This window comes from Callorhinchus milii, unplaced genomic scaffold, assembly GCF_018977255.1.
Source record: "Callorhinchus milii isolate IMCB2004 unplaced genomic scaffold, IMCB_Cmil_1.0 Scaffold4, whole genome shotgun sequence".
NCBI lineage: Eukaryota > Metazoa > Chordata > Chondrichthyes > Chimaeriformes > Callorhinchidae > Callorhinchus > Callorhinchus milii.
The window spans coordinates 77,118,156-77,262,334 of record NW_024704745.1 but is presented as its reverse complement, the minus strand read 5'-3'; the positions used below and the strand labels follow the sequence as shown (position 1 = coordinate 77,262,334).

Here is a 144,179-nt window from a genome sequence, read left to right as displayed (position 1 = left end):
TTATCAGTTGAGCGGAGTGGCTAGTTCCCAGTGCTAGCCACCTACTCAAAACAGGTGCAAAGCAGACATGGGATGTCATTGCTCGGCGAAGGTAAGGAACCAGTGGGTGTGTAATGCAAACCAAGTTCCCTGTTGATAAGAGTCGCTGAGACCCGAGTGTTGAAAAAATAAACCCAGGTCAATATTTTAGGATGCACCAGAGCAGCAGGACAAGAGGACACAGGTTTAGAGTTGCGAAGGGTAATGTGAAGACAGTCAGCAGCAAGTGTTTTGTTACTCAGAGGGTAATTAACAACTGGAACAGACTGCCAGGAAGGGTGGCATGGACTAGCCGGGCCGAATAGCTGTTTCCGTGGTGCTGTATTAACTACAACAATCAGGGGTTTTGGACCCGAGTTGGGGATTGGGGTCAGGGAGGCGGGGAGAGCAGGGCAGGTAGGGGTAGAAGGGTGACCGAAGGCTCGGTCGAAGAGCAGGGTCTTCAGACGGACCTTGAAGGAGGCAAGGGAGGCGGATGGAGTTCCAAAAGGTGGGAGCAGAGAGGCCCGACCGCCGATGGTGGGACAGGCTGGACAGGGACTTCCGCTCCCTCCGTTCTATGTGACTCTATATAAATCTAAGAGTATTATCTTTGTAACTATAAAAATCGCCGGGCAATGCAAAGTGCAATCTTTAGCTGTTTAGAACGGGTGATGGAGACAAATCCAAAAGATTTCTGTTAGCAATCAGCATGTGATAAATCTCTCTTACTCTGCTTTGACTCCAGAGAAAGGGATTAACTGCGAACAACAGTATTTTCCATACTCCTAGGAAAAAGGTAACTAGGGGTGCTTGGTCTGAGATACTACCCTGTGTGGAGGGTACCATATAAGTGCAAGTTGTAGTTGTTGTAACCCATGTGATGTCTTACACACACTGTATTTTGCATAAATGAGTTATCTATAGCTGTCCCTATAGAATCATAGAATTTTACAGCACAGAAGGAGGCCATTCGTCCCATCGTTTCTGTGCTGGCTCTTTGAAAAGAGCTATCCAATTCAATGCCGCTCCACCGCTCTCTCCCCATAGCTCTGCAAACTTGTCCTCCCCAAATGATTATCTACTCTCTTAAAAGTTGTTATTGAATCAGCTTCCACCACCTTTTCAGGCAATGCTTTCTAGATCGAACAACTCCCTCTATGAAAATATTTCTCCTCACCTCCCCTCTGCTCCTTTTAACAACTATTTTAAATCGGTGTCCTCGGGTTACCGACCCACCCGCCAGTGGAAATAGTTTCTCCTTTTTCACCCTATCGAGTCCCCTCATAATTTTGAAAACTTCTGTTAAGTCTCCTCTTAACCTTCTCTGCTCCAAGGAGAATAATCCTCGCCTCTCTCGCCTCTCCTGATCACTGAAGTCCCTCATTCCTGGTACCATCCTGGTAAATCTCCTTCGCACCCTTCCAATGCCTTGACATCCTTCCTAAAGTGTGGGGAACACAGTCTCTCGCTGAGGCCTAACCAGTGTTTTATAAAGGTTCATCATAACCTCCTGACTTTTGTACTCTATGCCCCTATTTATAAAGCCTAGTATCCTGTATGCTTTTTTTAACAGCTTTATCTACCTGTCCTGCCACCTTCAAAGACTTACTTATATGAACCCCCAGGTCTCTCTGTTCCTTCACTCCCTTTAAGATTGTACCATCAGCTTATATGGCCTCTCCTCATTCTTCCTCTGAAATTGTATTACTTTGCATTTCTCCACATTAATCTTCATCTGCCACTGGTCTGCCCATTTTACCAGTCTGGCTATGTCCATTTGCAGTCTGATACTATCCTCCTCACTGTTTATTACTTTTCCTAGCTTAGTATCATCTGCAAACTTGGAAATTGTACTCCCTATGTAACAGTTTGCATGCCTCCAGGGAAAGAAGTATGCATTCCCTTCCACACAAACAGATATTCCCATTCATGTCTGGAAGTTTAAGTAATTTGGGGTCTCTTAAGCATTTACTATGATGATGGGTTTCTGTTTGTGTCAGAACCTGACTAAGCCCAATTAAATGGAGTTAAGGATTTTAATATTCTGCTGACTTATCAACTTCCTTGCATTATCAGCAGATGTAAGAGGCATATTAGGCACAGGCTGACTAAATTATATCCACATAATAATGTTAATATTAATAATGCTTGCATTTGACATAGTGTCTTTCACATTGGGAGGATAATAATAGTAATCCTTACACTTGATGTAGCACCTTATCACGTCATTGAGACGTCTCAAAGCGCTTCACAGAATGTACAGTAAAGTGAATTGACTGTAGATTTTTTGGGCGAAATGCAGCAGCCAATTGCAAACAGCAGTGTTCCATAAAAAGTCATGGATTGAGTGACCAAATTATTATTTTTTTTTGTTGGAATTATTACCTCCGGAAAGCAATCCGCCAATCAACTAACAACTGGGTTCCTACTTACTAGGGAAATAGAAGCGTGTGGAGTAAGTGGAGTCCTGTAGCTCAATGGTTGAGCACTCGCTTTGCAAGCGAGAGACCTGAGTTCAATTCCAGGCAGAGGGCAAAACCTTGGGCAAGTTTCCTTACTCCACACAGAGCCTAATAATAATCCCTCCAAAACCTACAAGGCCATTCACGGCCTTGCTCCCTCCTGCCTCTCCGACCTACTATCCCCCTACCTACCCGCCTGTACCCTCCGTTCCTCTGGCTCCGGTCTGCTCCACATCCCCCGCCCCAACCGCCCTACCATCGGTGGTCGGGCCTTCAGCCTCTCAGCCTCGAGGCTCTGGAACTCTATCCCCCAGTGCCTTCGCCGCCTCCTCCCTTTCCTCCTTCAAGGCCGGTCTCAAGACCTTTCTCTTTGACCTTCAGCCTTCAGCTCCCCTCTCGACTCTTGTTGTTGTTGTTGTAAGGAAACTTGCCTAAGGATTCGCCCCACCTGGGAATCAAACCCAGGGCCTCTCGCTTAAGAGGCGAACATACTACCCACGACACTACAGGACTCCTCAAAGTGCTTCACAGAATATGCTATAAAGTGTACAGTACTGGCTGTGTATTTTATGTTGGCCAACGTGGCAGCCAATTTGCGCAAGAAATGCCCCACCCATCATTCAGTGAGTGACCACTTTTATCTCATTCTTTACTTTCACTCTTCTTACCTATAGAAGTATCAGCTGAATGCAGCGCAGAAACTGTCAGAGCAAACTATATAACATTCCATTTCCGACAACTAGTGCAATGTAACACTGAATGATAACGCAGAATGGAGGCAGTGCACAGAGCAACAGAGATATCTGCAGTGTTAGATGAATGAGCTACGAGGAATGATTAGACAAGCTTGGGGACCGTCAGTCCTGAAAGACTATGTATTTTACCCATGAACTACAGTTAATTCACTTTACGGTACATTCTGTAAAGCGCTTTGAGATGTCTCGAAGACGTAATAAGGCGCTATATCAAATTCAAGGATTATCATTAATAATAATAATCCTTGCATTTGATATAGTGTTTTCTTATTATAAGGCACTATATCATTATTATTATTATTAATAAACATGGCAGCCAATTGTGCACAGCAGTGTCCCACAAACAGTTGTGGATTGAGTGACCAATTTATTATTTTATTTTGAAGGAATTATTATCCTTGGAAAAGTGATCCGACAATCGACTAACAACCGGGTTCCTACTTACTGTTGGGTAAACAGTGAAGTCAGGAAACTTGCCCAACATTTCGCCCTGCCGAGAATCGAACCCAGGTCTCTCGTTTGCAAGGTGAGTTCTCTAACCACTGAGCTAAAGGACTCCTCAAAGGAGATGTTTTAGAGGAGTTTTTCTTGACCCAGAGGGTAATTAACGACTGGAACAGGTTGCTAAGAAGATTGGTTGAGGCCAGCACATTGAATGGGGAGGTAGTAAGGGTGGATTTTTTGTAAGGGTGAGATCAGATGGGCTGAAGGGCCTTCTTCATCCAAATGAATATTACGAATGCTATCAAAAGGACTTTATGAAGACCCAATAGGAAACATGAAATAGACAAAGGGTAGTGGAAATCTGGATCTCTCTCGCCCAAAAGGCTGTGGATGCTGGATCTATTAAAAGTTTCAAGCCTGTGGTGGTTAGATTTTTGTTTGGTCAGGTTATCAAGAAATATGGGGAAAAGGTGGGTAATTGGAGTTGAGGTACAGATCAGCCATGATGGCGTAAATGGCTTGAGGCTGAATGGCAGTTTTTGAAACTTGTTTATTTAAGGTGATAAGCACATCTTTGGCAGATTACAGCAGACCCAGAATCCTCTGGCAAGAGTCAAGTCTTAGGGAACTCCTAAAGTTCTGAAGATGCCTTAGGTTGATTGACGTATTAATAATAATAATAAATCTTACATTTGATATAGCAACTTATATCTTTGAGACATCTGTGAGTAATGTCAGCAAGACATTATGAACTGTATAAAATACCTAATTGTGTACATATCCATAAAAGTAAAAATAATATCTACAATTCATATCAGCAGGTCATCTCAAACAGCTTCACAGGAAATCACTGTAAAATTTGGTGACCGTATTTGTTTTGCAAACACAGCTGCCAATTGTTAGGGTGCAGCAATCTACCATAAACAACCATGGAATGCGTGACCGTGTTTAGTTCTGAGATTGTTGGCTAGGAAACCGTGAGAAATGTGCTTCCCTTAGCAAATAGTGCCACCTTTGTGATTGTGCATTGGATGTTTGATGACTTGTGATCTGTGCCAAAAAGCTATAAATAATGGACTCTAACTTATAGATATTTGTTTAGCATAACAGGTTTGATACAGGTGGATGTAGCTTACACACGCAGGGTGAGAATCTGTGAGACGGACCTCGATGTGTGAGAGCTGCACACATTTTCTCATTTAAGGTAGGTTATGATCATAATAATAATACTTGCGATTGATATAGGTCCTTATCACGTCTTCAAGACGTCTCAAAGTGCTTCACAGTTCATGCTGTAAAGAGAATTGACTGTATATTTTGGGGGTGAATCGCGCCAGCGAATTGTGCACAGCAGTGTTCCACAAGCCGTCATGGATCGAGTGACCAAAATCATCATTATTATTTTTTTTGGAGGGATTATTACCTCCGAGGAAAGTGAAAGAGAAAGCCAATCAACTAACAACCGGGTTCCTACTTACTGCTAGGTAAACAGAGGCGTGTGGGGTAAGGAAACTTGCCAAATGTTTTACCCTGCTGGGGATATAGGTCGACTATCCACCTTGGCTGGAGGTAAGTGGGATCTCCTTGGAATTGAGTCAGCTCAATGATGGAATTGAGTCTAACCTTTCAGCGTTTTCGGTCACCCAGTTCCTGAGCCAGGCATGCGTGTAGAACTTCAGGGCACTGTTGATGACGGACCAGCCAGCTAAGTACACTGGAAAAACATGGAAGTCCTCGCTGGAAAAGCAGCATAAGATTGCCAGCCGGTGCTTTTAAATGGCTATTTTAGCTGGTTCAACTCCAGCAGTACCCCAACACAAACTCTGGGATCTCCAAACCTTGGCTTTCCCTCCAACCTCCATCTCATACCCTCCAGAATTAGTAAGTAGGTTGCGTCCTTCCGGGGAGAGAGTGCAGCCACTCAGAAATTTCCAAGCACAGTACATATGTGGAACTCTCAGTCTGGTTTGGATGCTGGTGTTTGCAATTGGATATTTGGAGTTGAGGTACAGATCAGCCATGATCTAATAGCATGATGAAACAAGCTCGAGGGGCTGAATGGCCTACTCCTGTTCCTATGTTAGAAACAAAAAAAACAATAATAAATTGGTCATTTTCAATCCACGACTGTTTGTGGGACATTGCTGTGCGCAATTGGCTGCCGCGTTCGCCCACAAATATACAGTAAATTCACTTTACAGTATATTCTGTGAACCGCTTTGGGACGTCTAGAAAACGTGAAAAGTGCTATATCAAATGCAAGGATTATTATTATTATGTTCCTATGTTCTTGTGTGATATCTTAAGCATCCCTGCTCCCAGTTGATGCAGCTCCTTGGGACGTCCTCCCCATATGAAAGGCTCTGAACAATTATAGTTTCGCCCACAAAATACACAGTCAATCCACTTTACAACAACAACTTGCACTTAAAAAAGCTCCCTCCACGCAGGGTAGCATCTCAGAGTGCTTCAGTATATTCTGTGAACCACTTTGAGACTTCTCGAAGAAGTGATGAGGCTCTATATCAAACGCAAGGAAATATTGTTATATATTATTATAATTTGTGGTTGCAGAATGGTGTACTCAGAAGAAATTAGTGCAGAGCTGATGAATAATGGTCCGTGACAGCATGAACAATTACAGTGGGTCCAAAGTCTACATTAATACAGTGTGTTTAGCAACAGTTGATACTGTGATATGTTAGGCCAGGTGTGCTATGCATAAACACTTCAACTTGTGTTTTTAATAGAGCACTGTAGTTCAGGGAGGTAACATCACATCAATAACTTGCATTTATATAGAGCATTGATAGAGAGCCTGCCTCGGAACAGCAACTCAGTGATTGCGTTTTCTTTGCCCTACCTAGACTGAATATCACATTAGTAAGAGTTTGTGAAGGAATTACAATCCAAATGAATGGACTTTGACTTTATGGAACTGGTTCGATCCACTCTTCGAACTGGAGATAAGATTGTCGGGCTCAGTTAATTTCACTTTCTCCTCTGGGTTGAGCAGGTTGTGGGTCCTTCACAAAATATATAGTGACTACATTTGACAGCATTTCCCAGTGAAGCAATTTCAGCTGTTTTGACACTGTAAACGCAATATGAAAGACGAGGATTCCTTCAGTGTTTACCCTGCCATGGTCGCACAAGAAGAAAAGGAAGAATTACAAAGCTTGTAGGGAGGAAGAGGAGGGTGCCCACTGGACTGTACAGAAAGGGATTAAAATAAAAAGAAGTTAGGGGAACCAAGAGAGAACTGGAAAGGTACATAGCAACAAATCAAAACAGAAGACCAAAAAATAATTTCAATGTTACATCAGTAACAGGGTAGTCAGAGAAGACATTGAATGCCTAAAGGATTCAAGGAGGGGGTTGATAGCCAACATATTTTCATTTTATAATTGTAGTTTGAGTATTAATCCCTCCAATTATTTTTTTTTTTTAAAATTGGGTTACTCAGTCCATGGCTGTTGGTGGGACACTTGGGTGCAAAATTGGCTACCGTGTTCCGCTCATAAAATCCACAGTCAAGTGATTTGAGCTCAACGACATGATAAGGTGCTGTATCAGTTGCAAGGATTATTATTAATATCTAGACTTGTAGTATATCTAGACTTCCACGACATTTGGCAATGTACCAATTGAAAGACTCCTTCACAAACTGTGGTGACGAGGCAATAAGGGCGACACATGGACATGGATTCAGAAATGTGTGGCATGGAGAAAAGCAGAGGGTCTTTGTTAGCGGAGCTGGGTCAAAGAGGGTGATGTATTAAATGTGCTGCATCAGGACTCTTTACTGGGAACCCTCCTGTTCTTTGGATATATTCATGACCTTGATTTGCTGACTGAGTGTAAGATAGTTACATTTGCCAACGACACTAAGTTTAGGGGGAATTGTGGAGTCAGAGGTGGCAACAGAGATCTTACAATGAGAGCTTGATAGGGTTTCTGTCACAAAATATACAATCAATTCAGGTTACAGTATATTCTGCGAAGTGTTTTAAGACATCTCGAAGATGTGATAAGGCGCTGTATCAAATGCAAGGATTATTAGTAGTAGTATTGTGGGCACATGTGCTGATAACGACACAGTAAATGTAATAAAGATACATCCAAAATACTACGTAAAGGAAGTAAGAATGGGCAACATATACTTCACCCTCCGTTGGTAGCATTCTCGCCTCTGAAACAGAAGGTTGAGGATTCAAACCCCATATCAGGACTTTCACATAGTCCAGGCCGACACTCCAATGGGGCAGACCTGGAAGATCCTAAGGCGCTATTAAAAAGAGTGTTTTTGCCAGTGTCCTAGCCAGCAATCCCTCAGATAAATTTAGTCATTCACTTCATGCCTGTTTGTGTGATGTTGCTATTCGTAAATTGGGTGCTGCATTCAGCTACAAACTATGGTAATTCTTGTGAAGTTCTTTGAGAAGTCCCGATCGGTTGGTAAGTTACTATATCAAATGCAATAATTGTATTATTAATAAGGGGTAAAATAAGTGTTTGTGGTTGTTGTGTTTTGCCATGGACTGCCTCCATTTGTCTGAATTCGAGAGTAAGAGGAATTAATTAAAGAAGGGAAAACTGCAGTATTGACCAAGTTCGTTGGTGTCATTCCTGTAATTGGGGCAGGATGTGAGGGATCTGCCGACAAGATCATTTAATTAGATAGTTATACATCAACCAAACCCAAGGTGTTAAACTGTATTCAATTAATCTGTCCGTAACTCCAGTCTGACTAAATAATTATCCTTCTTAGACACTTGTTTTCTGTAGTAAGTATTATGTCACGAACATTATTACGTGGATTGTCACAGCATTTAGTCTAACTAATCCAAACCAGTGTTTCTATTCCATACCCTGGAGTCCACAAGTCTTGACTCTTGCCAGCCTAATAATATAATAATATAATGTAAGGCATAAAATAAGTGCAAGTGATTGTTGACTTGTCAGAGGTGACGTGGATCATTTAGGCATTGAGTATAACATTATCTCTGTCTATAACAACAAATCAAATAAGCGACAAAAAAAAGTTGAGTGTTGCTTTGAAACTGGGATCTCCAGGTCTTGCTCAGTTAGAGCAACAACAACAATTTGCATTTCTATTGCACCTTTCACTTTAGGAGGTCATAGCAAAGTGCTTTATGCAACTGAGTTGGCGAAGAGAGTCGGAGCTGAGAAGGGTGGGGACAGGGGGAAGCCAGCTAAAGCACGGTTGAAGAGATAGATCTTAAGGGCTTTATAGGTGGTGAATAAAAAGTGGGATTGCAGTCTTCTGAAACGTGATCAAGGAATTGTTGAGTGTCTGTGCCAAACGATAATCTACTAAAAAGACAAAAGCAAACATTATAAAATTATGATCAGAGTCCATATATAGTTAACGCAACCGTGTTTGTTAGACTTGTCAGAGGTAACATGGGTCAGTTAGGCACTGAGTATAATATTATCTTTGTGTATAATTATAAGTTTGGCACCATTACATGTTGCTGACCCCATCATAGCCTTTTTGTAAAAAAAACTATTTTATGCAGCTCTATGTTTTAGGTTTTAATTTGCATTTAGATTCATGTCTTTCAACTTTTTTTTATTATAATAATATTGCTAGAATGTTTGCACAGCACATTTAATGAGGCAGGCCAGCCATACAGAGTACTGAACCTAATCTCAGCGTTTGGAGCGCTAGGGTAAAAGCAGGTCAATAAAATGATCTGCTAAAACAAATTGCTGTGATTAAGAAACAGCATTTATGTAGAAATTTCATTCAGGAAAGTAAATAGGTTGGGTGGAGGCCACAGCACAATAGATTATACGCAGCCTGGACAGGAGAGGGGTCAAAAGGTATGCTTCCAATTCCAAGCTGATAGTAATCTAATGAATGAAGAACCCTTGCATTTGATATTGCACCATCTCAAAGCACTTCACCAGAAAAAGCTGTTATTTGTAGTGATGTGTATTTAATAAGAATAATCCCTGCATTTGGTCTAGAGCCTTTCATGTCAGGAGGGAGTCTCAAAGGATATACTGCATTGGTATCTTTAACAAGACTTTTCTCTTTGACCGTGCTTTCGCCCACACTCCCAACCACCCCTACCCTCCACCGCTTTTGATTCCAACCCCGAGCTCAGGTGCAAACCATTAACTGTCCAGCGCTTTGAGACATCCTTCCAACGTAAACAGCAACAACAAATTACATTTGTAAAGCACCTTTCACGTCAGGAGGACAGCCCAAGGCGCTGGACAGTCAGGGATCCACAAAGAGGTTTATAAATGCAATTTTGTTGTTTGTTTTATCATATATTTTGTAGTTGAACGTAAATTGGGACATCTAATTAGTCCGGTGAAATCCCACAAACAGCCACAAAGTCAATGGCCCAGATTTATGTGGGAGATTGCTGCCCTGGACACTGGGAGAAACTGCCTTCTCTTTTCGAATCAGCGCCTTGGTATCTTTAACATCCAACTGAACAAGCAGAAGGGACTTTAGTTTCTTGTCTCATCTGAGAGATGACTCCATTTCCCTGAAATTTCCATGACTTCTTTGCGATGGATAAGAAACCTTTTGAGTTGAATCCTGAGAGGTAATTATAATCCATGCATATAATATAGCGCCTTTAACAGTGAAATATCTTAAAGCATTTCACAGGTAATTGCTAGCAAGTGTAATTTGTAGGCAAACACGGCAGCCAATTTACACACAGCAAGCTTCCACAAACATGAAGTGAATGATGAATTTAGCTAGAGGATTGCTGGCCAGGACACCGTTAGCTCAAAATCCAGAAGTGGGGCTTGAAAACACTATCTTCTGATCCAGAGAACTAAAGTTCTATCGATTGACCCAGATTTTATCTGTGGACTAAAAGCAAAATACTGCAGTTGCTGGAAATCTGAAACAAAAACAGAGATCTCTGGAAACGCTCAGCAGGTCAGGCAACATCTATGGAGAACGGAAAGTGGATCAACGTTTCGAATTCACGACCCTTCGTCAGAACTGGGGGATGTTCACCTTAAAACCTCTCCCTCCCAACATCCCCCAATTCTGTCGAAGAGTCATGGACCCGAAATTTAACCCACTTTCCTTTCTCCACAGATGCTGTCTGACCTGTTGAGCGTTCCCATCTTATCTGTGGAGTTCTCTAGCACATTAGTTAGAGAACTCGCCTAGAGGACCCGGCTTTGATTCCTGAGCAGGGCGAAACCTTGAACAACTTTCCTTATTCCACATGCCTCTGTTTACCTCGCATTAAGTAGGAACCCAGCTGTTAGTCGATTAACAGATCGCTTTCTGGGGATAATAATCCGTTCAAAAAATAATAATTTGGTCACTCAATCCACGGCTGTTTGTGGGACGCTGCTGTGTGTAATTGGCTGCTGCATTTCGCCCACAAAATCTACAGTCAATTCACTTTACAGTATATTCTGTGAAGCGCTTTGAGACATTAGTTGTTGTTGTCTCGACAAAATACATGTGCCTCTGTGGTCCTGCTCTGTCCTTCTCTCGTGGGGTGTGGTTTCATGGGCTCTGGTTGCCCTCCATTACCCGACCCAAGTAAGTTGATCACTGTTCATGTATGAGCCTTAAGTGTCAGCAAAATACTCGACTGTAGAGGGCGCCATAGCTGAGCAAAGCCCTCGCCCCATTTGACTGCTCCCCCACACATACACAGCACCAATACAGCGCTCCAAGATACCAACCTGGGTGAAGGGCACTGTATAAATGCAAGTTGTTGTTGCAGCTGCTTAGAAGGACTTTTAAAGAGACCAGCAAACTCAGCATGGTCCCAGAAAACTCCTGATCCGTAACAATAATATTCCTTGCAATTGATTTAGCGCCTTATCACGTCGTTGTGATGCCTCAAAGAGCTTCACCGAATGTACTGCAAAGTGAATTGACCGCATTTTGTGAGCGAAACGCGGCAGCCAATGGCGCACAGCAGTGTCCCACAAACAGTCATGGACTGAGTGAACAAATTGTTCTTTTTTGGAGGCATTATTAACCCGGAAAGCGATCCGCCAATCAACTAACAACCAGGTTCCTATTTACTTCGAGGTGTGTGAAGTAAGAAAACCATTGCCCTGCCTGAGAATCGAACCCAGGTCATCTCGCTTGCAAAGCGAGTGCTTTAACCACGATGCTACTGGGCTCCACTACGTCAAAGGGGTTGGCCCTCTCTACATTTATATTTTAAAGATTTAGTTATACCCTTCACTCTGATATTAAAAAGCAGCAGGCGGAAACATTCTCAAGACCATCATCTTTAAATGCATCACGATCTTATAAAATTCTTAAATTTGGTTTTAATTTGAAGTTGCTTAAAGAATTGTGGGGTCAGGCAAGTCATTAATGAGGGGAAACAAATTTAAGACACTCACAACATAACATTAAAAGAAGGCTTGATGAAATTACAGTTGCCTGGTTGGAAGTGGAATTCTCTAATAATCCCTCCCACTCATTCCACGACTGTTTGTGGGACGCTGCTGTGTCCAATTCGCCCACAAAATCTACAGTCAATTCACTTTACAGTATATTCTGTGAAGCACTTTGAGGTGTCTTGAAGACCTGATAAGGTGCTATATCAAATACAAGAATTATTATTGTTATATTCTCTGCCACAAACCATTGCAGCCAAGTATATATATCTAGCGCCTTGGGATGCCCTCCCGTCGTGAAAGGCGCTAAATAAATGCACTTTGCTTTGGATATACTGCATAAATTCCCTGTGTGAAAGGGAGTAAATTGATGAGAAAGAGGAATATTAAAGGAGTTTGGACCCTAGTGTCACTGCCTTCAAAAATAACTTCTTAAAAAAAAAAGTCCTTAATTGTGCCTTTGGTTACCATCCGCCTACCAATTAATGAAATGAATGACTATATGGGGGGTTGGGGGGGGGAGATAAGCAGGGATCTGAGTTGGCTCCGAGGTGACATGCTTGGCACAGGAATGTTGCAAATCGATTGAATCCTCTGTTTCTGGCATAGTAGTCTGGTTCCAGTACTCCAGGGCACCGCTGATGACAGACCTTGGCTCATCGGCAGGACTTGAGGGCCAGACCAGTCACTGGGAATGCTCAACTCTTGTTAACCTAACATGTAGGGTAGTCCCAGGTTGACAAGCAACAGGGAGCTTTGCCAGACAGTCCTCTCAATGGCAAGCTGAAGGTTTTAGCTGGTTATACACACACTTTGAAGTCACTAACTCTTGCTAACCTATGCCTGAAAGTCTCTGGAATTTGGTAAGCGGGGAGGCGGGCTGGTTGTTATCATTTGGGGGGGAGCAAGGAAGAGACAGGAAAATTGAGACAGGGGCACAGACATGGACTCAAGGAAAGTTCTCTTGGGATTTGGATGGGGGGGAAATGCTCAATTTCTTAAGTTGTGCCAAGCCATTAGTAAACGAATGTTGCTTCACTCAATCTACAGTGAACTCTGGTGTGGACTCTCTGTGAAATTATCATTGGGAAACTGTGACCAGTTCCACAGTCACCACTCACAGAAGGTTTACAAGATCTAACAGCACCAGTAAGAGACACTTAGACAAGCAGATAGCAACTTGTATTTATATAGCATTTCTCCATGGGTAAAGTTAATGTCTCAAGCAAGTGGGTTTGGACATTCAGCAAGGGAGGAAGGGGCAAGGTGGGAGGTGATCCTAGGCATGTTAATCCTTGCATTCGTTGAATCCAACTTTGTGGTCCGTATTCTCACCCATACCCGCTTCTATATCCCAGGTTTACCCAACTGTACAGCGCCTTGGGACGGCCTCCCGACGTGAAAGGCGCTCTATAAATGGAATCTTGTTGTTGTTGTTGTTGTTGTTTGCCAGGCTCCACTGGCTCCCTCCCACAGACCAGCTTGATTTCAAGATTCTCACACTTACTTACAAATCAATTCCTGTCCTAGCACCTCCCTACCTCTCTGACCTGCTTATACCCACTCCACCTCCTTCGCTCAGCTGGCTCCAGCCTTCTTCACCAAATATTTCATATATATATATATACAGCATATCAAATGCATAATAATAATAAGCCTTGCGTTTGATATAGTTCTTTTCACATCTCCTAGACATCTCAAAGCACTTTATAGAATGTGCTGTAAAGTAAATTAACTGTATATTTGTGGGTGAAACGCGGCAGCCAATTGCACACAGCAGCGTCCCACAAACAGTCGTGGATTGATGTCACCAAATTATTATTTATTTTTTTGAAGGGATTATTTACCCCCGGAAAAGTGATCCGCCAATCAACTAACAACTGGGTTCCTACTTACTGCTAGGTAAACAGAGGTGTGTGGAGTAAGGAAATTTGCCCAACATTTGACCCTGCCGGGAATCGAACCCATGTCTCTCGCTTGCCAGGTGAATGCTCTATCCACTAAGCTACAGTATGCAGCATATATATATAATAATCCTTGCATATATATCAAATACATCAAATATTTCACCCACAAAATACGCAGTTAATCCACTGCAGTATATCCGGTGAAATTCTTTGAGTTGTTTCAGCGACGGGATAAGGCACTATATCAAATGCAAGGTTTATTATTATTACCACACATCCCTCGTCCCCTCTGTTTCACCACTGAGCCATGGTTTCAACCACTACATCCTGAAATTCTGGAAATCTATGCCTCAATTCCTCTGCTCTGCTCCCTCCTTGCCTATCTTCACATTTATACCTGAAAACTTTCCTCTTTGACTATGCTTATGGTCACCTTCCCTCTCCGCTCAGCATCAAGCTCCATCACTGTTAAGCATTCCAAGATCCTGTCCACATGAAGGCTGCTGTATAAATACAAGTTGCTGTTGTCGAAGAGATAGGTTTTCAGGGTGCTTTTAAAGACGGAGGGGGTGGGTAGACGGATTTAAGGACGGAGTTCCAGAAGGTGGGGACATAGTGGCCCTAAAAGCTTGGCTGTTGATGGTGAAAGGAGGGGATGAGGAACATATGTAAGGCCTGAGTTTAGTGGAGTTGGGGGGAAAGCAGGAGAATGAGGTTGGAGAAGGCCACAGAGATAGTGAGGGATGAGGGGTGTGTCGGGAATTGTTGGGGAAATGAGGATCTTGATATCAATCTGATGGGACCCAGGAACCAGACGAAAATGGAGGGTGGGAGGGGGGCAATTTGGGATAATGATTAGACAAATTGGGGCTTTTCAATCTTGAGACAAGATGACTCAGAGGGGACCTCACAGAGGTGATTACAATTACAAATGGGATTGAAAAAATAAACCCAGATCAACACTTTAGATCGCAACAAGACAGTAGAATAAGAGGACACGGTTTAGAGATGTAAAGGGCAATTTCAGGGCAGACACCATGACATTTTACTTTACTCAGCAGTTAATCAATGACTGGAACAGGTTTCCAGGAAAGGAGATTGAGGCCAGAACACTGGGACTCATTTCAAGCAGCTTGATGCTGGGATGAGGGGACAGTAGGGTGGAGGTTCTGGAGGGAACAGATTGGATCGGCCAAAGGGCCTTCTTCATCCAGACCAATCTTGTGATCTTCAAATCGATCTGACAGGTCCCAAGGGGTCAGGTGAAGGGGAACAGGAGAGGTGTGAGGGTGGTGGGTAAGGATGCAAGCAGCCATATTTTGGTGAGACTGGAGATGCAATCAAAATAATAATAATAATAATAATAGTTGCATTTGGTATAGCACCTTATCGTGTTGTTGAGACATCTGGAAGCGCTTCACAGAATATACTGTAGAGTGAATTGACTGTGTATTTTGTGGACGAAACGCGGCAGCCAATTGCGCACAGCGGTGTGTGTCCCACAAACAGTGATGGGTGCTGGGGAGACTGGCAAGAGCAGGCGGAAAGATGGGGGGGGGGGTCCGGAGGGGGCTGGGGGTAGGGGGAGAAGTTTAGCCTGGAGTTAACAGAGGGGCGGGCGAGGGTTTCAGTCACGTTGGACGTGAGATAATGACGGAGGTGAGCGTTGGCGGCAAAGGCAAGACAAGGCGGTCGCTAGCAAAGGAAGGAAGGAAGGAAGAGAGAGAGTTGAGGGACTTCCCGAGAGGCGCTGACATCAGCAAAAACCCAGAGCAGGAGAGTTAATACTGGGTGTTGCAAGGGTGAATGTTGCTGGTGTTGATGTTGTTCCTATTTCCAAGCCACAAGGGATATGGTTTGCTGAAGAGAGAGAGAGAGAGGGGGAGGGTTCAGTTCTCTACTCAGGGGAATCTCACAAACTCTTAGGGCAAATGAGAGAGACCTCTTTCTCTCTCTCTCTCTCTGTCTGTTTCTCTTCTTACTGCTTTGTCTTTCTCAGTCTTAAGAGCTGCAGACTTCACTGGGAGAGACTTTAAAACTAAGCTAAGGTAAGCACTTTTGTTTTCTTTGGAACTTAAAGGCGTTTAAAGGGCAGATCTCAAAAGAACCTCTGTGGCACTGGAGGGATTTAAACTGGTCACGAGTGAGTGAGAGTGAGTGAGTGAGTGAGTGAGTTGCAGATTAAACAAAAGAAGTTGGCTTTAGATTTGCTTGATGTGCATATGCAATGCAATGCTTTCTCTCTTTGTGCTTGTCTCTCAGCTGCTGACTGTCTGTGTCTGTGTCTATGTCTGTGTCTGTCTCAAAAGGCAGGCAATGCCTCTCAGAGAAGCTCAGAGAGACATACTCCCACGTTACTGAGCTGCCTGCAGTATGAGCACTTCACCGTTATGTTCCTCTCAGTCTCTGTACTGTCCCCTGACTGTCTGGGAGACTGTTTCCCTGTTATGTTCCTCTTAGTCTCTGTACAATCACTCACTGCCTGGGAGACCATGTCCCTCTTATGTTCCTCTTAATCTTTCTGCAATCTTTCCCTGTTAAGTTCCTCTTAGTCTGTCTACAATCACTGACTAGAGCATCTCACCCTCTATATTTATAATAGCCCCTGACTCACTGGAGTGCTTTTCCCTGTTATATTTCCTGTTGGTCTCTCTCTCTCTCTGCAATCACTGACTGGGGAAGGGATTTTCCTTGTTTGTAATTCCTGGTAATCTCCCATCAACATCATAATAATAGGCAAGTTTCCCTTACTCCACCATGCAAACAGGGACTGACTGGAGATTTCCCTTTTAATAGCAGTGTGAGTCTCAATGCAAACACTGAGTGACTGGGAGCTTTTCCTTGTTATATTCCTGTTAGTCTCTATACAACGACTGAGTGGCAGGTTAGTGTAGGCCAGAGCCCTGCTTCCCTATTGCTCGTAGCATCACAGAGTGACTAAAAGCGTGTCCATGTTATATACTCTTGTCGTCTCAATAGCTGCTTCCCTGTTATATTCCCGTTAGACCAGAGGTGGAAACTCTGAGCTGTTCAGCGCCTTGTGACGTCCTCCTGACAAGAAAGGCGTTATATATAAATTTTTGTATTGTATTGTCCATGTACAAACACTGACCGCCTGGGAGCCTTCCCCCGTTATATTCAGTTAAGTCTCTACGTAATAACCTTTGTGGGTTTTTCGTTCAGCCGGGTGTCTGGAATTTGAGTAAAACCGTACAGAGCTGTACATACGTGCGGTAGCTATACATGGCAATCTATCTGTGACTGGAATGGAATGCGCACTCTCTCTCTCTGGAGGAATGCATCCTAATTCCGGAGGGTTTAAGGCACAGGCTGGTGCCAAAGTTTGGGGATACCAGAGTAAGTGTGGGGTAATTGCTGGAGTTTAGCAAACTAAAACTGCACTGTCTGGCAAGCGCTCTGCTACTTGTCCAGCTTCGACCCCTCTACCAATTAGGCCTTGAACTTGAAGGGTAAACAATAGGAAGCTGGGAAGAATTGCGGCCTTTTTTGCTACAACAACAACAACAACTTGCATTTGTATAGTGTCCCTCATGCAGGGTAGCTCCCCAGAGCGCTTGCTGTGATCTTAGTGTGGTAAACCATGGTTAATAATAATCCTTGCATTCGATACAGTGCCTTTCACATCAAGAGTCCTGTAGCGTATTGGTTAGAGCACTTGCCTTGCGAGCGAGAGGACCTGGATTTGATTCCTGGTCAGGGCGAAACCTTAGGCAACTTACTGCACACTCCTCTGTTTACCTAGCACTAAGTAGGAACTCGGTTGTTAGTCGATTGGCAGATAGCTTTCTGGGGGCGTTCACAATTCACTTTACAGTATATTCTGTGAAGCTCTTTGAGGCGATTCAATGAGGTGATAAGGCGCTATATTGAATGCAAAGATTATTATTATCCGAAAGATATCTCAAGGTGCTTTACAAGTAAAGTGCATTTTGCAATGAATGACCTTGTGGTTTGAGGGTGAACGAGGCAGCCAATTCTGCACAGCAATGACCCAGAAACGCCTATGAAATGAATGGCCAATTTTAATTGGGGGAAAAACGCCCTTCTCTTTTCAACTATTGCCGTGAGATGTTTAATGTCCATGTGAACAGGCAGACGGGGCCTTTTTTTACTGCCTCATCCAAAAGACACACCTCCAAAAATGCAAGACCATCCCAGCACCAGCCCAGACCGACTTCAATGTCCTGATAATAATAATAATCCTTGCATTTCGTATACAGCCTTACCACATTGTTGAGACAACACAACAATTTGCATTTATAGAGCGCCCTTCACGCAGGATAGCATCTCGGAGAGCTTGACAGTGCCGGAGTCAAGGTGGGGTAGGGGTGAGGTGACCGTAAGCACGAACAAAGAGGAAGGTCTTAAGGCATGATCTGAAAATGGGGAAGGAGGGGGTCAAGGCTTTGGGGTTGAGGGAGCGAGTTCCAGAGTTTCGGGGGCATAGTGGCTGAAAGCATGGCCGCCGATGACGGAGCGGAGGGCACAGGGGAAAAGCAGGAGGCAGGAGCCAATCGAGCAGAAGAGCCAGGTGTTAAAGTGGGACATCAGCAGTTCGGTGAGGTAGGGAGGTGCTGGGGGTGTGAAGGGATTTAACGACAAGTGTGAGGATCTTGATGCTGTGATACAATAAGATCAAAAATGAGCTAACGGGCCTTCGTTAGTCAAACCTATCTTGTGATCTCCACTTCTTGTGTAATCCTGTAGCTCAGTGGATAGAGCACTCGCCTCGCAAGCGAGAAGACCTGGGTTCGATTCCCGGGCAGGGCGAAATGTGGGGCAAGTTTGCTTACTCCACACCCCTCTGTTTACCTAGCAGTAAGTAGGAAACCGGTTGTTTATGAATTGGTGGACGGCTTTCCAGGGGTAATAATCCCCTCCAAAAAAAATTGTGGTCACTCAGTCCACGACTGCTCGTGTCCACTACTGTGCATTTCGCCCAGAAAATACACAATCAATTCACTTTACAATATATTCTATGAAGCGTTTTGAGATGTCTTAACAATGTGATAAGGCACTATATCAAACGCTAGGATTATTATACTTTTCAGGATTAGGTAAACATGTCGTTGCCTGCCTCCTCTGGGGAGAGATTATGCTTCTATTCCAGACGCATGGAAATTTCGGGGAGCTCTCTGTAGTTTGATTTGTATTCTGAACATGTTTTCTGCATGTGTCAGACACCCCGCTGATCAAAAATAACAGTGACAAGTTACTTTACACATTAGCAGTTTATGTTCGTAGAATCCCTCTAATGAATATCTTGTACTGCCTCCCACCTACACATTGTTCTCTGTATCACTTGACGTCTCTTGCACTTTTTTCAAAAATGCTTCTGAGCATAAAATATGGTTGAGTTCCTCTCAGCGGAGATAGGTCTATTAGAATGGTGTTATTATGTAACTAGGCCGTGTTCAGTTCAACGTAAAAGCCGTCTGATTTGCATGAAAGTCTATGTGAAAGGCAATCTGTCAGTGCAAGTTGTCGCATGCAGAATCTTTCTTCCAAGTTAAAGACCGATGTTGCAGTTGTGTCAGTGAAGTGACTACTTTCTGTTTCATATTTATTAGCAACCCGTGCATGTGACGTGTTTGTATTCAGCTTGAAGCGTGTGGAAACCCATCACCACGCTTAAGAGTATCCAAACCAAACTTAGAGTACCATCCATTCAACAGCAAAGCACAATTTACTTTTGTACAGCGCATTTCACGTCAGGACACAGGTACACATTGAAATTCCCATGTTATTGGAATGAGAATTTCCATGTAGAAGTGGGATGCATGGAATGCTCAGTTTGGTTTGGATTTTCTTAATAATAATCTTTGGATTTGATATAGGGTCTTATCATGTCTTTGAGACGTCGCAAAGCGCTTCACTGAATATACTGTAAAGTGAATTGACTGTAGATTTTGTGGACGAAATGCGGCAGCTAATTGCGCACAGCAGTGCCCCACAAACAGTCGTGATTGAAGTGACCAATTTATTGTTATTTTTTTTTGAAGGAATTATAACCCCTGGAAAACTGATCCACCAATCGACTAACAACTGGGTTCCTACTTACTGCTAGGTAAACAGAGGTAAGGATTGTCAGGAATCGAACCCAGGTGATGGGTTTTTGCATGCGGCAGACATTTGACTGTAAAGTGTAGTGCCTTTGTATGTGTATGTATTTTATAGGTGAATGTAGCAGCCAATTTGAACAACAGCAAATTACATTTGTATAGTGGGTTTTAAGTCGTGAAGACGTCCCATGTCGCTAGGCAGTCAAGATTTGGACCTGAGTTGGGGGTTGGGATCGGGGGATGGAAGCAGGGATGGAAGGGATATGAGGGTGACTGAAGGCGCGGTCAAAGAGGAGGGTCTTGAGACGGACCTTGAAAGAGGTATGGGAGGGGGCAAAGTGAAGGGGCTGTGGGATGGAGCTCCAAATGGTGGGGGCAGAGTGGCTAAAGACCCGATCCTCGTTAGTTGGGACATGGAGCAGGTCAGAGCCTGTAGGACGGTGTGGAGGGAGCTGCAATGAATGCAATGCAATGAATGACCATTTTTTGTAATCTGTGGGCTGGATGGTTAGGTTATTGGCAGTGACTCCCTTCTCATTTCAAATCATGCCATGAAATGTTGAACATCCACCTGAAGGGCATTCATTTTTGGGGGTTATTTATATTTTACATAGAATGTTACAGAGAAGCAGGTTTTTCAGCCCAACTAAATCCCTCCTTGGACTTGCCCCCAGTTTACTCTGCAACCTCCTTCACTCTTACCAGCCCAGCCATTCCCTTTGCTCGGCGGACACTGGCCTACTCCACTCCACTCCTCCCGCTGTATCCACCCCACCATTGTCAATGGTTTGCTTTCAGTAACTTTCCCCTCCTCACCTCCCTCAGCTCCAGTACCCTGCCAGAATTGTCGAGCGCTTTGGAACGTCTTATAGTTAGAGGATACAGTTCAAGGTCCGTACCTTCAAAACCCTCCATGGCCTTGCTCCCCCCCTACCTCTGCGACCTCCTAACCCCCTACCAACCTGCCCACTCCCATTGCTTCATGTCCCCCGCCCCACCATTGGCAGGCGGGTCTTCAGCCATTCTTCCCCCGCCCTCTGGAACTCCATCCCTCAGTCCCTCTGCCTCACCCCTCCCTTGTCTCCTTCAAGACCAATCTCAAGACCCTACTCTTTGACCGTGCTTTCGATCACTCTCCTAATTCCCCTGCCCTCCACCTTCCCCGATCCCGACCCCCAGCTCGGGTCCGAAACAATGACTGCCTTGGGGACATCCTCTCAATGTGAAAGGCACTATACAATGCGCTATGTAATTTTGTTGTTGTTTTCCTGACATGAAATGTGCTGTATCAGGCTAAATTGTATTGTATAACTAGTCCATACCTATCTTTATGCTTCACAGGAGCCTCAAACATTCCAGTCTCACATATCCCTCTATTTTGTATGGTTGACTTGAGTTGACTGACTCGTTCCGGGACACTATCCTGTGTGAAGGGCGCTATATAAATGCAAGTTGTTGTGTTTGTTGTTGTTGAGTTCCTATCATGGTTATATATCAGTGAAGGCTCTAAATGCATTTGGTAGAAAACTGCAAACTGGAGTAGAATCCTATAGATTAGTGGTTAGAGCACTCGCCTCGCAAGTGAGAGGACTCAGGTTTTATTCCTGTGCAGGGCGAAACCTTAGGCAAGTTCCCTGATTCCACAGGCCTCTGTTTACCTAGCAGTGAGTAGGAACCTGGTTGTTAGTCGATTGGCAAATCATTTTCTGTGGGTAATAATCCCTTTTTTATAAAAATTATTTGGTCACTCGATCCACAACAATGGGTCATTGCTGTGCGCCATTGGCTGCCATATTTCGTCCACAAAATATACAGTCAATTCGCTTTATAGTAAATTTTGTGAAGCACTTCAAGGAGTCTCAACGAGGTGATAAGACGCTATATCAAATGCAAGGATTATTATTATCATAAAAGAATACTCGCCCAGCTGTGTTTATTGGCCAATGACCTGTGGCAATGTTTCTGCAGATAAAATGATTAAACAGAAGCCTTTTAACAGTGAAAGGAACTTAAATCTAAGGCTATTGATTATGCACTTATGCACTCATGCTCTTCCAATTGACCTGCTTTAGCATCCACTGGGAGTCAATGAACAACTTAAACCACACATGAACACTAATCTCGCAGTAGACTCACATAGAACCAGATAAATGATACTTTGTCAAAATCGTCTTGGCAGAAATATAAATTGCGTGCGAGTCCTTGGCAAATTCATTTCGTCTGAAGCTGAAGGTGAACCGGTAACTAATTGAGGTCCTGTGTAGGGTATCTGCTTGGAATCTCTGCTCTCTCCTTGCCTCGCACTTTCATCCATGGCTTCATTCATCTTCCAATGATCACTGTTCAAAATGCTGGACGCTCGCTGTCGGTAGGGTGGATTACTGTGGCGATAAGATGGTTATTTTACACTTGGTCACCTTGATCGTGGGGAGGGAAGGAGGCGGGCTGGGAAGGGAGTGGGGAGAAGAAGAATGAGGGTAATCCATAAATCTTGGAAGGCAACATTTTTCTTGGACGGCAACGCTCATGTGTAATTCATTATTGACCACCGCTCCATGCTGCTTCAACAATACTATGAAGGATATCGTTGTTTAAGAGACTGAGGTGGTTAACGTGTTATCTCATCGATGGGATACATTTATGAACACGGTGATAAATCTTTCCAAAAGTGCACAGTGAGCCATTTCCTTTCTGGTCGTCTTATCTTTTAGCTATTTGTATCTAATTTCAATGTTTTACAGACAATGTCATCAATAATCCTTAAAAGTCCTCTTAATTAAGTTCAAGTAAGCATGTTTGAGGAAGTGATAATTCCAGTGCAGACCTCGCTTACCTTGCTTAGTCTTAGGGAATATTATCTCATGAATGCCTCCCACTGCATCCATGGCACCACGAGGGGCAAGCTCCAGCAAGCAGATATGGAATAATAATAATAACAATCTTTGTATTTGGTATAGCACCTTTCACGTCAGGAGGACGTCTCAAAGAGCTTCACAATATATACTATAAAGCGTAGTGACTGTGTGTGTTTTGCTGGGCGAATGCGGCAGCCAACTTACACATAGTAATGTCCCACAAATAGCCGTGGAATTAATGATCAATTGGACTTGGTGGGGATTGTTGGCCAAGACACCAAGGGATTAAAAACTCCCTTCTGTTCGATCAGTGACACGGGATCTTTAACATCCACTTGAACTCAAGCGACACTAACTCGTGTGAAGGGCGCTATATAAATGCAAGTTGTTGTTGTAGTTGAACTGGTGTTACCTAGTTGTAGCGATCTCGCCATCGGGAGATACGCGGTGAACCATTTGCTGAGCTGGTGCTCTTGGTAATTCTGGAGTTCAATATGCAGTTTAGGAACGAAAGGCGGTGGAGTATTCCGAAAGTGGTTGTTAAGGTACAATGCAGGATGTTAAGAGATGTATCATTTCTCTGTGGGACTGTCCAGCCCTGTAACCTGTCACAAGGAACTTAGCTGCTGAGTGTTGGAATAACGTAAGATAAAGTACTGAACAACCTGCATTTAATGATGCGATGCAAGAGTGATGGTTACCGTTTTAGATAGACTTTCTACAATAACCGGCTCTGTTAAAACCCATTTCTGTACATGTGGAGCCCTGTGGCGTACAGGTTAGAACACTTGCCTCGCAAGTGAGACGACCTGGGTTCGATTCCCGGATTGGCGGATCACTTTTCCAGGGGTAATACACCCTTCAAAAATAAATAAATAAATATTTGGTCACTCAATTCATGATAGTTTGTGGTACGCTGCTGTACGCAATTCGCCCATAAAATATACAGTCGATTCACTTTACAGTATATGCTGTGAAACGTCTCGAAGACTTGATAAGGCGCTATATCAAATGCAAGAAGTATCATTATTATTTGATTTTTGCTTTGGTTTTGTGATTTTACAACAGTACCTTCTATCACATAAAAAGTTTTAGTGCACAAATTCCAGGTGTCAGCCTGGCTCATTTGATAACTCTCTCGCCTCTGAGTCAGAAGATTGTGGGTTCAAGCCTCCACGGTGGGTCTTTGAACTCAGATGGTCTGGGCTGACTCTGCAATGCAGTGCTGGGGGCAGCTCTACATTGTCAGAGGTGCCGTATTTCAAATGAGACATTAAACCGTGATTCCCACCAGCCGAGGTCTCGTCTGAACTATTCAGGTGGATGTTAAAGGTCCCATGGCACTATTCAAAAAGAGGAGGGAGTTTCTTTCTCCCGGTGTCCTGGCCAATAATCCCACAAATAAAAGTGGTCATTCACTCCATGGCTGTTTGTGGGCATTATGCCACTGGTTTTGCTCACAGAACACACAGTGAAACCACCTTACGGTATATCCAGTGAAGCGCTTTGAAGCATCTCGACGACGTGATAAGGCGCTATATCAAATGCAAGGATTATTATTATGATTATTATTGTTATAATAATAATCCTTGCATTTGATATAGTGCCTTTTCACGTCTTCTAGACGTCTCAAATTGCGTCATAGGATATACTGTAAAGCGAATTGACTGTATATTTTGTGGGCGAAATGCAGTAGCCAATTACACACAGCAGTGCCCCATAAATAGTTGTGGATTGAAGTGACCAATTTATTATTGTTTTGTTTTGGAGGGATTATTATTAGGTGTGTGGAGTAAGGAAACTTGCCCAAGATTTCGGCCTGCCAGGAATTGAACCCAGGTCTCTCGCTTGCGAGGCGAGTGCTGTAATCACTGAGCTACAGGACTCCATTCGGCTACTCAGGTGAGAAGGAGCCTGAGGTTACATCTCCAGGCCCACTGGAGGTTTAGAGTGAATTTATTGGCATTCTGTTTGTGGAACACTGGGTGCAAATTGGCTGCTGCGTTCGCCAATAAAATGCACAGTCACTACCTTTGAAAGTTGCTGTATCAATTTATCTTTTACTCCACTTGCCTTCATCTCTTGCCCCACCTCATCTCTGCCCCCACCTCAGCTCTTGTCCCATCTCCCCCCCCCCACAGCACTCTGCCCCCACTTCATCTCTCCCCCCGGCTTGCTCCCCATGTCTAATGCCCTGTTCCTCGAGATTCACCTTTAGAATCATAGAATCCGACAGCACAGACAGAGGCCATTCGGCCCATCGTGCCTATGCCTATGCCAGCTCTTTGAAATAGTAGGCTCTTAACCCTATAGCCCTGCAATTTTTTCCTTTTTAAGTACCTATCCAATTCCCTTTTGAAAGGTATTTCAACACAATGCATGTGTTATTTTCTTGTGTGTGTGTGTGTGTGTGTAGCTAAGCTGAGTTCCAAGTTTTTGCTTTCTTCAGCATCGCTTGTGTTATGAATTTATTCTACTGCGCTGTGGGGGACGTACTGTGGTCAGCAGTAATAACAATGGGCAGCTGCTCCTGTTACTGATGCGGAATAAATTGACAGCATCAGGACCTGCTTCCTTCCAACAGCCTTAGGTGATTATTCAAACTCACCTTTGGATTGAATACAGGAGCCTGGAATTTGAGGCTAAACGTTGCCCTGCAAATTGTTGTGTATTCACCGCGCTGTTTGCCCTGTGAAGTGGAGAGATTAATTAACCGGCTATTTCTCTCTCCTTCTGATTTTACAAAGCAATGCATCACACCTGATAACTAACTCGCTGACACTCAAGTACTGTGTCTGGCATCCGGGTTCACTGCATGGGCTCTCGCTTCTGGACTGCGATGTGATGGGTTCAAGCCCCACATCAGGAGCTCACTGTCTCGGCTGACGCTCCAACAATAATAGTAATAATCATCCTTGCATTTAATATAGCGTCTTATCACGCCTTTGAGACGTCGCAAAGCACTTCACGGGACATACCGTAAAGTGAATTGACTCTATATTTTGTGGTCGAAACGGGGCATACAGTTGCTCATCGCAGTGTCCCCCAAACAGTCGGGGATTGTGGATCAATATATTGCAGGGCGGGGAGATCTCTGCATTGTTGGGAGGTCAGATGATTTACTGTAAAGTGCAGTGACTGTATATTTTGTGGGCGAACGTGGCAGCCAACTTGCACGCAGCGATGTCACACAAACAGCCATGAAATGAATGATCAATTATATCTGGGGGATTGTTGGCCAGGACACCAGGAGAAACTCCCTTCTCTTTTCGAATAGTGCCATGGGATCTCTAACGTCCACCCAAACGGACAAATGGGACCTCGATTGTATGTTTAATCCAAAGCAAAGCACCTCCGACAATGCAACATTCCCTTAACACTACACTGGAATGTGCCAGCCTGAAAAGCTTAATTTGTCCCATTTGCTTTCGGTTTCCTAATCACTCTTTAATCCATTCTGCTACCTCTCCCATGATTTCACATGCCCGGAGACTATAATCATTTCTTATTGTGTTACTTGTGATTTCTTGCATTAAATTTACTTTTCATCCCGAGTCCAGTTCCTCTTTTATGTTCTGCTCTCTTCCTCCCGCCACCTCCCCCCCCACCCGGTCACTTACTCACATCCGGTTACCGCAGAAAGCAGAACTGGCTGTTTTGTGGTAAGAGAATTCAAAGAGCTAAGGAATAACAAGTTGGAGTTGAAGAGGTGTTTCGGTCTGCAATGCACTGCCTGAAAGGCTGGTGGAAACCGATTCAATAACAATTTTCAAAAGGGAATTGGATAGGTACTTGAAAAGGAAAAATTTGCAAGGCTATGGGGAAAGAGCGGGGGAGTGGGAGGACTAATTGGATAGCTCTTCCAAAGAGCCAGCTCAGGCACGGTGGACCGAATGGCCTCCTTCTGTGCTGTAAGATTCGATGGAACGGATAAATTTGAACAGGGAACGAGCAGGAATCGATGTGTGTCAATACAATGTAATACAGGTTTAAACGGGAATGTGACCAGGATGTATGTGGGATAAAGGGAATCCCCGAAGGTGGAGGAATGGAAAGGATTTAGGCTTATAATTCCCTGAAATAGAATGTCTGACGTCAACGTGCTCAACTGCATCTCGAGGGCATTTTGAAACAAGATATTTCATTCATTGAACTGGCTTTTTTATCTTTAACTATTTAACTCTTTCTCTGCTCTCTCTCTCTCCTCCTTTCTCTCTTTCTCCTGTTTTCTTTCTTTCTTTCTTTCTTTCTTTCTTTCTTTCTTTCTTTCTTTCTTTCTCTCTCTCGCTCTCTCTCTCACTGGGAAGCTGTTTGATTTGGACCCCTACCCTTTGGAACTCCATCCCACAGTCCCTTCTCCTAAATCCCTCCCTTGCTTCCTTTAAGGCACGTCTCAGAGCCTCCTCTTCAACCGCGACTTTGACCACTCTCCTACCCCTACCCTCCCTGCCCTAAACACCGCCTGATCCCAACTCCCTGCTCGGGTCCAAATCCCTGACTGTCCAGCGCCTTGGGACATCCTGTCGATGTGAAAGCCGTTAAACATATGTAAACTGTATTGTTACAGTGTGAAAACAGGCCATTTGGCCCAATTAGGACCCAATGAGTCTCTGCCAGTATTTATACTCCACACGCCTCCCCACATCTCCTATTCCTCTCTCCCACACCCCCCTATTCCTTTTGCCTCACAAATGCAACTGAATGCAGTATTCTAGGTAGGGCCTAACCACTGCCCTGTACAGATTGAGTATGTGTGGGCATCTGAACTCAGTTGATCTGATCGCTAAGATCCTATTTGCTTGGTTTATTGCCTGACTCACCTTTCGACATGTTGAGAGTCAACCAACACGTCTGAGTCTTTCAGCTTCCCCTTGGCAAGTTCCTTCCTATCCGTGGAATACGTGTGTGTTCTGTTCTCATTTCATACATGCAATAACGTGCACAATAACAATGTGGAGTCCTGTAGCTTAGCTGTTAGAGCACTCACCTCACAAGCGAGAGGACCTAGGTTCGATTCCTGGGCAGAACAAAATGTTAAGCAAGTTTTCTTACTCCACAAACCTCTATTTACCTAGCAGTCAGCAGGAACCAGGTTATTTATTAGTAGATTGGTGGATCCCTTTTCCAAGGGTAATAATCCCTTAAAAAAATAATAATTTGGTTACTCAATCCACGAATGTTTGTGGGACACTACTGTGACACTACCTGACACATTTCACCCACAAAACGTACAGTCAATCCACTTTACAATATATTCTGTGAAACGCTTTGAAACGTCTCAATGATGGTTGTTGGCCAGGGCTCGGGGAGAAACTCCCTTCTCTCTTTTTGATTAGTACCAATGTATGTTAATGTTCACCTGAACAGCCAGATGGCAATTTAGTTTAACTTCTCATCTCAAGAACGGCACCTTTGACAATGCAGCGATTCTCTCCTCCGCCCACACCCCCAACCCCCCACGACTGCATTGTGAGCCTAGATTTTAAGTTCAAAGTGTGAAGTATGACTGTGAGCTCAATGTCTTTGAAGGTCAATACTGGTGAAGTGCTTTGCTTTGAAAAGGAATTGGTAAGACTGGGAATTTTGAGAGCTCCTCGGTAAAGTGGTTGCCTTTAACCGCCTGATAAGGCTACTCCGCCTGAATGTTTGTTGATGGTTATGATCCCAGCACTATTGCAATGCAAAGCGCAAGGCAAACATAATGGGCTTCCTGCATTCATCTCGAAATGCATGGCTAATCTACTAATGCTCTGTGATTCGCTTTGATTTATTGCATTCGTGAAACTGATCACTTGACCTTTGTGAATGCCAAAGCGTGCGTCTATCATGCGGTAAACGGGTTGTGTGTGTTTTGGTGAGCTTTTAATGAATTTGATATCGGGGGAGGGGTGGTGGCAAGGATTTGGGGGTGGTGAGGTGGAGGAAGAGAGAAGAAATTTGATATGCCATAGGCATCTCTTTTCTTGTCTTCGAACTCGCTACACACCCACACACACACACATCCTCTCTCCCTCCCCCACCCCCACTCCACCCCAGTTTAATTTCTCCGGCTCTGAGGGATTGACTAGGATATTACGATATCACCTGCCACCATAACGTACTCAAGCTCTGAGAGTGGTCCCATTTTTATTCACTAAAGTCAAATCCCATTCATGGTGAGGGGCTGGAGGATGGATACAACAACAACAACAAGATTTTATTTATAGAGCGCCCTTCACGTCGGGAGGACGTCCCAAGGCGCTGTACAGTTGGGTCAGGACCCGAGCAGGGGGGAAATGGTCTGGGTGAGGGGAGGGAAGGGAGGGAGCGAGGAGGGGGTAGAGAGTCGAGAGGGGAGCTGAAGGCACGGTCAAAGAGAAAGGTCTTGAGAGCGGCCTTGAAGGAGGAAAGGGAGGAAGCGGCGAAGGCACTGGGGGATACATCCATCGACTTTGCTCATTAAAGTGAAAAATCTTTTTTCCCCCTTCGTTTGTAATATAATCCATAAATAAACTGTGCCAACGCTGTTTCAGGTTTACCTCTTTGACCTCACCATCGGTCATCTTTCCCCTCCTCTGCCCCCACCCACCCATCTAACAACTTCCTCAACTCCTCCCCCCCCTCCCCAGCACATGTTATAATAAGAATAAACCTTGCATTGTATATAGCGCCTTATCACATTGTTGAGACGTCTCAAAGCGCTTCACAGAATATGTTGTAAATTGAAATTAAAAACAGAAGTTGCTGGGAACACACAGAAGGTCAGGCAGCATCTATGGAGCATCTATTGTGAATTGGATTGACTGCGTATTTTGTGGGTGAAACGTGGCAGCCATTTGGGCACAGCAGTGTCCCAAGCTAGTGGACTGAGTTGACCGAATGTTTTTTTTAAGGGATTATTATCCCCTGGAAAAGCAATCTGCCAATTGACTAACAACCGGGTTCCTACTTACTGCTCGGTAAACAAAGGCGTGTGGACTTAGGGAAACTTGCCTAAGGTTTTGTCTGGGTCCACTCATTTACGAAGCAAGTGGGCTAGCCGCTATGTTACAGGACTCCAGCGTATGTTCCCAATGCAAAGTAATTTCAGATGTCTTCGCGACATGAAAGGCCCTGTATGAATGTAAATTATACTCCAGTGTTTTATTGTCTCATACAATAAAAGACTTCGGAGATCATATCTCACTGTGGGAATCACTGCTCTCATTCATCAGCAGAAATGCCACAGAATTGGCTCTTGACCCCCATAGAAGTAGAAGCAAAGTAGTTTCTGTTATTAGTTAGATGTCTTTTTATCTGTTGACTTTTACGTTGGCGTTAGCCTGGCCCAGTTAGTAGCACCTCGTCTTGGGACGTCCTCCCGACGTGAAAGACACTATACAACAAAAACAACTTATACTTGTGTAGTGCCCTCCACCTAGGGTAGCATCTCACAGCACTTAACAGTGGCGGAGTCGGACTCCGAGCAGGAGGGTGGGAGTTGGCCGTAAGCACGGTCGCAGAGGAAGGTTTTCAGGCGGGACTTGAAAAAGGGGAGAGAGGGGACAAGGCAGAGAGATTGAGGGAGAGTGTTACAGAGTTTCGGGTCATAGTGGCTGAACACGTGACCTCCAATGGTGGGGCGGAGGGTGCGAGGGCTGAATATACAAATGTAATTTGTTGTTGTTATTGAATCAGAAGGTTGTTGAATCCCTACCAACCTGCCCACTCCCTCCGTTCAGCGAGCTCCGGTCTGCTCCATGTCTCCCGCCTGACCCGCCCTACCATCGGTGGCCGGGCTTTCAGCCTCTGTGCCCCCACACTCTGGAACTCCATCCCACAGTCCCTTCACCTCGCTTCCTCCCTTGCCTCCTTCAAGGCCGGTCTCAAGACCCTCCTCATCGATCGTGCCTTCAGTTGCCCTCCCACCTCTCTGCCTTCCCTCACCTCTGCACCACACCTCCCCCATGCTCAGGTCCTGACCCGTGACTATCCAGCGCCTTGGAATGGCCTCCCGACGTGAAAGACGCTCTATAAATGTAATTTTTGTTGTTATTGTTGTTGGGAATCCTGTAGTGTATTGGTGTGGAGTCCTGTGGCCTTTTATTAGGATTTGTTATACTAATAATAATCCTTGCATTTGATATAACACCTTATCAGGTCTTTGAGATGGTAGAGCACTCGCCTACCAAGTGAGACGAACTGGGTTTGTTTACTGGTCGGGCAAACTCTTAGGCAAGTTTTCTTACTCCACACGCCTGCAGCAGAAAGTAGGAACCCGGTTGTTAGTCGATTGGCGGATCGCTTTTCAGGGAGTAAAAATCCCTTCAAAAAAAAGTAATATTAATAATTTGGTCAGTCAATCCATGGCTGTTTGTAGGACGTTAAACTGAGGTCCCATCTGCCTCACTCTATGGCTGTTTGTGGGACACTGCTGTGCGCAACTACCTACTTTGATTGCCTACAAAATACACAGTCAATCCACTTCACAGTATGTCCAGGGGACCTCACTTGACATGCTTTGATGATGGGATAAGGTGCTATATCTCATCCAAGGATTATTAATACTATTATCTTCATTGTCTGTACTTATTCTCAAAAAGAAGTTTCTCCAGGTCAGTAATCCCTCGAATAAAAAAAATCATTTTCTTTACTGGCTCAGCATGGTTGTGCTTTGAGACGTTTTCACGTCAAAATATTCCTAGCATTTGATGTATTCTCATCACATCGTTGAGTAGTCCCAAAGCGCTTCGCAGGATATATTATAAAGTGGCTTGACTGTGTATTTTGTTAGCCAATTGCACACAGTAGTTTCCCACAAACAGTTATGGATTGAGTGACCCAATTTTTTTTGTGGGAGGGATTATTACCCCCAGAAAGCAACCCACCAAATAACTAACAACCGGGTTCCTACTTACTGCTAGGTAATCCGAGGCGTGTGGAGCAAGGAAACTTGCCAAAGATTTTGCCCTGCCTGGAAATCGAACCTGGATCCTCTCGCTTGCGAGGCGAGTGCTCTAACCAGTAGGTTACAGTCGTTGTACAGGACGCGGGGGTTATTTAATATCACTGCCATTCTGGTCCAGCTAGAAACAAGCATCATGGTAAACGCAAAGACCCCCCCGTGCTGGGTTATAGATGTGAGCGAGCGGGTTTGCAGACAGGCAGCGGGAGCAAAAGGTGCTGAAAAGGAGTTTCCTGCCCGGCTTTCATGTGTGATAATTAAAGATTGTGGTGCAGAACGTTCAATTTACAGTGGGGATCGGCGGGTCGATAGGTGGGTGATAAAGCAGGCTGGTGTGCTAGTGTGATTCGCTCTCACTGGGAAGTGGTCATTCATCAAGTTTCCTGCCGTGCGCTACACTGCGTCCGCAGAAGCTCTGAGCGCGGCCCCCAAGGTTATACTTGGTGAATGCTGATGAGTGAACAAATTAGGCTTTTGTATCAGGGGCTGTGATGATCGCAGAGGGCGTCAGTGTGAGGAAGCACTTAGCCCACTCATGCAAGCACGTTGGCTGTGAGCTCAGGGAGGGTTCAGGTGCTTTGCTCACGTCAGCCCATTGCGCACAGCAGTGTCCCACAAACAGTCGTGGATTTCTTTTTTCAAAAAGGGATTATTACCTCCAGAAAAGCCGTGTTTGTGTCTACACTCCGCACAAGTTTCCACTCATCCTAAATCCCCGTGTTTCTCCCCACCTTCCTCAGAACAATAATTTACAACAATAATAATCCTTGCATTCGATATAGCGCCTTATCCCGTCTTCGAGACATCTCAAAGCGCTTCACAGAATATGCTGTAAAGTGGATTGACTGTACATGTTGTGAGCGAAATGCGGCAGGGAATAGCGTAGAGTGGCCCACAAAGAGTCTTGGACTTTGTGGTCAAACAATGCACTTTGCAGAGACTGTGATGCTTACTGTGACCACTGCCTGGAAAAGGTCCTCTGTCAGCAATGTTCCCAAAGCCAGCAGCTTCGAGATGTCCTTTGACGTGAAAGGCGCTGTATTAATGTAAAGTGTATTGCGTTGTACAAAAGCTTACAAGGCACAATTGGTGGGGAGGGGGTGGGAGAAGTCTATCTGTCAGATTACATGCAACGACATGACATCACTTTTGTATCATGCCTTTAACACAGGATAATAATAATAATTCTTGCATTTGATATAGCACCTTATCACGTCTTCAGGCTGTCACTTAAAGCGCTTCACAGAATATACTGTAAAGTGGAGTGACTGTTTTTTCTAGGAGAATGTTGCAGCCGATATGTGCACACCAATGTGCCACACACTGCCATGGAGTGAGTGACCGATTTTATTCGGGGGATTGTTTGCCAGAACACCGGGAGAGAGAAAGTCCCAACTGAACCACAGCAATAAGTTGCATTAATATAGCACCCCTTCGCTTGGGGTAGCGTCCCAAGACAGACAGGGCTTTGGTTTATCAGCTCACCTGTAGGACAAGCACCTCCGATAATGTAGCAAGGCTGACACCCAGGCAGTGTGAACTGCATTGAGGTTATGAGGTTAAATTACGAGGACAGGTTGCATAAACCTGGGTTTCGAAGGTTGAGAGGTAATCTGATTGAGGTTTTTAAAATAATAAAGAGATTCGAAAGGGTAGCTAAAGAGAAACTATTTCCGCTGGCGGGGGAATCCAGAACAAGGGGCCATCATCTTAAAATTAGAGCTCGGCCATTTAGGAGTGAAATTTGGAGGCAGTTTTCCATCCAAAGGGTCGTGGAAATCTGGAGCTCTCTCCCCCAAAAGGCTGTGGATGCTGAATCCATTCACATCTTCAAGAATGAGGTGGACAGATATTTGTTAGGTCAAGGTATTAAAGGATATGGGGCAAGGGCGGGTAATTGGATTTGAGTACAGATCAGCCACAATCTTATAGAATGGTGGAACAGGCTCAAGGGGCTGAATGGCCTACTCCTGTTTCCATGAGGCTAAAGGAGGCTCCTGTTGGTAGGCAGGAAACAGGAATCAGAGCGCATTCCCTGGGGTCGGGCTGAAAGCTACCAGGGTAACTGCAGGAGCTGCTCTTTACAAACCCTTCTATCCTTGTGAGGGGCTGAGAGGTGGTGGGTGGGGGGAGGCCGGCAGGTTTCCTTGGAGCTGAGCTGGCTCCATGTTTGGCAATGGAAGGTCAGAATTGAGCTGTGTTGGTAGCTGGTTCCTGGCAGGTACGCAGTGTTCCAGGGTACTGCTGATGACAGCACAGCCTGACTCATCGGCAGGACCTGGAAGGGCAGACCAGTCACTGTGGGCAGGGAATCCTCCCACTGAGCTCCTGTTAACCCTGCAGCCAAAGCCCTAATGGGTAGGGTGGTCCTAACTGGACAAACAGCAGAAAAGCTTGCCAGCCAGTGGTGTTAGCTGGTTAGGCTTCAGCAATACCCCCAATATACATTCTGGGGTCCCGAAGCGTTGGCTCTTGCCTAATACTTTCCCGAATGAGGTAAGCAGATTGCGTCCCTCCAAGGAGAGAGCGCACATTCCATTCCAACAATCTATTGCTGGGGTTTCCATGTGTAGGTGGGTTTCTTAGTTTGGTTTGGATACTGTTAAGTATGGTGATGGGTTTCCACATGTGTCAGACACCCCGCTGACCAAACAAACAACAAAACCCTTTGGCAATTTGCGCAAATTAAGATCTCATTGAAATGAGTTCTGCTCATATTGTAAAGGGAGGTTAGAAAAAGCAGGTGAGGCTCTAAAGTTCTCAGGTGAAATTAATTTGCCCATCTCACCTTTAGGTCTCAATTTACAACAGCTCACAGGCTTAACTTTACAAGATACAGAGCTGTCTGATCCACAGCAAATAATCTCTACCCTGCCATGTTCCCAACCTGTGTTGCGCAAGGCTCTCAAAGTCCCCATGAGAGAATTAAACCAAAGTCCCATCTACCCATCCGAGTGGACATTCAAAATCCCTTGGTGCTTTTCGAAAAGAGAAGGGAGTTTCTCTGGTGTCCCGGCCAATAAATCCCTCAAATAAAATTGGTCACTCACTTCACAGCTGTGCGAAAATTGACTGCCGTGTTTTGCCACAAAATACACAGCCAGTCCACTTTCACTTGATCCAGTATATCCTGTGAAGAGAGTTGAGTCGTCTTGAAGATGTGATAAGGCCTTATATCAAATGCAAGTATTATTATTATTAATATTACCTAATCCAGTTTATTATTACTAAACTCCCTCACCCCATTATCCTGTGAAGCGATTTAAGTCGTCTCAATGACGTGATAAGGCTCTATACCAAATGCAAGGATTATGATGATATTATTATTAGAGATCCTCTTATTGTACCCACCTAAGCTCAATACAAGAACAACTTTCTAATTTGTTTTAATTTCTCTGTTAAGAATTGGAGCTATTCACAGACGGCCTTTTCCTGGACGTTATAACCCTCTCCCCCACCTCCTTATTAACACCAGGAACGGGTGACAAAAAACACCGCCAATCTCACCCCATTATCCAATGCACACTTAGCCTTGCCCCCTCCCTTGCCCGTTTCAAGTCCCGTCTCAAGATCCCCCTCGTCGACCGCGCCTTCGGTCACCCACCTACCCCTCCCTGCCCACCACCCCTCCTGATCACAATCTTCAGCTCGGGTCCTCCTGACATGAAAGGCGCAGTACAGTGCAATTTTTCTTGGTGTTTGAAAGTTGCTCGAGTCAGTTTTGTCCTCGGAAAATTATGTTGCAAAACCAGGATCTCAGTGAACCTCAACCACCAGAGATGAGGGTATATTGTATTTCCGAACAGTTGTGTCAATCCCACAGTGAGCTGCTTGGCTTTTGTTTTGTTTCCCTTTGCTGATCACTGCAGGTTTTGAGGTGCAAACTCAGCAAATTTTCCAAACCTTCAGCTCTTTCAATTGAACATTTTTACATGCTGAGAAATTATATTTTATTGTAGCAAGAGCGGCCCCTGACAGCGCTCTCCCCCCTCCCCTCCACCTCCTCATCTCCCTCTCTCTCTCTTTGCACCATCTCGCGCTCTCTCTTTTTCTCTCTTATTTTTGGTTATTTTAAAGGAAAGGAAAGCGTGGTGGTTAGAGCACACGCCTCACAAGCGAGAGAACCTGGCTACGGTTCCCCCTCAGGGAAAACCATTGGGCAAGTTTCCTTACTCCATGCACTTCTGTTTACCTATAGGTAAGTAGGAATCCGCTTGTTAGTCGATTGGGGGATCGTTTTCCGCGGGTAAAAACCCCTTCAAAAAAAAAAATAATCAGAAATAATAATTTGGTCACTCAATCCATGACTGTTTGTGGGACACTGCTGTGCACAATTTGCTGCCACGTTTCACCCACAAGAATATGTGGTCACTTCACTTTACAGTATATTCTGTGAAGCGCTTTGAGTCGTCTCAAAGACGTGATAAGGCGCTATATCAAATGCAAGAGTTATTATTGTGAAGCCGGCTGGCCATTTACCAACTCTTAACAAAGCCACAGATCACCCATTCCCAGAGCTCTATTGTTAAGGATTGTGCCCTCACTGCCGCGGGCTATGGGGCATTGGACAGTGACAGCACATCTGGAATGATAAACCGTTCATGTTTAATGAGCCGAGTGACTTCTGTGGGATTTGCAGCAAATACAGCTGTGGGGAGCGGAAGCCAAAAGGAAAATCACATCAGGACAGAAGTCGTTGCAACAATGCGCAGCCCCTGCAGGTCTCTGTGGACCAACAATAACTTTCGGATGAGACGTTGAACTGAGGCCCCGTCTGCATGTTCAGATGCACGTTGAAGATCCCATGGCACTATTCGAGAAAGACAAGGGAGTTTCTCTCAAAGTGCTCTGAGACATCCTTCCCTACTTGAAAGGAGCTATGTCTAATATTGACATCGGTTTAGTGTCGTATCTGAAGGACATCACCTCCAAGTGCCAGCCCAGACTGAGATCCAATTCCCTTTTAAATGCCGTAGTCTCAGCTCTCACTAGTAGCTATTTGTTTGCGAAACGCACTATGTCCCAGTGGCCCTGACAACAACCCTTTGACGTTGGGAGGACATCTTGAATTGTAGTGTGGCCTGCAAAGGGAGTACTTTGCGATGCCTTGCTGACGTGACAGGCGCCGTATCAAATGAATCATTATATTTTTATTATCGAGGTACCAAAATGAGTAATGCAGATCAGAAAAAAAACCTCGATTGTTTTGCTGTCTCGGGGCAATTAAGTCACAGCTCAAAACGTGTGCTGCAGTCAGTCTGACCGCAGTGTTGCGACAATGGTGTAATAAGAATCGCATGCATACATTTTTGCCACGGGAGACTTGAGTCATTGAGAAGGAGGAGGAGGAGAGAGTTCTCCGACAAAACTTAACAAGTAATGATTATCGCATTACGTTTTGCTGTGCAGGTTCATTTGTTTCCAGCGGCTTTAAAGTTGCTGATGTTGGACTTCTTCGGTGGTGCTGTTTTTTGGTGCTATAAGTTACGTTCTGGGCCACTAGATGCACTCTGCAACATTTCCTGCTACATGGAGAGAAGCATTCCGGGACCTCACCCTGTGTGAAAGCCGCTATATAAATGCAAGTTGTTAATTTTGTGGTTAAGAAGCCACCGCACAGTTTTGACTGGATGAGCTTTCTATTTGATTTGACAGTGCTTTTTTCCTGGATTAGTGTTCTTTTTTATTTATTTTTAATACATTAGAATATACAGCACAGAAACAGGCCATTCGGTCCAACTGGTCTATGCCGGTGTTTATGCTCCAAATGAGCCTCCTCCTGCCCTTCCTCTGCTAAGCCTTCAAGCATAACCTTCTATTCCTTTCTCCCTCATGTACCTATCGAGCTTCCCCTTAAATACATCTATGCTATTCACCTCAACAACTCCTTGTGGTAGTATGTTCCACATTCCCACTACTCTCTGTGAGAAGAAATTTCTTCTAACTTCCCTATTTGATCTATTTGTGACTATTTTATATTGATGGCCCCTGAATTTGATGTCTGACACGTGAAAAAACCCCACCACCGTGCTTAAGTGTATCCAAACAAGAATGAATCATGTGTCAGCCTGGCTTAGTGGTAGCATTTTTTGCCTCTGAGGCAGAAGGTTGTGGATTCAAGTCCCATTTCACGACTTGAACTCACCCGGTCAAAGAAGACACTCCAATGCAGTGCTGGGGGGGTGTTTTGCATTGTCGGAGGTGCCATCCTTCAGGTGAGATGTTAAATTGAAACTGCCTGTTCAGGTGGACATTAAAGATCCCATGGCACTACTCGAAAAGAGATGGGAGTTTCTCCAGGTGTCCAGGCCAACAATCCCCCGAATAAAAATTGGTCAATCATAATAATAATTCTTGCATTCGATATAGTGCCTTATCACGTCTTCTAGACGTCTACAAGTGCTTCACGGAATATACTGTAAAGTGAATTGCCTACATATTTTGTGGGAGAAACATGGCAGCCAATTGAGATGTCTCAACAAGGTGTTAATGTGCTATATTAAATGCAAGGATTATTATGAAGTGAATGGATTCTGTGTGTCTGCACAGTGCCGAGGCTGGTCACCAAACAAGGGGAGAGACGGAGGTGACTATAGGGCTGGACAAAGAGGTAAAGAGGTGGGGTGGGGGAGGGAGCAGAGACAGAGAGGTCCAGAGATCAGGGCTGAATAACTACAATGGTTAACTGCTGATTGACTTTAGTTTCACTTCCAGAAATGAATGTTAGAGTTTGTTCCCCTCAGTTAGTCAGTCAGTCAGTGGTGAACACCCACGAGTCCACTGGATGGATTTCACACCCTTTTGGCCAAGCTCGGCCTTTCCTTACACACTCCGGAGTCCAGCCGCCAGCGGCAGCTTGGTGAGTTAAGTCAAGCCTTGCCGCCCACTACATTACCCGCTTGTGGTCAGTCAGCCTGTCACAAAGCTGCCAGCTGTTTGATGGGGTTCTGCTTGGTCAGTCACATAACCACCAGATGTTCCAGTGTCAGCGTATCTCCTGACAGTCAGGCCATTTAAGGCTTGGAATCCTTTACATTTGCATCACCGCAACTGCAGAGTAGGGAGGTCCCAGGGTGAGATTGTCTAGTCCATTGCAGTAAAGGCCTCTAATTCTAACATTAATAATAATAATATTTGTATTTGATATGGCACCTATCACGTCATTGACACGTCTCAAAGCTCTGCACAGAGGGTATTATAAAGCGAATTGACTGTATATTTTGTGGGCAAAAGGCGGCAGCCAATTGCCTACAAGCAATCATGGATTGAATGACCTATGTTTTATTTACTTATTTAGTTTCAAGAGATTATTACCCCCGGAAAGCCATCCGCTAAACAACTAACAACTACTTACTACTTGGTAAAAAAAATTGGGTCATTCAATTCACGACTGATTGTAAGACACTGCAAATGGCTGCCGCGTTTCACCTGCAAAATACAGTCAATCCACATTACAGTATATTCTGTGAAGCGCTTTGAGACGTCCCAATGACAAGATAAGGCGCTATACAAAATACAGGGCTGATTATTATTATTATTTGTAAGATGTATTTGGCGGTGAATGAAGCAGGCAAGTTAATTACTTCTATTCAGCTGAGTTTAGTGAACGGAAACAGTTCATAACACATTGCTCATTCTGAGCTGTAGTTATTCAAGATGTGCACAGCATGAAGTAATTGCTTCCTTAAGGTTACCAGGGATAAAGTATTGCAATAGAAAATGCAGAGATATATGAAATATTAATACCCGCTCTGACGATAAAGCATTGCCTTGCATATGTAATGCAATTTTACTGATGAATTGTATTCAGGTTAACATTTTGCAGAATTTGCTTGCTGAATAGCTTATGATATTCAGATCACTAATTAACCTCTCCGTTTCCAGTACGACCAGCTTATATAATGTGCATATTTGCTGCAGCCCTTATGCCGCTGGGCATAGCTGTATAACTTATAACAATAAATTATAACCCTCGCTTTTGACATGACACATTTCGCACCAGGACGGCATCTCAAAGCACTTCACAGAGTTTACTGTAAATTGTGCGAGTGTTTTTTTGCAGTCGAATGTGGAACCCAATCTCCACACAGTCAATCTCGTCCCACAAACCGGCCTCGAAGTGAATGACAACAGCAACTTTTATATTAGGTCGGTCGTGCAGGATAGCACGGTCAATTTTATATGGGGGATTGTCAGCCACGATATTAGGAGAAGCTCCTTTCTCTCTTCAAGCAGAATCATAGTTTTTTAACATCCCCCTGAACAGGCGCAGACGGGGCTTCAATTTAACATCTCATCTGAAGGGTGGCACCAATAATAGTGCAGTGCTTCTCCCCAGCACCACATTGGAGGGGCAGCCTAGAGTGTGACTTTAAAGTCGCTTTAGATGGAGGCCTATAGTATATTGGTTGGAGCACTTGCCTCACAAGCGAGATTCCTGGGCGCAGCGAAACCTTAGGCAAGTTTCCTTACTCCACACGCCTCTGTTTGGCTCACAATAAGTAACAACCCTGTTGTTAGTGGATTGGCAGATCGCCTTCCAGGGATAATAATCCCTTCAAAAAATAATGCGGTCACTCAAGCCACGAGTCTATCCGCCTGGCTCGGGGTCAGACTCCGCCACCGTAAAGCGCTCCGGGACGCTACCTCGCGTGAAGGGCGCTATATAAATGCAAGTTGTTGTTGTCGACTGTTTGTGAGACACTGGTGTGTGCAATTGGCTGCCGTGTTTCTTCTATAAAATGCACAATCAATACACTTTACAGTATATCTTGCGAAGCTTTTAAGACGTCTCAATAAGGCGCTATATCAAATGGGCAAGGATATTATCATTATTATAAAGTCCTTACGTGGGGCCGGAACCCACATGCTTCAAACTCGGAGGCGAGCGTGTTACTGATTGACTGAGACAAATTTGTTATTTACTGTATAATATACTGTGGCTGAGTTCACCGAGTGATGCATGAGTCTGGAGCCCCAAATATCTCGCTCTCTAATGAGTCCTTGGAGGTTTCAGTTGCAGAAATAGCAGATGGCCTTCAGCTGTTTATCAAGGTTTCAACTGCCTTTGTCTACAGTCTGAGGTGAGAGATCCTGACAGTCCACTTTAAGAACCAACGTAGAGCGCCCCCCCAAAATTCTTGGAAGTTTTCATACATTTAGGACAAAAAAAAGCACCCCCCCCACCCCCGAAAAAAAAATCTACAGCATTTGCAAATTCTTCACCGTGGCATTTGTGATTTAAAAATAATATAGCCTCAAATGCATCGTGAGTCACTTCCAAGTGTAACCTTTGTGCTGAGAGCAACAAACCGAAAAAGGACAGTTGCTGACAGACGTTTTGCACGCAAAATATACAGTTAATTCACTTTACGGTGTATTCTGTGAAGCGCTTTGAGACGTCTTGAAGATGTGATAAGGCTCTATATCATATGCAAGGATTATTATTATGTGGAATCTCCTTCCGCTGGCCCCCATCTCACTTCCAAAAATAGCAATTATTATTGCTAATAATTATAGAAATCCTTAGATTTTTGTCTAGCGCTTTTCACGGGATACACTGCAAAGTGTGTTTTGTGGGTGCGAAACATGGCAGCTCATTTGCACACAGCAATGCCCCACAAACAGCCGTGGAGTGAGCGACCACTATTTTATTTTAAGAGAACGGTTGAAAATAAAATGGTTTGAAAAGGGAACTGGAGGGAAGTTGAGTGTGGGCTTGAGGTGAGCCACTTCTGGGGTTTATTGTACATATAATCCGTTCATCGTTAGGGACTCATTTTAGTGATTTTGCCTTCTTTCAGAAGATCACCACATCCTGTGTGTCACTGGCTCAATTGTAACACTCACCTCTGAGTCAGTATTACAGTTGGACTTGGAGCTCACCTTGTCTGGACAGAAACTCCAATGCAGTGTTGTGGCTGTGCTTATTGATAGCAATGCTAGGAATCCTGATCCTGGGAACCCATAGGAAAATAGGTCTGCATGGAATTCTGCAGCTCGTGTACTCTCGCACACCAGGCTCCGTGACCCCATCACTCCCACCCTCGCACAACTCCACTGGCTCCCCATCCCCCAGAGGATCGAATTCAAGATCCTCGTCCTCATTTTCAAGGCCATCCTACCTCTCTGACCTGCTGACTCCCCACCAACCTGCCCGCTCCCTCCATTCAGCGGGCTCCAGTCTGCTCCATGTCTCCCGCCCGACCCGCCCTACCATCGCTGGCCGGGCTTTCAGCCTCTCTGCCCCCACAGTCTGGAACTCCATCCCACGGTCCCTTCGCCTCGCTTCCTCCATTGCCTCCTTCAAGGCCAATCTCAAGATCCTCCTCTTCGATCGTGCCTTCAGTCACCCTCCCACCTCTCTGCCTTCCCTCACCCCTACCCCACCCCTCCCCCACGCTCGGGCCCCGACTGCTGAATGTTCAGCGCTTTGGGACATCCTCCTGACGTGAAAGGCACTCCATAAATATAATTTTGTTGTTGTTGTTGTACCTCTCATACAGTTTGAGAGGCGAGTATTATTTTTTATTATTATTATTATCTGCAGTGAGTGAGCTGTTGTAGATTTCTGGAATTCTTTGTTTGAGTTTTATAATACTACTAATAATAATACTAATCTTTACCTTTGATATAGAGCCTTATCACATTGTTGAGACGTCTCAAAGAGCAAGAGCTTCAGAGAATATACTGTAAAGTATAATTGTTTGTTTATTTTGTGAGCAAAACGCCGCAGTCTATTGCACACAAAAAGTCATGGATTGAATGACCAAATTATTATTTTTTTGAAGGGGTTATTATCCCCAGAACATGATCTGCCAATTGAGTAACAACTGGGTTCCTACTTACTCCTAGGTAAACAGAGGCACGTAAGGAGTAAGAAAACTTGCCAAACATTACGCTCTGCCCGGGAATCGAAACCAGGTCCTCTCGCTTGTAAGGCGAGTGCTCTGACCACTACTCTATGGGACTCCTTTAGTTTTCTGTTCAGGTGTCTGCTGTATGTCTGCTCTCAGCTGTCCTCACTCACCTGCCGTCTCCCCCGTCCGCCCGCCCACTTCACCTTGTCCGTGGCTTATATTGCCCAAGACTGGCCGTGCTCCCACCACTTAATGCTGAGTCACCGTCCATTAGTTTGAGTGAGACACGGCCCGGTGGCTTGCTGCAAGCCCTCCATCTTCCAATATCTGTTAAGTGGTTGTCAAATGCTCCACGCGCTTGTAATTCATATGGCAAGTGACATTGTGGCGCGAGGAAAACAAGAGCCAGAAACTTAGCGAGCAATCATGGCTTGTGCTGTGATTCCAATAATAGAAACATTGAACACAGGAGGCATGGAGGTAAGGTCACACTTGTATAAGGCATTAGTGAAGCATTTTGAGAATCGGGCACCGCATTCCCATTATGGGAGGCATGTTGCTTTCATGGAGACTTTTAGGACAATGTTAATTCCTTAGGCTGGTGTGTGTCAACCTGGTGCAGTGGTAGCTCTCTCGCCTCTGAGTCAGAAGGTTGTGGGTTCAAGCTCCACTTTGGCACTTGGAATCCCATAGTCTAAGCCAACACTCCAGTGCAGGAGGGTGTTGCATTGTTGTCCTTAGGTGCCATCCTTAGGACGAGACGTTAAACCCGGGTCCCATCTGCCTGTTTAGGTGGATGTTAGAGATTTGATGGCACTATTAAAAAGGAGATATGAATTTTTCTCTCCCTGTGTCTTGGCCAACAATCCCCCAAATAAAATGAATCACTCACTGCGTGGCTGTTTGTGGGACATTGGCCATTGCCACCACAAAGCCATTAATCTCCAAATGACTCCAAACATTTTGAAGACAAGTTTCCACCTGCTCATGAGGTCTAAACATCCGATGTTTCTAACACTGAGGTCACCGCATCCAGAAGTATTAACCAACTTCGAGAGAGGAGTTACCCTTTGCGAAGGCCGCTGTATTTTTTTAAAAAGCAAGCTGTTGTTGTCGTCGTTGTCTCTGATGTGTCAGGGATGTGTAACATTCTCAAGGTTGAGGAGATCTGAACCACTGTCCGACACAGCAAAATTGCCATCTTTTGAGCTCAGAAACATTCTTATCAGTGTTAGCCAGACCTGTTAGGCGTGACTCCTCCAGATCTGTCCCTTCTCAAAGCCAGGAATGTGTGTGGGATGTTACTCATTGTGCCAATAGATATATAGGCAGAGGAAGATATGATAAGTGGTTCTGTACCAACTGCACACACAGAACTGACCTTTGTCTAAGACAATGCAATATAATTTACATTTATATAGAGCTTTTTACATCAGGACATCTAAAAGTGCTTTACACTGCAGAACTGAGCGCCAGAGTTGTGGTGGTGGGTGGGGGAGTGAAGATGACCGAAAGCGCGGTCAGAGAGAGGGTGGAGGGCGGGCATGAGTTGGAGGGACTCCCAATAAAGTGGGGATAGAATGGCTGGTGGGGTGGAAAGGGCTGGAGATCTAATAATAATAATAATCCTTGCATTTGATACAGCACCTTATCATGTCTTCGAGACGTCTCAAAGCACTTCACAGGATATACTGTAAAATGAATTGATTGTATATTTTGTGGGCGAAACGCGGCATTCAAATTGCGAGGCGAGCGCTCTAACCACTGAGCTACGGGCTCCATGTGAAGCAGGAGGGGGCATCTGGGTCAGTGGGGTCACAGGAGGTCAGAGAGGTAGGTCTATTCGCAGCATTTATAATTTGACCCAAAAAAAACCTCCGGTTGAAATGTGTTGATATGTAAATAGCACTCGGGATGAAACTATATCGAAATTTTAGTCCTCATTAATTTTCCCTGAGATCACAGGATGCGGGTTTCACATCGAAGTCACAGTTCCTTGTTTGTAATAAGAGGGACGATTTTATTTCTAAAATTAGCTTGGCTTAGTGGGTTGCCTTTGAGTCAGAAGGTTACATAGAAACAGGATTCGACCATTCAGCCCCTCGAGCCTGTTCCTCCACTCTATAGGATCGTGGCTGATCTGTACCTCACGTCCAATTACCTGCCCTTGCCCCATATCCCTTAAAACCCTTTCACGTCGGTTGTGGGTTTAAACCCCACATTGGGGCTCTAGAACTCACATTGTCGGAGGTGCTTTCATTCGGATGAGACGTTAAACCGAGGTCCTGTCTGCCTGTTCAGGTGGATGGATGTTCAAGATCCCATGGTACTACTTGGTAAGAAAAGAGAGTTTCAGCTTTTTTCCTGGCCCACAAATAAAAGTGCCTGTTATTGGAACATTGTTGTTCACAAATTGTCTGCTGCATTCACCCACAAAATACACGTTCCCTACATTTTACAGATATCCTGAGAAGAGCTTTGAGACATTCACCCCTTATACCAAATGCAAGGATTAACATTATTATTAAGCTGTTTAAGCCAGCGACGCGAGAGAAGCAAAATAAAAAATGTCTTTGCAAATGTCTCAGACTGTGAGCATCTGGTATCAGATGATCTATTAAGAAAATGAAAAGCAGAATTGAACTGTATGACTTTGGATTGGCCTGACCCTATGCATTAGCACTTAGTCCAGACTCTCTGACATACACTGCAGTTAAACACAAACTCGTTTTGTCTTTTGTTTATTAGCTTAAGAGGGTAGAGTTCTGGCGTGTGGTGGTTAGAACACTCGCCTCGCAAGCGAGAGGACCCGGGTTCGATTCTCGGCACAGTGAAACCTTAGGCAAGTTTCCTTATTCCACACACCTCTGTTTACCTAGCGTGAGGTCGGCACCTAGTTATTAGTTAATTGATGGATCACTTTCTGAGGGTAATAATCTACGACGGTTTGTGAGACCGAAAGACTTGTTCTTCAATCAATCCACTTTACAGTATATTCTGTGAAGCGCTTTGAGACGTCTGAACAAAGTGATAAGGCTATGTCAAGTGCAAGCATTATTATTACAGGATTAATATTAAATTTTGCTTATGTGGCAGCTCCAAAAACAATGTTTAATGCATTTGTGTTTTGAGAGGAAGAAAAGACTTACGTTTACTTGAAATCTGACATCATCAAAGAGAGAGAGAGACAGTCTGAATTCAGTGCAACACAGGGCAGGAGGTGGTGATTAAAAATATATTTTAATAATAATAATAATAATAATAATACACTTAAATGCCAGTTAGCCGGACTAATGGGGGTGAGGAGATCTGATCCAACAAGCCAGAATTCACAGCTAAGTGTAATTACAATAATCATAATCCTTGCATTTGATATATGTAAAGCAAACTGACTGGATATTTTGTGGGCGAAACGCAGCAGCCAATTGCGCACAGCAGTGTCCCACAAACAGCCGTGAATTTAGTGACCAAATTATTTTTTTGGAGGGATAATTACCCCCGGAAAGCAATCCGCCAATCGACTAACAACCGGGTTCTTACTTACTGCGAGGGAAACAGAGGCGTGTGGAGTAAGGAAACTTGCCTAAGGTTTCGTCCTGGCCGGGAGTTGAACCCGGGTCCTCTCTCTTGCAAAGCGAGTGCTCTCTAACCACTGAGCTACGAGAGACTTCATTACTGGCATTTTACCAGCATTTTAAAAAATAATTGGTGATGTGGACCAGGAGAGATTGGCCGGTGGGGGAACATTTTGCCCTGCGGAATTTTTAAAAGATGTTTAGGTTTCAGGCCCGATCCGGCCAGGTTCGAATCACAGATACTCGGAGTCTGATAAGCCAAGGGTTTACTACAGCGGCTTTCTCATCAGGATACTTCAAAATGTTTCGCGGGATTTTTCTGCAAAGGCTCTTGAAGGTGCATTTTGTAGGCAGATACAGCAGCCAATGTGCGCACAGAAGCCTCTCGTAAACAGCCACCAAGTGAAGGACCAATGTAATCTACGAGACTGGTGGCCAGGACACCAGGAGAAACTCCATTCCCTTTAAATCAAGTTGAAGCACTCCCGAGACCCACGTGAAGAGCACTATATACATGCAAGTTGTTGTTGTAACTTCTGCCAGAACAGACAGACGGAACATGAGGACATACCTGAGACTGTTATTGAGCGAGAGAGAGAGAGAGAGAGTGAAAGAGTTTGTGTTAAATCCTCAGCCTTAATATTCACAGCCGACAGACTCCAGATCCGACAAGAAAATAATCTTAAGAAATCTTCCATCACCAGTGACATTGAGGCAGTTAATTTCCATCAAGCCCTGCAGCTCGGAAGTACTGACATTCCTCTTGATAAAGCAAATGGGAAGTGTTGAGAGTCTAGAAGATAATTGATTATTTGGGGCTCCTTCGCGATTGAAGATTAAGTTTAGATCCTGGTGTAATTACTCTATCAATTACGGCTCAAGGTAGTCGCTTGCATCCGACTGGTCAGGCTAAGGCCACCGAGACCTTGTGTGTTCGAGCCGTCGCAGGTGTGAAGAGTCAGTGCGAGGCGGACACGAACCAGTGAGTGCCGCGTTTATCTGTGGCTATTGAATGAGAATCAGAGCAATCTCGACATCATCATCATCATAATAATAACAATAATCCTGGCATTCGATACAGCGCTTTATCGTGTCTTTAAGACGTCTCAAAGCGCTTCACAGGATATACTGTAAAGGGAATTGACTGTGTATTTTGTGGGCGAGTCCTCCCAGGTCCGGTGTCTCCGAGCGGGGCGTGGCGGGCAAAATGGCCGACTTCAGGTCGCCGCTGATGTCATTTCCTGTGCGTCGCGTGATCGCCGGTCAGGTATAAGCGCGCCTGACATCACTTCCTGTCTGCTGCGCCATGTATAACGAGCACCGCTGATGTGACTTCCTTCAGGAGGTGTCGCCCGCGCGGGCAGCCCATGGGCACCAATGCCAACAGGAAATGGCTCAGTCGTGGATCGAGTGATCAAATTATTATTTTTTTTTTATTTTATTATTTATTTTGAAGGGCTTATTATCTCCCGGTAAAGCCATCCGCTAATCGACTAACAAGGGGGTAAACAGAGGCGTGTAGGGCAGGGAAACTTGCCCAACGTTTTGCCCTGCTCGGGAATCGAACCCGGGTCCTCTCACTTGCAGGGCGAGGGCTCTAACCACTGAGCTACAGGACTCCAGTGGAAAAGGAAAGGCTTCGTAAAGCCACTCTACCAGGACCAAACGTCTAAATATACCGCCCACTTTATCACCCGCTCACAAAGCTGCCAGCTGTTTGATCGGGTTCTGCCTGGTCAGTCACACAGCCCTGAGACATTCCAGTGTCAGTGAGTTCCCTAACCGCTGGGCTATTTAAGCCTTGGAGTCCTTTACATCTGCATCACCACAAGCGTGGAGTGGAGTGGGGAGGTCCCAGGGTGGGGCTGGCGAGGTCCCTTGCAATGAAGGCCTCTAATTCTTACAATAATAATTCTCGCATTTGATCCAGCTCCTTAGCACATCCTCGAGACGTCACACAGTGCTTCACAGAATATAACGCAGAGTGAATTGACTGTACTTTGTGTGCTAAGATATACAGTCAATTCACATTATAGTATAAATAGAACAGGAATACACAAGTTTAGAGTTGCGAAAGGCAATTTCAGGACGGACACCTGCAGGGTTTCTTTACCCAGAAGGTAATTAATGACTGGAACAGGTTGCCAGGAAAGGTGGTTGAGGCCAACACACTGGGACATTTACAAAACAGCTTGATGTTGTGATGGGAGGATGGTGCGGCAGGTGTTCTGGAATTGATGAGATTAGATGGGCCAAAGGGCCTTCTTCCTCTGAACCGATCTTGTGACTTGGGGATGTAAAGCCCAGCCTTTTTTTTTTGCTTTCCATTCAGAGCAGGATGGAAGAAACTTGTACAACTTTACAAAACTTCTCCCATCAACTCTCCAATTTTTCCGAGGTCCCTGTCACTGTGTGTGAGTGTGCGTGAGAGTCTCTGTAACTCTCTCCCCGTTTCACTGTGTGTGACTCTGTCTCTGTGTGTGTGTGTGTTGTGTGTTTGTCTCTATGACTGACTCCCTATGTTTCTGTCTCACTGTATATATGTCTGTATGTCTCTCTTACTTTGCTCTGTAGTTCACAAATCACACGGCACAGCTAAAAGATTTTATTTGGCATCTGAGACATGCAATTATAAAAGAGAACATAATGCGAGTAGAAATTCCACCTATAGATTGACTCCATTCCCATAGTGTTTCAGAATTAGTCAAATTGTTGAATTCAGTTGTAACTTTGGAAACCCATTTCCGACAGTTTCTTAAGAGAAACTGTCAGAAAAACGGTTTCAAACACCGAAGACTATTTCAGAATTCAATAGATTCAGGAAATTTACTGGGTTTACTCTCTTTAGTAAATCCAGACCTGGGTGGAATTTCTATAGCACTGGAGAGAAATTTTGTATGTTTCACTGTCCTGTGATAAATCCAGTAAAGGAATACCCTTTGTATCTGTTTGTTCTGCTCTGTCTGACGGTCAGAGGTGGCACAGAATACGGGCAAAGGAAAGTGCGAGGCGGAGGGAATGCACAATAATCCTTGCATAATCCTCAATGCAAGGATTATTGTCGATGTAACATAGGCTCAGTATGAAATACAAGGATAATTTTAGTTGCAGAAGCTCACATCCTATGAACAGAGCAGAGTCTCGTAGCTCAGTGGTTACAGCACTCGTTTTGCAAGCGAGAGACCTGGGTTCGATTCTCCCCGCAGGGTGAAACCTTGAGCAAGTTTCCTTACGCCACACGTCTGATAATAATCCCTCAAGAAAGAAACAATAATAAATTGGTCACTTCAGCCCACGGCTGTTTGTGGGACACTGCTGTGCGCAATTGGCTGCTGTGTTTCGCCCACAAATATACAGTCAATTCACTTTACAGTATGTTCTGTGAAGCGCTTCGAAACGTCTCAAACGTGATAAGGCGCTATATCAAATGCAAGGATTATTTATATATTTCCACTTCGGGGCTGTCTGTGGGAAATTGCTGTGCGCAAACGGGCTTGCCGCATGCGCCCTCAAAATACACAGTCACTACACTTCCCAGTAGAGTCCTGTCAAGCTCTTGGAGACAGTGTGAGAGGCACCGTATCAAATGCAAGGATTCTCGTGGCGGATCATTATTTTGCTGAGCAGAGTGTGGTTGACTCCTGTGCCCAACTGAAGGTGAGATGCGGGAAAGGGTCTGTGAATTGTCTTAACTGCGGAATGATTACAGCGCAGAAACAGACCGTCAGCAACACTGTGCCTGTGTTGGGGCTCGCTCTCCCATGGGAGCCACCCATTCTTAATCCCATTCTCCAGCTCTTTCCCCAGATCCCTTTTTAATATAATTTCACCCACTGTGTATTTCGCTAATTCGTTTAACAACAACAACAAAATTACATTTATAGAGCGCCTTTCACGTCGGGAGGGAAGGAAGGGCCAAGGCGGAGGGATAGAGGGAGAGGGCATAAATCGTTGTATTGTTGTTCAATAGCAGGTGAGAGGCGGCACAGAGCAAGGCTAAAGGAAAGTGCGAGACAAATGACGGTAACATTTCTGGAATTAAAATGTAGGAGGAGTAGCCGAGGGGAAGGTGCAACAAACATAAATAAATGGGCTCGGATGAAATTAAACGGGAAAAAAAAAGAGAAAGAAATTTCAGTGAAATGCAGGATTGCCAGGAGAGGGAAATGAGTCACAGAATATATGTAGGATGAAACTTAAAGGAGGCAGAGCAAATATCATCTTGAAATGTACGCGCAGAGCCTGGAGAGGAACAAAAATACATGGCAATTTACATTCGTATAACCCCTTTCACGTCAGGAAGGCCGTGGGCGAAACAGTATTGTCCCACAAACAGCCATGGAGTGAATGAAACAATTTTATTTGGGGGATTGCTGACCAGGGCACAGGGAGAGAGAAACAGTGCCTCTCATGTCAGGAGGACGCCTTAAAGCACTTGACAGGATATCCAGTAAAATGCAGTGACTGTGTTGTGATTTTGTAAGTGAAAGCAGCAGCCAATTTGCACACGGCTATGTCTCCAAAACAGTCAGGAAGTCAAATGAAATTAATTGGGGGGGTGGGTGGGGGGGGGTGGGGGGGAGATTGTCAGCCAGGACACGGGCAGAAACTTCCTTTCTTTTCAGGTAGTGGCACAGAATCTTAACAGTCACTGCACTTCACGGTAAAATCCTGCGAAGCACTTTGAGACATCTCGAAGACATGGGAAGGCGTCTTACCAAACGCAAGGATTATTATTATGTAAAGACGGAGGGATTTCCAATGGGAGACGTGCGCCACCTGCTGGACTGTTGACTATGCGCAATACAGTGACAGCCAATGTTGACCAATCCATCAAACCATTTTTCTTCGCTACTGCTCCTGTTTTCTCAATGTGATCCATTTCTCACTGATTATTTCCCACCGTATTGGGCAGCTCTCGGTTTAGTGATCTGTTTTGAGAACGTTGCTGCCAGTTCCCGAGTTTCTAATCTAATTTAAGTCGCACCTGAATTCTTTCCTTTTCAACTGGAGCCCTGTGCCCTGTAGCTCAGTGGTTAGAGCACTTGCCTCACAAGCGAGAGACCTGGGTTTGATTCCCGGGCAGGGGCAAACCTTGGGCAAGTTTCCTTACTCCACATGCCTCTGTTTACCTAGTAGGAACTTGGTTGTTAGTCGACTGGATTGCTTTTCTGGGGATAATAATCCCTTCAAAAAAAAAAATTGGTCATAATGGTTACTCAACCACCACTGTTTTGTGTGACATTGCTGTGCGCAATTGTCTGCCGTGTTTCGCCCACAAATTATCCAGTCAATTCACTTTACAGTATATTCTGTGAAGCGCTTTGAGATGTCTAGAAGACGTGATAAGCCGCGATGTCAAACCCAAGGATTATTATTATTGTTATTAATATTATTAATACTAATTGTGCCTGATGTTGTTGTAATGGATCTGCTGCTGCTACAGGTTTGGGTGTTTACAGAATTCCAGCAATACCATGTAACAGGGAAAGTCCAGGACCATGGACTTGGGATGCAAACTCCTGAATACCTGTCACTCTCAGCAAGACTTAGCCTGAGTGCTTTGGGCTGAGGTGTCAGCCTGGCTCAGTTATTATAATCCCTAAATTTGGGGGTAGAGTAGCTCAGTGATTAGAGCACTCGCCTCGCAAGCGAGAGGACCCGGGTTCAATTCCCGAAACCTTAGGCAAGTTTCCTTACTCCACACGCCTCTGTTTACCTAGCAGTAAGTAGGAACCCAGTTGTTAGTCAATTGGCGGATCACTTTCCGGGGGAATAATCCCTCAAAAAAATAATTGGTCACTCAATCCCTGACTGTTTGTGGGACACTGCTGTGTGCAATTGGTTGCTGCGTTTCGACTATAAAATACACAGTCATTCCACTTTACAGTATATTCTGTGAAGCGCTTTGAGACGTCTCAGTGACATAATAAAACTCTATATCAAATGCAAAAATGATTATCACTGTTAGATTTGATATAGCGCCTGACACATCAGGAGGACGTCTCAAAGCGCTTCACAGGATTTCACTGTAAAATAGAATGACTGTTTATTTGCTAACACAGCAGACAGGTTGCGCATGGCAATGTCTCACAAATGATACCAAGCGAGTGGCCAATTTTATCCGGGGCAATTGTTCACCAGGGCATCGGGAGAGAGAGATTCACTTCTCTTTTTCGAGTAGAGAAACGGGTTCTTTAACGTCCACCTGAACAGGCAGACGGGACCTCGGTGTAATAGAACGCTCCTCCGACACCCCTAACTCTACACTGGAGCCTCAGCCGAGATTACACTATTCAAGCTTAATACTCTCAAGAATTAGGTAAGCAGAGTGCACCCTCCCTCTGGGGAGAGAGCCCGGATTGTGTTCAAAACACCGGTATTTCCATGAGTTGTTGGCAAGCGTGGAGCTGTCAGCCTGATTTGGATGCTGTTAAACACAGCGATGGGTTTCCGCGGGTTTCAGCCACACGGCTGACCAAAGAAACACAACAGGGAAGGCACTGCTTGTGATCACACACAGCTATTCCACCCCCCCCCCCCACCCCCACCCCCCGAAGTGCTCCAACACGTGACACATTGCTGGATTACAGTAACTGCCTCGTGTTCCCCTCTGCCTGTTCAGCACAACCTCAGTCTGTTATCTCTGCTGAGAGATCCCTCCGTTATGCGGGATTTATGCGTTCCGCGGGAAAACACTCTGCAAAAGTAGCTCATTTTTAAAAAATTATTATCATAACAATAATAATAATGTGCAGATTCATGGAAATACACTGGGCTGGGGCTTGAGAGCTGAGTTTCATCTTGAGTGCGATTTGTCAAACCGTGCTGTCACGGAGCTGTTTATTTTGCTCCTTGACATTATCTCATTGTGTGCTTTATTTTACTGTGTCTTACAGAAACCCCCCCCACCCCCACTACCCCCCACCCCCCTCCTTCCCTCTGCTCCGTCACATAAATACCTTCTCCGTGCAGCAGAGAGCACAGTCTGGCACTGTCACGTGAGCCCAGAGCCATGGCAACCGGATATGAAAGACCCACTTACGACTGGATTTCTGTGCTGAGGAGAATCCCCCGTCGAGTCGGGAAATTCCCGTTCTATCCCTGGTGCTACGCCAAGCTGGAGGAGGAGGGCGTGGAGCACAGAGTCGTGCTCCCGGCTCGGGACGTGACTGAGGATCTCGTTTCCCAATCTAAGCCACCTACGTACGCTGGGAACAAAATCTCTACCACCAGATACACTCTCCTGACATTCATCCCCAAGAATCTGTATGAACAGTTCCACAGGTGAGGTTCTCGGTTAGTGGACAATAACAACAACAACAAATTACATGTGTGCCGCGCCATTCGTGTCAGGAGGACGTCCCCAGGTGCTGGACAGTCAGGGAATCCACACCCAAGCTGGAGGTTGGGATCAAGAGGGGTGGAGGGCGGGGAGGGTAAGGGTAGGAGGTGACCGAAACTGCGGTCGAAGAGGAGGGTTTTGAGATGGGTCTTGAAGGGGGCGAGGGAGGAGGCGAGGTGGAAGGACTGCGGGATGGAGTCGCAGAAGGTAGGGGCAGAGTCGCAGAAGGCCCACCCCGCCAATGGTGGGGCAAGCGAGGCAGAGGATGTGAAGCAGGCTGGAGCCCGCTGAGCAGAGGGAGCGGAGAGGTTGGCAGGTGGCTAGGAGGTCACAGAGGTAGGGGGGAGCAAAGCCACGGAGGGCTTTAAAGGTGAGGACCAGGACCTTGAAGTGTATCCTCTCAGGGATGGGAAGCCAGTGAACCACCGATCCCAAACCCGCTCACCCGCACCAAATGCCGCACTCCATCCATTTTTTTCGTTTTGGTCAGCCGGGTGTCTGACACGTGCAGAAACCCATCCCTGTGCTTCAGAGTATCCAAACCCAACTGAGAGTTCCCCGCATCCCATCTACACATGGGAATCCCAGAGATAGATTGTTGGAATGGAATGCGCTCTCTCTCCCTGGAGGGACGCCTCCTGCTTACCTAATCCCGGGAAGTATCAGGCCCAGGTTGGCGAGAGCCAAGGCTTGGGGACCCCAGGGTGTGCGTTGGGGTAACTGCTGGAGCCTAACCAGCTAAAAACACATAAATTGCCATTGATATCACTGTCTGGCAAGCTTTCCCACTGCTTGTCCAGCTAAGGACGCCTTAACCATTAGGGCTTTGGCTTACAGGGCTATCAGGAGCTGAGTGGGTTGACCCCCTGCATCCAGTGGCTGGTCTGCCCTTCCAAGTCCTGCCAATGAGCCAGGCTGGGCTGTGCTGTCATCAGCAGTGCCCTGGAGTAATGTGAACCCGCCTGGCTCAGGAGCCAGACTACCGAGACCGCCAATTCTGACACTCCGTGTCCATTAGCTCAGCCCTCGCCAGGCTGCACTGGTTCCCAACGGATCTGTTCTCAAGATCCCATCCTCACCTGTACCCCCTAACACTCCCCAATCTCCACTTGCTCCCTCGCCATGCCACCCCCTCTCAATTGTACACTCCTAACCTCTGGAACTTCCTCCCTTTACCCCTATGGCTCCTCCCCTACCTCCCCATCCATCTTTAATGCTACGTTTCGTCCACAAAATGTACAGTCAATTCACTTTACAATATATTCTGTGAAGCGCTTTGAGATGTCTCAACAACGTGATATGGCGCAATATCAAATGATAGGATTATTCTTATATCCATAATACAGTTACTAATAAATAATAATCCTTTCACGCAGGAAGGACACATCTCAAAGCGCTTCACAGCGCTTGTGGGACAATACGGCCATTATATTGGCTCTGGGGTTTAGCTCCATTTACACACATCACAGCAAAATTCTGTGACGTTTTAAGACATCTCAACGATGTGATCAGCTCTCTGGGAAGCTACCCTGTGTGAAGGGCACTATATAAATGTAAGTTGTTGTTGCATATCAAATACAAGGATTGTTAGTGTTACTATCATTGAATATTTATTCCATGGTTATTTTATTTTATTATTGTTATTATTTGTGAGACATTGCTGTTCGCAAATTGGCTGTTGCAGTGACCTACAAAACACACAGTCACTGCACTTTACAGTATATGCCGTGAAGCATTTTGGAACATTTTCCTGACATAATAATAATCCTTGTATTTATTGCAGCGCCTTATCATGTCTTCGCGACATCTCAAAGCATTTCACAGAAAATACTGTGAAATGAATTGACTGTATTTTGTGAGCGAAACGACGTGAAAGGCGTTCTACCAAATGCAATGATTATTATTCTTATCAATTTATAATTTTTATTAGAAATTCCCTTAAACTGCATCCGCGTTTGCACTGTGCTCGGCTATGTGTGGTGTGCTAAGTGTTAAATTCCATTCCTAGTGAATCAAAAACTGAGGTGGACTTTATATCTCACCCGGATCTGGACAAATTTCATTCAAAGTTCAATCTAAATCCATGCAAAGGAATAACAACCAACAATAACTTTATACATATAGAGCGCCCTTCCCATGATTTTTTAGACAAATCCTAATATTAGAATTGTCATGGTAAGTAACAACAACAACAACAACAAGATTCCATTTATAAAGCGCCTTTCACGTCAGGAGGACGTCCCAAGGCGCTGCACAGTTGGGTCATGACCCGAGCAGGGGGGAAATGGTCAGGGTGAGGGGAGGGAAGGGAGGGAGCGAGGAGGGGGGAAATGGTCAGGGTGAGGGGAGGGAAGGGAGGGAGCGAGGAGGGGAGAGATGGTCAGGGTGAGGGGAGGGAAAGGAGGGAACAAGGAGGGGGGAAATGGTCAGGGTGAGGGGAGGGAAGGGAGGGAGCGAGGAGGGGGAAGAGAGTCGAGAGGGGAGCTGAAGGCACGGTCAAAGAGAAAGGTTTTGAGACCGGCCTTGAAGGAGGAAAGGGAGGAAGCGGCGAAGGCACTGGGGGATGGAGTTCCAGAGCCTCGGGGCTGAGAGGCTGAAGGCCCGACCACCGATGGTAGGGCGGTTGGGGCGGGGGACGTGGAGCAGACCGGAGCCAGAGGAACGGAGGGTACGGGCAGGTAGGTAGGGGGATAGTAGGTTGGAGAGGTAGGAGGGAGCAAGGCCGTGAATGGCCTTGTAGGTGAGGATGAGGATCTTGAAATCAATCCTCTGGGGGATGGGGAGCCAGTGGAGGCGAGCGAGGGTGGGAGTGATTTGGTCGCGAAGCCTGGTGCGGGACAGTACACGAGCTGCAGAGTTCTGAATGACCTGCAGTGTGGAGGGAGGTGGCGGGAAGGCCGGCGAGGAGAGAGTTCCCATAGTCCAGCCTTGAGGTGACAAAGGCGTGAACCAGGGTTTCAGCAGCGTGAGGGGTGAGGTAGTGCCGTAGTCTGGCGATGTTCCGGAGGTGATGGAAGGCGGTGCCAGTTGTGGTGCGGATGTGAGGGAGAAAGGACAGCTCAGGGTCGAACAAAACGCCGAGGTTCCTGACTGGCTTTGAGAGGTGGAGAGTGCAGCCTTGGATGCTGATGGTGTCGGCGCCTGAGGTGCGGAGGCGCTGACGTGAGCCAATCAGGAGGGCCTCGGTTTTTCGCACGTTGAGCTGAAGAAAGTTGTCTCTCGTCCAGGACTCGATGTCGGACAGGCAGGCTGTCAGGACATCGGTGGTCGTGGAGTTGAGAGTAGAGGAGGAAAGGTAGAGTTGGGTGTCATCCGCATACATGTGGAAGTTAACTCCATGTCTGCGGATGATGTCACCGAGGGGGAGCATATAGAGGGTGAAGAGGAGGGGACCGAGGACAGAGCCCTGAGGGACACCACATGAGACAGTGCGGGGGGTGGAGGAGAAGCCATTCGTCGAGACAAAGTGAAGACGGTGAGAAAGGTACGACCTAAACCATTCAAGGACAGTGCCTTGAAGGTTGAGGTGGGAGGACAAGCGGTGGAGTAGGATAGCGTGGTCGACCGTATCGAATGCTGCCGATAGGTCGAGGAGGACGAGGAGACAGAGGGAGCCCTGGTCACAGATGGTCAGGATATCATTGGTGACCTTGACCAGGGCAGTTTCTGTGCTATGGGCAGCACGGAAACCTGACTGAAGTAAGGCAGCAATCCTGTATATTGGCAAAATGGGCATTTGATGTATTCCAATAATGGTATTATTTCATACGTTGCTGCGAATTGGCTGCCGGATTCGTCACTTTACAGTAAACTCTGAAGTGCTTTGAGACATCTCAACAACGTGCTCGGGCCTACATCAAATGCAAAATGATCATAATACAGCACATAATACACAGTGAATAATAAATAATACAAACAACAACAACAAGGTTACATTTGTATAGCTCCCTTCATGTCGGGAGGACGTCCCAAGGTGCTGGACATTGTACATCATTTCAGACCCGAGCTGGGGTCAGGGGAGTGAAGGGAGGGGAGGGCAAGGGGGGATGGCCAATGGCACGGTCGAAGAGGAGCGTCTTGAGGTGGGACTTGAAGGAGGCTAAGGAGGGGGCGAGGCGGAGTGAGTGGGGGATGGAATTCTAGAGGTTAGGGGCAGAGTGGCTGAAGGCTCTCCCACCAATGGTGGGGCGGGTGGGTCAGGAGACGTGGAGCAGGTCAGAGCCGGCTGAGCGGAGGGAACAGGCGGGTTGGTAGGGGGTTAGGAGGTCGCAGAGGTAGGGTGGGGCGAGGCCATGGAGGGCTTTGTAGGTGAGGACCAGGATCTTGAACTGGATCCTCTGAAGGATAGGGAGCCAATGGAGTCGGGCGAGAGTGGGAGAGATGGGGTCACGGAGTTTGGTGCGGGAGAGGACACGGGCTGCAGAGTTCTGGATTATCTGCAGCTGTGGAGGGAGGAGTTGGGAAGGCCGACAAGCAGGGAGTTTGCATAGTCGAGCCTGGAGGTGATGAAGGCATGAACGAGAGTTTCAGTGGCCTGAGGGGTGAGGTAGTGGCGGAGTCGGGTGATGTTACGGAGGTGAGGAAAGGCAGAGCGGGTCATGGCTTGAATGTGGGGGAGAAAAGATAGTTGAGGGTCGAACAAGACCCCCAGGTTCCTGACTGGCTGGTGAGTTGAAGTGTGCAACCATGGAGGTTGATGGTGCCAGAGCCTGAGGTGCTGAGGCGCTGGTGTGAGCCAATCAGGAGGGCCTCAGTCTTGTTCACATTCAACTGTAGGAAATTTGCCCTCATCCAGGACTTGATGTCCGACAGACAGTCTGTCAGGACAGCAGTGGTCCTGGAGTTGAGGGTGGAGGCAGAAAGATAGAGTTGGGTGTCATCCGCATACATATGGAAGTTGACCCCATGTCTGCGGATGATGTCACCGAGGGGGAGCATTAAAGAGGGGAGGGCCAAGGGCAGAGCCCTGGGGGGACGCCAGACGTGACCAATGATAAAATGCTGTGCCCATCGCATTTAAATACACAGTCGAATTTGACAGCAATGACCAGTTTTGGGACATTTTGACTCTATTGGCGCTCAATCAAAATGCGATGATTATTGGCATATTATTATGAAGAGGTTTGCGATACTTTGAGGGCACATCGGCGCAGTGCAGATTTAAGGTTGATGGGACCCCGATAATTTCTCAGGCCCCCAATAGAGGGCGCACTTAATCCTTGACACAGCCAGTGAACCCGGGTACAACACAGTACATCAAACATATCAACTCAAAGGGGAGACCAGGATATTGACCAGGATACTCCCTTCTCTTTTGCCACAACGCCACGGGAGGACGGGAACTTGGGTCTAATGTCTCATTCAGTGGATGTTAATAATAATAATAATAATCCTTGCATCTGATATATGGCGCCTTATCACGTCCTCGAGACGTCTCAAAGCGCTTCACAGAATATCCGGCAAAGTGAATTGACTACATTTTGTGGGCGAAACGCGGCAGCCAATTGGGCACAGCAGTGTCCCACAAACAGCCGTGGATTGAGTGACCAATTTATCATTATTTTTTGGAAGGAATTATTACCCCGAAAAAGCAATCCGCCAATCAATTAACAACCGGGTTCCTATTTACTGCGAGGTAAACAGAGCCGTGTGGAGTAAGGAAACTTGCCCAACTTTTCGCCCCGCCCGGGAATCGAACCCAGGTCTCTCGCTTACAAGGAGAGTGCTCTAACCATTGAGTTACAGGACTCCACAAATTAGCCTCTGCATAAAGAAAACCTTCCTGGTGTTTATCCTGAAATTACCCTTTTCAACTCTAAACCTGTCCCCTCTTGTTCTAATGTCCTAAATATTGATCTGGTTTTACTTTTCAATCCCATTTAAAAATCTCCACACCTCCTGGAGGTCCTCTCTGAGTATTCTTCTCTCAAGACTGAAGAGCCTGAGATTGTCTATTCTTTGCTCAAAGCTCATTCCTCTAACATTGGGGATCATCCTCACTGCTCTCCTCTGCACTGTCTCTAAGGCCTGGAATCCTCCATTATGTTGCAGTCATTAGAGCTGTAACCGTTTCGTGAGATATGAACTGACCAAAGTCTGAGTACGATGTCTGGGGATCTCATCTCAGCTGTAGCCAAGCATTGACTTTGCCTTGTTTATTGCTGCTTCACACTGTTTTGACATAGTGACTGACAAATTACTTCCACCTTTACATCTCTTTCAGCTTCTTGCCTGACAAGTTCTGTCCTATCCATCAGTAGTTGTGTTTCCTATTCTTGCATCCTCTAAGTAGTTTTGTTCAATGTATTAGCATCTATCTACGTTAAACCTTTTATCAGCCTATGTGCGTACCTTATCAGGCTACCTTTGTAGGACATTTGTTGCCTCCTCTGATACCACAGATTCCCTCTCTACCCCCTCTAACTTGGTGTTATCTGCAAATATAACTATCTTTGTTTCGCCCACAAAATATACAATTGATTCACTTTACAGTATATCCTGTGAAGCGCTTTGTGATGTCTCACAGATGTGATAAGGTGCTACATCAAATTATTATAATATTTTTATTTTATTATTACTATCTTTATTTTATTATCTAGTGAAGTCCTGTAGCTCAGTGGTTAGAGCACACACCTTGCAACCGAGAGACCTGGGTTCAATTCCCGACAGAGCGTACCCTTGGGCAAGTTTCTTTACTCCACACGCCTGATAATAATCCCTCCAAAATAAAACAATAATAAATTGGACGTTTTCAATCCACGACTGTTTGTGGGACACTGCTGTGCGCAATTGGCTGCCGGGTTTCGCCCACAAATTATACGGTCAATTCACTTTACAGTCTATTCTGTGAAGCGCTTTGAGACGTCGAGAAGATGTGAAAAGCGCTATATCAAATGCAAGGATTATTATTATTATTACTCCCTTTTCCATCTAGTTTAAATCAAACACAGTTGAGGCCATCTGTTTAGCTCCCCATTTCTATCCCAGCAAGCCAAAGCTCGAAGAGGTAGGATGGCTCTTGCTGGACAATCAGCAGAAAACTTGCCACACAACGCTTTCAATGGCAGAATAATAAACTCCAGCACTACACCAATGCATGCTCCAGGGTTTCCGAATCTTGGCTCTTACCTAATACTCTCAAGAAGTAGGTAAACGAGATGCATCCCTCCAGGGAGAGAGTGTGCATTCCATTCCAATGCAACGAGAGAATCTCCACGTGGAGATGCATGGAACTGTCAGTTTGGTTTGGATACTCTAAAGCAGTTCATTCCAGCCCATTCAAACACTGGGAATTTCTATGCGTGAGTGGCCTGTAAGTGTGAAATTCTCAGTCTGATTTGGATACGGTACCCTTAAGCACAGTGATGGGGTTGTCAGACACCCGACTGACCCCCAAAAATGGGTCGTGAGCTACAAAAAAATTGTAGGCAGTCATGTTACATCAAATGCAAAGAATATTACATTGAAGCAAATATTATTACGTTCAATACTATACAAAATTACATTTGTACAGAGACTTTTACATTGGGAGGACGTCCCAAGGTGCTGGACAGACAGGGATTTGGACCCAAGCATGGAGGGGCTGAGGGGGAGGGTTGGGATCAGGGAGGGTGGAGGGCAGGGAGGTTGTCGAAGGCACAGTCGAAGAGGAGGGTGTTGAGACGTGCCTTGGAGGAGAGGGAGGGAGCGAAGCAAAGGGAATGTGGGTTGGAGTTCTATAAGGGTTAAATAAATTTGTGACCCTACGGTGAAGTAAGGACCAATACAAATTTCCTTTTAGATTGTAAAATTTAACAAAAGATTAGTAAAGAAATGGATATCAGAGTTATACGTTTCATCAAATCAAAGTAATACTTACGACAGGTTAGTAAAGTTTACCGAAACAGGTCAATACAGTGGCTTTAATGTCGGAATCAGCGTGTTAACATGCATCGATCCATATTGATTGTAGTATGTCTCTTTCCTCGAGATTGGTTGTGATTAACTGCTCCATTCTCTCTTCTCCGACCTAACCCAGAAAATCTCTGATTCTTTGTACCTTTTTGGTCGCGTCCGTCAGTCGGTTCAATGTATTGTTAGAAGGCCGGACCAACCGCTGATGGTGGGGCAGGCTGGGCGGGGGGACCTGGAGCAGGCCGGGTGCCTTCGCCTCGCTTCCTCCCTTGCATCCTTCAAGGCCGGTCTCAAGACCCTTCTCTTCGACCGTACCTTTGATCTCCCTCCCACCTCTCTGACTTCCCTCATCCCTACCCCACCCCTCCCCCATGCTCGGGCCCCGACACCTGACTGTTCAGCACTTTGGGATGTCCTCCCGACGTGAAAGGCGCTCTATAAATGTCATTTTGTTGTTGTTGTTGCTGAGCAGTGGGAGTGAGTAGGTTGATATCGGAAAGGATTCAAGACACTATCCGGCACGAAGGGCGACGCACAACAACAACAACTTGCATTTGTACAGCTCCCTCCACTCAGAGTAGCGTCTCAGGACGCTTATAGGTGCAAGTCATTATTATTATTGACCCGTCGTTCCTTTTATTTCTGTTTTCACAGGTTCGCTAACACATACTTCCTGTTTTTGGCCCTGTTGAATTGGATCCCCATTGTGGGGGCTTTCCGCAAGGACATCACCATGATCCCTTTGGTGGTGGTGCTGTCCTTGGTAGCCATTAAAGACGCTATTGAGGATTGTCGCAGGCGCAGATGGGACACAGCCCTCAACCACCTCCATACAGCGGTGCTGGACAGGTAACTAACCCCAATTATTACTAGAGCTTTCAGTGTGTAACAACAATACAGCAGTATTTAGACAGCGCCTTTCAGGTCGGGAGGACGTCCCAAGGCGTTGGGTAGTAACTGAGCTGGGGACCGAGGGGGTGGAGGAGGGCAGGAAAGTTGGGGAACTCGTGGTCAAAGGGGAAGGTCTTGAGGCGGAGTTTGAAGGAGGCGGTGAAAGGTGTGAGTTGAAGCAATGGAGTTCCAGAGAGTGGGGGCAGATGATTAAATAGCTGATCGACTGATGGTGAGGCAGGTGGGGATGGGGATGTGATACAGGTTGGTGCCTACCGAGCAGAGGGAGCGGACGGATTGGACATCTTAAAGCACTTCACACAGCTGATGAGGACCTTACCCTGGTCCACCCAGAGCCTTGGAACGTCCTCCCGATGTGAAAGGCACTATGTAAATGCAATTTGTTGTTGGCGGTGGGGTTTGGTGTTGGTGGAGGGGAGCTAAGGAGGGGAAGAGGAGGTTTGCGATAACATGGTAGAAAGATGGGGAGAGAGGGACCAAGGCGGACGGACTCTGGGATAGAGTTCCAAAGAGGAGGGAGTGAGCAGCTATGGCTGAAAGCTCGCCCGCCAATGGTGCGATTGATCGTGTGGGTGATGTGAGGCAGGCCAGTGTTTGCTGAGCCGAGGGAGGTGGGCTGAGGCTGAAGAGGGCTTTGACAGTAACTATTTACTGGGGTGCTGAGCAATTCTGTGATCCATTCAGCTGCCGTTCACACACTCGGATTGCAAATATACGGTCAATTCACTTTACAGTCTATTCAGTGAAGCGCTTTGAGACGTCGAGAAGATGTGAAAAGCGCTATATCAAATGCAAGGATTATTATTATTATGTCACCCGGTCTTTTTACGTCTTTTGTCTTAGTATTGAAGATCTTTTGGTTGTCATCTTTCAGATAGGTTTCGGTGAAATCTTTAACTGAACTTGCATTGTAAAATGGACGTGTTTACCGACAAAATATAGTCACTACACTTTACAGAGGACGTCATTTGTGACTTTGACCAGGGCTGTCTCTGTGCTGGGGGCAGGACGAAAACCAGACGAGAGGGGTTCAAGGAGGGACTAGAGGGAAATCATATGTAAGGATTATTATTAATATTTAAACCCCAATCATCCTCCAGTTAGTTACCTTCGCAGACGAATTCATGTGTGTGGCTGGGGCTGAGGATAGGGCTTGGCTGTATTGCTTCCAATGGTGAAGTGGCCTTACCCACACCTTGTGCAGCTCACACATCGCAGGTCTTTAACATCCACCCGAACAGGCAGACAGGATCTCGGTTTAACATCTCATCCGAAAGACGGCATTCTCCGACAAAACAGTACTACACTCAGGCTAGATTGTGTGAGCTCGAATTCCCGACGTGGGGGCTTGAACCCACAACCTTGTGACTCAGAGGTGAGAGAGAGAGAGAGAGAGAGAGAGAGAGGGCTACCACTGAGCCAGGCTGATACCGCACAGTGTGGATGTGCATTGAAGTCCATATTTAAAGGTATTAGCAAGGTTCCTACGTACTATCAGCTAACTTTTTGACCCAAGTTGAATAAATACTGCTTTAACATTACTGCAGATTGCTTCTTGATGTTCAGCGGGAGAAATATTACCTTATCTACCTGATTTAAATAAAAATAATAATAATATTTAGGTCACTCAATCCACGACTGTTTGTGGGACACTGCTGTGCGCAATCGGCTGCCGCGTTTCGCTCACAAAATATGCAGTCAATCCACTGTACAGTATATTCTGTGAAGCCCTTTGAGATGTCTCAACGAGGTAATAAAGTGCTGTATCAAATGCAAGGATTGTTATTACTATTACCAAATAAGCAGGGTTGACAAGCCCATGGTGACGGACTCCGTTGCTGCAGTAAATAAGATCGCACAGAGTCTTTGGATTGTTTCAAAATCCGTACTTGATTTGCAAGCTCTCTACTTGAGGTTTCAACGATGACACCTTTAGCGTCCTCCTGAGCTATATAACTGCAAGTTGTTGTTGTAGGAGAAACTCTCCTTCCCTTTTGGAATGGCGCAAGGGACCTTAATATTGTTGTCGGCTGAGACGTCGCCTGCACAATGCACAGTCGCGACACTTCAAATCCAGTGAAGCCTCTTGAGGCGTCTTCCTGACGAGAAAGGGCGCCTGTAAATGTCACTTTTTTGTTGTTGTTGTTAACGAACGAGTTGTGCAGAACACAGGAGCTCCAACGTAGCAGTGCTACCTGGGAATGCGGGGTCTTGGGACTGTGGGCTCAAGTCTACCCCCCACCCCCACCCCATGTGGGGCTCAACCCCACATCCCTCACTGAAGCAAGAACTCTGCTCAGCCAAAGGCAGAGGATTCGTTCAAGAGTGTGGTATAAGTCGCTCTCGCATTGGTCTAAGCATGTGTTTATAATAACGTGATAAGGCCCCATGTCAAATGCAAGGATTATAATTATTATTATTAATATTTTCTGGGATAATTTGTGCATTAAACGGAATTAATGTTTTTCACTGGTTCATACGTTGTCTCCTTGGATGGGAGTCGGTCACCTAAAAATAAATTATTTCCATCCGAGAATAAAACTTTGAAATGAAAATGAAAATAATAAAAACACTGGGTTTTTAGTTTAATAGTTATATAATATATTATAGTTATATTATAATTATTATACTGTATATCATTCATTATATTACTGCATTATTATATTATTACAATATTTATACATTTTTATGTTATAATAATATCTTAAATTATATTAGATGCTTATTAAAACAAAATCTGGGTGTTTTCACCTATTTCTAATACAATATCATTTAATATATAGTATATTTATATTCTAATATTATTTATATTATATTGTGATTATATTAATTATACTATTAATAGAATGCATTTATACATTATATTGATCATACAATTAACATTACAGTGATGAAATTGTATATTCAAATAAATATATTAATTGGTATATCTTGGAGTCTAATAGCGTAGTAGTTAGTGCGCTCTTCACGCAAGTGAGAGGACCTATTCCTAGCACGAAAAAAAAGGATCAGATAATTTTTTCCCCCGCCTTGATCCATTATTCATTTATTTATAATAAATATTAAAATACTGTTATTATTTTCCGTTTAAAAAAAAAAAGTCAATATCTCTGTTTGTATCCGACTTGATTTTTTGGGGGGGATGTTTCAATAAAAAAATCCTGATTTTTCCGCTGAATTCACGAGGATTGTTTGATGGTAACATTTCCTTCCACTACCCTCTTTCCCCTTGTGAAACACACAGTTGCTAAATTTTATAATTAAACCCCTGTGAAATGTCCTGAGACTCTCCTAACGACAACAACAACAACAAAATTACATTTGTAGAGCGCCCTTCGCGTCGGGAAGAGGTCCCAAAGCACTGCCTAACACTTAACACCCTTTCATGAAAGGTGCCGTATCAAATGTAAAGGATTAATTTACTATCTGGATCCAAGGTGGACAGGAATAATTAGCTGCTGGTTCGAGGATCCTAAATAATAATCCTTGCATTTGATACAGCGCCTTATCACGTCTTCGAGACGTCTCAAAGCGCTTCACAGGATATACCATAAAGTGCAGTGACTGTGTGTTTTGTGGGCGAAACGCAGTAGCCAGCTAACCCAGGGTAACAAGTAAAATGATGTTGTATTCAAAACAAAGTTATTATATTTTGATTGGACCCAGCTTGTTTGTTTTTGATTTTTGAATAAATAAAGAATTCCTGGCTTTCCGCTGAATTCACTCGGACTGTTTGGTGATAACGCTTTCTTGGCAATTTCGGTCCCTGGCTTCTAATCGTGGTGCAGTGAGTTATATTTGTTCAGAAAATAACAGGGAGGAGGGGAATAAAACAACATGTGGCAGCTCATTAAGTGGGTATTTTCTACAGAGGTTTTCACAGAGAGAAACTGACTTTAAGAGCAAAGCGAAGAGTTCTAGCCTTTTTTTTGGACATTTGCTCTTTTCTCCCCTTCTCGCTCTCCCTCCCCCACTCTCCCTCCCCCCCTCTCTCTCTCTCTCTCTCTCTCCCCCCCTCTCCCCACCTCCCTCCCTCCTCCTCCCCTTTTCTCCTTGAAAGAAAAGTTTCTTTTGGAAGAGGAAGCGTTGATTTTGTCGTCAGGAATGACGCTTTGTGGTTTTTGGGTGGAGTAAGGGAGTGTGTGAGAGAGAGAGAGAGAGAGAGAGTGATTAGTCTTTTCAGATGCTTAGTCTCTCTTTCCCAAATAACAGGCAAGTGAGAGTGTACATAACAAGAGCTTATAACTTTTTTACACACAGACACAGTGAGAGAGAGACACATACACACACAGAGACATAGATACACACAGAGAGACAGAGACACATGTAGACACATACACACAGAAACACACACACACACTCAGAGACACACACTCGCATAGACAAACACAGACACAGAGAGAGACACACACACAGAGACACAGCGAGAGAGAGACATAGAGACACACACAGACACAGGTACACACAGAGACAGAGACACACATAGACACACACACACAAAGACACACATAGACAGACACACTCAACAAGACACACACACACACAGAATCACACAGACAAACACATACACAGAGAGCGAGGCACACACAGAGACACAGCGACGCACACACACTCAAAGAGAGAGACACACACAGACTCACACAGACAAACACAGACGCACTCCTCTTTCTAAAGCCAAAGGAGGGCAAAAAGAAAAAGCAGTGAGCAGTGAAAACAGAATGGGAAAATGAATGAACTAAACTAGTTCACAGCCACACACAGACACACACACTGGAGTTTACAACACCCACAGAGACACATAGAAAACATACACACACACACTGAAATGTGTGTGTTCCCATTCAGCATAGTTATGATAACCTGAGAGAGAGAGAGAGAAAGTGAGTGTTTGTTTTATTTGGGGATCAGATCATTTTGGGGAGGGATTTAAGTGCTGGAGAGTTTTCCGTTGAAGGGAGATGAGGAGTATTTTCTGAGAGAGGGAGTATTTTGGAGTGGAGGGTGCTTTATTGTGGTTTCATTGATGTTTAAGCGTCTGTTGTGTGTGAGAGAGAGTGAGCCAGAGAGAAAGAGAGAGAGAGTAAGGGATGGATCGAGGGAAAGCGTTGGAGGAGAGCGGAGATGTTGGGACCAGATGCAAGGAGAGAAGGAGAAAGAGGAGGACAGGAGAAGGAGGGAAGAGAAAGACCAAGACCCGCATTGTCTACTCCAACCTCTGGCTCAGAGGCAGCAAAGAGGAACAGAGGACAAGATGGTGTTGTAGTCGCAGCAGAAGGAGACACCCTGACAACAGGGTGAGGACCACCAGATACACTCTCCTCTCCTTCTTTCCCAAGAACCTCCTCGAGCAGTTCCACCGCTTCGCCAATGTCTACTTTGTGCTGATGGCTCTGCTCAACTTCGTGCCCCTGGTGGGTGCTTTCCTGCCTCACCTCTCAGTGGCCCCCATCGCTTTCATCCTGGCTGTGGCTGCGTTCAAAGACCTATGGGAGGATTACAGAAGGTATCGGTCGGACAGGGAAGTCAATTCCATGGACTGTCTGGTTTTCTGCAGGTATATATGTGTGTATATATATATATGTGTGTGTGTATATAACAACAACAACTTGGACTTATATAGCGCCCTCCACGCCGGACGGCATCTCAGAGCGCTTTATGTGTATATATATGTATATGTTAATAATAATCCTTCCAATTGATATAGCGCCTTATCACATCTTCGAGAGGTCTCAACCCTCTTCACAGGATACACTGTCAAGTGAATCGACTGTGTATTTTCTGGACGAAACGTGGCAGCCATTTCCGCACAATCACTGCGCAAAAAGTAACTGTTTTTTTTCTAAAGGGTGTAAAAAGTTTGATGAAAGTTCAGACAGAGAGAGAGATGAAAAATATATATATTGTGTACAGGGTGACCAAAAAGTCATTACAATGTTTATTAAGTCTTAAAGAAATGATTTTTTTTTGATAATAAAAATAAGACTATTTGATCATCCTGTATATTATATATATAATGTAGGATAGCATCCCAGAGCAGTTAATAAATAATAATAATTATAATAATCCTTGCATTTGATTTAGAGCCTTATCACATCGTTGAGACGTCTCAAAGCGCTTCACAGGATATACTGTAAAGTGGATTGACTGCATTTTGCACACAGCAGTTGTGGATTGAATGACCAAATTATTATTAATTTATTTTTGAAGGGATTATTATTCTATAACATCTAATATATGAGAGAGAGAGAGAGAGAGAGAGATGGAGAGAAAGAGAGAGGAAAAGTGCTATTATAGGTGTAAACATTTCTTCTTTTTGAGGGTTGCAAAAACAATCTTTCCAGTTCTCTCTCTCTGTGAAACTTTTTTACAAACTTTCTGTTTTTTAGAAAAAGAGTTACTTTCTGCCCAGTGATTTGCTCTTGTTAGTGACCTGAGTAAAATAAAACATTTTTTTAATATAAATATGTGTGTTATATCTCCGGCTATGACTGTATGACTTCTAATAATAATCATAATAATAATCCTTGCATTTTGGTATCGCGTCTTATCATTTCGGAAGAACATCTCAAAACACGGTACAGGATTTAATGTGAAATGGAGTGACTGTCTTATTGTAGGGAACCATGGCACACATGTCCCAAACTCCCTTTATCCCATAATGTTATTTCCTAAAAGAAAACTATCTAATCTGTGTTTGAAAGAATTAACATTTCCTATTTCAACCGTCTCCCTCGGGAGTCTGTTCCGCACATTCACTATTCGCTCACTGAAATAGTGTTTACGTAGATTCGCTCTGAATTTATCCCCCATTCCCCCTCCTGAGGCCATGGAGTGGGTGACCAATTTTATTTGGGAGATTATTGGCCAGGACACTGCAATGGAGCATTAGCTTAGACTATGTGAATTCAAGTCTTGACGTGGGTTTTGAACCCACAATCTTCTGACTCAGAGACGAAAGTGAGCCAAAGAATAAATAATTATCCTTGTATTTGATATAGCGTCTTTCAAAATGATTCTTAGGATTACTGTGAAGTGCAGTGATTCTATATCTTGTAGATAAACATATCTTCTGGATGAACGAGGCAGTCAATGTGAGCCCAGCAATGTTCCAAGTGTGAAGTGAAGGGAATGACCAGTTTTATCTGTGCTGTAAGATCACCAATGAGACTGAGTTATCAGTGCCTTGTGGAAATACACAGATCCCACCAAGGTTGATGGTTGACACATTAAGAGATGACTGAAAGAGAGTGGTCTTGAATCTCTGTGTGGTGTGTCAGCCTGGCTCAGTTGGTAGGACTCACGTCTCGGAGTCAGAAGGTTGTGGGTTCAAGCCCCAAGTCGGGCTGGAACTCACATAGTCTAAACTGACGCTCCAATGCAGTGTTGGGGGGGGTTATTGCGTTGTTGGAAGTGTTGTCCTTTGGATGCGATGTTAAACCGAGGTCTTGTCTGCCTGTTCAGGTAGACATTAAAGATCCCATTGAACTGTTCGAAAATAGAAGGGAGCTTTTCCCATTGTACTGGCCAACAGTTCCCCAAATAAAACGTGATCATTCACTTCATCATTTTGTGGAACATTTTTGTGCACAAATTTCCTACCATGTTCACCCGGAAATACAGTCATTCCACAGTAAATCATGCAAGGGCTTAGGGATATTCTCCTGATGTGAAAGGGGCTACACCGAATGCAAGGATTATTATTATTAACTTTCCTTCACTTCTCTGGAGTTTCTGAAAGTTGTCCTTATTTTAAACCAGTTTGAATTTCGCTCATATATTCAAAAGCATTTTTCAAAGAAGTTTAAAAGTAATACTGATGACGATCCTTGCATTTGGTATTGCTCTTGATCACGCCTTCGAAACTTCTCGAAGCGCTTCATGGGAATTTGCTATAAAGTGGAATGATTATGTATTTTGTAGGCGATCGCGGCAGTCAATTTGTGTACAGTAATTGTCCCACAAACAAACATAAACTGAATGACCAATTTCATCCGGGTGATTGTTGGCTAGGACACTGGGAGAAACTCCTTTCTCTTTTTGAATAAAAATAATATAATATGGCTTGCATTTAGTATAGCAGCTTCGAAGTCAGGAGGATGTTTCAAAGTGCTTCCCAGGATATACTGTAAAGTGAGGTGACTGTGTATTAGTAGGCAAATGTGGTGGCTCATTGCGCACAGCAGTGTCCAATAATTGTGCAGTAAATGACCAATTTTATTTGGGGATTCTTGGACAGGAAACAGGGAGAAACTCCATTCTCTTTTCGAGTATTGCCACAGGATCTCCAACGTCCACCTGAATGGGCTGGGACCCCGGTTTAACATCTCACCTAAAGGCCGGTACCTCTGACAATGTAACACTCCCCCAGCACGGCACTGGAGTCCCAGCCGAGACTCGAATGAGTGCCAAAGTCCTGACTGAGGGCTTGTTCGATCACCATTTTTCCTTCATGGACCACTTTCCTCCACCTCCGCCACACTGCCTACCTCCAACCGTACTTCACACCCAATGCAGGCAAAATCCTTATCCATGTATTTGTTACCTCTTGCTTTGAGTATTCCAATGCCCTCCTTGTCGGTCTCCTCAGCTCCATTATTCATAAAATCCAATCAATTCAATTAAACTCTGCCACCCATATCCTCACCCGCTCCAACCTCCGTACCCCAATCCTTCCCAGGGTCCGCTTCAAGACGTCTCAAAGCACTTCACAGAATATACTGTAAAGTGAATTGACTGTATATTTTGTGGGTGGAATGTAATGCAAATCGTTGTTGTTGGTTGCAAACCACAGACGTGAATTTGTATTAATTTATCCTGCTTCACATTGCTCAGATTTATAGTCAGTTTCCACAATGTGTATCTACCTCCCAGGGACTGAATGTCCCTTCCACACCCATGACTCACCTCGAGCAGAACTAATCGAAAAGAGTTTCTCCTGCCATCTTGGCCAACAATACCCTGCTTTGTGAGACGTTGCTGTGTGAAAATTGCCTGCAGTTAACTCTGGAATTCCCAGGCCTCAATGCCTCCGCCATTGCCCCCTCTTTGCCCATCTTCAGATCGCATTTGAAGAACTTCCTCTTCGACCGTGCCTATGGTCACCTCCCCTCTCTTCCAGGTTCAGTGTCGAGCTCCACCACTGCTAAGTGCTCTGAGACACTGCTCTTCGTAAAGGGCGCTATATAAATGCAAATTGTGGACGCCTACCAAACACACAATTGCCACACTTTACAGTAAAATCCTGTCAGGTGCTTTGAGATGCTTCGAGAACACGATAAGGTGCTACGTTAAATGTAAAGATTACTATTATTATTTTTATTATGATTATTGATGGGTTTTTGCAGACAAACCGAACAGGGAACGTGCTCACAGCAGGTGCCCACAAACAGCCGGGAAGTGGATGCCTATTACAATAATTGCAAACGGAGAAACTGGGAGACTGAAATTTTCATCTGTTCTTCATTTAGCTCAAGTAGACACGCTTCCTGTGTTGAGTCCTTGTTAGGGAATGAATGTGATGGCCTCATCTGACATACTTACCAGTCATCAAAGAACCATAGGAAGTTACAGCACAGAAGGCCATTGGGCCCATCATGTCTGTGCTGGCTCTCGTCCCATTTACCTGCACTTTAGCCCCATACTTCTGAGCTGGTCTGTCATCAGAGGTGCTGTGGAGTACTGTGGACCCAAGACTGCCACGGAGGATTGTCTTGGTTCTGATATTCTGTTGTTGGTTCCGCTCAACTGGCTCCAACCTCCTCCTTGTCCCCCAGACCTTCAACCCCACCATTAGCAGCCATGCTTTCAGTCACTACCCCTCAAAGTTGTGGAACTCTCTCCCTCAATCCCTTCACCTTGCCCCCCCCTCCCCATTTTCAGGTCATGCTTGAAGAGCCTCCTCTTCGAGCCTGCTTATGGTCACCCCTCCCTCCCCCTGGCTCGGCATCGGGCTCCAGTACTGTTAAGTGCTCTGAGATGCTGTCCACTGTGAAGGGCGCTATATAAATGCAAATTCTTGTTGTTGTCGTAGACATGTATTTAAGAGGAAGCTGTGTGAGGGAGAATAAAGGTCAGGAGTTGAGAACATGGCCATTGAAGTCACACTGAAGCACTAATTGTACAAGTCAAGCGTTTCACACACTCTACTCCAGGACTGTTGAATAGAACTTCTAACAGAAGAGTAACAGATGGGAACTTCAGTCACTGTCAAGTTGAACTTAAGCCGCACAATGCCACATGTTTTGGCTGTGATATTTACTGCAGCTCCTTGAGAGTTTGGAAAAATGTTTGGTAGTGATTGAGTACATTATTGATAATAATAACCATAATAATACAACAAAATTACATTTGTAAAGCGCCTTTCAAGTCGGGAGGATGTCCCAAGGCGCTGGACAGTCAGGAATTTCATGGCGCAGATGTAGGGTACAAAGGATAGTTGAGGGTCAAACAAGACGCCAAGGTGCCGGACTGGCTTAGTAAGATGGAGTGTGCAACCATGGATGGTGATGCTGTCAGCGCCTGAGGTGTGGAGGTGCTGACGGGAGCCAATCAGGAGAGCCTCGGTCTTGTTGATGTTCAACTGAAGAAAATTAGCTCTCATCCAGGACTTGATGTCTGACAGACATTCTGTCAGGGCAGCAGTGGGTCTTGGAGTCAAGGGTGGAGGCAGAGAGGTAGGGTTGGGTGTTGGAAGTTGACCACATGTCTGCAGATGATGTCACCAAGAGGGAGCATATAGATGTTGAAGAGGAGAGGACCAAGGACAGAGCCTTGAGGAACGTTGCACGAGACGGTCTAGGGGCTAGAGGAAAAAACGTTTGTGGAGATGAAGTGGAGGCGGTGGGAGAGGTATGATCTGAACCAGTCAAGGACGGAGCCGTGAAGGTTGAGAAGATAGAATGGCCAATGGTGTCGAAGATCATCTTTGCAGTTGGTAAAGTTAAGGCTGACACTTTGACACAGACGCATTGTCAGTGATGCCGTCCTTCAGATGAGGTGTCTGCCAATTCATCCAAGGTCCAGTCTACCTGTTCAACTGGACATTAAAGATCCCACGGCACTATTCCGAAAGAGGAGGGAGTTTCTCCCAGTGTCCTGGCCAACAATCCCCCAGATAAAATCATTCATTCATTTTATGGCTGTTTGTGGGACATTGCTGTGCAAATTGGCTTCCGTGCTTAGCTACAAAATACACAGTCACTGTGCTTTCCAGTAAACCTTGTGAAGCGCTTTCAGACTTTTGAATGACATGATAAGGCGTTAAAGCATAAACGTGCAACGATTATTATTATCATTATTCACATTTCACCCACAAATACACCGTCGATCCACTCTACAATATATTCGATGAAACATTCTGAGAAGTCTCAACCACGTGATAAGGCGCTATATCAAATACAAGGATTATATGGAATCCTGTAGCTTAGTGGTTAGGCCACTCGCATCGCAAGCGACAGGACCTGGGTTTGATTCCCGGCAGGGCGAAACATTGGGCAAGTTTCCTTATTCTACACGCCTCTATTTACCTAGCAGTAAGAAGAAACCCGGTTGCTAGTCAATGGTCGAATCGCTTTTCCAGGGGTAATAATTCCTTCAAAATATATATTTTTAAAATAATAATTTGGTCACTCAATCCATGACTGATGTTCAGACACTGCTGTGCACGATTGGCTGCTGCGTTTCACCCACAAAATATAGAGTCAGTTCACTTTACAGTATATTCCGTGAAGCGCTTTGAGACGTCTCAAAGACATGATAAGGCGCTATATCAAAGGCAAGGATTATTATTATATATATGTTTATAGCTAAAGCCTGGAAACTAATATTTGCAGCACCGTAGGTTTATCTGAGGTAAGTGACAGAATTGCTTTGCTGTGGCGAGCGACATTGCTATAACTGTGTGTGCAACAGGGAGTTTGTTTTAAGTGAGTCACTTGTTCCAAGTAAACCTCATGCAGAGCAGTGTGTGCTAGGAGGTGATGGGCTTGACTTGAGTCTTTGTTAGACAGCGATTAGGTTGTGTGGACCTTCTGTGCAGTTCAGAATGCTTGGCTGCCTTTCCATGTAGAAAGAGATCATTCTTACCGAACTGCAAGTCGGAGTGGAAAATCCCTTTCATTTCTAAATGCACTGTATTCATTGGAACCTGCCTTGAGACGGTTTACCCTGAGCACTAAGATATTGAGTTGAGCGCAGCATGAGGACTAAAGGCTTCAGTGTATAAAATGTCAAGTGGTTTGAAAAGTAGTGAGTGAATTATTAGTTGGAGCAGGGTGTGGGTTTTATGCTTTTGAACGATTGAACGAGAGAAAGGATTTGTACTTTCCGAACGTCTCCAAATAATACGTAATTATTGTCAAAGGAGGTGCCGGCTATTGTTATTATCACAATAATCCCTGCATTTGATCTATCACTTCATCTTGTCGTCAAGACATCTCAATATTTTACTGTAAAGTGCAGTGACTGTGTATTTTATTATTATTATATTTTAGACAAACGCAGCATAGTACGGCTGATCTAGTCTTGGATTTCTACCTGGCTTTTACGCAGTGTGGGTGCTACAGACAGTTCAAGGCATTTGGGAACTGTACTGACAATAGTCACGTGCGAAGATAAAGGGAATTTCAGCTCCTTTTGCGCATTTATGTACAGGAATACCATACATCCAAATAGCTTCCGTGTAACCAAGTCAACAATAATTTGCATTTATATTGTGCGCCCTTCACTTGGGGTCATGTCCTGGAGCACTTGACAGTAGCTGAGACTGACCCCGAGCCAGGGCGAGAGGGAGTGGGTAGGTGAACCATAAAAGGGAGGTCTTTTTAAAAGGAATGTAACATTAAATATCTAAAAGCCTGGATCAAACCGTAGCCAAGTTTCCTTACTCTGCGCACCTCGATTTACCGAGCAGTGAGTAGGAATCTTGACGGAATGCTTTCTCGGGGTAATAATCCCTTAAAAAANGAAATAATAATTTGGCCACTCAATCCACGAATGTGTGTGGAACAGTGCTGTGTGCCATTGGCGCAAGATACACTGTCAATCCATTTACAGTATGTTCTGTGAAGCGCTTTGAGACGTGTCAATGATGTGATAAGGCGCTATATCAAATGTAAGGATTGTTATTATCAGTTGGTAGCACTCAAGCCTCTGAGTCAGAACGCTGTGTGTTCGAGCCCCATGTCAGACACCTGGATCTCCTAGTCTAGGCTGATGCCCTGTTACAACCTTGGGGGAGCGATGCATTGATAGAGATGGTACCTGCAGTCTGCCTGCTCCAGTGAATGGAAAAGGAGATTCAATGTCACTGTTCGAAGACAGAAGAGGAGTTGCTCACAATGTTTTGGCCAGCGAGCCTCCAGATTAATTGGCTGTCTTTGGCATGGTAGAGAAATAATCACGACACTTTACAGCGAGGAGTTTAGTACCTTGTGGTGTTTTGGCTTAAATAGGTGCTGTATTGAACCCCAGTTTAAAATGTCTCAGATAAAATTGATCTGTCACTTTGTGGTTGGCAGGACATTGATGTACGCAACTTGGCTGCCGCGTTCATCCACAAAATAGACAGTCACTACATTTCACAGTAAAATCCTGTGAAGAGCTTTGGGGCAGCTCAACGACATGATAAGGTGCTATACAAAATGCAAGGATGATTATTATTACTGTTTAAACAGCTAGATGCTGTAATGGGAGGACGGTAGGGTGGGTATTCTGGTGGGATGAGATCAGATAGCCCGAAGGACCTTCTTTGTTCAAACTCTTGTGACCCTGTGTGCCCTCATGCTATATTTAATTTGTTCTTTCACGTACATTTGTGAAATTAGCTACCTGGGCCTACAGAATGTCCAAATAACACATGAGCATGTTTAAGTTAGGAGCCAGAGCTGGAGGTCGGGATGAGGAATGTAGAGTGCAGGAGAAAAGGCTCATTCAACCATGCGTTGAAGGTGCCCCGGTTAATTGTGAAATCTCAGCTGAATGTCCAGCCCAAATCGTCAATACGATGCCATGCAACATATTAAAGTGTTCCCTCGCACTATGAGCCGTGGGCACAGGTTCCACCATCACAGTGGGATCGATGATGAGGAATCTAGCTCATGGCTTCTCAGGACATCGCTCTGCTCAAATTGGCTGCCACGTTTCACCGACAAAGCTAGCCCGTCTCTGCACTTTACAGTGAATCCTGTGAAGCACTTTGAGATGCCTCCGGATGTGAAAGCTGCTGTATCCGATGCAAGCATTCTTCTTATTATTATTATGATTCATCTATGTTTAACTACATTAAAGGTATTATGTACAGGACAGACCTATTGTAATATAGCACACATGGCACTATATAAATGCAAGTCAATGTTGTTGTTATTAAGCACTTTGAGACTCCTGATATGAAAGTCACTGAATACATGTAAATTGTTGTTGATGATGGTGGTGATGGGTTGCGGGGGGTCTTTTAAAATGACTTTATCGCTCGTCAGGGTTGGTGCCAGTGGACACTGTGCCAGTGAGACTGAAACTCAATTGCAACAGCAACATCTTGCATTTATATAGTGCCCCTCACACAGGGTAGCACTCCAGATCGCTAGACAGTGGTGGACCATGATGCCAAGCCAGGGGGAGACACGACCTGAAGATGGGGAAGGAAGGGGCAAGGCGGAAGGATAGACAAAGAATGTTCCAGAGTTTTGCGGCGATGGTGGAACGGAGGGCACAAGGTACAAGCAGGAGGCTGGAGCCAGTCGAGTGGAGGCAGTAGTTTGGGGAGTGAGCAGGTCAGAGAGGTAGGGGGTTGCCAGGGAGTGAAGGGATTTGAAGACGAGTGTAAGGATCTTGAAATCGGTCCGTTCGGTGATATGGAGCCAGTGGAGCCTGGCCAGAACTGGTGCGATATGGGTGGAAGTTTAGTCCGACTGAGTATGTGGGCGGCAGAGTTTTGGATTAACTGGATTTTGTGGGAATCACAGCTCAAGTGAGAGACTTGAGGAAAGCTCCCGCTTGTTTTATAATCTTCCAGGCCTCTTCTGGCAGGTTTTTTTTCCAACGCTGATTTAATTTTGACAATTGAATAGATTATATTATTGAAGGTCATCATTGGGGTAGATACGTTCAGCTGGATTTTTTTTTCAAAGTTCGCCAAATCTGAGGACACTGCCCAACAATGATCCATAAATCTTGTCCAAATCTTAAGTTTTGGACCCAGTCGATCACCTTACTACGAAGTTTGCATTTATAATAGTAATCCTTGCATTTGATTTAGAGACATCACATCATATCACATCATAGAGACATCTCAAAGCGCTTCACAGGATACACTGTCAAGTGGATTTACTATGTATTTTGTGGGCGAAACTCGGCAGCCAATTGTGCATAGCAGTGTCCTACAAAGCAGCCTTTCACGTCAGGAGGAGCAGGGGGGAAATGGTCAGGGGGGGGGGGGGGGGGGGGGGGGGGGGGGGGGGGGGGGGGGGGGGGGGGGGGGGGAGGGAGCGAGGAGGAGGAAGAGAGTCGAGAGGGGAGCTGAAGGCTCGGTCAAAGAGAAAGCAGCCGTGGAGTGAGTGAGCAATTTTATTTGGAGGATGTATTGGCCAGGACACCAGGAGAAATTCCTTTCTCTTGTGAAATAGTGCCATGGGATTAGTGTTTTGGGACATCCAACCAAAGTGAAAGGTGCTGCATCAAATGCACAGATTATTATCACTATGTTATGCTCATTGCAACTTCGCCCATATCCACCAAAGCTCTAAAGAGCAGCTTCATGTCTGCACAATCTTCCCACATTATAAAATCCAGTGTGAGTAGCTCTACAGGGAGATAGCCTGATCTGCTGGGATGTGACTCAAATGCTGTCGTTACCAATAACCATGTGTGTTGTACACTCTGTAATCTCCAAACTCATGCAGTCTAGACAGAACAGGAAAGGTTAAGTCAATAATAGAACGCTTCAAAACGCAATATTCTGTTAGAAATGTAAGGGCCAACTGCACAATTGGAGAAAGCTGATTTATTGGCAACAGTAGGGCATAGTTGTATGACTTAGTTGGTAGCACTGAGTCTGAAGGGTGTGGATTGAAATCGCAAACCAAGGTATGAGCTCATAGTCAGGGCTTACTCTGGTGCTGCACTGGAGAAGCACTGCATTGACCAAGGTGCTGGCCAGCCTTTGGGTTAGATGTAAAACTTTGGGTCAAGTCTGCTTATCCTTAATGAGGATGTTCGCCTACAAAATACACCTTCCCTATACTTTACAGTAAATATGATGAAGTGTTTTGGGGACTGTTTGTGGGACTTCGTTCTGTGCAAATTTGTTGCCGCATTCTCTTACAAAATGCACAATTAGGTCACTACATTTTGCAATAAGTCACTTTGAGACGTTTCAACGTGATAAGGCACTGTATCAAACACCAGGTTCATTATTAATCAGTCGTGAAAGGGATTATATTACATGTAAATATTTTTCTTATAAAGATCCTACGGCACAATAAAAGGAGGTGTTATTAATTGTTCATTCAATACGTGGCTGTTTGTGGAAGCTTGTTACGTGCCAAATGGTTGCTGTGTTTGGCCGCAAATAAAAAACAGTCACTACAGTTCACAGCAGAGCTCTTTCAGATTTTTTAATGTATACCATGATATAAGATATAATAACAAAATAGGGTTTGGTATTGAGTTTGGTGTCATGGTGTGGCTCCTATTCATGGTATGAACTTTCATTTTTATAGTGTCTTGCCACGTCAAAACATCTTGAAGCGTTTCCCAATAAACTGCCAATTGTGGAGTCCTGTAGCTCAGCGTTTAGAGCGCTCGCCTCACAAGCGAAAAACCTGGGTTCAATTCCCGGCAGGGCGAAACCTTGGGCGAGTTTCCTTACTCCATATGCCCGATAATAATCCCTCAAGAAAAAAAAATTATAATTTGGTCACTCAATCCACGACTGTTTGTGGCACGCTGCTGTGCGCTATTGGCTGCCGTGTTTCACCCACAAACATACAGTCAATTTGCTTTTCAGTATATTCTGTGACACGTCTCGAAGACGTGAAAGGTGTTATATAAAATGCAAGGATTATTATTAGTGCGCATATAAATGTAAGGCCTTTAGCATTACTTGCATTATATAGTGCCCTTCACATGGGCAGAGTCACAGAAAGGATTTTTGAAAATTCCAAGTCTCAATGGACAGACTTTGCCGTGTCATAATAATAATCTTTGCATTTGATACTGCGCCTTATCACGTCGTCGAACATGGCTCAAAGAGCTTCACAGGATTTGTTCTATCAAGTGTCGGAGATGCCTTTTTTCGGATGAGACGTTAAACCGTGGTCTCGTCTACCTGTCCACAAGAATTACTGTACAATGTACTTTATTGATGAATGGTAAAGATCCCATGACACTATTAGAAAAGAGAAGGGAGTTTCCCCCGTTGTTCTGACCAACAATCCCCCAAATAACATTGGTCACTCTCACTTCATAGCTGGTTGTGGGATATTGCTGTGAGCAAGTAGCCTTCAAGTACATAGTCGGTATACTTTACAGTGAATCCTGCAAACTGCTTTGAGGTGTTTCAACGATGTGATAAGGTGCTATATCAAAAGCAAGGATTATTATTATTATTGCAGCAGTTGCCATCGGCAAAGGTGCTACATGTAACTCAGACCAGAATTGTTTTTATATAAAAAGCTTGGTGCCGTGATGGGAAGACGGAAGGGCAGGCCTTCTGCAAGGATGAAATCAGATGCCCTGAAGGGTCTTCTTCATCTGAACCAATCTTGCGATCTTAGGAGCATAAAGAAATTTCCAACAGGATAATAAATCTCTAGAAGTGGAGAATAGTGTGTAACAGTCAATGATTTGACTGGGTTCATTTAATAGGAGAGATTGGATAAATGGCACATTGTTATAGGGGTGTGTCTCTATTACAGTAAGAGGTAATTACAGCACTCATTTGTGTATTGTAACTGAATCATGTTCCTGCTTAATCTGATTCAGGTTGGACACGAGTGCCAGACTGCCAGTCCACTTCTCAGTGTCCTTTACATCGTTCGTTTGCAAAAGGTGCAGTGATGACCTCTACGAAAAATGTGTGAAGCCGTAGGAATTTAAAGCTAGGGTACCTTCTGCCTTGATTCCTTGTCTCCAAATCTTCAAGGTCCTCACCCTTATGTACAAATCCCTTCACACCAGCAACTCCCTGTAGTGGAGTCCTGTAGCTCAGTGGTTAGAGCACTCGCTTTGCAAGTGAGAGACCTGAGTTCAATTCCAGGCAGAGGGCGAAACCTTGGGCAAGTTTCCTTACTCCACACAGAGCCTAATAATAATCCCTCCAAAACCAAAAACAATAATAAATTGGTCATTTTCAATCTACGACTGTTTGTGGGACATTGCTGTGCGCAATTGGCTGCCGCGTTCGCCCACAAATATACAGTCAATTCACTTTACAGTGTGTTCTGTGAAGCGCTTTGGGACGTCCTCCTGACGTGAAAAGCGCTATATCAAATGCAAGGATTATTATTATTATTATTATTATTATTACCCCTCTGACCTCCTCATACACCATTTCTCTGCTTGCCCCCTTCACTCAGCTAACACAGTGTCACGGAGCTTGGTATTTTACCCGATCTCGCAGTGATTAGAGTTGGGATTTTTTGAGTCGGGAGGGCAAAACTAGTATCCCGATTATATTAACGAATTCAAATCTGCACCAATCAAATTTAATTTATAACTATTTTTCGACATCACAATGCCTTAAATTAAGTCAGAGTCATAATACAGTAAAACTCGCATAAGTCTGATCTGTATAAATCGGATAATCATCTAAGCCATACATCTGCCTAAGTCCCATTGAATTTCACATTTGACATAACTCACACATTGCAGAAGTCATATTAAATGTATGGTCCAAACTGATACGACTTATGCGAGGTTTATTGTACATCAAATCCCTAACTGTTCAGCGTCTTGGGACGTCCTCCCGCCGTGAAGGGCGCTATACAAATGATTTTTGTATTGTATTGTCTTGTGCTCTATTCTTCCCACCCTGAGGTGGGATATGGAACTCCCTGTCAAGTAAGATGGCAGAGGCAGAGCCCATTGTGGGTTTCAAGAGGGAAGTAGACAGGAAGGACAGAGGCATGAAGGTGTATGGGGATAAGGCAGGGCAATGGGATTGAATGATAATCTTGCCCTGAGATTAGACTCGATGGGCTGAATGGCCTCCTCCTGTAATGTAAATTTCTGTGATTCTACCTCGAAACCATCGACGTCTTAAAAATTTTCAACTGTTTGATAATTCTGTTGAAATGTCTAAAATTTGACTTTTGAGTGAAAGCCATTTTATCACATGTAAGGATTATTATTATTATTATTGTCGTACACTCTGGGATCACATGCACTCTCTGCAAAATGATCGGTGGGTTGACTTCCAGGTTAAATATCTCTCTGAGTGATGAAGAACAGCAACTTGTGTTTAAATACAGCAAACTGCTGATAACTCCAAGGGAAATGGGCTCCATGACTGACTGGCGAGTTGGGATGCATAAAAAAAGAAATAAATTGGGTGGGATATTGACGGCATGATGACTTAAGCAGTAGTGACAAGTTAAGGTAAGGTTGAGTTATCAGTAGTTTACTGCATCGCTCTTCATGTAGTATAATATTGCGGAGCACTTAAAGGCTTATTTATGGCAATGCGATTGCGGTGTGTTCTTCGAAGTGTGATTTCTCTGAACACAAACTTGCATTTATAATAACAATAATAATAATAATAATCCTTGCATTTGATATCAGCCCTTATCACATCGTTGAGACCGAATATACTGTAAAGTGACTTGACTGTATATTTTGTGGGCGAAATGGCATTCATACAGTTCCGCAGCATCATTCGTGCAGGAAAGAGTCTCGGAGCGTTGCACAGTGGTGAGGTTGGATGTCAAACCCACCACTGTTCAGTTACGGTTACGTAACTATTGTTGTTGTTGTTGCCAGTCCACTTCTCAGTGTCCTTTACATCGTTACGGTTGTTACGGTCAAAGAGATAGGTCTTGAGGTGGGATTTAAAGGTAGATAAAGAGGGTGGTGTGGAGGTGGTGGGACAAGGATTTCCACAGGGTAGGGACACGACTATCGATGGTGGTGAGGAACGGTCGAGGGACAAACAGTGGGTTTGTGTTGGCTGAGCAAAGGGGATGGGCAGAGGAAAGGGTGATTCCCCTGACTGCTGTTTTCTAACACGTGGCTACTTGGGAGTTGCTGGCGGAGGACAGATGGTGCTGTGTCTGCAGCGAGGGAGGCGGGTCTCTGGGCCTGAAGCAACAGCTGGCTGGCTTTAATCACATTAGTTGTTTTTCTAGACAGTCGGGCAGCTGTTCCGAGCACCAGCGTGGCAGGATTTGTAGCAGACCTTGAGAAGCTGCTCGCCATCACAAGGAAGTGGGCTGATGAAACAGCGGCTAATTTTACCCGGCGCCCGAATGCGTCACTTTTAATCTCGATATTCGGCGAGATCAAAGCCAAACATGGCTGTGTTTCAGCCGCTATGTTGTGAGTTAGGGTTCCGAACGTGAATACTGCAGATAAAGTTTGCATTTGGTACAGCGCCTTATTGCGTCGGTGAGACGTCTCAAAGCGCTTCACCGGATACACTGTAAACAAAACAAAAATCCTCTTTGCTTCTTGCTTGTGTTTTTCAAAGCGGTGCAGTCTTGGTCTTGTGGCTGTGCTTTGTTGCTGGTTTGATAATAATAATCCTTACATTTGATCTAATGCTTTACGTCTTCGAGACGTCTCAAAGCGCTTCACGGAATACACCATAAAATGAATTGGCTGTGTAGTTTGTTGGTGAAACGCTGCAGCCAATTGCGCACGACAGTGTCCCACAAACTGAGTGATCAAATTACTATTACTATTTTTTTTGAAGGAATTATTATCCCCGGAAAAGCGATCCACCAATCGACTAACAATTGAGTTCCTGTTTACTGTTGGATAAACTGAGGCGTGTGGAGTAAGGAAACTTGCCCAACGTTTCGCCCTGCAGGAATCAAACCCAGGTCCTCTCGCTTGCGAGGCGAGTGCCCTGAGTACTGAGCTACAGGATTGCTGTAGTCTTTGCACAGGTTTCTTTGCACCAGTTCATCGATCTGATTGCTTGTTTTGTTTGGAGCAATGTCAGGGATGTGGTATTGCTCTCCCCACTAAGCGTGTGCGCCAAACCTATCTGGTGCTCAGTTGATCTACTGCTTCTGTATCGGAAGGTTGTGGGTTCAAGCCCACCCCTTCTCCTGTCATGGGGATTTTGAGCTCATAGTCTTGGCCGCATCACCAATGCAGTGCTGGGAGAACTCTGCTTTCTGTTGCACTTCGGATGAGACATTGAACCGAGGTCTTGTTTGTACCTGTTCAGATGGACTTTAAAGATCTCACCGCACTATTTGAAAAGAAATGGGAGTTTCTCCTGGTGTCCTGGCCCACAATTCCCCCTAATAAGACTGGTCACTCACTTCATGGCTATTTGTGGGACGTTGCTGTGTGCAAAATAGCTGTTGAAAAAACCACCACCAACAACAACAACTTGCCTTTATATAGAGTCCTTCCCGCAGGATTCATGTGCAAACTGCAGTCACTACCCTTTACAAGCAGAACTTTTCAAGGTGCTTTGGCGTGCTTCGGTTTTATAAGGGATTATATTGAATAAAAAGATTAAGTTGTTAAATTGTTTTTTTCGCCGACTAGAGCTTGCAAATAACACAACAAATCTGCTCCAGGAAGCCTGTAAATTAGAGCGTCAATTAATGCTTATAGCTTGTCCAACAATTTGACGTCATGGTTGTTTGTGAGACATTGCTACATTCCTGTGGTCTCATCTGCTCAATCCCATTTAAAATGATGTGTGCCACTATAAGACCTCCTCTGAGATGTCTCCATTCAAGACTGAAGAGCCCTAGCTTGTCTAATCGTTGATCATAACTCATTAAGCACTTTTTAACGTCTAGGGATCTGAACTCAGCTGATTTGGTAATGTAGCCCAGCATCTTGTTGCCTTGTTTATTGCTTCTTTTTTTTCTTTGTTTTACGAAGGGAACTTCTCCCCGGTGTCCTGGCCAGCAATCCCCCAAATAAAATGAGTCACTCGCTTTGTGGCTGTTTGTAGGACATCGCTGTGCGCAAATTGTTTGCAGTGATCGCGACAAAATACACAGTCACTACACTTTACAGTCAAAATCCCTTGACACACATTGAGATGTCTTGACGACATGACAAGGGAGCGAGTTGGAGGGACTCTGGGATGGAGTTCCAGAGAGTGGGGCCAGAATGGCTGAAAGCCCGGCCACTGATGGGAGGGTACAGTGGGACGATAATAATCTATGATTATTATGGCTGCCTCACACTTTTTGGAAACAGTGGTGTTACACACAGCACATCTGATACACAGACTGTGTGTTTCCTTCACCATGATTAAACGATTTATCACCTCTGGCAAATCTCGCTTCCAAAAAAGCCTTAAAAAATTTGCCAGCGTGTTCCTGCCATGACCCATTATAGGAAGGACAGGATAGTTGGCCAGTGAACTCATGTACTTAAATGACACTGAGGCTTTAATACACGTTTGATGTTTGTTGTGCGTTTGCTGAAAGTAGAGATCAAAGGAGGTGAGGAAGAGGAACATAGTGATCCCACTCACAAAACAAAAGCAACACCTTTATATTTCTTTCCCTGTTTAGGCTGACACACCAGTGCAGTGCTGGGACGTCTGCTGATTTGTCTTCGGGCATCTGTTCAGGTGGTCGTTAAAGATCCCACAGCACTATTCGAAAAGATAGAAGAGAAAGTTTAGAGAAAGGGGAAGCAGTGGCACAGACATGGTGGGATGAATACAATAATATTGATAACTCCTGCATTGCATACAGCGCCTAATCACGTCTTCTAGACGTCTCAAAGCGCTTCACAGAATGTACTGTAAAGTAAATTGACTGTATATTTTGGGGGCGAAATGAGGCAGCCAATGGCGCACAGAAGTGTCCCACAAACAGTCATGGATTGAGTGACTGAATGAATATTATTTATTTTGAAGGATTATTACCCCCGGAAAAGTGATCTGCCAATTGACTAACAACCGGGTTCCTACTTACTGCCAGATAAACAGAGGCGTGTGGAGTAAGGAAGCTTACCTAAGTTTTTGCCTTGCCCGGGAATTGAACGCAGGTCCGCTCGCTTATGAGACGAGTGCTCTAACCACTAAGGCTACACGACTCCACTTGGTCCACTTTCATGCAGAAAATGTCTCCCGTTTCTACATAACCTTAAATTTTTGCAGAACATATGATATATTAAGACTACAGATGATGGGGCAGTGGTGGAAGCAGCGTCAATAATAACTTTCGAAAGGGAATTGGATATTTGCAGGAGACGAATAATTTACAAGGCTATGGGGAAAGAGCGGGGGAGTGGGACTAATTGGATAGCTCTTTCAAAGAGCCGGCACAGGCACAATGGGCCGAATGACTTCCTTCTGTGCTGTGGGATTCTATGATTCTAGAGATTGAAATCTGCGTATTTCCCAATCTGGCTGTAGTCTTCAAATGCTTCAAAGTAAAGACCAGTGATAAAGTTATTGCTTCTGTTGAATTATTCACTTGTCTCCACTTAATCACCATGACCTTTTCCAATGCCATTTTTCTCTGTGATTTGTGGGTAAGTTATTGGATAACTCGTGGCTCCTGTGAAAAGCTTACCCTTTGCGAATGGATTCTTTCTTTAAAGCACGGTGTCAGCCTGGCACAGTTGGTAGCCAGTTAGCAAAAAGGCTGTTGGCTCAAGCCTCCCTCCACCCTTCCCTCCTTCAAGGCCTGTCTTAAGACCTTCCTTTTTGACCATGCCTTCGGTCATCTACCCGCACACACCCCTCTTGCCCTCGACCCCTGCTGATTCCAATCCCAGCTTGGGTGCAAACTCTAGCTCCTTGGGACGTCCTCTTAACGTAAAAGGCACTATATAAATCCAATTTGTTGTTGTCAGGACTTTGAGCTCATAATGTACCCCGATACTCCAATGCAGTGCTGGGGGAGCATTGCAATGTTGGAAGTGACGTCCTTTGCATGAGATATTAAACCGAGGTCCAGTCTGCCTGTTCAGGTGGATGTAAAGGATCCCAAGTCATTGTTCCAAAAGGGAAAGGAATTTCTCCCAGTGTCCTGGCCAACAGTCCTCAAATAAAAGTTGGTTGTTCACTTCATGGCTGTTTGTGGGGACATTGCTGTGTGCTAATTGGCTGCTGTGTTCACCTACTAAATACTCGAGTCGCTATGTTTTACATTAAACAGCTTCAAAACTCTGATAAAGCAGTTGGCGGATCGCTTTTCCAGAGGTAATAATTCCTTCAAAAAAAATTGATCACTCAATCCACGACTGTTTGTGGGACACCTGCTGTGCACAATTGGCTGCCGTGTTTCACCCACAAAATATACAGCCAATTCACTTGAAGTATGTTCTGCACAGAAGCAAAGATTATTATTTGACACGTCTTCGAGACTTTGAACTCCTTGAAGACGTGATAAGGCGCTACGTCAAATGCAGGGATTATTATTATACGTTGCTAGGAGTAATATATCAAGTGCAAGGATTATTATGGCATTATTATTACTGTTGGCAAAGGCGCTGCTTGAGTGTTGGATCACTCGTTGCCACGGTAACCTAAGAGAGGAAGAGGTGATGGAGTCCAGGCTGGAATCGCCTTCCTCCTGCTCCCAACCTCCGCATTGTTGTTACTGTTTAGTCTGCCAACACTCGAGTATGTGGTGTGGTGCCAAGGTAAACGAGCTGTAAGGAGGCGTTAGGGAACCAGATTGTGGATCACAGAACGTTACAGCACAGACAGACCCCAGGAATGGAATTTTACAACCAGAGTAAACTTGTCTCTGACCCCACGCAATGTCCCAACTGACCCCCATGGCCGGTTTCCCTGGGGATGTCTGCAGTCTGCTCACTGCGCAGTGGTCAGTTTCCGGGCAAAAACGAAAAGAAAAATGGCCGACTTTCGTGTCACCGCCAATATCACTTCCTGTTTGCTGCTCGTGCGCCAAGCAAGAAATGATGTCGGCAGCGACCTAATGAACCGCCACTCTCGCACGGAGCAAGCGATCGGGTTGTCAGGGCAACTACGGAATGAATGGAGTCGTTCCCCGCATTATAACCAAATCAGTGCTATAAAGACTTGCGATCTAATGGGGCTGAGCTGTATAATAACCTTTACTTCTGTAAAGCCTAAAAGTCTCAAAAGCGCTTCATCAGATTTACTGTAAAGTGTAGCGACTGTATTTTGTAGGCAAAGCCGACTGCCAATTTGCACACAGCTACATCCTACAAACAGCACCGCCACCTTGCATTTGTATACACTCTTTCAATGCATCCAGGCTTGACTATGCAAACTCCTTGCCGGTCGGCTTCCCCAACTCCTCCCTCTATACAGGATACAGTTCAAGATCCTGGTCCTCACCTTCAAAGCCCTCCATGGACTTGCTCCCACCTACCTCTGTGACCTCCTAAACCCCTACCATCCTGCTCGCTCCTCCGCTCAGCGGGCTCTCTGGCCTGCTTCATGTCCCCCACCTCGCTCGCCCAACTATTGGCGGGTGGGTCTTCAGCCACTCTGCCCCCATCCTCTGGAACTTCAGCCCGCAGTCTCCTTCAAGACGCATCTCAAGACCCTCCTCTTCGATCATGCTTTCCATCACCCTGCTTCCCCCCTACCCTCCCCAATCCTGACCCCCAGCTACGAAACTCTGATTGTCACAGCACCTTGGGACGTCCTCCCGACGTGAAAGGCACTATACCAATGTAAATTTGTTGTTGCATAGCGATCTTCACGCGAGGCAGGGTCTCGGAAAAACAGCCCTGAAGCGAATGAAAGATTTTAATTTGGGGCAATTGTTGGTTAGGAAACCTGGACTTTTCGAATAGTGCTACAGGATTTTTTTTAATGCTTTGTTAAATGTGATCATCAAGTTTTTATTGTAACACAGTGCTTCAATCAATCGGATAACCTATTATCAATAGGATAAATGTCCTGCTCAGAGTTGATTCAAGGACAAGATAGCATGAATTTAAAATTAGAACCAGGAGGGTGAAAGGGGGAAGTTAGGAGAAAAAATATTTTTTCCCAGCTGTATGCCAGATTACAGAATGATTTGCCAGACGAGAATAGATTGAGGGAATTAAAAGTAAATTACAAAACCAGCAGAGGAAGGTTAGAGGATCATAGAATTGTAGAAATTTACAACAGCAGCAACAAATGGCATTTTTTTTTACCCCAGGAGGATGTCCCAAGGTGCTACAGAGGACGCTTCAGAACAACAGTCAATTCACTTTACAGCATATCCTGTGAAGCGCTTTTAGACGCCTCAAAGACATGATAAGGGAATATATCAAATGCAAGCATTATTATCATTATAACAATCTGGAGGGGTTGCACGTGAGTTGGAAGTTGGATCTCAGAGCGCTTCACAGGGTTCGATACCGAGCAAAGGAATGGGGAGGTGGGGGGAGAGGGAGTGTGCGATGGACATAGGCCCATTCAAACAGATAAAATTTAAGCCCGAATTTAAATAATAATAATAATAATCCTTGCATTTGATATAGCGCTTTTCACGTCGGGAGGACGTCCCAAAGTGCTTCACAGAACACACTGTAAAGTGAATTGACTGTATATTTGTGGGCAAACGCGGCAGCCAATTGCGCACAGCAATGTCCCACAAACAGTTGTTGATTGAAAATGACCAATTTAATTATTGTTTTTGGTTTTGGAGGGATTATTATTAGGCTCTGTGTGGAGTAAGGAAACTTGCCCAAGGTTTCGCACTGACCTGCCTGGAATTGAACTCAGGTCTCTCATTTGCAACCACTGAGCTACAGGACTCCACAAGGACGCAAGGAGACAGGGCGAGACGGAGGGATAGGGAAAGGGAGTTCCAGAGGTCAGGAGCGTAGAAGCTTATCCTGACAAAAAACGAAGGGTGGGGGTGTAGGGGTGTGAGCAACAAGTTCGACTTAGCTGTGCAAAGGGGTGAGCAGAGGAGTAAAAGGGAATTAAGGTCAAGACGGGCAGCTTTGTTGGAAATTACGAGCACAATGGGTTGAACGGCTGACTCCTGCATCGTGGGTTTCTAAGGTTTAAAATGTAACTACACAACAACTTGCTTTTATATAGCGCCCCTCACACAGCATAGCGTCGCAGATGCTACCCTGCGTGAGGGTACCCTAAAATGTACCACTCTCCTTAAATACAAGGCATGGGGGTATGGCGGCGTAATGGTAACTATACTGGAGTAGGAACCCAGAGATCATGAATTCAAATCCTGGTAAAGTGTTTCTGCAATGTAATTTTTTTTTAACAAGATTAGTCATTTGAGCCATTCATTGCGAGGGCGTTTCAAAGGATTTTGCAGGATTTTAGCCCAAAGGATCACAAGATTGGTTTTGATTCAAAGAGAAAAAAATTTCAGCCCGGATTTAAAGACGCAAGGAGAGAGGGCGAGACGGGGGAATAGGGAAAGGGAGTTCCAGAGATCAGGAGCGTAGGAACTGAAGGCTTCCAAAACACCCACCTCCCCAATCCCCCTCCCATCACAGCACCAAGCAGCTTTTTAAATGACTCCCAGTCTCCTGGTCTCACCCACCTTTCCTGACAATTCTGTTCATGTTAATTATCTTCTGAGTAAAGAAAAAGCTTCCTAGCATAGGAACATAGGAACAGGAGTAGGCCGTTCAGCCCCTCGAGCCTGTTGCGCCATTCTATAAGATCATGGCATCTGTCCTGAAATTGCCCTTTTGAGCTCTATATCCATTTGTTCTGTAGCTCTCGTGGAGTCCTGTAGCTCAGTGGTTAGAGCACTTGCCTCGCAAGCGAGAGACCTGGGTTCTATTCCCGGCAGAGTGAAATGTTGGGCAAGTTTCTATACTCCACACACCTCTGTTTACTCAGCAGTAAGTAGGAACCTGGTTGTTAGTCGATTGGTGTATTGCTTTTCCGGGGGTAATAATTCCTTCAAAAAAAATAATAATAAATTGGTCACTCAATCCACAACTGTCTGTGGGACACTGATGTGGGCAATTGGCTGCTGTGTTTTGCCCGCAAATATACAGTCAATTCACTTTACAGTATAATTTGTGAAGTGCTTTTAGACGTCTAGAAGACGGGATAAGGTGCTCTATCAAACGCAAGGATTATTATTATTATTGTTGTTCTTTTGTCTTGGTGTAGTGACTTTGAAGTGCAATGACTATATATTCTGCAGGCAGCAAATTTGCACATACCTGCCTGCCAATGTGCCCGCAATCGCATGACCGGTGTCTCTTGTTTCTCCTACAAGGAATGAAAAGAAATACGTGGAGAAATACTGGAAAGAAGTGGAGGTTGGGGACTTTGTGCGCCTGAGATGTAATGAGATCATTCCCGCTGACATCCTCCTGTTGAACTCCAGCGACCCTGATGGGCTTTGCCACATCGAAACCGCCAACCTGGACGGAGAGACCAACCTGAAGCAGAGGCAGGTTGTTAAAGGTTTCTCAGAGATGGTAAGCATGGCTTGGGCAACTTACAATCAGATTTACAGACATACTTATAGCTCGACTATGCCAACGCCCTACTTGTCTGCATCCCCAACATCTCCCTTCGCAGGCTGCAGATCATCCAGAACTCTGCAGCCCGTGTCCTCTCCTGCACCAGGCTCCGTGACCCTATTACCCCCATCCTCGCCAAACTCCGCTGACTTGCCATCACACAAAGGATACAGTTCAAGATCCTGGTCCTCACCTTGAAAGCCCTCCATGGCCTTGCTCCCCCCTACCTCTGCGACCTCCTAACCCTCCCCCACCAATCTGCCTGCTCCTTCAGCTCAGCGGGCTCCAGTCTGCTTCACGTCCCCCACCTCGCCTGTCCCATCATTGCGGGTGGGCCTTCTGCCACTCTGCCCCCACCCTCAGGAACTCCATCCCGCAGTCCCTCCGCCTTGCCCCTTCCTTGCCTCCTTCAAGACCCGTCTCAAGATGCTCTTCTTCGACTATGGGTTCAGTCACCCTCCTTCCCACCCCTGTTCTCCACTATCCCCGATCCCGACCCCCAGCTCGGATCCGAAACCCTGATTGTCCAATGCCTTGGGACGTCCTCCCGACGTGAAAGGCGCTATGCAAATGTGATCTTGTTGTTGCTGTTGTTGTTACATTTGATGCAACGCTGTCTCAAAGCACTTCACAGAATATATTGTAAAGTGTAGTGACTGTGTATTTTGTAGACGAAACACGGCAGTAAATGTGTACAAACAGTCGCGTATTGGGTGAACCAATTTTTTTTGTTGGGATTATTACCCACAGAAAGCCATCCGCCAACTGATTAACAACCAGGTATTACTAGGTAAACACATGTTTAATAAGGAAACTTGCCCAAGGTTTCGCCCATCCTGGGAATTGAACTCAGGTCTTCTCACCTATGAGGAGAGTGCTTTAATCAACACTCTGCAGGACTCCACTTGGAGCCTTTCACAAACCAAGGGTAGTCACTGGAATACTGTCAGGCAATGAGTTGTCAGGCTGGCTCGGTTGGTAGCACTCTTGCCACGTAGTCAAAAAGTTGTTGGCTCAAGCCCCCATGTCGGGACTTTGATCTCACATGGTGCAGGCTGATACTCTGATGCAGTTCCTGGGGAATGCTGCATTGTTGCGCACACAGCAATGTCCCATGAACAGCCGTGAAGTGAGTGACCAATTTTCTCTGGGGGATTGTTGGCCAGGACATCAGGAGAGGGAAACTCCCTTCACTTTTCGAATAAAGCCATGAAATCTTTAATATACATTTGAACAGGCAGATGGGACCTCAGTTTAACATCTCGCCCTAAAGACGACATCTCCCAACAATGCAGTGCTCCCTCATCATTGTAATGGAGTGTCAGCCTGGACCATATGAGTTCAAAGCCTGTACAGGGGGCTTGAACCTACAACCTTCTCCCTCAGAGGCCAGAGAACTGCCAACTGAGCCAGAATGACATACCTGCACCCTGTAGCTAACCTTGTGTGGATTTTCCATATTGTTTAAAGTCGGAGGAATAAATTACTATAAGAAAAAGTATTGCTGGACTCAAGCCTAGACTTTGCTTGTCTGATCCAACACGTCAGTGAATCACTTTGGCCTTTGGGTTTATTTTGGGGAGCTTGGAATTCATGTTATTTCCTGCAGAGACCTTGGCTCACTGGTAGCTGAGTGTCCTGCTTCATTCTAGCATGTTTAAGGAACCATTAAAGCTTTTTTTAAGTATAAAATACAATGCACAGCGCCTTATTGTGGTGTCAATGTCTCAAAGTGCTTCAACAGATTTTTTGTGTAACGTGCAGTGACTGCATATTTGTGAAGCGAGCGTGCACTATGCACTATCCCTCCCCGCCCTCCGCCCCTCCAGATCCTAACTCCCAGTTCAGGTGCAAATCTTTGACTGTCCAGCATCTTGGGAGGCGCGAGGCAAATGTAATTTGTTGTTGTTGTTGTTGTGTGCGTGTGCATTTAGTAATAATAATATTTTTATTTGACATAGCGCCTCATCACGTCATTGAGACGTCTCAAAGCGTGTAATAGAATATATCTTAAAGTTAATCGACTGTAATTTGTGGGCGAACCGTGGGAACCAATTGCACACAGCAGTGTCCCACAAACAGTCGTGGATTGAATGACTCAGATTTTTTTTGTAGGTGTGTGCATAAAGCTCCTTTAGTTGCTGCTAAACGCCTGTTAAGTTTTTTTATTCTTTTGGTCAGCCGGGTGTCCAACGCACGCAGCACACCATAGCCACACTGAAAAGTAAATAAGGCAAACCAGAGTTCTGGCTGCTCACGATTTTTCCCTGTGGCTGAAATGGAGTGCACGCTCTCTCCTTTGATGGAAAGGACCCTGTTCACTTAATCCCCGAGGGTATTAGGCACAGGTTGGCGAGAGCCAAGGTTTGGGGATGCGTTCGTTGAGAGTACCGCACGACATGTGAACATTGTCAAGCTTCCCACGGCTCGTCCAGCTGAGACCATTTACACAAGAATTCTCAGACTGGTTTGGATACCCTTGAGCGAGGTGATGGGTTTGTGTCAGACATCCAGCTGACCAGAAAACAATTGTGGGATGTAAATGCTGGATTAGTACACGACTGATGTTTTGGGAGCGATGGGATGGATGTTAAGTGTCTTTTCCAGTGTTGCACATTACTGAGGTCCAAAAAACTGTCCAACCCATTAGGATTGGGAATCTTCTTTCTTGTCCTTTGGGAATAATGGATACAAATAGTGATACCAATAGTTTCTGGCCTGAGCCAAGCACGTTCTTTAACACATACCCAACTCGGCTTAATTAACAGAAACAACTTGTATTTATATAGCGCTTATTTACACGGGGTGACCTCTTGGAGCACTTAAATCAGAGCTTAGTGTGGAGTCCTGTAGCTCAGTGGTTTTACAGCACTCGCCTCGCAAGCGAGAGGACCTGGGTTTGATTCCCTGGCAGGGCCAAATGTTGGGCAAGTTTCCTTACTCCACGCGCCTCGGTTTACCGAGCAGTAAGTAGAAACACGTTTTTAGTCGATTGGTGGATCGCTTTTCCGGGGATGATAATCCCTTCAAAAAAAAATGTTAAATAATAATTTGGTCACGTAATCCATGACTGTTTGTAGGACACTGCTGTATGCAATTGGCTGCCGCGTTTCACCCACAAAACATACTTTACAGTATATTCTGTGAAGCGCTTTGAGATGTCTCAACGATGTGATAAGGCGCTATATCAAATGCAAGGGTTATATTATGATTGAGACCACACATTTCTCTACGCTAGCAGATGCTATGAATCTCTGTGGAAGTGTCCCTGCTGGTTGCTGCTTCTTTATTTTCAAACAGTCATAATTCAGAAGAATCGTGAGCTGGTTGATCCATTGATTTGATTTATGGATTAATCCTTAAAAGAGCAGGCGAGACACCGCTAGACAGAAGATAAAAGAACTGAGTAACGCTTCAAGATTTATAAATGTCATCTGACTTCCACAATTAAATTACAGCTGGTTAGTTTCAATGTAAGCAAGACGCATTTTTACATTTTAAAAAATTGTGTAGTGCATAATGCCGAGCAGGAAGTCAGTGACTGACTCTAGCTGTGTTTCTAATAATAATAATATTCCTTGCATTTGATGTACCACCTTATCACGTCTTTGAGACGTCTCAATACGCTTCTCAAGTTGCACTGTAAAGTGGATTGATTGATTGATTGATTGTGGGCAAAAAGCAGCAATTTACCCACAGTAATGTCCCACAGACAGCCGTGGGAGTGGGTGACTAATTTTACTTGGGGGATTGTTGGTCAGGACACTGTGAGAGAGAAACTCCCTTCTCTTTTTGAATAGTGTCATGCGATTTTTATCATCCATCTGAAGAGGCAAACAGGTCCTCAGTTTAACGTCTCATCCGTGTGACTTTGTGTGCAGCGATTTCCCACGAACGACCAATGATCAATTAATTTAAGTCTGGGTAGATTGTTGGCCAGGACACCGGGGAGAAACTCCTTTCCCTTCTTGAGTCTCACCACAGGATCTTTAATCCCTGCATTTGATATCGCGCCTACTCAAGTAATTGAGACGTTTCAAACCATGTGCTGTAACGTGGATTAACTGTGGATTTTGTGGCAGCCAATTACACAGCAATGTCCCAGTCAGTAGAGAGTGATCTTTATTTTATTGGGTGAATCGTAATAATAATAATTAAACACAAGGCACTGTACTAACTTTCTCTTTGATATTGGAACAGTACCAAGTGTACAGTGTAGCACAGTGATATATGTGTGGAGGAACCTATAAATCCCAGCACGGCTGTGACTTCTCTCTGTGACTTTCTTCAGTCTCACTGTCCTACATCGCCCCTCCAAACATCCACCCCCTCCACTCGGCAAACTCAGGCCTTCTTTACACCCCTCACCCACCCTCTCCCCTCCTCACCATCAGCCAAGCCTTCAGCCACAACAACCCCACCTTTTGGAACTCATTTCCCAAATCCCTGCATCTCTGCCTCTCTTCAGAAGCCCACGGAAAACCTACCTCTTGACCAATGCTTTAAATCATCTACCCCCTACCCCAAACTCCCTGGCTCAGTGACTATCTCTACACAAAGCATCAAACCCTATCTGAAGAGTACTCTATAACGTTGTTGTTGCTGTTATTTAATAAGAAACTGGCAAAGATTTTTTAAGCGTCCACCTACAAAAGACACCATTCACTACATAGACATGTGCAGTATAATTTTGTGAAGCGCTTTGAGACAGCTTGACCACACGATAAGGCCCTATACCAAATGCAAGGCTTGTTAATATTTTAATTATCTGGGTCAGAATCTGTTCAAAACCACCAGTGGGATCTAGCGACTGGCAGTCCTATAAATCCCCCCACTGAGCGTTCTCCGCTTGTGGTTTTAAGATGAATCCTTGCCATTGCTCACGGCACTGATAAGCCAGTGACAGAGCATGTGATGCAGAATCTGAAGATGGCTGTGTATCACATGGCAGCTCCTGGGTTCGTGCAATTTTCTTCTCCTCCGCCTCCTCATAATTCCTCATGTGTCAGCCTGGCGCAATGGTCGCTCTCTCACCCCTGAGATAGAAGGTTGTGGGTTCAAGCCCTGACGTCAGGACTTGAAACCCATACAGTCTAAGCTGACACTCTGATGCAGTGCTGGGTGGTGTTGCATTGTCGGAGGTACTGTCCTTCAGATGAGGCGTTAAACCAAGGTCCCATCCGCCTCTTCGGTTGGTTGATAAAATTGGTCACTCACTTCATGGCTGCTTGTGGGGCATTGCTGTGCACAAATTGGCAGCTTGTTTCGCTGACAAAATCCACAGTCACTCCACTTTACAGTAAAATCCAGTGGAAGCGCTTTGAGACGTCCTCCCAGTGTGAAAATGATCAAATCTTACATTTGATATGATACGAGTGACCGATATTATTTGGGGGAATTGTTGGGCAGGTCATGGGGAAGAACTTCCCTTTTAGAAATAGCTCCACGGCATCTTTATTAACATCGCCTGAGCAGGAGGAATCATTTCACAGTCGAACACTCCAAGTCTTGCCAAAACAGAATCTTTGAGAAATAGCAGGTGGAACCAATGTGCTTACTAACCTATAGCCCTTTTCCTTTTGTGCGTGTTTAGGAGACCGAGTTTGACCCCATGAAGTTTAACAGCGTAATCGAATGTGAAAAGCCGAACAACAATCTCAACAGATTTCAAGGCCACATGTAAGTATCCCTCAGCTCCACAAAGCAAGCTGCGGCTTTCTTAACGGAGCTCTGTCTAAGATACACATGCAGTGTTCTCATAATGATCGCTGTATCCAGTAGCCACAATAGGGGCTACAAGTCTTCTCTTGGTGACTGTGGTAGATCTACAACAACAACCAAATTACATTTGTTTAGCGCCTTTCGCACTTACAAAATCCACCACAGTTTGCACCTACGGTATATAGCACCCATCAAGCGTGGTAGTGTGTCAGAGCGCTTAACAATGGCGTAGCTTAATGTCAAACCAGGAGGAGGGGGAGTGATGGTACGATCGAAGAGGAAAATCTTTATATGTGATCTGAAGGCAAGCAAAGAGGGGTTAGGCAGAGGGATTGCTCTATCAAATGCAAGGATTATTATTATATTATTACCTTTGCCACTCCCTCCCTTGGTGTCGACTCTGAAACACTCTGAAATGTTATCTTATCTGAAGTGTGCTACAGAAATGTAATTTTTAGTTTTGTCACAACTAAACCTTCCCAGAGTAATTGCCTAGAAGCTACGGAAAAAAACAACTTTCTATTTCATTGTATGTTATTTTTATTTAAGATATTTTGGGAATATCGGAATCTTCCCTTTGAAATTTGACCAAATTGCATTCCACCTTCCAGTACTCACAGGAAAGTATTTGTGGAATTGGTAATTTCTGCCCAGCTTGTATGTGACCTCGTCTCTGTGAAGCACTCTGAGATGTTGCTCTAAAGTATTCACCTCCCGGGCAGGGTGATACGTTGGGCAAGTTTCCTTATTCCACATGCCTCTGTTTACCTAGTTATAAATGGGAACCCGGTTGTTAGTCGATTGGCGGATCGGTTTTCTGGGGTAATAAACCCTTCAGAATAATTCAATCAATAACGATTTGTTCACTCAATCCACGACTGTTTGTGGGACACTGCTGTACGCAATTGGCCGCCACGTTTCGCCCACAAAATATCCAGTCAATTCACTCTACAATAGATCCTGTGAAGCCCTTTGAGACTTTTCGGAGATGTGATAAGGTCCTATATCAAATGCAAGGGTTATTATTTTTTATTATCATAACTGAAGGGTGCTATATCAACTCAATTTGTTGTTTGGTTATTGGTGTGGTTGTTGGTGTTGTGGTTGTTTTGTCATTGTTGTTGTTGTTGTTTTTGCTGCAGAGGTGTAACCAACCGATTTTAGCCAACTCTTTGTGTTCAGTTTGTTCCTCGTGGTTTGAGCAATCACATCCCACTCCGCTGTTGTGCAAAGGTCTTACCTTTGGCAGTTGTATCCATTGCAACGAAGGGTGACAGCTCGGCTTGGTCGATAGCACTTTCATCTCTTGAGTTCGGAGGTTGTCAGTATAAATCCCACGTCAGGAATTTGAACTCACACATTGTGGTGTGCCATTTCTCGGATGAACCAAGAACCTGTCTGCCTGTTCAGGTGGACTTTAAAGATCCCATGACGCTATTTGAAAAGTGAAAGGCGTTTCTCCCAATTCCTAGCCAACAATCCCCCTAATAAAGAAAAAAAATGTATTCATTAATAGGTCATTCACTTAACGGTCATTCACAGGATATTGTGGGCAAATTGCCTACGAAATCCACAGTCACTCCACTTTAGCATATGTGTAGTGAGCCACTTTGAAATGTCCGCCCCAATGTGGAAGGCACTGTATCAAACCCAAAGATTATTATCACATTAAAGGCCGACGAGGTCTGATGGCAACAAAGGGAGAGGCAGCTATTAGTCGATTTAGCACAAATGAATGTGACATTTGTTTCTCAGTCTGAGAGAAACCAGATGCTCCCTGTGCTTTATTAGGCTGCTGGTGCCTGGCTACTATAAAGTGCAGTCCATGCTACGTGCAGATCTGTCCATCGCTGGTTCCTAAATGGGTTGTGGATGTTGGCAATCAGCAATGAAGTGTTTTGCTGACATTTTGGTCCTCCTTCTGCTCCAGTACATTTTGTTTATTCCATTTCGAACTGAAGTAACTTCAACAAGAAGCGAGGGTATTTATTACCAGTGGAGCCAGGCTGACACCCGATGTTATAATGATAATAATAATAATGATGATGCTTGCATTTGCTATAGCGCCTGATCACTTTGTCGAGACGTCTCAAAGCACTTCACAGAATATATTACGAAACGCAACAGCCAATTAATTACCCACAGCAGTGTCCCACGAACAGTCGTGGATTGAGTGACCAAATTCTTTTTTTGGAGGGATTATTACCTACGGAAAGCGATCTGCCAATTGACTAACAACCGACCGGGTTCCTGCTTACGGCTGAGTAAACAGAGAACTGTGGAGTAAGGAAACATGCCTAAGTTTTTGCTCTGCCCGGGAATCGAACCCAGGTCTTCTCGTTTGTAGACGAGTGATCTAACCAATATTTTAGTTTCTAACTGTCATCCAATGTTAGCACAGGATGGTGAGGATGAGGAGACGGAGGAGCACTATCCCAGCCATTCTGACGAAGCGCTCGTTATCAAACAACACAAGTGGAGATGCCTCAGTCCTGTGCAATTTGCAGCTTGTTTGTGGGGAGATTAACATACAGTAAATACACCCAATGGATGGTTTCCCTAATCCAGCAAAATAACAATAACAACTTACATTTATATAGCACCTCTCATGCAGGGTAGAGTCCTAGAGCGCTTAATGCACCAGAAGTAGTGGTGTCGCTACTTTGTTCACTCTTTTGTTGTGTCAATATATAAATAATAATCCTTACATTTGGTATTCACATGAGGAGGACGTCTCAAACCTCATGGAATGAATCACCAATTGTATTTGGGGGATTGTTGGCCAGGACACAAGGAGAGAGAAACTCCCTTCTCTTTTCAAATAGTGCCACGGGATCTTTAACGTCCACCTGAACAGACAGACAAGGCCTAGGTTAAACGCCCAGTGCCTTGGGACATCCTTCCGACGTGAAAGGCGCTATACAAATGTATTTTGTTATTGTTGTTGCTATCTCAGCCGAAGGATGGCACCTCTGACAAGGCACCACAGGAATGTCAGCCTAGACGAATTGAGTCTAACTTAGTCACAACTCTGAGTCAAGAAATATAGACTCTGCCAGACTGATTGAAGTTACCAGGGAACGTTATTGATGTGGACAATATAAATGGGTTAGGGAGACACCTATCGTAACTGGCTGTGCTTCAAGAGCGAGAAGGAATTGAGGAATATATGTGTTAGCCCGGCTTTGTTGAAAAGGAAAGGGAGTTTCTCCTGGTTTCCTGGCTTCAAATAAAATTCGTCATTCACTTTATGGCTGTTTATGGGACACTGCAGTGCGCAAATTAACTGTTGGGTTCACCTAAAAAATACACAGTGACTCCAATTAAAATTCTGTGAAGAGCGTTGAGACCACTTGACGAGGTGATAAGCCATTGATCCAAAATTCTGCTGCCCGTATTCTCCCCTGTACCAGGCTCCACACCCCCATCACCCCAATCCTTACCCGGCTCCACTGGCTCACGCTCCAGTACCTCCCTACATCTCTGTTCTGCTCACACACCACTTCCACCACCCACCCCCTTCGCTCAGCTGGCTCCGGCCTTCTGCATATACCTTTGTCACTCTTCCTTTTCACCGTGCTTTCAGTCACTACGCCCCCAAACCTTGGAACTCTCTGCCTCAAACCTTCTGCCCTGTCCCCTCCTCGCCCATCTTCATATCACACCTGAAGACCTTCCTCTTTGACAGGGCCTACAGTCACCTCCCGGCTTGCTGTCAAACTCCGCCACTGTTCAACATCTCCGAGACGCTACCATTGTGAAGGGCGCAAGCTAAATGCAAATTGTTGTTGTATTAACATGCAAGGAATATTATTCATCTTATTCCTAAAACTCCAATCCTGCTCGTAAAAAACAACAGCAACTTGCATTGCTTTGTTCCCCCTTTCCACTCTACCGTTGGCAGCCGTACTTTCCGCCATACACCCCAAAACTCTGGAAAACTCTGCCTCAAACGCTCCGCTAAACAGCTATTTATCCAGGACCCTTTTCAAAGTTAATAATCTCAACGACGCATCCTGTTTACCTGATTCCGGAAAGCATGGGACAAAGGTTGGCAAGAGCCAAGGCTTGGGGACCCCAGAGTGTGCGTTGGGGTACTGCTGCATAGTTTGCCAATAATCTCAGATGTTTTGGTGGTAGGTGTTCCTTACGTCAAGTAATCTGGGGGGAAGGGGAAACAGTTGGACATGGGGTGAATGGTGAACTGGGGGATGGATGATGCTACTACAATCTACTCTGAACGGAGACTGAGTTATACATTATAACTCAGTAATGTTTGACATTATTTAAATTCTGAAATAATTTCAGACATCACAAAAGCGATGTCTGAAATTATCAACGTAATCTTCAGTCCTATTACACTGATGTTTATCGAGCTTTGTTTTTAAAAGGATTTAATCAGCCCAGCACTATCTGCTCATTATGGGAGTTTGTTCCGCACTTCCATGGTTCTTTGGGGAAAAATAACTCTTCTGATCTCTAGCTTTGAGGCTTGACGATCTTAGATTATAGGATCCAGTGAACAACGTGTGGGAAACAAAGTGCACAAACGGGACAGCTCTAACAGAACACACAGGATTTACATAGCAATTTTGGTTTAATACTTTCCCGAATTAGGTAAGCAGGAGGCGTCCCTCCAGGGAGAGAGAGCGCATTCCATTCCAGCGATCTATCTCTGGGATTTCCATGTGTAGGTGGGATGCCTGGAATTCTCAGCTTGGTTTGGATACTCTTAAGCACGGGGATGAGTCCTGTGGAGTCCTGTAGCTCAGTGGTTAGAGCACTAGCCTCGCAAGCGCGAGACCTGGGTTTGATTCCAGGCAGGGTGAAACACTGGGCAAGTTTCCTTACTCGACACGCCTCTGTTTACCCAGCAGTAAGTAGGAACCCAGTTGTTAGTCGATTGGCGGATCACTTTTCCGAGGGTAAGAATTCCTTAAAAAAATCAATCATAATAATTTGGTCACTTCACTCCACGGCTGTTTGTGGGACACCGCTGCGCGCAATTGGCTGCCGCGTTCTGCCCACAAAATATGCAGTCAATTCAGTTTCTGGTCTATTCTGTGAAGTGCTTTGAGACGTCTCGAAGATGTGATAAGGCGCCGTATCAAATGCAAGGATTAATATTATTACCATTCTGGTGAATGCGCGCTGCACCTCCTCCAGAGCCAATATATCCTTCCTGAGGTGTGTGTGGTACCCAAAACTGAACGCAGTATTCTGGATGGGGTCTGACCAAGGCTCCATATAGTTGAAGCATCATTTACTCTCCTTTATATTCCAGCCCCTTTGAGATAAGGGCGAACATCCCATTAGCCTTTTTGATAATTTTTTGAAACTGGGAGTCTGTTTTAGTGATGTGTGTACATAAACCCCTTTTCCACAGATATTAGTTTCTCACCATTTAGATAATATTCTGTTTTGCTATTTTTAGATCTATAGTGGATGACCTCACACTTTCCCACATTGAATTCCAACTGCCACAGTGTTGCCCACTCACTTGATCTGTTTAAGTCCCTTTGTAACTTCCTTCTCCCATCTACACGACTTGCTGTGTCTCCTAACTTTATTTCATCTGCAAATTTGGGTATACAACTCTCTATTCCTTCTTCCAAGTCATTTATATATATGGTGAAAAGCTGAGGCCCAAGTCCAGACCTCTGGGGAACACCACTGACCACAAAAAAAATTCTACAAAGCGCTTTGAAACATCCTGTCGACGTGAAAGATGCAATAACAAATTCTCCCTCCTCTCCCCCACCATTGCACTGGAATGTCCGCATAGACTGTGAGTTCAAAGTCCTGACGTGGGACTTGAACCCACAACCTTCTGACTCTGAGGCCAGAGGGCTGGCAACCAAATCTTTGTTCTGAGCCCCAGAGTCCAACAGTCCTGCTTGATGTTACAGAGTCATATGACACCGCTCTTGATGCCTTCTCTAATGTAACTTTCTTCTTTTGCAGAGTGTACAAAAGTGGGAACCGAGCTGGACTTAATAAAGAAAATCTCTTACTCCGAGGATGCACCATTAGGAACACGGAAGAGGTGGTGGGAATAGTGATCTATGCAGGTACGGTTCATGTAGCTCAGTGGTTAGAGCATTCGCCTCGCAAGCGAGAGACCTGGGATCGATTCCTGGGCAGGGCAAAACGTTGGGCAAGTTTCCTTACTCCACACGCCTCTATTTACCTAGCAGTAGGTAGGAACCCGGTTGTTAGTCAATTGACAGATTGTTTTTCCAGGTGTAATAATTCCTTCAAAAAAAATAAATAATTTGGTCACTCAATCCACGACTGTTTGTGGGACACTGCTGTCCGCAATTGGCTGCCGGGTTTTGCCCACAAATATACAGACAGTTCACTTTACAGTAATGCACTGCTGTGATGCACCTTGAGACATCTCAAACAAGTGATAAGGTGCTTGGTCAAATGCAAGGATTATTATTGTGTCCCTTTGCTCGGAGTTGAGAGCCCTTTGCTCTGCTGTTAAGCGAGTCCAATGTTCCAAATGTGAAAATTGCGATGTGTGTGATGCATTGAAAAACCAATAATTCCCCTCAATAAAATTGGTCTCTCACTCCATGGCTGTTTGTGGGACTCTGCTTTGCGCAATTGGCTGCCATGTTTCCCCCACAAAATACACAGTAAATCCGCTTTGCCGTGTACGTTCTGTGCTTTGAGACAACTCAACAACGTGATAAGGCGCTATATCATATGCAAGGATCATTATTATTATCTGACTGGACCCAATGGTTTGCACATGTCCTGATAGAGTGATGCAGCATTATTTGGTTGACGATTAGCAGCCCTTGAAGGCTGCACTGGTTTGTGTGTTTGGATCCCTTTAGCTCTGTGTGCGTGTGTGTGTTGTGTATGTGTGTGTATGTCCAATACCTGTCACTAATTTTGCTCCAAATGTCTTTCCAGGTCATGATACCAAAGCGATGCTGAATAACAATGGGCCACGTTACAAACGCAGCAAGCTGGAGAGACGCATGAATGTAGATGTCTTCTGGTGTGTGATCATACTTATCGCTATGTGCCTCTTTTCTGCCATCTGTGAGTAATCCCAAAACATTGCTCTTGGTCGCGCACTGATCCTGTTACAATCACGTCAGCTCGGCTCACTCACTAGTGATAATAATAATAATAATCCTTGCATTTGATACAGCACTTTATCACGTCTCAAAGCGCTTCGCAGCAAATATTGTAAAGTGGACTGACTGCAAGCCAAGCAGTCGTTTGGCTCCAGTCAGCGTCTTCTCTCCTGTAGGTCCAAACTCCTCAACCTCCCCAGGCTCTCCCTCACACTCACCGAACCCATGCACAACTTAAGCGTCAAGTTCGATCCCCAGCTTTTCTTTCTATCACACATCTGTTCCCCGACCGGGATCTGCTTTTTTCTACTTCTGTCACCTTGCCCGCCTCGGTCCGTATCTCACACCCACAGCAGCCGAAACCCTTGTCTGTGCCTTTGTCACTTCCTGGCTAGTCTATTCCAATGTCCTCCTCGCTGGTCTCCCCAGCTCCACAAAACAAAAAATCCAATTAATTCAGAGCTCCCCTGCCTGAATACTAACCCACCCAAAACTCCATCACCCCATCACACCAATCCTTGCCAGGCTCCACTGGCTCCCAATTACTGAATGGATTGACTTCAAGATCCTGTCACTCATTTTCAAATCCCTTCATGCCCTCGTACCTCTCTGCCTATCCGATTTGCTGACCCTTCACTCCGCCACCCGCTGCCTCCACTCAGCCAGCTCTGGCTTCCTGTTCACCCCCTCATCCCCTCCCCTCCACAGTTGACAGCTGTGCCTTCAGTCAATAAGCCCCGAAACTCTTGGTCTCTGGAAATCTCTCGCTCAATCCCTCCCCCTTGCCCCTCTCTCCCCACCTTCAGATCCCGCCTAACGACCTTCCTTTTTGATCATGCTTATGGTCACCTCCCCCCTCCCTCTCTCCCAGAGGCTCTCCTACTTGGTTCTACCTTTCAGACTCCGCCACTGTCAAGCGCTCGGGGACACTGCCCCGTGTGAAGGGCGCTCTATAAATGCAAGCTGATATTGTCGTGGATTGAGTGACCAAATTTTTTATTTTTTTTTGGAGATATTATTACCCAGAAATTGATGCTCCAAATCGACTAACAACTGGGTTTCTGATTCCTGCTGGGTAAACAGACGGGTGCAGTAAGGAAACTTGCCTAAGGTTTCAAACCCGGAATCGAACTCGGGTCCTCTCGCTTGCGAGGCGAGGGAGGTAACCACTATGCTACAGGAGTCCAGGAGGTTGCAGGTTCGAGCTGGAGAGACATTGAGAAATTCTGGGCTGAATGGTGGGAATTGGCTTTTATTGGGTTGGGATCAGAAGGAGTGTAGGGCAGGGAGGGTTGAGGTCAGAATGTGACCGAAGGTACGGTTGAAAAGGGTTTTGAGACAAAGAAGCAAGGGAGGGGGCGAGGCCAAGGGAATGTGGAGTGGAGTTCCAAAAGGTGTGGTAGAGAGGCTGAAGGCCCTCCCGTGATTGTGTGGTGGACTGGGCAGGGGGCATGGAGCAGGCCAGAGCCTGCTGAGCAGAGGGAGTGGACAGATTGGTATGGAGTTAGCCAGTCCCAGAGGTAGGGAGCAGCAAGGCCGAGAAGGGTTTTGAAGGCAAGGATGAGGATTTGAACTCTACTCTCTGGGGGATGGGGAACCAGAGGAACCAGGCAAGGGTGGGGGTGATTGGTTCATGGAGCCTGGTGTGGGAGAGGATACAAACTACATAGATCAGAATAATCTGTAGCTTGTGGAGGGAGGAGTTGGGAAGACTGACAAACAGGGAGTTGGTGTAGTCGAGTCTGGAAGTGATGAATGCGTGGATGAGGGTTTCGGTGGCCTGAGGGGTGTCAGAATAGGGTGATGTTGCAGAGGTGGGGGAAGGCAGAGCGGGTCATGTTGGTGGTTTGATGAAATCACTTACCCTAAATGTGCTTGTGATGTGCAGGTCACGGACTGTGGGTAGCTCAGTACGGAGATCAGCGGCCAGCATTTGATGTTCCCGACTCCAGTGGAACCCAATTACCTCCGACTTTATCTGGATTGTATTTGTTCTTCACAATGATAATTGTGCTCCAGGTAATGCCTCAAAAAAAACGTATTATGTTTTTTGCTTGTATATCGTCATGTATCTCGGGCTTTCAGCCCCTTTGCCCCCACTCTCTGGAACTCCATCCCACAGTCAGTCCGACTTGCCTCTCATTTATTCAAGATCCATCTCAAGACCCACCTCTTTTTGGTCATCTTTCCCCTGCCCACACCCCTCGGCTCCCATCCCCAGCTTGGGTGCCCAAGTCAGTGCTGTTTGCAGGGAAATATTTAGGGTCTTATATACATATTCCCAGGCAAAGAGGTATGTTTTAAGACAGGCAGATTGGACCTTATCAAGGTTTAACGTCTTATCCAAAGGACGGCACCTTCGACAGTTCAACTCTTCACCAAACACTGCATTGGAGTGTCAGCTGAGACTGAGTTCAAAGTCCGAGGAGGGATGAGGGGAGGGAGGGAGGGAGCGAGTAAGAGGAACTCCGGAAAGGAGTTCCAGAGAGCCGGGGCAAAGTGGCTGAAAGCAGGGACATGAAGCAGGCCAGTGTTTGCTGAGCGAAGCAAGGTCAATCTGGTTGAAGAAGGTCTCAGAGATAAGGTGGAGCAAGGGTGGTGGAGAGGAGATGGGGCGAGTGGGTGTTGAGACCATAGTGTAAAGTGTAGCGATGTGTATTAATTGAGCAAATTCATTCAAATAATAATAATCCTTGCATTTGGTGATTCATTCATCCGAGCCTCCTACTCTTCATTTCAACCGTGCTGTATGGAGATCGAGCTGTAATAAAGGTGATCCATTTCACTGTACAAAAACAGGATGAATGGGTGATACCAGCAACAAATCACCGTGGCCTAGCTCAGCGATCCTGAAGGGAACACTGAGGAGGAAAAGCATAATAATTCTGGCCTTTCAACAAACAGACTTTTATATTATATTTAATTTATCAATTTGAATTTCAGTGGGACATTTCAGGTGCAGATTGACTGCCACATTAACTGCGAAACAACCTCCTTCACCATAAGTTTATTGATTTCCACACAGTCATCTCATTATTTTAAAAGATGTTATTGCTTCATTCCTGAGTAATACCAATATAATAATAATAATCCTTGCATTTGATGTAGCGCCTTATCACGTCTTCGAGACGTCTCAAAGCACTTCAAAGAATATACTGTAAAGTCAATTTGCCGTATATTTTGTGGGTGAAACGCGGCGGCTAATTGCGCACAGCAGTGCCCCACAAACAGTCGTGGATTGAGTGACCCATTTTTTTTTAAAGAATTATTACCCCCTTAAAAACAATCCGCCAATTGACTAACAACCGGGTTCCTACTTACTGCTTGGTAAGCAGAGGCGTGTGGAGTAAGGAAACTTGCCCAACATTTCACCCCGCCAGGGAATAAACCCAGGTCTCTCGCTTGTGAGGCGAGTATTCTAACCACTGAGCTACAGGACTCCAATGAATAGCTCAGAGGTACAAAGAGCTGAACAGCCTCCTCCGGTGCTATCATTTCTATGATTCCTACCGTGGGCAAAGTTTTATTCATTGTGGTGATACTGCTTATTAAGAAACTGAGGTCCTGCCTGCCTATTTTCATGTGGATGTTAAAGAAGTCAGCCTGGCTCAGTTGGTAGCTCTCTCACCTCCAAGTCAGAAGCTTGTAGGTTCAAGCCCAAGTCGGACCTTTGAACTCTTAGTCTAGCATGACAATCCACTGCAGTGCTGGGGGAAGCATTATATTGAAGGTGCTGTACTTTGGATGAGACATTAAACTGAGGGCATGACTGACTGTTCAGGTGGACATTTCAGATCCTGTAGCATATTTGAAAATGGAAGTGAGTTTCTCCTGGTGTCCTGGCCAAGAAACCCTTAGATAAAATTGGTTACTCACTTTGTGGTTGTTTGTGGACATTGCTGTGCGCAAATTGGTTTCCATGTTCACCTCCAATATACACAGTTACTACACTTTATAGTAAATCTATTTAAGTGCTTTGGGAGATCGCGTGAACGATGCAATACTAATTGTAAGGATGATAAAGATCCTACAATGCTATGTGAAATGAGAAGGCATTTTCTCCCAGTTTCCTGGCCCCACATTCCTCCAGATAAATATATCTTGCACCAGATGTGGGGAGCTGCAGTATGCAAAATTCCAGCCGCATTTCCATATGAAAGTGTAGATATTATCTCTAACAATATGAATGTCTGTGAATGTCTTTGAGACACTTCGATATAAAATGCAAGTTGTCTTTCTTTCTTTCGTTCTTTCTTTCTTTGTATTTGTTCAATCAACCCCAATGTCAGTCATGTAATATTTTTTGTAATAATTAAGATTTAATAATAAAAAAAAACTTGCATTTGACATAGCATCTTATCACGTCGTCGAGACGTCTCAAAGCACTTTGCAAAGTATACAGTAAAGTGGGTTGTCTGTATATTGTGTGGGTGATACACATAATTGTCATAACACTGCAGAATCTGACACTGGTACACAGATTACAGACTTAACAATAGTTCCCGGTTTGGGTTTAATTTCCAGTTTATACATTTCTCTCTCACTTTCACTTTTTACGCATTGCAGGTGCTGATTCCAATTTCACTCTACGTTTCCATCGAAGTTGTTAAAATTTGCCAAGTCTTTTTCATCCACCAAGACGTGGACCTGTACGATGAAGAGACTGACTCTCACCTGCAGTGCCGGGCGCTGAACATCACCGAGGACCTAGGGCAGATCCAATACATCTTCTCTGACAAAACCGGCACATTGACAGAGAACAAGATGGTTTTCAGAAGGTGCACGGTGGCTGGGGTCGAGTACTCACACGACGCCAATGGTGAGTCCACTTTGCTGCTGTCAGTAGAGCCAAGACGAGCTGTGAGACTGAGAGGTAAAGGGAGGGGGTCAGCCCCGTTAATAAAATAATTAAAATAACTTGCCCACAAAATACACTGTTAATTCACTTTGCAATGTATCCTATGAAGAGCTTTGAGACATCTCAACATTCTGACAAGGCACTATATCAAATGCAAGGCTTATTATATTTATTATTATAATTACAGTAATCCATGCATTTAACACAGCACCTGAACAGGCAAACATGACCTCGGTTTAATGTCTCATCCAAAGGACAGCCCTTCTAACAATGCAACATCCCCACCAACACGGCATTGGAGTATCAGCTTAGACTATGTGATTCCAAGTCCAGACGTGGGGCTTGATTCCATCTCTAAGAGACAGAAATGCTACCAGTTGAGAGCCAGGCTGACACCGTGCTTTAAAGAATGAATCCATTCACAAAGGGTAAGCTCACCTTTTGCAAAGGGAACTTACCCCCAAATCACAGAGAAAAATGCCATTGGAGAAGATCACCGTGATTAAATGGAGAAAGTGAATAATTTAACAGAAGCAATGATTTTACCACTAAACTTTACTTAACGATGAAGCCTTTGAAGACTGTAGCTGGCTTGGAAAATACTCAAGTTTCAATCCCTGGTCTCAATACATTATGAGTTCTGCACTGAATATGAACTCATGTAGAAATGGAGACATTTTCTGCATGGAATTCGACCACTCTCAAGGTTGTCTCAAAACATACCTCTTTGACATCTCTTCAGCCATTCTTTCCCCTCCCCTCTATTTTCAGCTCCCACTCTCAGCTCGGGCGCCCAGCCAGCAGTGTTGAGTGCTTTGAGAAGTCCTCCTGACGTGAAAGGCGCTGTATAAATTGTAAATTATATTGAATTCAGTCCACCGAGTCTGTGCCACTGCATCTGATCCCTAAATCAGCCCACTTTGCAGCTCACTCCTCACATCCTTCAATGATTTTAATAATAATAATAATTCTTGCATTTGACGTAGTGCCTTATCAAGTTATTCAGAAGTCTCAGGGCGCTTCACAGAATATATTTTGTGGGCGAAACGCGGCAGCCAATTGCACGCAGCAGTGTCCCACAAACAGTCGTGAATTCAGTGACCAAATTATTATTATTTAAAGCACTTTTTTTAAGGGATTTCGATATGTAGGTGGGATGCATGGAACGCTCAGTTTAGTTTGGATACTCTTGAGGACAGTGATGGGTTTCTGCAAGTGTCGTACATCCCGGCTGACCACGTTTTTTTAAAAAGCCTTTGTCGTTGTGAAGTTTCCAGTGATGGGTTAATTCCACGGTGTTTCATTCCCGCTTTCCCAGCTCGGCGATTGGCAATGTACCAGGAGCCGGAGTCCGAGGATGAGGAGTGCACCTCGAAGGCAGGGACGATCCCGAGGTGTGACAGCACATCCAGTTACCAGAGCACCAAAGTCATTTTCAGGAGCCAGAGCACCAAATCCCACCGCAGGACTGGTAGCAGGGCAGAAGCCAAGAGGGCAAGCATCCTCTCCAAACACACTGCGTTCAGCAGCCCAATGGTGAGTGCTTGTCCCTATCAAATTTTCATGGCAGAGAATTCCATATTCCAACCATTTTTAACAACTGACAATAAAACGGTGTCCGAACACTTGAGAATTTCCTGAAAGCAGCGTTGTTGCCACAATGGGCTGAATGCCCTCCTCTCTCTCCCTCCCTCCTTCCCTCCCCGCTCTCCCTCCCTCCCTCCCTTCCCATCCCATCCCTCCCTCCCGCCCTCCGTCTCCAGATAGAACAGAATATAATAATAAATAATAATACTTGCATTTGACATAGCGCCTTATCACGTCTTGCAGACGTCTCAAAGAGCTTCACAGAATATACTGTAAAGTGAATTGCCTGTATATTTTGTGGGCGAAACGTAGCAACCGATTGCGCACAGCAGCGTCTCACAAACAGTCAGTCGTGGATTGAACTGACCAAATTATTATATTTTTTTGAAGGGGCTATACAGGCCATTGTGTCTGTACCGCTCCACTAGGAGCAATCCTTCCAGTCCCATTTACCTGCCATTTCCCCGTGCCACTGTAGTTGACTCCACTCGAGCATTGCAAAGTTCCTACCTCCTTTCTGAAAAATCCACACCAACACATCGTAAATGTATGCAATCACTCCAATACCTTCACAATTTATATTTCGCCCACAAAACATATGGTCAGTTCACTTTACAGTATATTCCGTGATGGGCTTTGAGATGTCTAGAAGACGTGATAAGGCACTATATCAAATGCAAGGATTATTAGTAAAAGTACTATATTATATGTGTACATTTGCTCTTTGCAGGAAAAAGACATTACGCCTGATCCTCAGTTACTGGAGAAGGTGAACGAATGTGCCAGCCAGCTAGAGGCTCTGAGACGACAGGGGATGCCAATGAACCAGCTATCCCCTGAACTGTCGGACATCATTGATTTTTTAACAGCGTTGACTGTCTGCAACACTGTGGTGGTTTCATCACCTGGTCAGCCACGACACAAGGTAAAGTTTGCTGTCTGTCAGCCTGGCTTAGTTGGTAGCACTATTGAGTCAGAAGGTTGTGGGTTCCAGCCTAATGTCGGGAATTATCTAGTCCAAGATGACGCTCCAATGCAGTGCTGGGGTGTTCTTCATTGTCATAGATGCCGTCTTTCGAATGAGATGTTAAACCAAGGCTCCCAGCTGTTCAGGCAGACGTTAAAGATCACATAATAATAATAATCCTTGCATTTGATATAGCGCCTTATCACGTCTTCAAAACATCTCAAAGTGCTTCACAGAATCTACTATTTTGTGGGCTAAACACGGCAGCCAATTGCACACAGCAGTGTCCCACAAACAGTCGTGGATCGAGCGACCACATTTTTTTTAAGGGATTGTTACCCCCAGAAAAATGATCCGCCAATCAACTAACAACCGGGTTTCTACTTACTGCTGGGTAAACAGAGGTGTGTGAACTAAGGAAACTTGCCTAACTTTTCACCCCGCCCGGGAATCGAACCCGGATCTTCTCGCTTGTGAGGCGAGCGCTCTAACCACTAAGCTAACCACCATGGCACCATTGGAAAAAAGAAGGGTGTCCTGGTCAACAATTCCCCAAGTAAAATTAGTCACTCGCTTCACGGTTGTTTGTGGGGTGTCGCTGTGTGCAAATTGGCCGCGACATTCACCTACAAAACGTACAGTCATTGTATTTTGCAGTGTACACAGCAAAGCGCTTTGGGGCATCCACCTGACGTGAAAGGCGCGATGCCAAATGCAAGGATTAGTATATGTCCCGCACGTCTCATTCCGACTTCAAGTGCACTTCTTCCTTGGAGCCAGTGCTCCATTTCCATTCAGATACAAGTGTTTGGGCGGCAGCCAAACATTAGGATATACTCCACAGAGTAACGCTATTATCCAATTCAAACAAGGACTTGAGCCAGGTTTGCAAAATGTTCCTTTCATCCGTTCCAATCTTTCCTTGCCTTGTTTACAATTCCTACTGCCCTTCAGACTTCCAGGTTTGTGTGTGTGTGTGTGCGTCCGTGTGGGGGTTGGGGGAGAAGAGGGGTGAGGTTAGAGAGTTGCTTCTGAAGGTTCTTATCCTTGTCTTTCCAAAAAGGTGCGTGACCGTTTCGAGCTCAAGTCTCCCGTGAAGACGCTGGAAGATTTCATCAAGCGCTTCACCCCGAGTCGCCTGACCTCAGCCTCCAACAGCTCAGCCAGTATTGTGAGCGGTAAATCTCTGTACCGCGTCTCCTCCGGCACCATATCCTGGCCCTCCCCGGACGTCAACTCACTCAAACTAGGCGAGGGGTTTGGAGTCTCGTCCCCCAGGCAGGAGAGCGAGGATCTGCTCCAGCCCGGGGTCCCCGGGGGCGAGGTGAAAGAGAGCGAGCTGCGGTATGAGGCGGAGAGTCCTGACGAGGCTGCCCTGGTGTATGCAGCGCGGGCTTATAGCTGTGCCCTGGTGGGGAGGCTGCCTGAGCAGGTGACGTTGGAGCTGCCTTATGTGGGGAAGCTAACGTTCGAGCTCCTGCACACGCTGGGCTTCGATGCCACCAGGAAACGCATGTCGGTGGTGGTGAGACACCCTCTGACCCAGGACATTGTGGTTTACACCAAAGGAGCTGATTCAGTCATCATGGACCTCCTCCGCCCTTGTTCCACAGGTGAATGCCCAGAGCCTTTGCCAACAGTAACTATCATTAAAATACTGTAATATTAATGAATAACTATTTGTTAGCTCAGGGATGTCCTCCCTACGTGAAAGGCATGATACCACATGTAATTTGTTGTTAAGTTGTTGTTAATTGTCATATCCCCCTCTATATCTCCTCGAGGTGCTTTGGACTTGTATTGTTTTGGACTTGCCTCTGAGCCAGAATGTCCCATGTTGGGACTTGAAACTCCTACAATCTAAGATGATTGGGGAGCGAGGGCAGGTAATTGGATTTGAGGTACAGATCAGCCATGATCTTATAGAATGGTGGAACAGGCTGATTGGCCTATTCCTGTTTCTATGAATCTATTATAGTTTAATGCCACTTGAACAGGCAGAAGGGACCTCAGTTTAATGTCTCATCCAAAGGATGGCACCTCCATCATCGCAGCGCAACCCTAACATTGCATTGGAATTTTGTCATCTTAGATTGTAGTGACAATTGTGGGATATGACAATTAACAACAACGACTTAACAACAAATTGCATTTGCATTACGCCTTTCACATGGGGAGGACATCCCAAGGCGGTGAAATTAAATCAATTACCAAAAAAGAAGGAATATAAAAGAATTTCTATTTTTAACATGGAATTGATTCAGTCACATTCCAGCTCTCTCGTGTGTGAGCCCAGCGCCTGTTTTTCACTGAGTTATATATTTCGGGGAAAATTTATATTGTAGATCACATGGTTACTGAACTAACAACGGGTACGATTGTCATTCGAGATATCAGCAGAAACCATGTGAGGTCTTTCCATTGCCAACGCTGAAGTGTGTGATAGCAGTAACAAGAGTCATCAAGTCCTGGCGGGCAATCTCGAGAATTCCCGATTGTGAAGAGCCAAATAATAATAATAATAATCCTTGCCTTATCACGTCGTTGAGACATCTCAAAGCGCTTCACAGGATGTATCTGCTGAAGGCAGAGACCAAGACCGAGGTTTTGAGATGGGTTTTGAAGCTGAGAAAGGTAGAAGGATTTCGAAAGCGAGTTCCACAAAAGAGCAGGCGGTGAGGGGGGAGGGTGAGAGGGGGAGGGTGTCTGAAAGTTATGCTGTGTTTTGTTTCAAAGAAATAAAGTACAGATCTTTCTGTTTGCACAGCCTTGCTGAGCCCTTTCTTACATGGGTTGGCCAGTGCACTGAAATAAGAAGTGAGGTTAAAATTAAACACACTCCTGTGCAGACTGATGAATCGATGCACTGTTGAAGACTGGCAAAGAGGAGATTTGTTAGGAATGACTAGGTTTGTTTTACTGAAGTCTCATATAAAGCTCCATTTAGGGCAGAAATCAAAGTCACCTCAGAGACGTGACCTACACGTTGGATGCAGAGAGACCTGAAGCCCCCTCATCCCCGGCACTCCAAGTTTCAAGCTAAACTCAAGGTTGCCTTGGGTTAGATGAATTGCCACACACTTTGGTTTAGTGACGGGTCAGTTTACTGAATCAAGGCCAGATTGAAAATGTGTTCACTAATACAATACAGTTTACTCTTCCTCGTCTTCAAAGCCCTCCGTGGCCTCTCTGGCCTGCTAACTCCATATCGATCTGTCTGTTCCCACCGCTCAGCTCGCTCCTCTGCCGCCATCAGTAAGCGGGCCTTCAGCCTCTCTGCCCCGACCCTTTGGAACTCCATCCCAAATTCCCTTTGCCTCGCTTCCTCCCTTGCCTCCTTCGAGGCCCGTCTCAAGACCCTCCTCTTCAATCAAACCTTCAGTCTCCCTCATACCGATACCCTCCCTGCCCTCTCCCCCCCCCCATCCCAACCCCCAGCTCGGGTCCAAATCCCTAACTGTCCAATGACTTGGGGCATCCTGCCGATGTGAAAGGCGCTACACAAATGTAATTTCTTGTTGTTTACCTTTATGTTATACCTTGCATGTGGGTGAGTGGGGGGGGGGGGGCGGGGGGGGGCGACATATTTCAGGTGCTAGCTGTGCACCTGAGCTGGGTGAGGTTTGGGCATCAAGGGGGTTGGAATGGGGAAAGTTGACCATAAGCCGGTCAAAGAGGTTTAAGGCTTTAAACATAGTGGCAACTGGGGTTATGACAAACACCATGGATGTTTCGCTGCTGCTGCTGTGGTTTTCAAAACTCCCAATGAACCACATTCAGATGAAGGCACCAACGTCCTGTCTGCCTGTTTAGGTGGACCTGGAAATTCCTGTGACACTATTTGAAAAGAGAAGGGAGTTCCTCCTAGTGTCCTGGCCAACAATCTCCTCAGATAAGATTGGTCATTCACTTCATAGCAGTTTGTAGGACATTAATGTGGGCTAATCGACTGCTGCGTTCGCCTACAAATTTATATAGATCTACATAGAATGTACAGCACAGAAACAGGCCATTTGGCTCAACCAATAATGCTCCACAGGAGTCTCTGTTCAATCCAAATACACCATCATTGGACTCCACCATAAAATCCTGTGAAGCGCTTTGACATATCCTTAACACTTTGATAACGCAGCAGATCAAATACAAGGATTAATACTGATGCTGTCCATTGTTTGATATTGGAGTGGAGCCCTATAGCAGTTTGGTTAGAGCACTCGTCTCGCAAGCGGAAGGAACTGGGTTTGAATCCCGGACAGGGCAGAATGTTTGGCAAGTTTCCTTACTCCACGTGTCTCTGTTTAACTAGCAGTAAAGTAGGAACCCGGGTATTAGTTAATTGGTGGATTAAAAAAAATTGTTGTTGCTATGTTTCGCCCACAAATATACAGTCACTACACTTTACAGTATATTCTGCGAAGCACTTTGAGACCTCTTGAAGATGTGAGAAGGCTCCATATCAAATACAAGAATTATCATTATTACCAACACTGTCCATTGTTTGATGTCGGATTTCTGCATTGTACCTTTTAACCAATGTACCTACTCTTGCTTTTCGCTTCAAGATGACCACACGGTTAAATTCCGAAGAGACCTCCGATACAAAACCCAGATGTATCTAAACCAGTATGCTAAGGATGGACTTCGAACTCTTTGTATCGCTAAAAGGGTACGTATTGTTTGCATTGTGTGTATTGCATTCATTCGCTAGCCTTGAAGAATTGGATGAAATCTCGGCACAGTTTGAGTTTCTGCTAGTTTGAGGGTTAACAACGCAGGTGATTAGAGTCTACATAAAAGACTCCATTTTTTCTAAGGTTTGCCTTTTAGATTCATTTCAAAACCCACCTTCCTTATCCCCACTTCCCCCTCCCAGCTCAGACTCCCAGTCAGCTGTGCAAACCCTCTGAAAATTAATCCTCTTGAGATATTTATCCAGTTCCCTCTTGAATGTTGGAACTGTACAACGTTTTAGTTAGACCACCATTGGAGACACATGTTCAGTTCTGGGCTGCTCATTAAGAAGGGATATTGTATGGAAACGCAGTACAGATTTACTGAGTTGATGCTGTGTAATAGTGAAGATGTACAGATCACGACAAGCTGACTAAAGTGGGGCTTTTTCAGCCGAAGCAGAGGAGATTGAGGTGATATGATTGAGGTCTTCAAGGCTTTGAAGGTAAATAGGGGGAAATGATTTATTAATCATAATAATCCTTACATTTGATATAGTACCTTTTTTCAGGTCAGGAGGACGCCCCAATATGATATAGCACCTTATCATGTTGTTGAAACATTTCAAAGAATAAGTGGGCAAACACGGCAGCCAATATGCATACAGCAATGTCCCATAATCAGCCATGAAATGAATGATCAATTGTATTTGGGGGAATTGTTGACCAGGACTTGGGAGAAACTCCTTTCTCGTGGAATTGCTAACACCAGGGAGACAGGAACTCTGTTTAATCTAAATGACAGCACCTCCAACAACACAGCACATCCCCAGCACCACAATGGAATGCCATTTTAGATTAAGTGAGTTCCAACACCCAACATAGGGCTTGAACCCATAAACCTTCTGACTCGGAGTTGACTGAGATCTGTTCTTTATCAGTAAAGTTTTGACTGAAATAATAGCATTTGTTTCCCTTCACGCCCTAGCACCTTCCTATCTTTCTGACTTGCTCTCTCCCCCAATTCACCACCCGCTGTCCCTCCACCCCTCCGTTTCACCATCGGCTGCCCCACTTTCAGTCACTACGCCCCAAAGCTTTGGAACTCCAATCCCTCCATCTTGCCCCCTCCTTCCCCTGTTTTAAATCACGACTGAAGAACTTCCTCTTTAACCGTGCTTACGGTCACCTTCACCCTCTCCCCAGCTCGGTGTCAGTCTCCGTCGTTGTTAAGCGCTCCGAGACCCTGCCCTGTATGAAAGGCACTATGTAAATGCAAGTCGTTAACGTTTTTCGAGTAAATTGTTATTGAAGCATTGTATGGTTATTCCGTGTTTGTTTCTCCTCTTGCGACAGGTCCTAAGAAAAGAAGAATACGCAAGCTGGCTAGAGAACCATTTAAAAGCGGAATCGTCTATTGATAAGCGCGATGAGCTGCTGTTCCAGTCAGCAGTTCACTTGGAGACTGACCTTCAGCTGTTAGGTATGAGTAACTGTAGGCTGTTAACATGAGCCCTGAGGTGAACTCGGTGATTCATTAGGTCTTGAAAGCAAGTTGGCAAGAATTACAAAGTGATCTTGCGTTCGAGATTTACTGCGTAACTCAAGTGGACCCAATTCTTGTAACCCAGGCTGACAATCATTGTCTTGGAAAAGACAACCTCTGGATAATGAACTGCATCAAGAAAGAAAGCAGATGTTTGCACAGCACACAAGGAATTTTGGTCTCGCAAATGCATCAAGACCATCTGTCTTGAATTCCGATGTCAGTAACTCTCGCAGAGTGAGCGATAGCGGAGTTCTATAGCTCAGTGGTTAGAGCACTCGCCTCGAAAGCGAGAGACCTGGGTTCGATTCCCGGAAGGGCAAAACGTTGGGCAAGTTTCCTTACTCCACACGCCTCTGTTTGCCTAATAGTAAGTAGTAACCCGGTTGTTAGTGGATTGGTGGGTCACTTTCTGGGGGTAATGATTCCTTTATATAAAAAATAATAATAATAATTTGGTCACTTCAATCCACCACTGTTTGTGGGACACTGCTGCGCCCAATTGGCTGCCACATTTCGTCCACAAAATATACTCAATTCACTTTACAGTATATTATGTGAAGCGCTTTCAGACGTCTCGAAGACACGATAAGGCGCTATATCAAATGCAAGTATTAATACAATTATTATTATTATAAACAGCTTCCCTTTCGGAAACATTGCGTGAAAATTGAGACACTTTCTTTCACCAAATTCTGCGCGCTAAAGCTCACCTCAGTTAAGAAATGTCCTAATTCTTCAACCCCAAAATTATTAACACTAATGATGCTTGCTTTGGATATAGTCCCTTTCACTTCAGGAGGACGTCTCAAAGGATTTTATTGTAAAGTGTAGTGACTGTGAGCAAACGCACAGCCGAAATCTGCAGTGTTGAGTGCTTTTCTGACATGCCTCTAACATGAAATGCGCTGTATAAATATAAATTGTATTGTATATCCCTTAATCTCCAAAACAGCTACTGTTTATCCAATGCAAGGATTACAGTGTGTTACTGAATACATTGACCATGATACCAAGGTCAGGGATTCCTAGTATTGTTCCACATTACTTTACAGATCGAATTGTGGTGTTTATGTGTGTCTCACTCCGAATCCACTGTCTGCTGTTATGTTTACCTGTGTCTCACTGTCTGTTGTATTGTTTACCATTGTCTCACTATCTGTTATTGTGTTTACCTGTGTCTCAGGACCTTGGGATGTCCTCCTGACGTGAAAGGTACTATAAAAATGTAATTTGTTGTTGTTGGCTCACTGTCTGTTGACTTGTTTACCGGCGTCTCGCTGTCTGTTGGGGTGTTTAGCTGTGTCTCACTGTCTGTCGTTGCACTAACCTGTGTCTCACTCCGAGTCCACTGTGATTTGTCTGTTCTAGGTGCCACCGGGATTGAGGACCGGCTGCAGGATGGGGTGCCGGAAACCATTGCGAGCCTGCGCAAAGCTGGGTTGCAGATCTGGGTCCTCACAGGAGACAAGCAGGAGACAGCGATCAACATCGCTTACTCCTGCAGACTGCTGAAACACGATGAGGAGATCCTCACCCTAAATGCCGACTCTCGTGTGAGTTCAAATCCTAACTCCCCCCTCTCCCCGAGCTCTGTAATTTCACCCAGTCTGAGCCTTAGCAAAAAGACAAGATCTTTTTGTCTTATCGTGTAAGAACGGGGTCCATGTTCAGCAATGAGGCGAGTGTCTAGTTTTACTGGGGGCGAGAAACTTTACCTCTCTTATCCAACAATGTGTCAGCCTGGCGGGGTTGGTAGCTCTCTCGACTCTTGAGTCAGAAGGTTGTGGGTTCAAGCCCCACGTCAGGACTTGGAATCACGCAGTCTAAGCCGACACTCCAATCCAGCGCTAGGGCTGGGGTTGCATTGTCGGAGGTGCCGTCTTTCGGATGAGACGTTAAACCAAGGTCATGTCTGCCTGTTCAGGTAGATGTTAAAGATCCCATGGCACTATTCGAAAAGAAGAGGAGTTTCTCCCAGTGTCCTGGCCAACAATGGGTGTTTGTGGGACATCGCTGTGCGCAATTGGCTGCAGTGTTTCGCACACATACAGTCAATCCACTGCAGCCTTTTGAGACGTCTCGACGATGTGATAAGGCACAGTATCAAATGCAAGGATTATTATTAGTATTATTGTTCTCTTTCCTCATTCGTTGCTGTAATGGTGAGTGTTATTTTCACAGGAGGCCTGTGCTGCTTTGCTGGACCAGAGTTTACATCGCATTCGGTTGAGCAGTCCGTGCAACGTGTACTTCAGCACTGCTGGGGCCACTTCCGCAGACATTGCGTCTGTGAACAGAACCTCGGTGTCTGCGGTGAATTCCCAGCCGAGCTTTGGCTTAGTGATCGACGGGAAGACTCTGTGCTTTGCTCTGGACAACAGCCTGGAGGACAAGTTCCTCAGGCTCGCGAAAAGCTGCCGCTCGGTCCTGTGCTGCCGATTCACGCCGTTACAGAAAAGCATGGTGGTCAGAATGGTTCAGAACAAACTGAAAGTAATGACCTTGGCAATAGGCAAGTATATCCGTTCCTCTTCCTGTTCACCCTATAGCAAGTCACCCGTGTCGTGAGGTGTGGGGTCGAAATACGTGATGTTATAATTATCACCAGTAATAATCACCTGACTACCGAAAAATAGGACTCGCAACACAAAACACTATCCTGCATTAAGGGAGCTTTATGAATGCGAGCTGATCTTGTTGTTACTACCAGTACTACTAGAGACCTCTTTGTTGCCTTCAACACCGTTGACCACTCTATCCTCATCCACCGGCCCTCCTCTCACCTCAACCTTCGCGGCTCTGTCCTTGACTGGTTCACATTATACCTCTCACACCGCCTCCACTTCATCTCCACAAACGGTTTCTCCTCCAGCCCCCGCACTGTCTCGTGCGGAGTTCCTCAGTGCTCTGACCTTGGTCCCCTCCTCTTCAACATCTATACTCTCCCTCTTGGTGACATCATTCGCAGACTTGGGGTCAACTTCCACATGTATGCGGTTGACACCCAACTCTACCTCTCTGCCTTCACCCTTGACTCCAGGATCCATTGCTGTCCTGACAGAATGTCTGTCAGACATCAAGTCCTGGATGAGAGCTAACTTTCTTCAGTTCAACATCAACAAGACTGAGACTCTCCTGATTGGCTCCCGTCAGCGCCTCCTCACCTCAGGCGCTGACAGCATCACCATCCATGGTTGCTCACTCCATCTTACTAAGCCAGTCCAGCACCTTGGCGTCTTGTTTGACCCTCAACTATCCTTTCTACCCCACATCTGTGCCATGACCCACTCTGCCCTCCCCCACCTCCGCAACATCGCCCGACTCCGCCACTGTCTCACACTGCAGGCCGCTGAGACCCTCATATACGCTGTTCTTGTGATATATCATGTGGGGTAGCACCCGGAGCACTTGATAGTGATGGAGTATGACCCCAAAGCCACAGATCATCGAGACACAGAGTTGCACATTTGCTCATGCACAGCAGAGTGTAGGGCTGGTGTCAGCCATGCTGTCGTCATCAATATTGCTAAGCTTCACGACCCAGCTCCGAGGGCCATTCAATCTGTATGTGTTGCAAGTTTAAGCTGCAGACTAACCAGAATTCTGCAAAGCATTCTCTCACACCAGCCGATCACCCCCATCCTCGGCTCCACTGGCTCCCCAGCCCCCAGTCGATCGAGTTCGAAATCCTCGTCCTCATTGTCAAATCCCTCCAGGGTCTTGCACCCACCTCCTGCGACCTTACAGACCTGTCTGCTCCAGTCGTTCAGCAAACACTGACCTGCTTCACGTGCATCCTGCTGTGTGCAATGTTGCTGCCGCTTTCATCTACAAAATACGCTTTACAACATATCCTATGAAACGCTTCGAGACATGCTCCCGACATGAAAGGAGCTACATCAAATGTTATTTTGTATTTCATTAATGGTAGGTGACGGGGCGAATGATGTGAGCATGATCCAGGTTGCTGATGTGGGAGTGGGAATCTCTGGCCAGGAAGGCATACAGGTAATTGTTTGTGATCTATATAGAGACAGTGTCTGTTTGGCTCAGTTTTAAATTCATAGTTTCATAGCACATACAGTTCAGAAACAGGCCAGTCAGCCCATCCAGTCCAGCTTGTGTTCACACTCCATACAAGCGCCCAATCTAGATCCTATCATTAATCCGATATCCTATAGTGTATTGGTTAGAGCACTCACCTCTCAAGCGTGGGACATTTGTGTGCAATTGGCTGCTGTGTTTTGCCCACAAAATACACAAGTCAATTCACTTTCCAGTATAAAATAGAATAGTATATTGTGTGAAGCTTTTTGAGACGTCTCACCATTCAGGTGGATGTTAAAGATCCTATGGTTCTGTTTGAAAAGAGAAGGGAGTTTCTCCCAGTTTTCCTGACCAACAGTCCCCCAAATAAAATTGGCCATTCACTTCATGGCTGTTTGGAACATGCCTGTGTGCAAATTAGCTGCTGCTTTCGCCTACAGGATGCACAGTCAGTGTAAGTTAATCCTGTGATGCCCCTTGAGACCTTCTGATATTAAAGGGGCATTATAAAATGTAAGCATTATTACAGTGTACCTGAGAAAACCAACCTGTTACATGATTTCTACATGGCCACATCTAAAACGAGCCCAAATTAGCTGGGGCCACATCAGAGCATGATAAATTTGTGGGGTTGAGAGGCACCTCAGGGGTAGAGGTTGATCTTTGCACATAAAGCTATTCCTATTTGCTCACAGCAGCATATGCTACTTATAAAAGGAATTGAGTTTGCAGCCGAAATGGTTTTATGCACCATCTGCTAGTTATTGAGGCACCGTGTTTTTTACACAGTCATCCGCTTATAAATTCCTGCCTGGCAGAAATGCTTAAGGCACAAGGGAGGAGCGAAGTGGGGAGTAGGTGTGTTTGGGGGCGAGAGAAAAATACTAACCCTTGGAAGCAAAAAAAAAGGCAACTTTACTCGAAGCAGAATCACATTCAAATGCAAATTCAATCCTTGGGTTTCTTTTAGTGCCTTTGGAAGACATTTCAAAGCGCTTCATGGGATTGATTGTAAAGTGCAGGGGCTGTGCGTTTTGTAAGCAAACATTGCTATAATTATCATCTCATCACATTATATACATAGAAGATGTATTGTTATCATAATAATAATGCCAATGTTGATGATAATCATTGCGTTTGATGTAGTTTGAGGTAATAATAATAATCCCTCCAAAAAACAAACAAAAAAAACATTAATAAATTGGTCATTTTCAATCCACGACTGTTTGTGGGACATTGCTGTACGCAATTGGCTGCCGCGTTCGCCCACAAATATACAGTCAATTCACTTTACAGTATATTCTGTGAAGCGCTTTGAAACGTCTCGAAGACGTGAAAAGCACTATATCAAATGCAAGGATTATTATTATTATTAGTGCATCATCACGTCGTCAAGACGCCTCGAGGCACTTCACAGGACATTGTGGTAAAGAGGTCCCTGATATCTATGTGTTCAAGTGGATGTTAAAGATTCCATGGCACTGTTGGAAAATACTTTAATTTCACTCTCTGGTCCCACTTATGATATTTATGTGCTGCCCAAGTAAAATAAAATCCCCTAAAGTGTCACATGTCAATTTGACGGCAACCGTGTTATATTTCTTTCATACTCAGACTGAGTTAACGATCACACTGAGAGCTGGCAGTTAGGAAGAACTGAGACACATGAACTTTGTTTCATACAGTCTTTAGAAACTTACACCGCAGAAGGAGACATTCAGCCCATCAAGTCTGCACCAGCTCTCAGAGCAAGCTATGCTTTCAACCCTACTGCCCTGCCTTATCCCCACACCTTTTCAAGCCTCTACCCCTTCATAAACATGTTCACTTCCCCCTTGAACGAAGCCCAGAATAGACTCTGCCTTCACCACATTATCTGGCAGGGTATCTGAAATGTGGTAAACCCCAGGAGTATGGGAAAAGCGCGGGTAATTGGGACTTAAAAGAGCACAGACACGATGGGCTAAATGCTGTGAATTATTGGTGGTTCTACTTCTTTAGTTTCTCACCAGCATGGGCAATGATATAACTGTCTATGAATTCATCACACAGTGAACATGTGTTACTTTTTTGAATGAGTTGTTAAATAGCTCCATTAACATTTATTCACACATCAGGCATTGTAATTTTCACCCCCGTGTTGGTGTGTTTAGCAAGTCTAAAAACTCGGTTTCTTTGTTTGATTGGAAAAGAAGAATCCAAAAATATCTGATGATGCAAAGGCTTCACAGGGTTATAGTTTTACAGTCTCGAACACTCGAATACCAGATTTATTTGTGGCTTTGTTTGTATGATGAACGAGTGTCTCAAACAGCACCTGGCACAGAGGACCACATGTATTTATAATGCAATAAAGGGGATATATTTCCAATCTTTCATAATATATTCGTGTTATGTAGGGTGCCAGCCTGGCTCAGCGGGTAGCACTCTCGCCACTCTCGAGTCATAAGGTTGTTGGGTCAAACTTCACTTCAGGACTTTGATCTTATATAGGCTGACAGTTCAGTACAGTGCTGGGGGGCGCACCTCATTGTCAGAGATGCCTTCCTTTGGATGAGACGTTAAACCGAGAACCCGACCGCCTGTTCATATGGACGTGAAAGATCCCAGAGCGCTATCCAAAAAGACAAGGGAGTTTCTCCTGGTGTCCTGGACAGCAATCCACCAGATAAAATTGGTCACTCACTTCATGGCTATTTGCGAAATGTTGCTGTGCGCAAATTGGCAGTTGCGTTCACCTACAAAATATAGTCACATCACTTTACACTAAACTCTGTGAAGCGCTTTGAAACTTGCTCCTGATGTGAAAGGTGCTGCATCAAATGTGAGAGTTATTATTTTTATAATTAAGAAATGGAAGGTGCATAATCTTTATAATCTTTTCATTTGATACAGAGCCTTATCAGAGACATCTCAAAGTGCTTCACAGGATGTACAACAACAACAACAACAACAAGATTCCATTTATAAAGCGCCTTTCACGTCAGGAGGACGTCCCAAGGCGCTGCACAGTTGGGTCATGACCCGAGCAGGGGGGAAATGGTCAGGGTGAGGGGAGGGAAGGGAGGGAGCGAGGAGGGGGAAATGGTCAGGGTGAGGGGAGGGAAGGGAGGGAGCGAGGAGGGGGAAGAGAGTCGAGAGGGGAGCTGAAGGCTCGGTCAAAGAGAAAGGTTTTGAGACCGGCCTTGAAGGAGGAAAGGGAGGAGGCGGCGAAGGCACTGGGGGATAGAGTTCCAGAGCCTGGGGGCTGAGAGGCTGAAGGCCCGACCACCGATGGTAGGGCGGTTGGGGCGGGGGACGTGGAGCAGACCGGAGCCAGAGGAACGGAGGGTACGGGCAGGTAGGTAGGGGGATAGTAGGTCGGAGAGGTAGGAGGGAGCAAGGCCGTGAATGGCCTTGTAGGTGAGGATGAGGATCTTGAAATCAATCCTCTGGGGGATGGGGAGCCAGTGGAGGCGAGCGAGGGTGGGAGTGATGTGGTCCCGAAGCCTGGTGCGGGACAGTACACGAGCTGCAGAGTTCTGAATGACCTGCAGTGTGGAGGGAGGTGGCGGGAAGGCCGGCGAGGAGAGAGTTCCCATAGTCCAGCCTTGAGGTGACAAAGGCGTGGACCAGGGTTTCAGCAGCGTGAGGGGTGAGGTAGTGCCGTAGTCTGGCGATGTTCCGGAGGTGATGGAAGGCGGTGCCAGTTGTGGTGCGGATGTGAGGGAGAAAGGACAGCTCAGGGTCGAACAAAACGCCGAGGTTCCTGAATGGCTTTGAGAGGTGGAGAGTGCAGCCTTGGATGCTGATGGTGTCAGCGCCTGAGGTGCGGAGGCGCTGACGTGAGCCAATCAGGAGGGCCTCGGTTTTTCGCACGTTGAGCTGAAGAAAGTTGTCTCTCGTCCAGGACTCGATGTCGGACAGGCAGCTGTCAGGACATCGGTGGTCGTGGAGTTGAGAGTAGAGGAGGAAAGGTAGAGTTGGGTGTCATCCGCATACATGTGGAAGTTAACTCCATGTCTGCGGATGATGTCACCGAGGGGGAGCATATAGAGGGTGAAGAGGAGGGGACCAAGGACAGAGCCCTGAGGGACACCACATGAGACAGTGCGGGGGGTGGAGGAGAAGCCATTCGTCGAGACGAAATGAAGACGGTGAGAAAGGTACGACCTGAACCATTCAAGGACAGTGCCTTGAAGGTTGAGGTGGGAGGACAAGCGGTGGAGTAGGATAGCGTGGTCGACCGTATCGAATGCTGCCGATAGGTCGAGGAGGACGAGGAGACAGAGGGAGCCCTGGTCACAGATGGTCAGGATATCATTGGTGACCTTGACCAGGGCAGTTTCTGTGCTATGAGCAGCACGGAAACCTGACTGAAGGGGTTCGAAAAGAGAATGGGTGGAAAGGAAAGAGCGCAGTTGGGAGGCGACAACTCTTTCCAAGACCTTGGAGAGAAAGGGGAGGTTGGAGATGGGCCGGTAGCTTGATAGCTGCGACGCATCAAGGGAGGGTTTTTTCAGGGTGGGCGTGATGATGGCAGTTTTTAATGGAATGGGGACAGAGCCAGAGGAGAGGGACAGGTTGATGATGTCAGTGATATGTGGGGCAAGAAAGTGGAGCTGGGAGATAAGGAGTGGAGTGGGGATGGGGTCAAGGGAGCAGGTGGTTGGTTTTAGGGATAGGATGAGTTCAGTGACAGAGGGTGGGGAAACGGGTACGAAGGTGTGTAGGGGAGGATGGGTAGGAGTCGGAGTGTGGGAGGGAAGGGGTGGGTGGTGGGTGGAAGTTGGAGGGGAAGTGACCGCGGAGCGGATTCCCTTGATCTTGGATTCAAGGAAATCCAGCATCTCCTCGCAGTGAAGGTTGGAGGAGATGACCTGCGCGGGGTGGCGGGGGGGACGGAGGAGTCGGGTTGTGGTGGAAAACAGTAGCCTGGGGTTGTTCTTCGCCTCCAGGATTATCCTGGAGTAGAAGGACGACTTGGCCGAGGCTAGAGTGGAGCGGTAAATTTTGAGGAGGTCCAGCCAGATTTGTCGGTGGACCGTTAGGCCAGATTTGACACAGGTGCGTTCAGCAGCCCGCACCTGGCTTTTCAGTGAGCGGAGGTGGGTGGTGTACCAGGGGGAGGAGCGGGAGTAGGAGACAGTGCGGGAAGTGATGGGGGCAAGAGTATCGAGTGTGGAGGAGAGGGTATTGTGGAGGAGGGAGAGAGGAGAAGAGGGGTCGGTGAGGGTTGAAGGCCAGAGGGAGAGGAGTTCAGAGGACTCCAAGGCATCGGTTAGGGATTGTGGGGGTAACTTCTTCCAAGGGCGGTAGAAGATGGTGGTGGGTCTGGTGGAGGTGGGGAGGGGGGTGGAGTACTGTAAAGTAGAGCGACTGTATATTTTTTGGGCAAAGCACGGCAGCCATGGAACCTTAAGAGTACTGCATTTTCTCCCTTCCCAATTATCATTAAATTTGTTTGCAAATTTATTTTTGTAAAAATATTTTGTGCTGGTGTTACTGTTTTTTAAAAATGTGGTCACTCGACCGACCACTTTTTGTGGGACACTGCGCTGCGAATTTGCCTGCTGCGTTTCGCCCACAAAATATAGAGTTAATTCACTTTACAGTATATTCTGTGAAGCGCTTTGAGATGCCTCAATGGTGTGAAAAGGCGCTGCATCAAATGCGAGGATTATTATTAGTAGTAGGAGTATTTTTGAAGCCTTGCCTGCTCCAGACTGTGTTGTGTAAATGCTGCACTAAACCACGCTGTCTCCGCAGAATGATACCTCCTGAGTTGCAGGAACTTTCCAAACCCAGTGCTAGATTATGCTACAAAATCTTTACTGTTGATCGAGGAGACGTGATTATTTTGCTTTGTTTCACCAGGCGGTCATGGCGAGCGACTTTGCCATCGCGCGATTCCGTCACTTGCAAAAACTCCTGCTTGTCCACGGACATTGGTGCTATGCCAGGCTTGCCAACATGGTGCTGTACTTCTTCTACAAAAACGCGGTAAGTGCCATCGCAGCGTTTGTGCTTCCAGTGCTACTGCCTCCAGAGGTGGGCAGGGCAATAGGTCGGAGGTGTGTGGCAGATTGATGACTTGTTGTCTCTCAACACAGACACTGGGCCCTTTGTTTCGTGGTCCATGTTGAGAGTAAATTTAGCCAGCGCTTCAGCTAAAACTTCGCTGACTTAAAGCAGATGCTCGTGATGCTTTGGGGCCAAACGCTTGAGTCTTGTCAGTCAACGAAGGTATGTTAACCACTTGCCAGATGGACTGTGGCCAACACCCTCAGCCAGATGTGGGGACTGTGGAGGGAAAATCCAAACAACAGCCTCGCCTCATAACATAGAAGTCTTTTAGAGTTATTTCTCGCATTGGAGAAAATAAAACGTTCCAAATGGATATAACTCACTTATGAAATAACTCGTACCACCTTCTGCTGCACAGTGGAGTCCTGTAGCTTAGTGGTTAGAACTCTCGCCTCACAAACGAGAGGACTCAGGTTCGATTCTCGGGCGAGGCAAAATCTTAGGCAAGTTTTCTTACTCCACGCACCTCTGTTTATCCAGTAGTAAGTAGGTATTTCTCAGTTGATTGGCCTTTCCAAGGGTAATAATCCCTTCAAAAACAAATAATAATAATAATTTGGTCACTCGATCCACAGCTGTCTGTGGGACACTGCTGTGCGCAATTGGCTGCCGCGTTCGCCCACAAATATATAGTCAATTCACTTTACAGTATATTCTGTAAAGCGCTTTGGGACGTCTAGAAGACGTGAAAAGCGCTATATCAAATGCAAGGATTATTATTATTATTATTCTACAAAGAGCTTTGAGACATCTCAACGATGTGATAAGACGCCATATCAAATGCAAGGATTATTATTATTAAGATACACAGTCACTACACGTCGCAGTGATATCCTGTGAAATGCTTCAAGACGTGCTGTGACCGTTAAACTGGAGTCCTGTAGCTTGGTGGTTAGAGAAGACCTGGGTTCGATTCCTGAGCAGGGCAAAACGTTGGGCAAGTTTCCTTAATCCACACGCTCTGTTTATTATTATTGTTATAAGTAAGGATTATTATTATTATTACCCCGTCTCAATTACCTGCTGCCCCTTTCCCCTCGTTTCAATACCTGTTACACCTTAACCTTGTCCCAATCGCCTGCTCATGTAGGTAGCTTTACATTATGTGTGTAGGGTGTAGACACAAGCACTAGAGCAATAGCATAGATGTGCCATGTCAGACCTGAGAGAGTTTGTTAAACATATTGAGTTGCTGAGGAATTTAGAGAGTGCTTTTGTCGGCTTGCCAATCTCGATGATGTTAAAAGGAAGCCAGGAATGCTCTTTGTTCCACCCAGCATTTTCTGTTTCCCCGAATTCATACCATTCTCCGAATCATTTATTAGACCCTCTTCATCTCCCTCTTTCCACCATCTGTAAACACTTGCCTCGCAAGCAAGAGGACCCGGGTTCAATTCCTGGGCAGGACGAAATGTTAGGCAAGTTTCCTCACTCCACACGCCTGTTTACCTAGCAGTAAGTAGGAACCCTGTTGTTAGTCGATCGGCGGATTGCTTTCCAGGGGTAATAATCCCTTAAAAAAATGATAATTTGGCTACTCAAACCACGACTGTTTGTGGGATACTGCTGTGCGCAATTGGCTGCTGCGTTTCGTCCACAAAATATACATCAATTCATTTTACAGTATATTCTATGAAGCGCTTTGAGATGTGTCAACGACATGATCATGATGACATGATAAACTCCGCTCCCCGATCCCCCCAGTCCTGGCCAGATTGCACTCGCTGCCTATCCCAGAGAGGATCGATTTCAAGATCCTCACCCTTGTATTCAAGTCCCTGCACTCCTCTGCACCCCCTACTTCTCTGACCTTCTCTCTCCTCAAAACAGTACCCGTTGCCTTTGTTCCTCCGGGTCTGGCCTCCTCCTCATCCCTCGAGTCCTCCGCTCCACCCTCGGCGGCCGTGCCTTCAGCCACTATGCCCCGAGGCTCTGGAACTGCCTTCCTCAATCCCTTTGTCTCACTCCCTCCCTTCCCTCTCTGCTGAAGACCTTTCTTTTTGACCGCGCCTTTGGTCACCTTCCTCCCCCTCCCCCTCCCCCCTGGCTCGGATCTGGGATCCGTGACTATAAAGCGCTCTGAGACGCCGTCCGGAGTGGAGGGCACTATACAAATCCAAGTTGTTGTTGTTAATGCGCTATAATATCAAATGCACAAATTATTATTATTATTACACTGGCTCATGTGCACTGTGGTGAATGTCGTGTCCGTGTTCAGTGAGCTGTACAAGCCAAATGTGCTTTGTTTTGTCTGTTACAGATGTTTGTCACCCTCCTTTTCTGGTACCAGTTTTTCTGTGGCTTCTCGGGATCAGCAATGATAGACCAATGGTACCTCATCTTCTTTAATCTTCTCTTCTCATCGATCCCTCAACTCATTACTGGAGTGCTGGATAAGGATGTGTCGGCAGAGACCTTGCTTACCCTGCCTCACCTCTACAAAAGTGGTCAAAACTCTGAGGTAACACAACAGAAATGATCTTATTTGCAGGTGCACTAAATAAATATTGAGCAGGTGTCTGACACACATGGAAAACCATCACCACGCATGTCAGCCTAGTTCAATTAGTAGCACTCTTGCCGCTGAGTGAGAAGGCTGTGGGTTTAAGCTCCAATGCAATGCTCGGAGGGCTGTTGCATTATCAGATGTGCCGTCTTTCTGATGAGGCATTAAACCAAGGTCCCATCTGCCTATCCAGGTGGATGTTAAAGAATCTTGTGGAGCTATTCAAAAAGAGAAGGGAGTTTCTCCAGGTGTCCTGGCCAACAATCCCCAAATATAATTGGTTTCTCATTCGGTGGCTCTATGGGATGTTGCTGTATATAGATTGGCTGCTGTATTCACCTACAAAACACAGGTGGTTAAACACTTTGAGATGGTTTGACCAGGTTATAAGGCATTATATTAAATGCAAATATCATTATTATTAGTAGCATTAGTATTCGAACCAAATTAAGAGTTTTGCATATGTATGCTCGTGTGTGGGAAATTTCATGTGTAAATAATAATAATATTAATCCTTGCATTTGCTATAGCGCCTTGTCACGTCATTTAGACATCTCAAATGATTTCACAGATTATACACAATACAAAATACACAATTACATTTGTAAACATCTTTCACATCGGGAGGACTTCCTATATAGCGAAGTATCAAGTGTACAAAGCATCTTGAAATTAAAAAAAATTGCCCCTAATATAAATGACTCAGTGAAGTATAAGCCTGGGTGAATTGGTAGCATTCTCCTCTCTACGGTTAGGAGATTGTGGGCTAAAGCTATGGTCAGGATCTGGGTTCATAGTCCAGGCTGACATTGCTGTGTCTTGTGTTGGGGAGTGCGCTGTCTTGTCAGAAAGTGCCGTCCTTCACATGAGATGTTAAAGTAAGGTCCCGTCTACCTATTGAGGTGAATGTAGATCCCAAAGCACTGTTTGAAATGAGAAGGGTTACTCTTGTTGCTGTTACTATGCACCTTGTCTCTTCCAGGAATACAAGCCATACATGTTCTGGATCAACATGTTTGATGCTCTTTACCAAAGTCTGGTCTGTTTCTTCATTCCCTATTTGGTAAGTCCAAACAGAATGGTACCAGGGATGAGGGACTTCAGTTATGTGGAGAGACTAGAGAAGGTGGGATTGTTCTCCTTGAAGCAGAGAAGATTAAGGGGAGATTTAATAGAGGTGTTCAAAATTATGAGGAGGTTATAGACTAAATAAAGAGAAAGTGTTTCCTCTGACTGGTGGGTGGGTGGGTCGGTAACCGGAGGACACAGATTTAAGATAATTGGCAAAAGAACCAGATGGAAAAAGAGGAGAATTGTTTTTACGCAGCGAGTTGATACAATCTGGAATGCATTGCCTGAAAGGGTGGTGGAAGCAGATTCGATAGTAGCTTTCAAAAGGGAATTGGATAGGTATTTGAGAAAGAAAAAAAAAATTGCAAGGCTAAGGGGAAAGAACGGGGGAGTGGGACTAATCGGATAACTCTTTCAAAGAGCCGACACAGGCATGATGGGACAAATGGCCTTCTTCTGTGCTGTAAGATACTATGATTCTATGAAGTCTGATTTGACTAAAAGGCCTTGTGAAAAGGCTCGTGTAACAGAGAATGTCTCAAACCCTGATTTTCCTTGTTTTGGTTGTAGGTCTATGTGGACTCAGATGTTGATGTTTTTACCTGGGGAACACCCATCACCACACTGGCTCTCTTCACTGTCTTAATGCATTTGTGCATCGAAACCAAAACCTGGGTAATGACTAACTGTCCGTTGTTACCTCCTGTCAACGTTGGTCCCGAACGGCTTTGCTTGCGCGCAGTTGAGCGTGAGTGCGTGCGGTTATTGAAGTGCGGGGGCCCTCTGGACACTCACGTTCTCTGTCTCTGCCATTTAGTGCGACAGGGCATGCAATTCCGCTGCGAGATATCCATGCAATGGAACTTGCAGTACTGCTCTGCTCCTGAAACTTTTCTTAGTGTCTCTTTTGAGCCTTTTGACTCTCAGTTCATCTATCATCACCCTGTGCATTCCCCCTTCCCTTCCCCCGCCTCCCGTAATACCAACCCTGATGTTTCCATGAGATTAGGTAAAACTACAGGTGTATTAGAACGGTTTTGTTTTAACTCGAGCAGGTGAGATGGTTCTGGTGCGTCAGACTAGCTTAGGAACCTGTTCCAATCACCCGACTCTGGGTAAAAGCAGTTACCAGTTGGATAGCACGGCGTATTGGCTGCCACTGTCCTTTTATGGCTGGCTAGCTTAGGCCTTACTTCACTAGAGGAGAGACATTTAAGAGGGGACCCAATAGAGGTAATTAAATTTATGAAAGAGTTTAATAGGTGAGCGTAAATAGGCCACTATTGCCACTTGTTGGGGAGTCCAGATCTAGGGGACGCAAATATAAGACAGGGACTAGGGCATCTAAAAGAGAATTTAGGAAGAACTACTTCAGACAGAAGGTAGTGAGAATGTGAGAGACCCACACAATGGTTGAATCAGATAGTGTAGATGCATTTAACAGGAACCTAGATATATAAACCTGAGGGAGAGGTGAATAGAAGGGTACGCGAGGTGGGAGTAAGAAGGGAATGGAGACTCACGTGGAGTATAAACACCGCCACAGACTAGTTGGGCCGAATGGCCTGGTCTGCGCTGTACAAAGCGCCCGTGTAAATTTGTGTAAAAAGTATAAAATCACCTTTGCAACTCCGGGTCTGGCCTCCTCCTTGTCGCCCGAGTCCTCCGCTCCACCCTCGGTGGCCGTGCCTTCAGCCACTATCCCTCGAGGCTCTGGAACTGCCTTTCTCACTCCCTTTGCCTCGCCCCCCCCTCTTCCTATTTTCAGGTCTCTGCTGAAGACCTTTCTTTTCAACCGCGCCTTTGGTCACCTTCCCCCCGGCTCGGCCCCGGGATCCGTAACTGTAAAGCGCTCTGAGACGCCGTCCAGCGTGGAGGGCACTATATAGATCCAAGTTGTTGTTGTTGCTACAGAGGGTAATTTGAAGATAAAATTCTCTTCCAAGACCTTCACTTCGCTTTAAACAGAAGAGGTTTCTATGAAGGAGGCCAATTTATTCAGTCTTCCTCTGCCCTTTGGTGTCCGACTTTGAGCCTCGTATCTGCCATTTTTTTTGGTCAGATGAGTGTCTGACACATGCAAAAAGCTGTCACCATACTTAAGAATATCCAGACAAACTGAGAATTCCGTGCGTCCCACCTACACATGGAAATTTCTATGAATTGGAATGGCATATTCACTCTCTCCCTAGAGGAACGCATCTCGCTTTCCTATTTCCAGAGACTATTAGTCACAGGCTGGCAAGAGCTGAGGCCTGGTATAAATACTGGAGTTTAACCAGCTAAAACCAGGATAGCTTGCCATTGATATTGCTGTCTGGCAAGCTTTCCCACTGCTTGGCCAGCTCGGAGCACCTTACCGGTTCGGGTGTTGGTTTGCAGGGTTAACGGGAGCTGAGTGGAAAGAATTCCTGCCTGCAGGAAGGAATATGTATGGATGCCACGTGGTGCAATAATAAGTTAATTGTACGTATCCATTGTCTGATGCTCAAAGACTGTTTGTATTTTTCTATTCTCAGACCTGGATTCACGTGGCCTCCCTCACTTTCAGTATTCTTCTCTACGTGACAGTCGCCTTAATTTATAATGCTGGTTGTTCCAGCTGTTTCCCTCCATCCAATCCCTACTGGACGATGCAGAGATTGTTGAAAGATCCAATGTTTTACCTGATCTGTATTATTACACCAGTAATAGCATTACTCCCGAGGTAAATAAATACCGCTTGTTACTCCCGTGGTAAATACATGCTATCTTATTACTCCCGATGTAAATAATAATAATCCTTGCATTTGATACAGCATCTTATCACGTCATTGAGACGTATCAAAGCACTTCACAGGATATACTGTAAAGTGGATTGACTGTGTATTTTGTGGGCGACACGTGGCGGCCAATTGCGCACAGCAGTGTCCCACAAACAGTGGTAGATTGAGTGAAAAAAAAATCTTGAGGGATTATTGCCCCCGGAAAGTGATCTGATGGCAGTCACTCACACTGATCCTCTGGATGTCTAAATAGAGTTAAACACTTGTACTGAAAACGATTAACTACTTCTAAACACAATAAATAGCTCCCTACATACAACCATACTGTTTCATTACTCCAGAGGTAAATACATACCGTCTTATTGCTCCAGCGGTAGATAAATACTGCCTATTGCTCCCTCCCAAGGTAAATAAGTACTGCCTGTTACTGCCTAAATAATTAAATATTGTCTTTTACTCCTGAGATAAATAATACACAAAGCCATGTTCATGTTTCTCTCCTCAGGTACCTTTACAGAATCCTTCAGGGCACCTTGTTCCCAACCCCCACCCAGCGAGGCCGTGAGATAGACCACCTTCACCCTGAGGCCCGTGGCCATGTCTTCAATCAGTGGAACATGGGGGTCAATCCCTCCTTTACACCAAAGCCTGGTCTCACATCCCCGCTTTCAAAGGACTCCGATAGCGGAGCGGACAATTTCTCTTCCAGCAACATCCAAAGAGTTTCCCTGGACAGTAACAAAACCTGGAATGGTCCAATAAAAAAGCAACTGGAGTTACAGGATAACAGTTTACCCACATTGGAGCTTACTGAAGGTACAGGAAACGACAGGAACGCTAACAGATATTCCTCTGAAAACCCCCAACACTCAACATCACCAGATCAAGACCCGTGTCAGGGCTCAAGGTTTGTAGAATCATAGAACTTTACAGCACAGAATGAAGCTATTTGACCAATTGTGCCTTTGCCTGCGCTCTCAAACAGCTCTCAAATTCGGCCATCACCGCTGACTGCCACCCTCCCCCCAAACCCGTTGATATTGTTCTTCAAATTGTTTATGGGCAAAGTCATATAATCCACGCTGACTGACACTCCATTGCAGTGCTCCGTTGCTGCATTGTCAGAGGTCGTCCTTTGGATGTGATGTTTTAAACTGAGGTCCCGACTGTACCTCTGCAGGTACACGTTAAAGATCCCTTGGCTACTCGAAAAGGGAATGGAGTTTCTCTCTCCCGGTGTCCTGGCCAACGATCTCCCTAGTAAAGTTGGTCATTTGTCCACAAAATACATAGTCACTACAGTTTGACAGTAAAGGGTGAAGCACTTTCAGACGAGCTCCCAATGTGAACCACTAATAATAATCCTTTCATCTCATATAGTGCTTTCATGTCAGGAGGAAGTTTCAAAGTGCTTTGGGACTTGACAGGATATATTGTGATTGTTACTGTGTATTTTGTAGGTAAAAAGTACTATAACATTTATACAGCACCTTTCGCATCAAGAGTGCAAATGTAACAAGGTCTGTCTGCATGTTTTTTAGGTCCGTTATCCTAGAGACAAGAAGCTCACAAGCTGGGCGTTGTTTCAGCTACAGCGTCCCCTTCCCAGGAAGCTGAGGTGCGGTTGGAGCCTTGGCCCTCAGTGGGGGCAGAGAGGACCTTTGTTTATTAAACCTGAGGTGACCAGGGCCGTCCTCTGCAACTGACCCACGGTGTTTCCTGAACTCAACACGGAACAGTTTACAAAATGGGGGCTGCGGCCCTGAGCCAGGTAACTGTGGGACCAGAACAGATGGCGTTCCCATGAAGAGCCTCTCAGCGGGCACACGTGACTGACAACACGTGATAGACACAGCTGCAGGTCACGTGATGAGCATTGGTACCCGGAACAGCCTTCATGTGACTGGGAACCGGGTGACATGACATGACGTGGCTCCATCCCAAATTATATTGGGTTTTTTTGCACATTTTTTTTGAATATTAATCTTATAAGAATGCCATATATTTAAGACTGGATTACTTTATCTCTCTTCCCTCCCTCCCCCTTACCACAAACTCCTAAATAAAGGCAAAGGGCGGACTGTTTTACACTTTGTGTGTGGAGAGGTTTTAAGGAGTGATGTTTTGCGTGACATGGTGCTGTGGGTCACGTGAAGGTAGATGTTGCACGATCGGTTCCTTCAGGTGCAGGTAACGCAGTAAAATTGAATTTATCTAAATATATCTAAAACATTGCTTCTCATTTCTCTACAATGGAAATCCAACAACAGAACCCCTTCACCCCCAACCCTTCTGGGTGAACTGTACAATTTACCCAGTCTCTTTCTTGGTTGCCTTTCAAGGAGCGTAGGAACAGGGGTAGGACATTCAGCCCCTTGAGACTGCTATTCTATTAGATCATAGTTAATCATCAGGAGCTTAACACTGTTGGCTGGCGGTGGGAGCAAAGGGGATTGAGGAGGGGAAAGATGCCCAAAAGTCAGTCAAAGAGATAGGTCTTGAGATCAAGCTTGCACTAAGTGGGGTAGTGAAGGGAGGGAGCGAGTCCCAGGGATTCTGGGCTGGAATTCTGGGATGGGGCAGAATGGCTGATAACCTGACTGCTGAAGGTAGGGCTGATAGGGGGGGGCGGCATGAAGCAGGCTGGTGCTCGCTGTATTCAATTGTAAGACCTTCCACACCTTCATCACTGTGGATAAATGTCCATTCTATATGCAGTTTTATTCCCTCTATCAAGCAGTTGACTATATTGCAGAGAACGCCTTATAATTCTCTGTACATTTGACATAGCACCTTTCACGTTGAGAGGACATCCCGCAGGATTTACTGTAACGTGTAATGAATGTGTATTTATTAGGAAAAATGAGCAAAGTCCCACAAACAGCCATTGAAGAGAGCAATCATTTTTTTCTGGGGAATTATTTACCAGGACACCAGAAGAGAAAAGTTCCCTTCGCTTTTCAAATATATCTTTAATGTCCACTCGAACGGGCCAATGGGACCTCGGTCTGGGGTTTCATCTGAAGGATGGCATCTCCGACAATAGAGCGCTCCACCAGAGTTACTTTACCTCTGATGTATGTTTAGTACGTAGATGTTCCAATTGTAGTCATGTGGAACACTAGAAATTTACAGCACAGAAGAAGACCGTTAGGCCCTTCACATTTGTGCTGGCTCTTGCAAAGAGCAATCCTTTCAGTCCAATTTACCTGCCCTTTCCTTGTACCCTGTAGCTGACTACTTTAACCACAACAACAAATTACATTTGTATAGCACAGGAGGACGTCTGAAAACTCTGGACAGTCAGGGATTCACACCCGAGCTGGTGGTTAAGTGTTTGTCTAGTTCCCTTTTGAAGGCCAATATTGATCGTGCTCCTGACCTGGCATTCCATATGTTTACAGTTCGTGCGATAATCACTTCTCCCCCCCTCCTCCCCATACCCAATCTACCTGTAGGTTTGATAAGAATATAGTTCTTTTGAGTATAACTGCTCAAGTCACCTTTCCTTTTTCCTTTTCTCCAACAATAATATAATAATAATCCTTGCATTTGATATAGCGCCTAATCATGTCTTCCAGACGTCTCAACGACATGATAAGGTGCTATACCAAATGCAGGGATTATTGCATATGTATTATTATAAAAGTTAGTACATCCATTTTTTTAATGATTTTTCCCCCCTGCATATATATTATATGTATATACACATATATATATATATATATATAAGCGGTTCGGATGTTTTCTTTGTAAAGCCACTTCTGCTAGTTGTGTTAATGGACTGTAACGTAAAATAGAAACATTATTACTTAAGGAAATCTTGTACCTACCTACCTTATCTACCTGTGTGCAGACCGCAGAATGGGAAGTACCTTTTAAAAGACATGTTTTGTATATATATTATATATATATAGTATTTTTGTCAGGAACAAGCTGTTTCTGTATTTTTATATATTAAAGCCATTTATGAAGAATACTGTCACAATTATCTGCATTTAGGAATCGTTGATCTGCATGGAGCTCATAGGTGATAATATTAATAAAAATAATAAAATAATTATACCTTGCATTTGATACAGTACCTTTCACGTCAGGATGAGATCTCAATGGGATTTACTGATAAGTATAGTCACTGCATATTTTATAGACGAAAGCACCAGCCTATTTGTACACAGCAACCTCCCAAAACCAGCCATAAAGTGAATAGCCAATTGATTTTTAATCTGGGAATTGTTGACCAGGACACTAGGATAAACTCATTTCTCTTTTTGAATAGTGCCCGGGGTTCTTTAACCTGAATGGGCAAAAGGGACCTCAGTTTAACATCTCATCCGAAGAACGGCACCTCTGATAATTCAGCGCTCACCCTGACACTGCACTGGAATGATTGACTGGAGGTCACCAATGCCAATAATTTCACAACAGAAACCTCCCGACGTGAAAAGCGCTATATCAAATGCAAGGATTATATTATTATTTTTTTTATTTCCCATCTCCAACCCCCCCAGAAATACAACATAATGCAATAGGGTTAACATTTACACATGCCTTTCAGGTCTGAAGGACATCCCAGTATTGAATGGGCACCCAAGCTACATTCCAGGAACTGTATTCCTCATTTGGAGGCCTTCCAGCATCTAGTGTTACCCTAGCAACCATTGGAAACACTGGTAATAATAATCCTTGCATTTGAAATAGGGCCTTATCAAGTCTTCGAGATGTCTCAAAGCGCTTCACAGGATTATACTGTGAAGTGAATTGATTGTGTAATTTGTGGGCAAGACTTGTAAGGGTCACGACAGCATGTAGGAAATGATGACGATGGTGACCTGGCAACCCAGAAGGACTAAGTGGGGACCATTTTGTTACTTATGCCCCTATAATAACGCATTTCGGTCTGAGTTTAGAAGCCAAAATCCCTGCATTATATTCAGCGCCTTGGGACATCCTCCCGACGTGAAAGGCACTTTACAAATGTAATTTGTTGTTGGTTGTTGTTATAACCAAGTCAGCCTGTGTATTGCAACATATACAGTATAGGGAGCTAAATTACACTACATGATGTGTTAATTCTTACAGAATTATTCATGAAAGAACTGGATGAGCATCCGAAAAGTCAAAGCATTGAGTAAAAAGGGAAAAGCTGGAAAGTTTTTAGTAGAACAGATCAGAGTCACACAGATGCAATGAGCCAAAAGTGTACTGAAAATTTCTATTTCTGTGTCTGAATTTTCACCTCTCGAGTAAAAATGTTCAGAGATATGTCAAAATGTTTCTGAATATTATAATAATACTCCTTGAATTTGACATAGCGGGACCTTGGTTTAACATCTCATCCGAAGGGGGCACCTCCAACAACGCAGCGAAGCCCCCCCCCCCTCCCCCCGCCCCAGCCTGGCACTGCAGCGTCAGCCAAGACTCATATGAGTTCAAAGTCATCGACTTGGGGTTTGAACCCATAAACTTCTGACTCAGAGGCGAGAGCACTACTAATTGAGCCAGGCTGACACCATAGTGTAGTGTATGAAATATTCATTAATATCTCATCTATTCCAAGTCTTCGATATTGCACAAAGCACCCGCTTTCCAAAGAGCGTCACCTCCGACAATACAGGACACATCCAGGGCACTGCCTTGAAGTGTCAGCCTGGACTGTGGGTTCAAAGTTCCTTACGTGAGCACGCCAGACTCACAATGCCTTCCCTCGGTACGATTGGCAAAAGCTGTGTCAGAGGGCCAGTAGAATGCAATGTTCATTTGCCTGCCCCTTGCTGACCCCTATTGTACCAAACATTGCTGACACAGGCCTTATTGAAATTGCTTGAAACCTGCAAATTCCACTTGCGTGCCTTGCACTGTTTCGTAGCCCTGGTGCCGTTGATTCAAATGTTACAGTGAAATGCAGAAACGTGCACGTCCAAGTGAGGTATTTATTGTGGGACCACGTGTGTTATTTTATTTGTTATGTTGCGTTATTTGTACCTTGGTTAATCAAGCCTTCCTGACTTTGTGCAAATGTATTTATACACTTACCTCTCAAGTACTGCTACCTTATAATAACAATCCTTGCATTTGAAACAATGACAACTGACATTTGATGCGCTTTGAGATGTCCTCCTGACATGAAAGGCGCTGTATAAATATAAATTGTATTGTGTACAGTGCCTTATTACATCGTCAAAGCGTAATAAAGTGTATTTGTAGGTAAACACGGCAGCAAAATTGCACACAGCAATGTCCCACAAACAGCCATGAAATGAGTGACCAATTTTATTTGAGGGAATCATTGGCCAGGACACCGGGAGAAACTGGCTTCTCTTTTCGAAGAGTGTCATGGGATTTTCATTGTGTTTCCTTTCTCCACGCACTGTGGAATGGTGAAGCAAATTTCTCTAGGTTCTGTGTTCGTTCCACTTTGCGATTCACTGCAATATTGTTGGACTGGTCTCTGCTTAACAGGGACTTAAGATAATTAATAACTGGAGCAGGTCACTAGGAGTGGCCAGAACACTGGGACTCATTGAAAAAGTAGCTTGATGCTGTGATGAGGGGATGGTAGGATGGCTGTTCTGGAGGGATGAGATAGGATGGGGTAAAAGGGCTTTCTTCATCTCACCAAAGAAATAAATGCCTAGCTATGTTCTTATTCTGTAAATGTTTACGGGGAAGAAAAAAAATGTGCAAAGGCATGAGTATGTTGTTCAGTCAATGGTTTGGCTTCTAGCAACAACGATGACAACAGCTTGCATTTATATTGCACACTGCACGTGGGACAGTGTCTCGGAGTACAGTAACTCCAGTTCTGAGAGTACCTTTGTTGTACGTGACATGAAGCAATGGATGGAGTCTTATGATGGTTAAGTTTAAATGACTTGTGATCGGGAACTTTGACTTATGTGTTACTGTACAGTGAATTGATACCTGCAAAGAAAAAAATATATATTTTGTTTTTACAAAACAAAGCCTGCGTTTCTTTTCATTTTTATCGTCCTTTTACAGTCGTTGGAAGACAGAGCAATGGTTCCTGCAACAACCACCAACTTGTATGTATATAGCATCATTCACTCCATCTCAGAGCACAGAGACCATGTTGAAAGCTGAGCGGGTGTAGGGGGGTTTAGATGGCATTGAGGGGTGGGGGAAGAGTAAGGTGGAGGAGTTCGCCTTATACAGTGCATGGAATCTTTAACATCCACCTGAACAGGAAGACGGGACCTCAGTTTAACATTTCACCCGAAGGACGGCACCTCCAACAATGTAGCACTCCCCCAGCACTGTATTGGAGTGTCAGCCTAAGCTGAGCTCAAAGTCCCAACGTGGGGCTTGAACCCGCACTTCTACCAACTGAGTCAGGCTGACAGTGGGATTTGGAATGTTTAAGATATTACTTGTGTATTGGTTGTATAGTTTTAATTCGGTAAAGAGGGCAGGAATTTCATGCGATTTTGCCAACCAACTTGTGACGATCTCACTTGTGGGGCGAGGTAAACAGAGTCTCCCTGGAGTTGAACTGGCTCCAAGGTCACTTGCTTAGCAAGGGATTGAGCTAACCTCTGTGCTGGTCTTGGTAACCTGGGCCAGGCAGGTCCGCAGTATTCCAGGACACTGCTGATGACAGACCAGACAGCATCAGGAGTGGTTCTAAGGAAACATGGAAGCCAACTCTATAATTGGATCACAAGGTTGGTTTTGATGAAGAAGGCCCTTTGGCCCTTCTGATCTCATCCCTCCAGATCATCACTCTAACGTTCCCCCATCACAGCATCAAGCTGCTTTTTAATTGAGTTTCATTAGTAGGATTTGGAGGTAAAGACAATCACATGCAGGCAGGGATTCTTCCATTCAGCTGCTGTTAGTCCTGCAACCGTCTCAGTTAGGGTGGTGCTAGCTGCACAAACAGTAGGAAGGTTGTCAGACAGTGCTCTCAATGGCAAGCTATGAAGTTTTAGCTGGTTAGATTCCAGCAGAATCCCAACACACACTCTGGGGTCCCCAAGCCTTGGCTCTTGCCAGCCTGGGCCTAATATTCTCCAGAATTAGGTAAGCATTCTGTGTCTTTCCTGGAGGAGAGCACATTCCATTCCAGACACAGGGAAGTTCCTCTTCGCAGGTGACATTACTTAGGTGGAAGATATACAATCTGGTTCGGATACTCTTTGGGCTAGTGTTGGGTTTCTGCAGACACCTGTGATCAAATAAAAGTACTCAATAGATTTTTGTTAGGTAAGGCTATCATGGGATAAGAAGGTAAGAAATGCTAGGTGAAAAAAAGTCCAAGATTTATCTAGTTCACCTTCCACCTTCCTGGCAGTTTCATGCACATATGTCCTGAACTGCCTATGTATTATATTCCTATATGGATATTGAGCAAAGGCAGATTACCCCCAGATCACTTACTGGGGGTAATAGTCCCTTCAACTTTTTTGAACTAATGATTTGGTCACTCAATCCAGGCTGTTTGTGGGACACTTCTGTGCAAAATTGGTTGCCGTGTTTCGCCCACAAAATATACAATCAATTCACTGTACATTATACTCTGTGAAGTGTTTTGTCATATCAACGTCGTGTTAAGGCACTCTATCAAATGCAGGGAATATTCTTATTTTTTTTAGCGTGGGAGAGAATTCTATACGAATGCACTAACCTGAGCACACAGGAGTTTTACCCTCTGCTGGTTCAGCCCTAGGGTGAAGATTGATGAGTTGCCTGTCGGAAATCACAGTGGTGGGTGCCCACATACCAGTTTGACCATCTGTGGTCTCAGACCCACCACCTTCTTGAAAAGATGTTATTGCTGATGGATTGTCACCCAGGAGCATTCCGAAGTGAACACAGTCTGTTCAAGTTTGCAAAGCGAATGTGCTCTAAATCAGCTCTGCTAACCTGTACTGGAAATTTCAGGACAGTCACCAGGAAGGGCTTTTTTTTTATGCAGAGGGTAATCAATGACTGGTTTGCCAGGAAATGTGGTTGAGGCCAGGACACTGGGATTCCTTTATAAAGCAGCTTAATGCTGTGATGGAGGAGACAGTAATTATAAAATAATAATAATCCTTGCTTTTGACATACCACCTTCTCGTGTCATCGAGACATCACAAGATATACACTGTAGATTGTGTATTTTGTGGCCGCCAATTTGCACGCAATAATGTCCCACAAACAGCCATGCAGTGAGTGACCAATTTTATTTGGGGGAAATTTGTTGGCCAGGACACCGGGAGAGAGAAACTCCACTCTCTTTTCGAATAGCCCCACGGGATTTTTAACGTCCACCTGAACACGCAAACAGGACTTCCATTTAACGTTCATCTGAAGGACGACATCTATAATAATGCAGCGCTGGAGTGTCAGTCTCGCCTGGACTACGTGAGCCCAAAGTGCTGACGTGGAGCTCAAACTCACTACCTTCTGACTCAGAAGCACAAGTGTTACCAATTGAGGCAGGTTGACACTTAAATTTGCGCAGTCTTAGAAATTGGGGAGCCAGAGGAATGGTGAGCGACACTTTTGGCTTCATTACATTTTTCTTTTAAACGAAAACTGCGTGTCCAGCAGAACATAGGACCGATTGGGCCAGAGAACAACTGATCTGCAGGAGACTGCAAAACTGCAGCAACATTCATCATTGTGAAGGGCTGTCTCCCTACTGGAGTCAGTTTCCGACGAGGGATATTTTTAATCATTGCTGAGTTGCTGGGCTGCTCATCTCTTGCTTGAACTCCGTAGCAGAGCCATGAGGGAAATGAAACCCACTCGCGCGTCCTCTTAAATCTTCACCTAAATCGTCACAGTAAAAATATAGGAACCTCACTATTTCTTCTACTGAAATAGTCATCATAATAATAATCCTTGCATTTGATATAGCACCTTATCACGTCTTCGAGATGTCTTAAAGCGCTTCACAGAATATACTGTAAAGTAAATTGATTGAATATTTGTGGGCGAAACACGGCAGCCAATTGCACACAGCAGTGTCCCACAAACTGGTGGATTGAGTGATCAATTTATTTATTTTTTTTGAAGAAATTATTGCAACAACAAGATTGCATTTCTAGAGCGCCTTTCACGTCGGAGGACGTCCCAAGGCGCTGGACAGTTGGGTCAGGACCTGAGCATTGGGGGGAAATGGTCAGGGTGAGGGGAGGGAAGGGAGGGAGCGAGGATGGGGTAGAGAGTCGAGAGGGGAGCTGAAGGCACGGTCAAAGAGAAAGGTCTTGAGACCGGCCGTGAAGGAGGAAAGGAAGGAAGCGGCGAAGACAC

General features: G+C 45.1%; 1 protein-coding gene and 1 non-coding gene across 2 annotated transcripts; both read left to right on the top strand.

The window, feature by feature from the left end:
- The first annotated feature begins 67,018 nt into the window (after nt 1–67,018).
- atp10a (ATPase phospholipid transporting 10A) lies at nt 67,019–135,769 on the top strand. Its single transcript, XM_007891113.2, has 22 exons — nt 67,019–67,967; nt 90,763–90,967; nt 96,606–96,691; nt 102,698–102,804; nt 103,661–103,792; nt 105,719–105,849; nt 108,397–108,649; nt 110,007–110,224; nt 111,006–111,200; nt 112,306–112,855; nt 115,805–115,908; nt 117,269–117,395; nt 118,830–119,014; nt 119,643–119,973; nt 121,393–121,469; nt 127,365–127,490; nt 129,835–130,035; nt 131,063–131,143; nt 131,722–131,826; nt 133,671–133,858; nt 134,422–134,823; nt 135,458–135,769. Exons 1-22 carry the CDS (start codon nt 67,501–67,503, stop codon nt 135,531–135,533), a joined length of 4,347 nt encoding a protein of 1,448 aa, XP_007889304.1. The 5' UTR covers nt 67,019–67,500; the 3' UTR covers nt 135,534–135,769.
- trnas-cga lies at nt 117,710–117,781 on the top strand. The gene has a single exon. It is a non-coding gene; the product is annotated as a tRNA-Ser (tRNA).
- Nucleotides 135,770–144,179: the final 8,410 nt, after the last annotated feature.

What these genes read in the sequence shown, in the direction of transcription:
- atp10a (XM_007891113.2), top strand. Translation starts at nt 67,501, where the DNA reads ATGGATCGAGGGAAAGCGTTGGAGGAGAGCGGAGATGTTGGGACCAGA. An exon ending in CCCTAAATGCCGACTCTCGT is followed by an intron (nt 119,015 to 119,642) that starts GTGAGTTCAAAT and finishes TTATTTTCACAG; the next exon opens with GAGGCCTGTGCTGCTTTGCT. An exon ending in GACCCGTGTCAGGGCTCAAG is followed by an intron (nt 134,824 to 135,457) that starts GTTTGTAGAATC and finishes CATGTTTTTTAG; the next exon opens with GTCCGTTATCCTAGAGACAA.